At 33.0% G+C, this 123,694-nt stretch overlaps 3 protein-coding genes across 3 annotated transcripts; 2 read left to right on the top strand and 1 right to left on the bottom strand.

Moving 5' to 3' along the window:
* Positions 1-7,995: 7,995 nt before the first annotated feature.
* LOC132725029 (spermatogenesis-associated protein 24-like) lies at positions 7,996-32,541 on the top strand. Its single transcript, XM_060710016.1, has 6 exons — positions 7,996-8,149; positions 21,760-21,837; positions 26,009-26,071; positions 27,777-27,907; positions 28,755-28,825; positions 31,808-32,541. Exons 1-6 carry the CDS (start codon positions 8,027-8,029, stop codon positions 32,041-32,043), a joined length of 702 nt encoding a protein of 233 aa, XP_060565999.1. The 5' UTR covers positions 7,996-8,026; the 3' UTR covers positions 32,044-32,541.
* Positions 32,542-34,322: 1,781 nt separating this feature from the next.
* On the bottom strand, positions 34,323-81,978 carry LOC132725034 (probable chitinase 10). Its single transcript, XM_060710020.1, has 32 exons — positions 81,836-81,978; positions 78,101-78,269; positions 77,195-77,465; positions 76,233-76,348; positions 74,741-74,864; positions 74,154-74,342; positions 73,431-73,553; positions 71,637-71,928; positions 70,902-71,067; positions 70,155-70,309; positions 68,090-68,272; positions 67,624-67,806; positions 65,225-65,425; positions 54,452-55,361; positions 52,383-52,489; positions 51,370-51,538; positions 50,834-51,089; positions 50,400-50,509; positions 49,041-49,164; positions 48,358-48,543; positions 48,009-48,128; positions 46,905-47,262; positions 46,377-46,550; positions 46,038-46,175; positions 41,567-41,641; positions 40,501-40,669; positions 39,987-40,242; positions 39,392-39,501; positions 39,081-39,204; positions 36,713-36,898; positions 35,773-35,889; positions 34,323-35,226 (listed from the first exon to the last, which is right to left on the bottom strand). The coding sequence occupies exons 1-32, from the start codon at positions 81,894-81,896 to the stop codon at positions 34,933-34,935; spliced, it is 6,216 nt and encodes a 2,071-aa protein (XP_060566003.1). The 5' UTR covers positions 81,897-81,978; the 3' UTR covers positions 34,323-34,932.
* Positions 81,979-86,619: 4,641 nt separating this feature from the next.
* Positions 86,620-107,333, top strand: LOC132725028 (ATP-dependent RNA helicase SUPV3L1, mitochondrial-like). The gene is made up of 15 exons (XM_060710015.1): positions 86,620-87,150; positions 88,612-88,689; positions 89,328-89,435; positions 90,617-90,731; positions 91,867-92,035; positions 93,126-93,237; positions 93,648-93,817; positions 95,140-95,191; positions 98,024-98,152; positions 99,215-99,308; positions 100,896-101,115; positions 101,932-102,012; positions 103,314-103,490; positions 103,960-104,108; positions 105,773-107,333. The coding sequence occupies exons 1-15, from the start codon at positions 86,787-86,789 to the stop codon at positions 106,905-106,907; spliced, it is 3,153 nt and encodes a 1,050-aa protein (XP_060565998.1). The 5' UTR covers positions 86,620-86,786; the 3' UTR covers positions 106,908-107,333.
* The last annotated feature ends 16,361 nt before the right edge of the window (positions 107,334-123,694 follow it).

The raw sequence follows: 123,694 nt of genomic DNA, 5'->3' as shown, positions 1-123,694 counted from the left end.
GGAACTTCAAGTGTGTTGTTATTTCTAAAAGAGTAATTTAAGAGGAATTTACTGTAATAAGTTCTTGAACATATTTTGGTGATATATTTTGTAAACATTTAAAAACTTCAATGGCTAATTGTCTTAATCGACTGATATGTAAAGTTGGCATATTAGCTTTACTTAAAAGAAATTCATATGATGAGCTGTAATCCTCAACAAGAGCTGTCGGTAGGACAGCAACGCTCGACTATTCTTAGTGCTTGATAGTAAAAAAAATGCTTGATACAGTTACCTCCTCCTGTTTACAGGTTGGGGTCATGATGGTGAACAAGTGTGCAAAGTTTCAAAGCCATATGTCAATGGACTTTGAAAATATTTGAACTATTACAAAAACTTTAACGTAAATTCTAAGTTGAAAAAGGGGCATAATTCTGTCAAAATGCTTGATAGACTTACCTCCTACTGTTTACAGATTGGGGTCATGATGTTGAACAAGTGTGCAAAGTTTCAAAGCCATATGTCAATGGACTTTGAAAATATTTGAACTATTACAAAAACTTTAACGTAAATTCTAAGTCGAAAAAGGGGCATAATTCTGTCAAAATGCTTGATAGAGTTACCTCCTCCTGTCTACAGGTTGGGGTCATGATGGTGAACAAGTGTGCAAAGTTTCAAAGCCATATGTCAATTGACTTTGAAAATATTTGAACTATTACAAAAACTTTAACGTAAATTCTAAGTCGAAAAAGGGGCATAATTCTGTCAAAATGCTTGAAAGAGTTACCTCCTCCTGTCTACAGGTTGGGGTCATGATGGTGAACAAGTGTGCAAAGTTTCAAAGCCATATGTCAATGGACTTTGAAAATATTTGAACTATTACAAAAACTTTAACGTAAATTCTAAGTCGAAAAAGGGGCATAATTCTGTCAAAATGCTTGATAGAGTTACTTCCTCCTGTCTACTGGTTGGGGTCATGATGGTGAACAAGTGTGCAAAGTTTCAAAGCCATATGTCAATGGACTTTGAAAATATTTGAACTATTACAAAAACTTTAATGTAAATTCTAAGTCGAAAAAGGGGCATAATTCTGTCAAAATGCTTGATAGAGTTACCTCCTCCTGTCTACAGGTTGGGGTCATGATGGTGAACAAGTGTGCAAAGTTTCAAAGCCATATGTCAATGGACTTTGAAAATATTTAAACTATTACAAAAACTTTAACATAAGTGGTTACGCCGACGCCGACGCCGACGCCGACGCTCGGGTGACTGCAATAGCTCTACTTATTCTTATCGAATAGTCGAGCTAAAAACTGTCTTCAATGATCTATGTTGTAATTAACTTTTCAAGTTTTTCAGTATTTTGTTTACTACAAAAATGCCAAACTAAAGGACAATAGTTAAAATTTGAACGAACAAAGGATTTGTAAATTAACAATCTAGTATTTTGATTTAAGAATTTACTCAGTCTAGCAAAAATGTTGATTTGTTTTGCAGCCTTTTTGCAAATGTTAGATACATGTAAGTCAAAATTTAGTAAAGAGTCTATTTCAACACCAAGAAGTTTCACGCTTTTTTCACAGACAATTTCTGTACTATTAAGACAAAAAGAGGTTAATTTACTACATACTAGTTGTTTGTTTTCCAATACAAATTGCCTGAAATTTGTCCGGATTGGCTTGCATTAGATTATTATCAAACCATTTTATCATAGATAAACTTTCATTTTCCAGTATAGATTGTAAAGAGTCAATATTGGTATCACAGTAAGATAATGTGTTGTCATCAGCATAATTGTACACAGTGGCTGATTTAATAAAGTAAAAGTTGTCGTTAATAAAGATGTTAAAAATAAAAGGCCCTAGAATGGATCCCAGGGGAACTCCCTTACTTATTGACATCCAGTCACTGCATGCTTTACCAAGTTTAACCCTTTGTTTTCTATTTGACAGGTAGTTGTGCATAAGTTCTGCAGCTGTGTCAGATAAGCCATAGGCCTTAAGTTTCAATACGATCAAGTCATGTGGGAGACAGTCAAATGCCTTTGACAGATCCATGAGTATTGCTGCTATATACATACTCATGTCTATCCAAGGCATTTTTCCAGTCTTCTATTAGCCGTAAGAGAGTAGTTTGACATCCAAATTTAGATCTAAAAGCTGCCAGAAAATTATGAAAAATGTTGTCAAAGTATGATACTAGTTGTTTATTAATTGATTGTTCAAAAATCTTCGAGAAAGTGGGCAGAATACTTACAGGCCTATAATTTTTCTTTTGAAAAGGATCTTCTTTTTTATAAACTGGGGTAACCTGAGCCATTTTCAGTGACTCCGGAAAAGTATTATTAATAAAGCATTTATTTATTATACATTTATAGGTAGGTTATCAATACCTGTGGCCTTCTTACCATCCACACTGTGCAGAAGCTTATGCACTTCCTGAGATGTAAACAGGTTTAAATACAAAATTATTATTGCTTTGGATTTTATCAGAAATAGCCTGTACACTAGGGTGTTGTTCATTAATCATTATATCACTCTTGATACCAATATTTTGAGCTATATTAACATAAAAATCATATGTTGCATACCTTATTTTGATCTGTTATTAATGTATCATTTTCATTTAATATAATTTGAGCATCATTTTAGCTGTATTTTTACTAGAAAGAAAAGGTTTTATAGTAGGCCAGAAATGTTTTGACTTTGGTCCCCCACCACACCTTTCAAAAAAATATATTTGCATTGAGTTTCTTTTAAGTTTTGTAACTAAATTTCTCTGTTTCCTATATTTTTCCCAGTTTTTATCAGTTCTATATTTAAAAAATGAATTTCTAAGTTTTCTTTTTACATAAATGGCTCTGCGGAGTTCTCCATTCATAAAAGGGGGAGATTCTTTTTTAACCTTTTTTTGTTTGATTGGTGCATGTTCATTTACTACTTCTTTGAATAAGGTTGCATTAGCCCAATAAATGTCATCGACATCGTCAAATATGTGGGCTACATGAAATGTTACTTGTGACAGGTCTTTGTTAAAATCCTGCTCATTAAATTTTTTGCAGGATCTAAAATTTACATATTTAGATTGGGTCAAGTTACATTGTTCTTTAATGGTTGTAGCAATAAAATTGTGACAGTCACTCAGTCCTGAATCAAAATTTATGGTATTACAGATTAGATTTGGTCTATTTGTCAGAATAACATCTAAATATGATGGCTCATAGTTTTTCATTTGGCATGTTGGTCCTTTAATGACATTATTTAAGTTATATGTGTCACATATTTGAGTGAGGGGTTTACATTTGTCAGGTTTGTTTAAGTCATAGTTCAAGTCACCTATTGTTAAAATATGGTCATAGTTTAAGAATAATTTGTCTAAAGAAACAGTAATATTTTCAATAAAAACATTATCTTTTGTATTTGGGGGTTTGTAAATAGCTAAAATACCCCATTTTCGTTTTGCCATACAAAGCTCAAAACACATTGATTCTAAAGACTCACATTTAAATTCTTTCCTCCTTCTAAAAGGTAGGTTCATCTCTTACATATATATCAAAATCCACGCACCATGTTTGTTTCTATCTTTTCTCTCCATCTTATAACCTGGAAAATTATAAATATTATTATTGTATGAGTTATCAAGTTTAGTTTTCTGATAGTATTAACATATCAACAAGCTTTTCTGATAAAATATCATGAATTTCTGTAAATTTGTTCTTCACGCTATTAATATTTAGATGTGAAATAAGAGGTATTTTTAAATTCGCTTTTCTGAGGTTTTTGAGTTCATTCAAGTGATCTACATCTGTGTTTGTTGAGGTATTTATGTCATCTTGGAACGAGTGGTTATTATGTTCTTCATCGGGGTTTTGTTCAGAGACACAAGAAATAGTGGAGTTAAAGATGAGATCTTCTTGTTGGAATATAAGACTGTCATTAATGTTATTCATATTAAAACAGGTAGAAGTTGTTTCATGATTTATAGGTTGTTCAAGGTTCAATGTAGGTTCGATGTTTGTGTTCTGCTCACTTATATTTGGTTCAGTAAATCCATTTATACAATTTGTATCTTGTTTGTAAGCTGAATGTGTACCCAGCAAACACCTGACGTTGTTTCAACGTTGGATCAAAGTTGGATTTATGTCACGACGTCAAAATCCTAAATACAACGTTGAAACAACGTTGTATTTGCGACGTCGTATCAACGTGTTGGAATTACGTCGATAGGACGTCGGATTTCAGTGTAATCCAACATAGTAGTCTTGATTGAGTTACTTTCCTTTGTTCTGATTTATAAACCCGATAGGTGGCTCTAATTTCAGGTCAAGATAATCATTTGGAATTTTGTTATTCATTTTTTTTCACATCCATTGTATTTAAAAAAAAAACATTTGTTATACTAGACCATAAAAAGGAACAATATTAGTATTTTGATTAAATAAATTGAAAAAATAATGGAAACTTGATGAATTTCAAAACGAGGCTTCAACAAGAATTTGTTTTCAAATTCAAACAAAGACAAAGGAAGGACATTATACACATCATAGAAGACAACTCTCATAGTGAAAAGTAAGTGATATTTATGAAGGTAGATTAGTATTAAACTTACTGCATGCATAATATAATAACTGAAAAAATATTAGTTACATTAGGAATATAATTATATTTTCATGATATTCAATTATCTGAATTTCTTAACCAGTTAATTAATGAAGTCTGATTCGCCCTCATTTAACTCGTAATTTGGGATTCAATTGATATATCCCGATAAATTGTATGAAATTCTGTCATACATTTTGTTTTATTTGTGTTGTCATTTTAAGCCAAGATCCCTACATGACCTTAATCACTCTAATTCGATTTATCAGATTAGTAGACTAGATAACAATAGGTTTTTCACCACAACGTATTTGTTAACAAAGGAACACCTGTCAATATTTGAGATTTAATCTATTGTTATTCAAATAGATCTACATGTAAAAGGTCAAAGTAGGGATCTATCAACACATAAGTATACTGTCAAAGTAAATATATAACTTTTTGTCAATTTAATCATTGGATTTGTTTTTTTTATAGACTGACACTTATGTGTGATGACAATTAGCTGATTAGATTGTATACATGAAAAACAGTCAACAGAAAACACCATTTGAAGGACATCAAATTTAGGTAATATATGGATTTTGATTTTGTTATTTACTGTTATTTCTGTTTTGTCAAAATTAACTGTTAATCAAAAGTGAAACAATAACGTGAAATGGCTTATGGTTGAATTTGCACCTTTACATGATACAGTTTTGCAAATTACATATATTTGAAGTTACAGTTTTGAGTGTTTTAATTTATGATATGCTATAGGGTAATCTATGGGTAATAATATTTTAATTTAATGTAATTTAATTTACCATTTTGGTTGTTATGTACACCTATTTATTTCTGTTTCTTTTTTGCAGTTTCAAGGAAAGAAAAACAAGTTGAACCTCAAAACAAGTTTTTACATGATTATTTGACACACTGTCTTCATAGATGAAAATAATCAGGATTCAACGGTGGACGTTTAGTATACCAGAAATATTCACATGGAGGAGTATATCTCCAAATTTAATACTCTTAAGTTAGTTTTGAAAGAATAAAGATAAAAAATTAATTACTTTCTTTAAAAGTGAATATTTATTTATTGTTTTGTGTGTTACACTTAATTTTGACAGAAAGGAATATTTTCCCTCACTTATCCGATTTTATTCCTGATGAATTCAACTGTAAAAAAAGGTTTTATTTATTTTCCATGATTTCCATTTTCAAGGAGTTATTTAAAAGAAAACCTTTTTAAGCATGTTGTAAACATGAATACTTTTATTGACATATATTGTAATAGTTAATGTATACTGTAGACCTTTAAATGAAAATGATTTGTTGACTGTTGTTTGTTATAATTTTAGATTACATAATGTGTATTATCACACACCCGTGCCGATTTTGCGACTCCGTAAATATGGTATTGCACGGCCGTGCATATATTTCGACGTGACGTCATTAGCGTTATACAAACATAGTGTAAAGAGCGCTAAATGTTGGCGTTATACTATAGGCGCGTCAATGAAAATTTCACTTTAAACGGTCTTTATTTTGGGTATGTGATAAATAGAATATTAAATTCGTGTAAGTTCCATATTGAATTTATTGCACTCGTTAAATAAAATAATATTATGCTCGCCAGTGGCTCGCATAATATAATTTTATTCAACTCGTGCAATAAATTCAGTATGGAACTTACACTCATTCAATATCCTCTATTTATTGCATTGACTGAAAGACGTCTGATGAATGTTGAACTTCAATTTTGAAAAGACATGTAGCTCTTATTTTTTTTAAATTTTAATAGTTTATATACAATTTATAAATATCAAACTTTATATATTATCACTATAAATGATTAAAAGTGAGTCATTTTTGTGATGTTATACAAATGTGTTGGAAATATATTTTTACTGTATATATAAGTTTTTACAATAGATAAATCAAGAAAACTGTGTTATAATTTTGTTTAATTGTTTTTTATGATCCACTTTTTTAAAAAATAATAAAATAACTTTTCGGTATAGAAAGTTTTGTTTTTTTTTTTTGGGAATTATTTATGAAAACGGGTCAGATTTATGTTGGGAATTGGTTGAAATTACGTTGGAAACTAGTTGTATTACGTAAGTAACTGGTTGGAATCATGTTGGAAACTGGTTGGATTCACGTTGGGAAATATGTTGGAAAGTAGTTGTATATACGTTAAATAGAGGTTTGATTTATGTCATTTTATGACGTTGGATTGACGTCGGATTCTGACGTCTAAAAAACTTTCATATACAACTAAAATCCAACGTCTATCCAACGTCGGACTCTAACGTCTGAGCAACGTTGAAACAACGTCATGTGTTTGCTGGGTACATTTCTGGTTTATTGATACATCATTACATGTTTACATGGAGGATGAGAGAGAAAATCAAAAAATCATTGCGAGAAAAAAACAAAGAGAAAAGACATAAGTCTAACAAGCTAACATTATTTAATAATAACATAATATTTTTGCAAAAATATGGCAAGTTTCAAAAGGATATCCTATTTACTATGGTTCATTAATTTTCAAATTTTAAAGCGCTTGGACGTTCATAGAAATACTTCTCCAATTTTGCATAAAATGATCACGCAGTCTTAAGTTGACAGTATTCTTGAATGAAGCAGGAGATTCCACATTTTGATTTATACAAAAATGCGACAATCCAAGATCATTTAAATTATTTCGAACAAAACAGACCCAATCTGATTTAATATTATTCAGAGTATATAAATTATGAGTTGTTCTATATAGAGGAGTTTAACGCCGAAGAATTAAGGGGAGATCACTGTGTGGAGATTGATTGGGGGCGCAGTCTAAAACGCGGACGCCTTAAGCGGACAATATAAACATATAGGGAAAACGCTGACGATATAGACAAAGAGGAAAAAAGCGGACGATATAGATATATAGTGTAAAATGACTGAGCATAGTTAAATTCATATTAAAGGCTAATAATTGGCTTTTATAAAGTAATATCTGAAAGGTGTAATTATTATAATAATTAAAAAAGACTTTAGTTTATTTATTTTTGTTCAAATCTTAAATTTATGTTTTTTATTTGTTCATGTTAATTGACTTAATAACTTTTAATTTAAAAACAGTACAAAACAAGCAACAGTCACGTGCGGAAAACTGAATAAGGGCACAAGAAATAAGTTTGAATATATTTGAACATTTTGCAATTCGCAAAAAAATCCGCAATTCGCGGACATGATAAACATATAGGGCAAACGCTGACAATATAGACATAGAGGAAAAAAGCGGACGATATAGATATATAGTGTAGATTGACATTCTTTTCAAAATATACAATTTACTATGATTTGTAATTTACTTTTGTTTCTATATTGCACATTAATTGACATATTAGCCGAATCTTCTTCTGTGTACATATATAATTATGAAATCCCACCCAATAGTTAGCTCCCTTATGTAAACAAATATGGCGGACTCAGATGATAACTCGACTGAATACGAACAAATTCCATCGCATATTATTGTTCAGAAACAACTTCAAGACTTGATTGCCATCCAGAAGGCTCGGGTTGCAAGATTGGAACAAGATGTAATGATTTTTGATTGATTATCTTAATATTAGAAATATTCATGTAGCTACATCTTGTTGAATATGTGTTGTAACTTGCACTTTTGTACTGTTGCAAATTCACACATTACTACGAGTTGAGATATTGTACTATTTTATGTAGAATCAAGATTATGAGCAAAAAATTAATATATCTAAGAATCTAGCTTGGGCATGTCAAAATATTCTATTGATATATTGATATTGATAACTATTCGCCCCACTAACGATTGGCTCCATAACCACTCGCACCATTTTAGTGACGATTTGCCCTAGATAAGTGACGATTCTTCCTACTTCAAAACAGGGTCTTTCAAATAGAAAGGTCTGGAAACATTGCAAATCTATAAAATTTTTACTTTTAAAGTAAAACTGACCGAATAGTAACTTCGGTATATACCGTTTCGTAAAATACTGGTACTGGATTTGATACTTTTGTAATTTTGTAAAAAAATAATTTAATAGTCAATATGTCAAAAAATAAGAAGATTTTAAAATAAAAACAGCCTACAAACACGTAAAGCAAACTATGAATTACTGTTATCATGCGGCGAGTACGGCTTTCGCGGCAAAGTTGAAGTTTGGTGGACGCGGCGATATTTTTGTAAAGTATTGTGCCGACTTATGTTTCAAGATAATAATATTTTTTGTACTCGGCAGGAAATATTAAATCATTTAAAACTGATTTTGGTAAAAGTTTGTTTAAATGTTCAAAGAAACAACGAGAAAACATATCAAATACTTGAGTAATCATCGGCTCATCGCACACAGTCCTTCCAAACACATCGCACACAGCTTTTTGCTGTAATGACAAATGTAAAATCAACATATGACAATTTGTTAATTCAAACAATGCTTTTAAAAAATAATTAAATCCTTTTTTCAGTTTTATCTCTAAACACTCATAATGAATACATATTTAATGTTTTCCAGTTCTTTTCTTCCATTACCACATGTACAAATCCACACATTGAATTACGATTTTGAACATAAATGAGGCCGAAAATATTCCGACAAAATATGCCTCCTTTTGTTTTTAGTGTAACACTGAACTATTATTAAACATGTATAACATTTTTTTCTGAACAAAAGAATCGCTGACAGAACTTCAATCAAAGAAGAGTGTGAATGTCGGCGGCTCTTTGATGGTGATAGAGTTACAACATCAAAGGGAGGCATATTCTTTTTAATAGCCTATTATGCACCTGTCAAAGGTCAATTTGTGTGTCAATTTGTGTGTATTAAACATCTAGATCTTTGATACTTTAAACAACTGAAACATATTTCATATAGTGTTTTGTAGGATTTTTTGCAAATGTTGGCTAGTATTTTTTTGCGTATTTGAGCAGTATGGAAATTATGCAATTTGGTGAGGACAATACCCTTTTTTTCTGTAGCAGATGTTCATGGTGCATGCTATTGAAAAATAAAAGATGTATAAAATTGAAAAGTAAATTCAATATTAATAAATACCAAATCCTTATTATTTGTAAAGCATAGGTATTTGCTTTATGACTTCTACAAGGACTAATATTAGGTTAACATGAAAATGTAAACAAATCATTTTGGAAACAGTCTGTGCATATACATGTATTTCTAAATTAATTACTGGTGGAAAATATGTTTGTGCTGTTGTAGTTGAACAGACTGGAAACATAAGTGACTTTGAAAAAAACATCTAATGAAATGTCTTACATGTAATTCCAAATTGCAAAGTAAGCCAACCAATCCAGTGATATTATTTATTACAGTAAACAATAATGTGATTTAAAAAAGAATGTCAGCATCAGAATAAAATTTCTACACAGTAATAATAATAGCTGTAAGAAAATTATAGATAACCAACTGTCTTAAATTCTTTCAGATGTAGAGATATCAAGATTAAAACAATAATTTGTAGACTTCTCAGCTGCAGACTGCTGTCCTGCATAAGATATTTTTCTGTGTTTAAATTATGTCATGTTCTTTTGATGAAAAGTAAAAGTATTTTACAATTAACATGTGTAAATGTTATAAAAAAGAGTAAACACAAAACAACAAAACATGGAACTTGAGAAAAGTATACTTTACAGCATGAAATTTCAGAAAGACCAGTAATGTAACATATTTATTTTCTAGCACTACATGTTATATCTCTTCAGTTTTTATACTTGCAGCAAGGGTTTGATGTGGTATTGTAAAAGTATCAGTATCGATAACATACTCATATCGTTTCGTCAGTACCGGTAGCGTATCGGACCGTTTCGTGAAGAACGATATCCAACCCTAGTGCTATGCCATATCACGGTCAGTAGATAACCAAATCACATGACTCAATCGAGACAGCATTTTACGTAAAATTGGTCCGTCTCCAGACCATTCATTTTGAAAGACCCTGTTCAAAATAATGACTAGATACCTTATCATAACGAAGAAATGATAGGATTTAAAGTATATTTTGATTTGTTTTAAGAAGAGAAATATTCATTTTAACTATTTGGATATAGGTGAAAACGATTTGCACGAGTTCATACTACATCATAGCACGGATTTATATTACAGGGATCGGGCACTCCCAGTTAACCCTATATAAATGCTGTAATATCTTGTCGCTCACCCGATAAAGGTACACCGATCAATAATTTACCGGCGCTAAGCATAATTGCCCGTTCGCAATGGATACCTACTTTGCAAAATACAATATACATGTAGCTTTTCCATTTATTATCCAATTTTCGAAATTTAAAGTTTATTTTGAAGTAAAATACTTGTTTAATACAAATATCTAATTTGCTTTTTAAAGTGACAGACTTACAATAAACAAATTAAATTGACAAAATCCGCGGTAAATTGACAATTTTTATATAAAAAGCAGGTACTTGAAATTTATAACGGTAACATGATAAATTCAATTTCAAAATAAAAAATTGAACGATGTTAGTTATTCACAGATGATCAAAGATGCAATAATTAAGATTTATTAGGTGATGTTGTCAAGTTTATTGACGTACAATTGTTTTACAGGTAATGTATTACAGGCTTTACAATTCGCTCAACGCGCAAAGTAAATTTATTCAATTTTGTTGTACAAAATATTGCTGAGATTGTCAATATTGCCATATTCCATGTATTCATAGAATATTTAAATTTCTTTCATCATTTATTTCATTATTATTTTTTTGTAAATCTGTTTTAAAATGTCAGTGCAATGAAGTAGACAATCATTGTAATAGTAAAGTACTCTCGTGTGGCTTTCTCGATTCCGGCCTTCTTAATGTCACTTGTATATTTTAATTTTTCTTTTTATTTGAACGCCTGTAGAAAGATATTTCTAATATTTTTTAATGTAACGCTAGAAACAATAAAAATCTTTACAGTTTGAGTCAGTATTATCTGAAATAAAAGTAACTGTTAATTACCAGGTAACAAGACATACTAGTAATTGAATATCTTTATTTTCAAACTTTCATCACCAGGTTACATGGGGTAATTGCACTCAATCTTCAAAAACATATAGAACTTGAATGTATATTTTGTCTTTAACTAAAGTCTGTGGTATGACATAATAAGAGAATGATTCTGAAGAGGATATATATAAATACCACGTAAATCTATTTTCTTTACTTTATTGACATTTATTAATGAAATTGAAAATATACATCTAAATTTGTACAGTTCTTTCTTTGAAAAATAATGAAAAAGGAAAATATGGCAAATCATTTGACCTGAATTGTGAAGGATAACTATGAAAAAAAATCTGTTTTAAAATAAGAAAATGATATTATTAGACAGCTGTTCTGTATGCCAATAAAAGTTTTTCCTTGCCAATCTAATAAATTTATCTATATATGGAAGCTTGTCTTGAATGATCTGAAAATATATTAAAAGACTTATTAGTAGAATATTTACTATATTTATACTAATATTCAGGTAATCGAATAAAAAATGTACAAATCATTTAGAAATTATTCACAGAAATAAAAACAAATTTCAAACATGACTTTCTTTAAAAGTTTTTAAGCAATCAAGAAACAATTTTTTGCAACGCAACTGTTAAACCATGTAAAAAATAATGATATTAATCTGAATCACGGTAATAATTTGTGCTTGAAGAGAAAGGGCATCAAGTGTAGAGAGTATACCTAAACAATAGGCAAATATTTTTTAAATTAGGTACTTTTTAACTCGGCGTTGTAGCATTCTATCGGCATATTTTCATATAGTAATACTTTAGTGGCACAAAATAATACTGTATCAATACATTCATATGTGCATAATTTTGCACAAAGCTGCAATAACACCACATACTCTTGTAAAAATCTGCCATATTTTGCTCTCCACGCGTTCTGCCATCTTTCATTCTTTCCACCTTTATCTGATGTGCGATTCCGCGCAAGCGCGCGACAAGATTTTAACCTAAACGATAGTGTCCTCGTTAAATAAATCGGTGATCATAGCATACATAGAAATACTAGAAAATACCATTGTCATTTGAAATTACCATTAAAAACTTATTAGTCCCCTACCGGTTTAACCGGAGGGGACTTTAGGTTTACCCTCCGTCCGTCCGTCCGAGCAAACATTTGATTATTATGAGCTTCATTCCGTAGTTAAATAAAGAACAAAAACTCATAAAATTCAAATTAAGAGCTATTTTTTTGTTTTTATGAGCTTATTTTGCTTATGGACGTTGGTCCAGGTGGTGTTTATGAGCTGATTTGCCTCATAAACATCAAAAGTTGGTATGTCCATCCGTCTGTCCGTCCGCACTACCAAATAGGGATAGGGGGGCCATCTAACTGTAAACAGAACAAAAGAGAACAATAGAGCTCATTCCGTAACAATAGAGTAAGGGGCCATTGGCCCTCTATTAAACAATAGAAAATAACAAAAGAAATGGCCCCTTATTCCATTTCGGCCGGACGTCCGTCTGTCTGTCAGTCCGTCAGTCCACAAAACTGGATCCCACGATAACGCAAAAAGTACTGAAAATATTTTTATGAAACTTGATATATGGATAGATGGCAGTATGGAGATTATGCACGTCTTTTTCTTTTCTTTCTATGTTGAAAATTCTGGTTGCTATGGCAACAAATAGTCTGAAAATATGGCAAATTTAACACATAAACTGGATCCAGTGATAACTCAAAAAGTACTGAAAATATTTTTATGAAACTTGATATATGGATAGATGGCAGTATGGAGATTATGCACGTCTTTTTCTTTTCTTTCTATGTTGAAAATTCTGGTTGCTATGGCAACAAATAGTCTGAAAATATGGCAAATTTAACACATAAACTGGATCCAGTGATTACTCAAAAAGTACTGAAAATATTTTTATGAAACTTGAAATATGGGTAGATTGCAGTCTGGAGATTATGCACATCTTTATCTTTTCTTCCTATGTTGAAAATTCTGGTTGCTATGGCAACAAATAGCCTGAATTTCAAGATTTCTGATTTAAATTTTTCAGCTTTTTCACAATAAGTTCTTTATTTCTTAGGTGTTTACTTCAAACTTTAAATATAAGTTTCTGGTAATCAACCACATCATATGTGACAAGGTTTACAACTCTAGCACAAAAATTATCAGTTTTACCTCCCTTGAACTTAGAATTTTTATGAAAAAAAAAGTTGTCTTTTTAAATAACTTCTTTATTTCCTAATGTATCTACTTCAAACTTCATATATAATGTTTCTTATTATCACTCAACATTTTTGAGAAGGTTAAATACTCTAGCAAGACTATTCCAGAATTATGTCCCCCTTGAACTTAGTCTTTTTTCGAGAAATTGGTATTTTTTACTCCAACTTCTTCATTCCTTATAGGATTTACTTTAAAATCCCACATCGTAATAATATGACAAGGTTGTATAAACATAATTTCCTTACTAGGCAGGGAAACTTAACACATTACTGTGAAATAGATAAACTTAGAACTCAAAAGATTTAAGTTCATTCATGTCATTGATTCATTCACTGGTAAAATTGAAATCAGAATGTTGCTGGGGTTCTAACCGGTAGGGGACTTATGGATTGCTTGCAATACTATGATAATTGCTTGTTTAAGCTAGTTTAAAAAAAACAACATGCTTCAGCTTATTGGTCCTGATATAAATATCATTTTTTTGAAAGATTAGCTTGTTAAAGGCGTCGTTATGAATGGGGATTGCAAGTTTGATCAAAACAATTAAATTCCCATGTGTCTGTACAAGTCATGAACATTGATGATATAATTGTCTTGGTGTTAAGGCAAATGTTTTTTAAATGTTACAAAAATAAATGAAAATAAAAAAGGAAATAGATCATTTTATCGAGATAGCATTTTGAGCAAGAATGAGCTGTCTAAACTAACCTTGTAAGTAATAGAAAGAGCATTAAACATGAGGCTATCTAATTTGGACAAGGGGATGTAGCCCCTGAGTATTAATCAGATTGCCGAGTGTTTTGATGTTCTTTCTCTTTTGTATCATAGTCAAACATAAAAACAGGGTCCCTTTGTCACAACATAAAACCCCAGAAAAAAGTAACCAATGAACGAGCATTTGAATATGATATTTCTATAGCTTTCCGCTTTTCTGCTGTCACAATAAGTAAACCCCAGCAAAAATGATCCAATCAATGGGCATGCTCTGGAGTGCGGGTGATTAATACCTGCACTCCAGTTAACGCACTGTGCATGTATATATGTATACAATTTAACTCTGACAAATTTTCAATGATACAAAGTGGACTTTCATGCACAGTTACAGGGCCGCAGATAACATGCGTATTTGGGTAATTACCCAATTAAAATTTCAAAAAAAAGCAATAGAAATAATAACTTAGGGTAAGAAAAAGTAAATAATCTTATATATATATATGCAAACTACATTGGAACTGGTGGGTAAAGACAATATACTTAACGCCATACATCAGACAGATCAAACTGTTTCAGACTGTTTTAACCTTTAAATTAATCAGACAGCTTGGAACTCTCCTAGGCCAATAAACCATAAAGCATAGTAGTAAGTAGCATTTTCTTTAACCATGCATACAAAATCTACAACAGTCTACAATGAAGGTCAGAAATTTGGGGTAAAATACATGAACATGTGTTTTAAAGATATACTATGCTAATTCTTGCCTGAAATATTTTTATCACAGAAATTTATTGAAATATATATAATTCTTACAGAATATGTCCAATTTGAATAAAAGAATGAATAAGTTATGTATAAGAAGCTGCATGCCCTATTACACAGAGGGTCGAACGTATAGCGATGCGATACTCCTTTAAGCGAGGTGAATTCATGCGATACGCCCTAATGGCGGACGGGAGCGAAAACGAAAGTGGGTATGAGCATGTTTTTTTCCAAATATTTGTTGTCTATTGTAATTTTTTGAAGAATAGCATTGTGCATGCTGATCAGAACTTATAATTGTGCATGATTGTCAAAATAAAATACTAATACTTATAGAATTGAGGAAGTTATTGAGGTATTTGTTGCTGCAAATTCAACCGTCAACCTGATATGCACATGCAAACGAATAATGTATCAGTTGTTTTAAAACGAGACATTCGATTAGTTTAAGTCCCAACATGTTTATTTTTGAAAACAAAACGATATACAAAAGTAGTTTTCCATATCTATCCGAAAATATATAAAATATTTCCAGTTTTCTCACTGTACGCCTAATATTTGGTCCGATAAACCACCCTGTACGAAAAATCAGCATGGCTTTTATGAAAAACAGGACCGATTCAGGCCTGTTTTGAACCAGAATTGGCAAAATCAGGGTGAAATAGACATGGACCCTGAATTTTCAAGAAATCTCACATGGGAATTCAAGTTTTTTCTACCCTGACATTGTCATCATTTTGGTAAAAGTCAGGGTGGAGGCAGGAATATTTGCACTTTGAAAATTTTTTGACATAGATTTTACTGACTTGGAGAAATATAAGCAAAATCTACCCAGATATTTCAAAGTTAGAAAATTTTCAAGAACCAGTTTCAATACAGTCTTAAAAGTTCTTCATTTCCAGCCTTTTTTTTTCTTAGTTAGAGTTATTAGAAATGAATATTTACAGTAATACACTTATAGTACTGTTTACATTGCTGTTCAGATAAAATTGATTTTTTTATTCAGAAGAAAATATATTATAATGTCTATTTCTGGAAAGTTTCAGTTGATTTATGGTAAACTCCATTTAACAAAAATTCTTTTCATTTACTGAATTATTTATTATTATTATTTTTTTAAATTATGTAGATTATTAACTCAACATGATTTATTGTTATCTATAAAATTGATAGTTGTTTCTAGTAATTGATTGTATTTATATTTAACTTATAATCAACAATTTATTATTTAATGCATAAATTGGTCAGCAATAAGTAATGTTCAAGATTTGTAGTTGTTATCCATCATCTCACAATCTGCACAGAATCTCCTACTTCTAAGGTCAGCTTTCAGTTTATATAAACAAATAACCTTCAAGCGGAACTTTTTACAGTATTTCAAAATACTTTGTTAAACTGGGCTATCTGGCAGATGAAAATAGAGAAGTTACCACAGATTGACTGACAGCAGTCTAAAATCCAGAGAAAATATCACACCCTGAAAATCATTTCCAGCATGGTCATTTTCTTTAGAAAGATTGGAGGCTTTAGTTGTGATTTTAATTCAAATAAATCAACTTACAATTATATATTAATACATAAATGAGTTTTGATAATGACATAGAAAATGAGATTTAAGAATTCAACTACCCCAGCTATACAGAACTTTCTTGGGAAATTTATTGTGAAACTTATAAATAACATGGAGCATAATAGATGTTTTAAACTGTGTTATTCAATTTGAAAAAATGGAGGGAAACAAGCAGCCAATTGTAACAGATAAATGGTAAGTTATAATTGAATTACAGTTCTTAATATTTTTAATTTTTCATAAAATTATGAATTCTGTAAGCTCAGTATTCTGAAAAGATTTTAAATAAATTTCCAGGAAACCTGTTTTAAAATATGGAGGGAAAATGAAATCATTCTTAATTTTTCTAAATAAATATACATTTTGATCATTCCATTTTAGAAAAAAAAACTGAAGTCTTGAAATGTAATAAAAATTATGACATGATTGCATTTTTTTTTCCTACTCCCAAAATTTAGGTTGAAGCCAAAATATTTCAGTAACATGTGAGAAGAAGAAAATGGTGTAGTTGGAACAAAAGAATACAATAGAAGAAATATTACTGGTAATTTTTAATTTTTTCATTTGCTATCAAAATCAGTTTCAGTTTTAATTATTAAAAGTATTCATTCCTGTAAATTTTATGGAATTAATGACTTCATGAAGTCAGTACATATATGTTTATAATGCTGTAGCTTCTTTAAAATGATTTCATCAATAATTTGTTATTGCAATTGATGAAATATTATACCTTTAAAACTACACTGTATGGACATATTTCTCTATATTAAGGTGTAACATTTTCTTTTAGATTAATATATAAATTGAAAGTTGTCTATAGCATATTCCTACACTGCTTTCTTATGTTTACAGATTGTGTAGTCCAGATACTATAGTGTGGAATTATGTAATACAGTGTGCAGCTACCTAGTGGAAATATCAAACACAAATGACTTTTGAAATGTATTTAATTGTATGAAAATCAAATACAGATAAGTGAAAAAAAAATCTCAATTATTATTTTGTCAAATATCAAAAAGAACAGGAATCTGGGTTGGATTTTTATTTTAATTTCAGGGTGGGATTTGCCAAATTTTTGGTGCGGGATAATAACAGGAGGAAAAAAGTCTGGTCTGACTTTTTAAACAGAAATCAGGGTGAATTATGGCTCATTTAAATATTTCAAATTAATCCCACCCTGAAATTGCTCTTAATTTAACTAGAAGTAAATCTATTTTTAGAAATCTGTGTGAGTGAAAATTCTGCCCTGGATTTCCATTTCAGGGTGGTATTTTTTCTGGCTCATTTAAATATTTCGTTGAATCAACCCTGAAAACACTATATATTGTATACTAAAAAATCTAAAAATAGATTTCTGTCTTCTCTATAGTCAACTGAATAGCTTAAAAAACCTGGCTGGGAATAAATTTCTGATCCCATGTCAAATCAGGGTGTAGTCAGGGTAGGCATTTTCGTACAGGACTGTACGCACAAATGTTGGTATGTTTTTCTTTAGCAACTTCCTCATTACAGTACTTTCTTATTCAATTTTGATGAAATATCATGTTTTGAGTTTGTATGTTGATCATATGTTAACCACAGTGTCAATTAAAACAACAGTGTCAATTAATGTATTATACTATGATATAGTTAATTTAAATATTCTTTTCTCACAAAGGTTAATCATTAAAATGAGATAAGAATTTGAAATTCTATCAAATAATAAATAGACACAATAATATTCGTTTTGTTTCTTACATTTATTTTTTTTGCAATGGAACTTGAAATTTATAAAAAAAAAACTGGTTTGATTTCCTTTATGGATTGGATGTTATATATTATATACAGAGCACATCATTGTATTTCAGTAATTCTGATGTTTGTCATTAGCTCTGTCGCTTTGAATATATAATTTTGCTACTCCATAACCAGTGTATATCAAACAGCTTTGTGTATTTGCTTATTAAAGCATTGATACTTTTAATGATTTAACATATCTGCCAGTAGTTTTACTTTTAAAACTTAAAGGCTTTCTCTGCAACATTTAATGTATAGCATTACCCCTCACTTTTTTGTAAATATTCATTTCCACTAGGAGTTACTCTTATTGTTAAAGCAAGTGTACCAAGAGATTTGGACTGTTACAGGGCAACAGTACTTTTTTAACAGCATCAAGTCTGGTCAAGTGTTTTTTTTTTACCTAAAAAAAAGTATTATAGATTTAAGAATTTGTTCAGGTAATAAAATAGATAACACACATGGGTTTGTGAGTAACATTAAAAATATCATTCCTTGTAAAAATACTGTTACCCTCGGCTAACACCTTGGGTAACAGTATTTTTCTTGGGATGATATTTTATAACCCACAAACCCATGTGTTATTTATATACTACTCCATAAGCAGTGTGACTCAATCTAATATTATATACTCAATAGCTTTTTGTTTATTTGCACGTGTCAGCATTTGTACTTGTGGTACTTTACCTATTTGGCAGTAGTTTTGTTTGTTAATCAATTTGTAATGTTTTAATTGCTCTGCAACATTTAGAACTGTGTATTTGCACATGTGAGCATCAGCTGTTCCTAAGAAAGACACTGAGCTGTTTGATGTCCAATGACTGACTGAATTTTGAAATTGTAGTTTTGTGTTTTTTCCTGACAGGCCACAATTATGTGCACTACAAAAATAGCCTGTTCTTAGTGTTCTAAGCAACATTTTAGAAAAGAATTTTACCAGCTAAAGATTTTTACCACCTGGTTCTCAGTCTCTATCTCTAGAACAGCAGTGAAATGTACTTTCACTGTATTTTATAGGTTGTTTGAAATGTTCAATTCTATTTATAATATAAAAGAAATAGCAGTTTGACAGCAGCATGTACAAAAGATCTTAGAACCTCATGAAGTAAAACAGTCCTAAATATATCACATATTAACAGCTATTTTTCTGAAATGTTCTACTTTAATAGTGAGTTAATTTATACGAGATTTCTTAATTTGTTTCTTAAATTCATTCTTACATATTTTGGTCAAATTCCTACTTTTTATCTAAGATCTTAGAGTAAAGGTTACTTTTTTCCAACTCCTAATTATCACAGGATAATTATTGTTAATTATTCAAATTAAGTTCAAACACTTATATGGATGGTAACATACAAAACTTTTATTTCAAGTAAATCTTTAAAGCAGAAGATTTTAGAATTCTGGAAACGGGCACATATATGGTAGATATTTTAGTATAATCATAGGAAAACATGTACAGCAGATGTGATAATGAAAAATATCGAACCTGTAACAGCGTACAGTTATTTTATCGCACCAAAATCCAGCGTACACTTACATATTTTGACCTGCGTCAATGTATATCGGAGCACAAAGGTACTTGCTATGCAACTCAATTATGATTACTCTTATAGAATAAAGAAGAAAAAGAAATTAACTATATTAATATAAACTTGCATTAAGCGATTTTATTCAACGACCCAAAATTAGTTGCCGTCAGTTTACCTTCTGAATTTAGGCCTCTGTAATTTTGATTAAATGTGTGTCGGTCCTATCTTCTTATCCTCAAAACAAAATATGCAATTGTAATCAAAGATTTATGAAATACTTAATAAAAACACTCACTCTGACGTGGGTTTTTACGGGTAAATCCGCCATTGGGGCGTATCGCATGAAATCACCTCGCTTAAAGGAGTATCGCACCGCTATACGTTCGACCCCCTGATACAGATCAAGTAAAATTGGTCTTTCCTTAAAAAAAACTGCCATTTTTTTTAATGACACTATATATTTATATTGTAACCACCTATAGTGTTTATAATTTTAAACATAACATATATACTTTATGTGAAATAAAACATGTTTATTTTATATTTACAAAGAGACTGTGTAGCAATTATAAATATTCTCAAATATGTATTTTGAGCATAGTATATCTTTAAAACCCAAATTGGTTAGAGAGGGTAGGTTAAAAAATGCAGAAATAACTCTAAGAAAATAGAAAAAACCCAATAGTTCACAAAACAAGGGGTAATCACCCAATATACACAAAATGTTATCTGTAGCCCTGCAGTTATGAAGTACCACCAATTATTGAATGGCTTGAGCTATGCCAGCAGGGTCTCGAACTTGGGCACTGCCATGGAAGCTGGATTGTTCTTGCCTAGATCATAAGATGGTTGAAAAGTAACAGCTAGTGTACAATTGTTTTCTGCTACTTCATTTCTTTTAAACTTTTTTTTTTTAGAAAAAAACTGTGTCCGTGTCATTACTCTGTCTATCCAATTTTATTTTGTCTTTTTCTTGTGCACTGTTAAAGAAATGTCAAGTTGGACAGTTTAACAAATTGATGTAAATGTAGATTTTGTATTTATAGTAGCTCACCTGAGCACACAGTTAACAGAGGTGAGCATTTGTGAGAGGACATTGTATGTCATGCATTGTTTGTTGTATGTTTCTTCCTGGACAAATGGTTTATTTTAAATGAACCTTGGGTAGTCTCTTAAAAAAATACCTAAACCTGCAGGTTGCTCAGGTTATAATTAAAGACACATTTGAAATCTTCTTGTGTAAAGTCATAATGCCTAAAGTTAAGATATTTACCATGTAGCTTTGCTGCTGGACCTTTCAAAAGTTATATAAGTTTTATATTTGTCCCTAAGGTCATAAGTAGGATGTCCTGAGGTTCATTAATAGTAAATATATCCTCTGAAACTGCAATGTCCAGAGCTAAGAAATTTGGAAAAATGGAAAAAAACACAATCACATTGTTGTCCTCAACCAAAAATATGAATCATGGTCCTGTTGATCAATCTTCAACCCCTCCCCACCCCCCAACCCCCGCCACTAACACTGAAAATGTTTTATTTTGTATGTAGTATAACCTTTAATCAAAAGTTATATAAATCATGTGACTTCAAGACTCTCTTTACTTTGTTTTAGGTGTCAATGAATAATGAAACATTAAGAGACAGCTATATTCCAAAAGAGCAGTATGAAACTGAGCTCAGCTCCTTACAGGTAAATATTTATAATTTATATACAATAGTTATATATACAGACACTGTAATGTATTTAATTGCAAGATTATTTATCTCAGTTCAGTTGTTTGTTTTCAGAAAGTTTTTTGTTTATTTGGGCCTGTCTGCCTCCTTGAACTAACCATTACAGGTGTCATATGAGGGAACCTACCAGCTGCCATCCATCTCAAAGTTACTAATAATCTACAATCCCTGGATTGAAAGGCTGTCACCATTACCACTTAGCAAAAGCTCACTCATTAATAAAAGAGTAAACTTTGACTATTATATCTTTTGTGTAATCTACTTACTGTACATATATTATTTCAAAAATTTATCGCTCTTTTTATTCACCACCTCAAAACCCCATTAAAATGCTTAAGGGTTAATAAGAAACAAAACAGTAAGGGTAGGATTTACAATATAAATAGTTCATTCTAGAACTTAAAATCTGCAAACATGTACAGTCAAACCTGTAAACAATGGCTACCCTAAGAATGGACTGAGCATGACAGGTTTATAGACAAGTGGTCATTATTTAGAAGTCATTCTGTTCTATTTAATCAATGGAGGATTGTAGCAAAATGACCTTTATTTACAGGGTGTACTTTATCTGTATGTGGTCTTTATCACAGGTTTCACTGTAAATTGTTAAAATATACAGAATTGTAGAAATTTGATGATTGGAATAGTAAATGGTTCTTCCTATGTTTAAACATTTGTAAGTTTTTTCTTAAGACTGCTGTGTGTATTTATTACACCCACCTGGAGGCAGGCTGCTTTAATAAAATGCTCATTTTGATATTATCTAAAGCTGTAAGTAGATTTTAATGAATTTTGATTCTTATTGTTTTGAATTTTTACACTTACCAAGCTGTTTTTAGCTCGACTTTTCTATGAAAAGGGGAGCTATCCTACTCGCCCCGGCGTCGGCGTTAGCGTCGGCGTTGGCGTCACACCTTGGTTAAGTTTTTCGTACCACCCCACTTTATTTCAGAAGTATTACAAGTATGGCTTTGAAACTTACCATACTTGTTCACCATCATAACCTCCATCTACAGACAGGAGTACATAACTCTGTCAAGGTTTTTGACAGAATTATGGCCCTTTTTTGACTTAGAAAGTGTATTGAGCTTGGTTAAGTTTTTTGTACCACCTCACTTTATTTCAAAACCATTGGAGGTATTGCTTTGAAACTGACCATACTTGTTTACCATCACGACCTTCATCAACAGACAAGAGGACATAACTCTGTCAAGGTTTTTGACAGAATTATGCCCCTTTTTATACCCCCAAAAACGAAGTTTGGGGGGGTATATAGGAGTCACTCGGTGGTCGGTCGGTCGGTCGGTCGGTCGGTCGGGCGGTCGGTCGGTCGGTCGGTCCAGACGTCCGTTGCATTTTCCTTGTCCGGAGCATAACTTGAAAACTAATGGTTGGAATTCAATATAACTACATACAATGGTCAAGCACATTGAGAGGAAGTGCAGTGCACAAGAACCATAACTCTATCATGACTAATTACAGAGTTATTGCCCTTTGTTACTTTTCCTTGTCCGGGGCATAACTTGAAAACTACTGGTTGGAATTCAATATAACTACATACAATGGTCAAGCACATTGAGAGGAAGTGCAGTGCGTAAGAAACATAACTCTATCTTGACTAATTACAGAGTTATTGCCCTTTGTTACTTTTCCTTGTCCGTGGCATAACTTGAAAACTACTGGTTGGAATTCAAAACAACTTCATACAATTGTCAAACACAATAAGGGGAAGTGCAGTGCACAAGAACCATAACTCTATCTAAAGTAATTACAGAGTTATTGCCCTTTGTTGCTTTTCCATTGCCTTCTTTTTTTTGTCCGGACCATAACTTGAAGACTAATGGTTGGAATTCAATATAACTACATACAATGGTCAAGCACATTGAGAGGAAGTGCAGTGCATAAGAACCATAACTCTATCTAAAGTAATTACAGAGTTATTGCCCTTTATTACTTTTCCATTGCTTTCTTTTGTCCGGACCATAACTTGAAGACTAATTGTTGGAATTCATTATAACTTCATACAATGGTCCAGCACATTGAGAGGAAGTGCAGTGCACAAGAACCATAACTCCATTTTGACTTATTACAGAGTTACTGCCCTTTGTTTCTTTTCCTTGTCCAGAGCATGACTTTAAAACTACTGGTTGGAATTCAAAACAACTTCATACAATGGTCAAGCACAATAAGGGGAAGTGCAGTGCACAAGAACCATAACTCCATCTTGACTAATTACAGAGTTATTGCCCTTTGTTACTTTTCCATTGCTTTCTTTTGTCCGGACCATAACTGGAAAACTTATTGTTGGAATTCATTATAACTTCATACAATGGTCAAGTAGATTGAGAGGAAGTGCAGTGCATAAGAACCATAACTCCATCTTGACTAATTACAGAGTTACTGCCCTTTGTTACTTTTCCTTGTCCAGAGCATGACTTGAAAACTACTGGTTGGAATTCAAAACAACTTCATTCAATGGTCAAGCACAATAAGGGGAAGTGCAGTGCACAAGAACCATAACTTCATCTTGACTAATTACAGAGTTATTGCCCTTTGTTACTTTTCCTTGTCCAGAGCATAACTTGAAAACTACTGTTTGGAATTCAGTACAACTTCATACAGTTGTCAAGGACATTCAAAGGAAGTGCAGTGCACAAGAGCCATAACACCATTTTGACAAAATACAGAGTTACTGCCCTTTGATACTTTTCCTTGTCCGGAGCATAACTTAAAACGTACTGGTTGGAATCCAAAACAACTTCATACAATGGTCAAGCATAATAAGAGGAAGTGCAGTGCACAAGAACTATAACTCTATCTTCAGTATTTATAGAGTTATTGCCCTTTGTTCTTTTTCTTTGTCTTTCTGGACTTATTACAGAGTAATTCAATTAAACTTCATCAATGGCCAACCACATTGAAAGGAAATGCAACATACAAGAACCACAATTATCTTTATTTGCCCACAACCATAACTCTATGTTTCAAGTCTTTTACAAGGCAGGGCTTTTTTTCACAGTTTGGGGAAGCAGCCCAGCCCTTAATTTTGGGGAAAAATTACACGGTATATTTGCGAAAGGGGAAGAAAAAACTTGATGTAAATTCAATTTTTGGGGAAAACTGCATGATTTTAAAGAAATTTTCTTTGGGGAAGCAGCCCTATACCGGCCCCTGTTATAGAAGGTAAAAAGGCCCTGCAAGGTATTCTGTTACTAGTAACATCCTCATTTCCGAAGCAGACTTGTGGGGGTATTAATCACATTTAGTGATAGTTCTAGTTGACTTAGAAAATACATTGAATATGGGTAAAATCCACTTATTGCCTTAACCCTTTGAGATATTGCTTTGAAACTTTTAATGCTATTTCACATCATTACCCCCATCTGTACGCAAGAGAAGGTAACTCTGTCAGGGATTTGTTTTAAAAATTAAGGCCTTTTATCGACTTAGAATCTTGGTTAACTTTTTTGTACCAGTCAACTTTTTGACTGAACTGGTTGAGATATTAAATTGAAAGTTGGAATACTTGTTTACCATCATGGTCCCAAAACATGGGCAGGAGAAGGTAATTCTGTTAAGGATTTTATTTGAATTATGGCCCTTTTTGACTTAGAAACTCAGTTAAAATTTTCATTCTTGTCCACTTGTTGACTTAACCATTTGAGATATTACTTTGGAAGTTGGAGTTCTTATGTGCCATCATGAGACCTATCTGTAAGCAAGAGAAGATAACTCTGTGAAAATGTTTCTTGATTTGTACTTAGAAATTCCTAGTTAAAGTCTTGTGTGCCCTTAACTGTCAAAGTTTTGTTTTATAGGCAAGCACTAAAAAAGTCGAGCGCGCTGTCCTTCTGACAGCTCTTGTTATAGTGACATTCTGCCATCTAAGTGTAAATGGTCAGTGAACAGGTAGAAATAAAAATAACTTGACATTTTGCCATAATTGTGTAATTTGTGTTCAATTTTATGTTTCACAATGAAAAAAACAACACAACAAATTGTCGTGTAAATGTCTGTAAATAATTACAGTGAAAAATGAGCAGAATGTTACTTTAATAGTTGACTTTAAATACATGTTTACCTGTACAGACTCCTACAATGGTATTTATACATTTGTTTTGTTCTAGGAGAGTTTAAGAAGTGATTATGTACCAAGAGAGCATTATGAAATGGCAGTGAAACAGCTTGAGGTAAATAGTTCTTAATTATACAAACTTTATTATTATCAACTTTCCTCATGATCATTAGTATAAAGTACATATGTACTTTGATTAATTTAAATCATAGAAACAAAGTCTTATAGAATATTTTTTCTCCCTCTATTTTACAAAAACATCTTATTAATTTTTATGAAGATTTGAAATTAAATATAGAACAGCTAGAAAAAAAAGTGTAATACATGTATGAACTGCGGAACAAGTCAAGTTGAAAGATGTTTTTCTTTACCATTATATTCAGTTAAATCAAATTAATGTCAATTTGCATGCTAGTTGCAAAACCAGTTTTTAACCAGGTTTTCAATTTTGAAAATCCTGGTTATTAGATTGGGGTATGGCGGGCGGATGGGCGGGTGGGCGGATGGGCGGGCGGGCGTCAAACGAAATTGTGTCCGCTCTGTAACTCTTCAACCCTTTGAAGAATTTTGATGAAACTTCAGACAAATGTTTACCACATCAAGATGACGTGCAGAACGCATGTTCCGCATGGCTGGCTCCAAGGTCAAGGTCACAGTGACATTAACATTGAAAATCCTGTCCGCTCTGTAACTCTTCAACCCTTTGAAGAATTTTGATGAAACTTCAGACAAATGTTTACCACATCAAGATGACGTGCAGAACGCATGTTCCGCATGGCTGGCTCCAAGGTCAAGGTCACAGTGACATTAACATTGAAAATCCTGTTTACATGATTTTAACTTGATTTGGCAGTCAAAGGTCATATCATCTTTGGAGGTAATTTAAAAAAGATATGATATATTATTTCATGTCTACTTTGTAACTTGAAAATTTTAAAAAATTTGAACTTTTTGAAGAATTTTAGAGCAAGCGTATATTTCTATATGATGTTTCAGCAGTTGATGTCTCAATGATTGTACTAAAACATCTATAGAACCCTCTCAAACTTGCTTTCATTTAACTCAAATTGTTGTCTCATTATTAAGTATACTCCTTGCAGACAGTATTGTTAGCCGAAATTTACATCCTACTCATTATCATGTATTCTCATGAATATTATCTTTTCCTTCATGTCATGTTATAATCTTTTGAATATTCATAGCAATCTTCATTCCAAAATTCATACTATAGTATAGAATCAGAACAACATTTTTGAAAACCTGGTTTCGTGGCATTGCCATGTTTCTTGTTAAGGGATTAAAAAAAAAACACACACATTTCCAAAAACTCCAAATATTTAGAAGAATTGATTTTTTTATTTAGGAGAAAAATCTCTTACTGTAATGTAAGATAACAATTAGAGAGGAATGATTCTCAGCTAGATTTCTTGATCTATCAGTTACTTTCTAAATTTCTATGAATTTAGACCTAATTGTGATCATAATTTGAATGAATCTGTAAATGTTTCCATTGATTTTAACTTGTTTTTGCAAGAATGCATGCCTTTTAAATTTTAAATTTGTAGCCACAAGTTGATTGAGAGAATTTGATAAATGTATGAAAACATTAACAGAAGTTTACACATAATGGTTTTTTCTCAAAAAGCCATGTATGCCTTAAAGTCTCATGCTTTGGGAAATCTTCACAGTTTTGGGAATTTTCAAGATTAAAGTTTGGGAATTTCCAACAGTAATGTCAATTGGAAAAAGGTCAAATAAAGGCAACATATACATTATATTGGTATTAATTTAGAATTTGATTTCTGTATTTGTGTTACTAGGAGGAGAAGATGGAGCATGCACAGACAAAGTTGAAATTAAATGAAGTAGTTGACAAGCTTGAGGAGGCCATGGCTGAAATAAACAATTTGAGGGAGCAAGTCCAGCAACAGAAAGTTACACATGAGAAAACGTATAAACTTTATGTATATTTACTTATTGTTAGTAGCCTAACTTCCTATAGCCATAATTGGCCAGAACCTTCACTTTTTGTTCTAAGAAATTGATTTTTTTTAGAATTAATGCATTTCTCCACAAGCAAATTTTTAATAAACTCCTAAATATATATCAATTGTACTAAGTATAATGCCAAAATGCACCTCTCACAATCAATGCTTAAAATATTTTCTTTTGGCTGTATAGTCACCCCTAAAACCCTTTTTGTAGTACTGCCTTGAAGCTGAGCTTCAATGTGAGCTATTGTGATACCCCTGTTCCTGGTTTAGACAACAAAATGTTACAAAAATGAAATGCCCAAAACTGTAACATTTTACTCCATTACCAACAGGTTGGTAATGGTGTTAAAAAAAGTAAATTCCATTATGTTATGCATGCATTACAATATGTAAGGAATTATAATAGTAATGAATGTTTTTATTTATTAAACTTTATATTTCATTCCTGTGAAATCTAAATATAAGTGTCTCCTAATTCTAGAGGTATACAACTCTGAATTCATGAAAATATTCCAATGCAAGGTAAATTCAAACCTGCAAACCATCACCACCCTAAAAAGAGACTAAACATGGTTTTTATCGACAAGTAGACTTGATTTAAAAGTTGCTCTGTTCTATTTCATCAATGGAAAGTTGTCACAAAGTGGCCTTTATTTACAGGGTGGTCTTTATTTGGAGGTGGTCTGTAACACAGGGTTGACAGTGTATTATGTTCATTTGAATAACTTTTATAACATTCTTATGCTTTTGCATCAAATAGTTTTTGTTATATGTAATATACATTTTACAAATTTTCTTTTACAGGAAAGGTGCCCTTAAAAGCAAACATATGCAAGAAACAGCAAAATCCATGAAATTACAGTCAAAGTGCTCAGGTCAGTAGTATTTTATGCCTACTTAAAATGTTTAGGACACAGATGTAATTCGCAAAGCCAAAATTAGTGCTAGGATTTAGTTTTAGGGCTGTAAATCATTTTGAATTTGTTTGGTGAGACTTTTTGAACACAGTTTTTTAAAGCCAGTGTCCAGTAATAATAATATATGTGCTGTATAAGCTAATAACCATAAATCAAAATGGTGGTTCATTTTAAGCTTGGCTATTCAAAGAATAGGAACAGCTATTATACTTACCCGGGCGTTGTGTCACATTTTTTATGTCTTTGCAGGCAAGTTGGTATTTCCAAAATTACTGAAGGAAATAGGTTAAACTTTACACACTTATTTGAAAGCATGATAAGAGGTCACTGTCCAAGGCCCATAATTCTAACATAATTTTGACACAATAAGGCCCTTTTACAACTTAGAAAATTCTACATTATTCAGCCTTTCATTTACCATCAAGCTGAAGCACTGAGAATAGTCTTACCAATAGCTCTTGTTGTTCAGTTTTTTTTAGTTGCTTAGATAAATGGAGCAATTATTAAGACTGATAAAAGAAAGAGAACATTTTTTTCAGACATCTACTCAAAAATAATTTGATTTTTTTATTTATGAAAACATGTTACACGTGTTTACCATCAGAGGAAATATACTTGAGCAATATGTTTTTGATCTGCCTCGTGTTACAAAGTTATTGCACCTGTTACAGACATTCCTTAAAATGGAATAGCTGGATTTATTAATACAGCCTTAAATATGTGCTTCTTTTTTAGCTCACCTGTCACAAAGTGACAGGGTGAGCTTTTGTGATCGCTTTTCGTCCGGCGTCCGTCCGGCGTCCGTAAACTTTTACTTTAAATGACATCTCCTCATAAACCACTAGGCCAATTTCATCCAAACTTCACAGGAATGTTCCTTTGGTGGTCACCTTTAAAAATTGTTCAAAGAATTTAATTCCATGCAGAACTCTGGTTGCCATGGCAACCAAAAGAAAAAACTTTAAATATCTTCTTTTAAAAAACCCTAAGAGCTAGAGCTAAGATATTTGGCATGAAACATCTTCTAGTGAGTGTCTACCAAGTTTGTTCAAATAAAAGCCCTGGGGTCAAAATTGGCCCCGCCCCAGGGGGTCATTGATTTTCCCTATATGCATATAGTAAAAACTTAAAAAATCTTCTTTTAAAGAACCCAAAGAGCTAGAGCTAAGATATTTAGCATTAAACATGTTCTAATAAGTGTCTACCAAGTTTGTTCAAATAAAAGCCCTGGGGTCAAAATTGGCCCCGCCCCAGGGGGTCATTGATTTTCCCTATATGCATAAAGTAAAAACTTAAAAATCTTCTTTAAAAGAACCCAAATAGCTAGAGTTTAGATATTAAGCATGAAACATCTTCTAGTGTGTGTCTACAAAGTTTGTTCAAATAAAAGCCCTGGGGTCAAAATTGGCCCCGCCCCGGGGGTCATTGATTTTCCTTATATGTGTATAGCAAAAACTTAAACTCTTCTTTGAAAAAACCCAAATAGCTAGAGTTTTGATATTAAGCATGAAACATCTTCTAGTAAGTGTCTAAAAAGTTGGTTCAAATAAAAGCACTGGTGTCAAAACTGGCCCCGCCCCAGGGGTGTCATTGTTTTTAACTATATGTGTATAGCAAAAACTTAAAAAAATCTTCTTTTAAAAAGCCCAATGAGCTAGAGCTTAGATGTTTAGCATGAAACATCTTCTTATTGGTGTCTACCAAGTTTGTTCAAATAAAAGCCCTGGGGTCAAAATTGGCCCCGCCCCAGGGGGTCATTGATTTTCCCTATATGCATATAGTAAAAAACTTAAAAAATCTTCTTTTAAAAAAACTCAAAGAGCTAGAGCTAAGATATTTAGCATCAATCATGTTCTAATAGGTGTCTACCAAGTTTGTTCAAATAAAAGCCCTGGGGTCAAAATTGGCCCCGCCCCGGGGGTCATTGATTTTCCTTATATGTGTATAGCAAAAACTTAAAAAAATCTTCTTTGAAAGAACTCAAAGAGCTAGAGTTTAGATATTAAGCATGAAACATCTTCTAGTGAGTGTCTACAAAGTTTGTTGAAATAAAAGCCCTGGGGTCAAAATTGGCCCGTCCCGGGGGTCATTGATTTTTCCTTATATGTGTATAGCAAAAACTTAAAAATCTTCTTTTGAAAAAACCCAAATAGCTAGAGTTTAGATCTTAAGCATGAAACATCTTCTAGTAAGTGTCTACAAAGTTTGTTCAAATAAAAGCCCTGGGGTCAAAACTGGCCCCGCCCCAGGGGTGTCATTGTTTTTAACTATATGTGTATAGTAAAAACTTAAAAAAATCTTCTTTTAAAAAGCCCAATGAGCTAGAGCTAAGATGTTTAGCATGAAACATCTTCTTATGGGTGTGGGGTTGGCTATATACAGGTGAGCGACCTCAGGGCCATCATGGCCCTCTTGTTTTTTGTTCAGTTTAGCTACTGACTTAATTGACTGCATGTTAATTTTGATTTTATATTTATCTTAAAGCTGCATGCCTCCAGATGAGCAAAAATATTTTGAGAAAATTAAACAGGAGAAAGATGTACGAAGATTTTATGACTAGTAAATTGATTTAAGATTCAAGCAATAATATACATGTCATGTGCCATTAAGGATTGATTTTGCAAAATTTATCATCATATTTCTACTGGGTAGTTAATGAGCGTATTTTGATATTATTTTTTTTGAAGTTTACTTGGATTACAATTGCTTTTTGCAATTTTTGAATTATTTTCTTTGTTCACTACACGATATTTTACTTTCAAATATATTTTAGAAATTTCATGAAATTCAGAATGAATCTGGAGGCATGCTGCTTTAATCATAGACTAGTGATCTTGAAAATTTAGTTGTATTTAACAGGATTGTAATTTAGATTAATATTTTTCTCAACTTGAAATACAAAAGAGAGTGAATCTAACAGAATGTTATGTATTATTACAGAATTTTCTCGAACTTGCGAGATGCAGGAGGAAATATTAAATTCCAAAAATTCTGAAATTAAAGATTTAGAACGGAAATTACAAGAGCAGCAAAGTTTATACAAGAAAGAAATTACTGAAGCAGAAATAGAGAAGAAACAACAGAGATACATTGCTAAAATGATGGAAGAACAAGAAAGAAAAAATTCTCGAACTTCTCACCAGGCTGTACCAAAAACAAAATCATTCAAAAGATGATGTATGAATGTGAAGTGATAATTAACTAATAACAAATACACAAAACGTGACAGAAATAGTTATAATGAAAATAGCTTTATAAGCCACATATTAAAATTGTGATAAAAAAAAACTTTGTCTGTGATATGAAATATAGAAGTGAACAGTGTTGTACTTATTATATGTCATGGCAACTTGTGCGACTGTAATTACCAGAGGTGTTAAATTGTGTTGATTTTTACGTCACATGTGTGCTTTAGAGTTCAAATGTGCTCTTAGGCTACAGCACATGATTAGATGACAAAGATGACTTGACAGTGCTTTATTGAATATCATTCCAGGCGGCACAGACTTGCACTTGTGTGAAACCATGAACCATAATTTCAGGCACTAAATTGAACTTTGGTAAAATCATGGAGCTAGCGAAACCATTAAAATGTTCAAATGGATGAATTATTAATGCTAACATGTTACGAATTTAATATGCCGCTGTTGATGTCATAAAGCAATTCTACAGTGTTTTGTTGTTGATTTTTGCAAAAAGAATTATGAATTTCTAGGGATAATTTTTTCTCTCTAAAAGTAAATGCCCCTATTTGGCATTTTCCCACAACCTATAAGAAATAATGTTGAAAACCTTGTTGAAAACTATGTTTAACAAACAGAGCATAAATTAATCAGATTAATGTTAACACATTTTTCTAGATCGGTTACAAATATTTCTATTCAAAAGTCAGCATTTTCAAAGACTTTTATTACGCATAATGTGTAAAGTACCAATATAGGTGGCGCGATAGCTCAGTTGGTTAAACCACTGATTATCACTCCTGAGGTCCCGGGTTCGATCCTGGGTTACACCCTTGGGATTTTTCAGAGACACTTTCAGTGTTTCCCACCTACCTAGAGGTGTACTGGTAAGAAATCCAGGTAATCCTCGCATGTATCAGTGCTATACACTGGGCATGTAAAAGAACCAAGGGGTCTATTCAATAAGAGCTAGGGACTGGTTCCCGGATTCCCTTGTATCTTAAAGCTGTTTCTTAAATGTATACAATGTATACCTGCTTATAGTAATCGAAAAACGATTTTAAAGCAGTATGATGTAGAAAAAGTAAAGCTCCATGGTATGCTCATACTTTATTATTATATTAAAGCTGACAATAAATCTATAAACCTTTCTAAAAATTATCTCAAGTACTATCAGAGACTTTTATTACAGAAAGCTCTGAGGTACTATATACACTTTTTTGGTGTGCTACATTATATTTTGATACTCTTACGATTGCCATTGATAATAAGTAGATGAAGTATATACATAGAGGATATTTGTTTGTTTTGCATGTAAGATTGAAATATAATTTAACTGAGTGAACACCAGATGCAAATATTTTCACGAGTGGCGTAGCCACGACTGAAAATATAATAGCTGGTGTTCACGAATGAAATATATTTCAATCTTATATGTAAAACAAATAAATTTTCTTTTTATTTCATGCTTTTTAAGTGATTTTAAGTATTTTTTACTGATTTTGCCGCGTAACGTCGCGAATTCTCCTTTGTGACGTCATCACATCATGACGTCACATCATTTATTTTGAAATATAGTTCTGTTAAATTTCTCTAATTTTGTTACATTTTAACATGATGTATGGTGACATCGACTTTCTTTTCCTAAAGAAGCAAAATTTACGCATGACAGCATTTATTTCTGCCTGTTATTCCATTTAGTTATGATTTTCTTTTCATCCGCATTCAGATATAGTCCGGCTACAGTGAAAATTATATTTTATAAATTTCACTAGTGGTTTATCAGAATATAATCATCTGATATATTACAATAAAACACTGGAAAGCATGAAATAAATGTTCTTTGCCTCTAAAATTACTTTGTCGTATTTTCGTATTTCACCTTACCAATCCCACGTCATGCCGGATTACTGGTGTTTCGGCATTCGTATGTGTAGAAGTGTGCGCATGCAGAAACAAAAAACCTTTAAAGATACGGCAATGTCGCACTTTTGCTCCGTGTGGTGCCAGAGAAAACACGAAAATAGGACAAAAGGCAAACCCAAATGTTTGAAATTTCGCCTGAAATCTGTCGTATTGTCGTGTGTTCGACTGGCGCCGCACAGAGGAAGTACGACAAAGTGGACATCTTGTGTTTTTGTCTGGCGAACGCGATGCGAATATACGGCATGACCATAGTTACCATTTTACCGCTACGCCAGCCCTGTCACCAATAATATTTATTAAGTTGAATACTAGACAGAACAAAACGAAACAGAAAAAAAACAGGATACGATCAAATATAGTTTATTAGCCCAAGTTAGGCATGCCCAACGTACATCTATGACTACAACAAACTGTAAACAGATAGAAATATATCATGATATTCGACAGATTTAGCATTATATATGAAACTTGTACAGAGCCATTAAACTATGAAAAGTATATTAAAGTACGTGGTTTCTTTCCAAGTGTTGTTATACCATTCAAATGAGCGGACAGAATCTGATTTCTGTAAAGGATGCATTGCTGTAACTATAGATAATAGTGAAATATACTTTGGAAACCAAAACTAAAATAAACACAGTCCAGTCATGCTGTTTATTTTGTATTATTATCGTAAGATAGGTTTAACCAGGTATGTACATTAATATACGTACCTGGTTTAACAAAAAGTTTATCTTATATTAAACGTATGCAAAATGTACAAATCTAATTCAGCGGTGTCAACGCCCATGCGCTACCCGATATACCGGAAGTTTATACAATCGTTCTTTCAATTACTTTGGTATGCTTTAATTAAGATACAGAGGAGATGTTCTACAGGTTAAATATAACTCAATACAATGTCATGTGTTTTCTATATGGCACTTAAAAGGGTAAAAGTTCAAATAACAGTTCCAGTTAGCGAAGATTGACAAAATTCTTTCCTCTTCGATCTAGATACTCATTACCATACTGATAATAATCTCCGGGATAGAAACCATATTGGTCACCATATTGGTCCCCATACTGGTCATCATATTGGTCCACATATTGGTCAGTGTCGTCCTCATCTTCTACATCATATAATATATCCTTCATTTTGCGTACCAAAGGGAAAGGTTGCGTAAAGTCTGGACAAAGTCCGCCAAAATCGTCCATATCTATACTCCAGACCATTGCCCCGGCATATCCATTCTCTTTTATATAGTTGAGCTATAAATAGAAACAGCCCAATGGTCATTATTTTACTTATTATGTAGCATTATTTCAAAGATTTTGGAAGAATTACATGGATCATATAAATATGTACAATTAAATATAAATTTTGAAAAAAATCAAAGTACTCGAGATACAAATTTGATTTTAATCAGTTTGATAAATAAGAGAGATGTATTTTTTAAGCAGCATGGCTCTAGATGAGTCAAAATATTTCAATAAAATCAAACTTGAGAAATATGTACTACGATTTTAGGAAACGTAAAATGATTCAAGATTCAAGTAATATTTTACATGTTAAATTTGTGCGGTTAATGACTTACAACTGAATTTCTACTGCGTTACTTTCGCAGTAATGGCTATTTATGCATATATTTTGACCACTTTTTGGTAATTTACATGGCCTGTAAGGGTCATTGATAATGTGTAAATTGCTTCCTTTTGGTTATTTCACAATATTATACAATCAAATACATTTTCAAATTTTCATGAAAACAAGCATGAATCTAGAGGCGTGCTGCTTTAAGGTTAAGGTAAAATCACCTTGACTTCAAAACTTTTCACATCATCGTAGCCTATCCAATGGTCCTCGTGTATCAGGTAGGGAACTTTCTGTTCAAATTCCAACAATTCTTCGCCGTTAGCTGCCAATTCGCAAACCTTGTGGTAAGAAAATGAACAAACACTTTTATCATTCATTCAAATAATGTGACAATCTGATGAGGTTTTAGGTTGGTTTTTAAGTTTTAGCTTGCTGACAGTAATTCAAACTACAGTGCAAACCTAGATCAGCAGGGACGCCAGTGCTATCTAAACACGGTCTGCACTGTTCGCTTTTCAGTCTACAATATGAATTTTGAAATGCGTATATATATAATCATTTTTCTCTCTCTTTTTTCTTCTGTAATACACACGCGGACATATATGGAAAGGATTCATACTTTTACAAAACTAATGTGACAAGACAGACCTATTAAAATTATAAAAAGGAAACATTAAGATTTGTTCAAACGTTTCTTTGTTTGCTTTAAGAAAGTAAAAAATCGAGCGTTGCCTCCGCCCGGCGGTGGCTCTTGTTGTAGGTAAGACCTGGTACCTTAGTAGAATCCATCAAAATATTGAGAAAGATCTACATTAATATATTCTTATAATGTCAAACATAGCCTGAGAAAAACAGTACATGCTATTGGCTTTGTATATTAGGTCGGTATAGTTAGCCATGAAATATCAATAAGCATCTATTTGACTAAGAGCAACAGAAATATTTTCATGTGCCGCTCCTTCGTGCAATACTTAATTAGCGTGACATATCATTCGGAAGCTAGTGGCATGGAAAGCTTCCTTACATGGACGAATTCAAAGTGTCTGCTGCGATTTGAAACCACTATGGTAAGTGGCAATCGATTATTAGTCAGCAACCTGAACCACCTCAAAAATAGATATAGTTTCTTTATTAGAATATATGTATATGAAAAAAGTCAACCTCATTATATGCCAGGAATCCATATTCGTTTGTATATGGTTGCCGTGGTCCAGCACCTCGGATTCTAGAACCAATAGACTTAACGTTCTTGTTAGCGAGTCTGTAGGAGCGCCCGTAAGCCGGAAGTCCAATCACCAACTTTTCCTTTGGAACATTTTGGCTTACAAGATAATTAGCAGCCCAGTCCTGAAAAATATTTCAGCCCATTGGCGGCGACTGTATCTACATTTGCAACTAATTCAGACCAGGACAGGATCAGGCTGCACGTCACGCGCAGTCTAATCATGGCCTGCACTGTTCGCTATTATGTTGGTACATATTTTTTAATTTCCCCCAAAAATGATAAATGGTTTTGTCCAGATTGTTAAATGAACAAGAATATATATGTGTGTATCAGATATTTTGCATTATATGACCCTCAAAAAGGGACTAGTTGATTTCTACGTACAATATGAAGAGTTATTGATCATCGTAAAATTGCTTTGTGCAGTTTAATATCAATAACACAGGGTAAGAAAAAATATGAAGCCTCACAGAGACTCGAACTCACGGCTCTCGAAATCTCGCTCCACAGGTTTACATAAAGATAAAGGTTTCGCCCCAATTATTGAACAAATCTGGTGGCATTAACTTTTTAGCTTATTTCGTTACAATCATGATAAGCATTAATCTCCACGGCAACAAGAGAGTTCAATCAAACAGCGTTGCTTGGATATTGTATTTATCGTCTAAAACGTAAAATGCTATGCAAATCTGTTTTACATATTTATAAAGTTATTTTTCGTTTGGTATACACAGAACAAGTACACAAAAAGCTGGTCACGGGCTATATATAGCTTATAATTCATGTGGTATATTTTAGCAAATTCAACTACAATGCTAGTATATAAAGTGTATTATTTCCTACAACATAGTATCATATGAACTAAAGTATTCAATAAAATATTATCCTATTTCCGAATTAAACCTACAGTTTAATTGTTACAATGAAAAATAATAGCCATAGAAAGAGCGGCAAAATAATTGGATATGCAGTTGAAGCCGTAAGAGACTCTTTCAAACTCAATATTAAAATATATATGAATGGGTAATACCCCTGTCACACCAAGAAAGTTCGAAGTACATTCTAAAGTATGTGGCCTAACGGTTATCAAACTGTGCGAAAACGGAGTGTTCGTGTTTTAAATTTAGGATATGACGGGAATTATGCCCCAAAACTTAAATTTTTACTCAAAATTTTTGTTTGACCAGTAAGACGGACTGCATACGTTCTGAAAACGACCAAAAACGAGATGAACGTATTTCGGACGCAATTGCCGTACTTATATCGTACTAGAGACGTGCAATAACTTCTTGGTGTCTGGCGACGATTGGCATTATAGAGAATTTACACAGATCTGTCAGTTTGTAGCTCGGTCATCCCTTTCACAGACAAACGTGACTCGGTTTCATTACGTCAAAAGTACTTTATAATAATTCCGTTTAAATACAAAAAATTAACATTAATTTGTTTGTACAATTTTGTAACACGTTTCAATTTACATATTGTAGTCCTAAACGTTCAAAATAGGTTCTCAGCACGATCAACTTGTCTTGGGTACGTAATGAAGCGGTTATTACAACGTCTCCCCTGTTTACAGTACACTCGGACCGAGTAGAAATAAATACAGGTCGTTTTCGCACTGGTTCACAATTGAAATGAACCATGGATAATTTAGCATCTGTAACGATGCTGAGTATAGGAATTATTTATTTTGGTTTCAACCAGAGCAAGGATTCAAGATGGAAGAGCAACAGAGGAGATGGATAATACGAAGAACGTGTTGGGCGAGGACCAGCTTATCTAGCTCTTTTCTTACTTTAAGGTATGGTGATTACGAATGTCGTTGGTTTCATGTAAACTGTTTGAACGGTCGAACTAGAATCAAGACTTGCAGAAACATGCTGGCAAGTCGGAACGTGTGTGTAATGACGATCTGAACGCATGATGAGGAACATGATAAAGACGCGTGGTCAGAACGTTTTGAACTTCTTACGAACGAGGTGGTCGTGTTACAAACTAGTAGTACAACGAATTCAAACTGTCTGCAGACGGCGGGCAATTTAACCAGATCCAAACAGACTTCATATTGGTTTGAGACGCGATAGACGTATAAATAACGGTTTATGAACTAATTTTGGATCGCATTGTAGATATTATATTTTTAACTAGAGCACACTCCGTTAAAGGGCATTGGACGTGTTAATCAACAACTAGTTTGATGTGACAGCTCCATTAATAAGGCACATAAATTGTTATTGCACATGGTCTAAATGCGTCTTTAAGACAGCATATTTTAAGTACTATAGCATAATTGATTTTACTTACAACATTCTTTTCTAGGTCAGCCGAACTTTCGGAACTCCTTTGAAATAAAGGACTATTATGACCAGCAACTCTTTCCCAATCTCCATGAAAATCATATGCCATAAGACTAATGAAGTCAAGGTTTCTAAAGAAGCAAAATAGACAAATAATTGAAATCAATTGATGTGCAACAAAACTCTTTCTTAATCAACAATAAACAAGGTATCTTTTTAAAAGTAGTTCTGGGAGCATTGCACTTTCTCTGTGAATTAATATACGACATTCGAGTTTGAAAGAAAATGCTTTTGATCTTAGTTAATTGCTGTACTTACTTGGCCATTTCCTCCAAGTCGTAACCTCTTCTTAGCAATACCTTTAGATGAGGGACCGCTGCGGTAAGCATCGGTTTATAGTATTCCGCATCGAACTGCCTCCTGAGTTCCTGTTTTATAATGGATAAAAATTACACACGAGCTAGAAATATTACATTAGAACGTTTTTATGTTAAGTCTTGGATTAATACAGGAAGCACGGGAACTCGAGGTTCCATAAAGCAATATATAAGATGGCAAACACTGATTGCCATTATTTATTTCAACACGTAAATCTAAGTTTCGGCCGTAGGTACAGAAAAGGGTCAGTTTAAGAAAGCAAAAAGTACTCTAACCTATCACAATGTTTCAAGTTATTTTCAGGAATTGTTTTTAATTAATTGCACATCTCATATATTGGATGCGATTGCCCTATTTTTGTCTTTTATATGCAGTAATGCTCGTAAAAACTCGACATGAATTTTCACTCTTGAAGCTTCTTATCAATATCAAATAAACTTCTATAAGACATGGTGCAACAAAATAAATTTTGTGTACTGAGCGCTTTAATTAAGGTTGGTTAAGAATTGTCGGATATGTGTATGAAGGATTGTACCCGAATAAGCGAAATATAATTCCTCTTATCAGCTGATCTTCTCCCACCTTTGCCAGCCGGAAATTCCCAGTTGAGGTCAAGGCCATCGAAACCCCATAAGTTAAGAAATTCTATAGCTTTTCTTGCAAAGGTCTTGCGAAGATTTGCGTCGGCTGCTAGGTCGGAAAACTGTGTACTTCCTTGATTGTATCCACCAACTGCCAGCAGTGTTTTCAGTGAGGGATTCTTTAACTTCAAACTAGTGAATTCATCCACCCTGTGTATTTGCAGGTAAACAAAGCTATATTAACTTCACATATGAATGCACAAGGATAAATTACTTTTAATTAATGGAGAGTTTCCATCTGTAGTGTATATTTTATTACATCATCAATCTTGATAAAACTTGTAATGTAGTTTGATAAAAGAGAAAGAAAGAAAGATGCCGATATGCTGCAGTTAGTTGTAAAATATATATAAATGTATATATTTGATACATGAATGCAGTTATACACTTATATAGATCTATACTAACATTTCTCTATCGGTCGGTTCCGTGAATATTATTTCAGAACTTTGGTTCAGTTGAGCAAAGGCGTAAATAAGATGCGTACACAAATGTGGATCTATCTTTGCCGGCGTAATACGTGCTGGCACGGGTCGATACAGTGCCGAGTTTGAGTAATAACAAACTCTGAAATGCCCTGAAGAAAAGAACAGTTTTATTTTGATAATGAAAATTACGGGGCCATGATTACACCCAGATTCTTTTACACCAATTTCTTCAACGAAGAAATAGGATCATATTATAACCATGTTTCTTACTACATTCATGTTGATGCCAACACAACAAGTTTGCGACCTCAATTCTTTCATAAATTTATTTCAACTATTAATATGTTTGCTCTCATTCTATTCACTGATATAAGTTTCCTTTTTGTATTTGTAAAATAAGAAGAAACTTCAGAAAGCGTCTTCAATTCACAAAAAGAACCATAACGTTCTCTTTCTTTACAGAAGACACGTTGTATATATATTTGTAATTTTTGTATGGCTAACAATTAAGCAGTCATGGGTTCGAACACCCGCTAGCTATTCCAGCCTATATATCAAATATATTTTGTTTAGGTCATGCGCAAGACAGTATCATCCGGTACTCTGGAGAGTTATGAGCTGAGATACTTTTAACATATGTACCTTTAAAGACCCATTACGCCAACGAAATGCATTTTTGTTTTCTAAATAGCTTTTTTGTTTTTGGTGTTCATGTCATAGTTTCTAAAAGGATATACTCATTGGCCAGCTACATGAATCATCTTTTGACCATGTTGCCTTTTAAAAAATAGCACAGTGACAGTGCTTTCGTATTTTGTATGAAAGTTAAAATACTACATTGTTTTCATTTTTATACCAGAATGGCAAATACTTTCACATTCATCTTATTTTTTTTTCACGTTTAAGCATTCCACTTACTCATAAGCCAGCTTTGCCCTTTCTAAAGAAATAAAAAATTATTCGTTTCTGGGGCATAATGTGCCTTAAACGTAAGTAAAAACAGCAGATATTAAAGTTTTGTTTTATAAGTGCAAAAAAGTACTTACCTTTAACGTAACTGAAAACAGCCGTAATAAGGGCTATTTTTAGTAACATCATTTCGAGACACTTTTGTCTTTCACCTTGAATTAAAAAATAAATCGGTATCTTTATATACACTGTATACACATTTTTAATATAATGTTGATTTGTTGTAATTCACACATTGGAGATTGTCTGGTAATATTTCCACTATCAAAGCCATGTGTACATCGCCGTGAGAAAGCATGGAAGCAGGCATGCATCTGTTAAAATGCACGTTTTACAAAACTGTACCCCGGCTAATAAAAGTTTACTGCTTGTTATGCATTTCTTTTTGTTATTACAAACACTTGATTTGCATTCATATTTCTTTTATTAGAGCAGCTTGACAACAATCTTGCTGATTTTTTATTACGTTAAGAACAAACACACTACATCATAATTACAACGCATTACTTTACAGAAGGTCTAGCTTGCATAGTTTTATGTAGCTGTTAAACATAATTATATCTTTTATCTTTATATATGATTATCTTGATATTGAAAAAAGTGACAAAATAATAATAACAATAATACATTAACAATAGAGCTAATACATGTAATAAAACCAAAGACTAAACGACTCGAGACTTACCGAATTCAAAATAAATCTCCAAAAGTTTTGAAACACTATTTCATTTACGTTTTCCGAAAAGGGTAAAAAGTTATTGTAGATTTATATGACTTTGCAAATTTAAGTTTATCCAATATTTGAACAACGGGGAAGGCGTACATGGGTGTAAACCATTCTCTCGCAATAAAATTCATTGGCCAGCTCGACAGATGACATCCTATTTCGGCACTCTTCAGTCAAATTTGTATTTGATCGGATTATATTAAGTGTATCCAGTTTCATTGATGGAGTAACCGGAAACTTTTATTGAAAGTTTTCGGATAGGGTAGCAATTTTGTCCGCCCTCGCACGAACAAATGCGTGTTGTTCGACCATTTAACGCTGAAAAGAGTTTCAAATTTACTTATTTTACATAAAATGATATCTTATGAGAAATCGTAGATTTACTTGAGATATACCATATAAAATTTATAATGGTTCAAAAGTATTAAACATGGTCCAGTTGTAAAGCTTTTTATATAAGAATAATATAGTCAAGTTACTAACGAAAAATATTTTATTATAATAAGTGTCTGAAATCATTTCTGTATAAACTCTTCAGTACTAACCTTTACTAATATAAATCATTATAATATATCCGGGTTCAAATCTAAGCTCTGTAAAGAATATTTGAGCCGCGTCACGACAAAACCAACATAGTGGGTTTGCGACCAGCATGGATCCAGACCAGCCTGCGCATCCGCGCAGTCTGATCATGATCCATGCTGTTCGCTTACATACCCTATTACAAGTAGAGAAACTGACAGCGAACAGCATGTATCCTGATCAAACTGCGCGGATGCGCAGGCTGGTCTGGATCCACGCTAGTCGCAAACCCATTATGTTGGTTTTGTCATGGCGCGGCTCATTTAGAATGAAACGTAGGTGGTGTTGTTAGTTTTCATACGGATCACGGCAGTAAGCCACATTGAATTTACTAGAGGACAGTTCAACCACCGCATCACATGAATGCAGAGACCTATTAGACCTTTTGAATGAAATAGAGTTGCTCAAACTGTAATTATTTATGGAGTTGAAAATATTATAAGCAATAAATATTAAATGAATAATAAATTGTTTTTGATAATTGATAAAACAAGAAATGATGTACTACATAATGTACCACAACTAGCATTATTGAATGACCACATTCATATATTGTCCTTCGCGCAATCATAAAATATGCGAAAAGTGTGCCTCAAGATTGAAATCTCAGAATGCTGTAATCAAATGTGAACAGTGTTCTACCAGTATAGAGCCAGGCTAGCCGCAACAACCGCGTGCAGGTTAAATACTTATAGGCCCTTAACTGTATGTGTACCAATCAACATCCAGTATAGATATTGATTTTTCAAAATTTATATTCGATTGTTTCTTTAAATTGGAACTTCACAAAATTAATTAAAAAGACACTATATATAGTCAATGCTTTTAACCAATTATTGTTCATGATTGAAAACAATCGACACTAGGCAAAATTAGCCCTGTTAAGCCGGCAGGAAAGCGAGTTAAGGGGATGGTTGGGGATAAAAGAATTCCATTCTTTGGGAATCATTCTCTCTGCTTGCGGTAGACGACGTTATTGCTCCTTCTTATGTTCATAATTTCGCCTTGATGATGAGAAACACGGAAAGTTAGATATCTTACTAAAGGAAATAAACAATGTCCAATACAAGACTCAAATCAGGCTTCTCTTCGGTCCCGGTGGCATGTATTACAATTCACTGCATCTTAAGAATAGATTCAGCTGGATAGGCGTTAAGTTCATGTTTTATTTTCATACATGAATTGATATTTCTATCAATTTAATCACAATATTATTACTTTATGCAAACATCCGGCATTGTCTGTATAGTAAGAGGAATTATAAAAAATAATTATGCAATTTCATTCCCCGCATCCCTTCCGCTCCCTTCGAACACAATCTTTGTCGTCGACAATCGCATCTTCTTCTCGTCAAGCTTTGGATATTGACTTCAAACTGTCAGACATATATTCAATCATAATTTTACCGAAATAGACTTTATATTCCTTTGAATGTCAATTATATATACCTTATACATTATCAAAATATTACACCTACATTTTAAAACGACTTTCTATCCGTATTAATTTTAAGATACGATATTGCAAATAAACCAGTTTTAGAACGGCCGAGTATCTTTTTTAAAGATACTTCTTGTTTTTTGCCGCTTTTCAATAGATCCATGTTCATAATAAAAGCAAACTGCGCATACTTCCGATACGAGCGAAGGCTCATAACGTTAAAATGACTAGGGCTATACTATACACTGTATTACAAAACACAGATTTGATTTTGATTTTCATATATATTTCGTTTTAGATCATAGGATTGTGTGGGGTTCTGATTAGGATTATGTGCGGCTGGGGATTGACATGCAAGGCACGTAACACTATAGCCGGTAATGCAATACAGTATTTATATGATGAGTTTTCCGGCCGGGGTTTTCCTGTTAAAACAAGGAACCACCAAACCATTACATGTATTTTATTTATTATTATGATAAATAATATTACATAAAATAGATCAGCTTATTTTCTTTATTTACGTTGTTAATGAAAAGGAAATTATGTACAATTGTTGCTGTTTATGCCTTTATTTATACCCGCAAACGGAACAACAAAATATGTTCGATAATATGTCGTACCATGCTTTTCCAATTTTTTATTGAAAATCAGTTGAATGTTTTATTAATATTATTGTTATCTTCATGTCGGGTTTTTATTTTGCGACATTGCTTTTAGTAAAGAACTTTTATGCCAAGTGGACATTTATTATGTCTTCCTTGTTATATACAAAAATAATTGCCACAAATACTAACATTTTCATTCAACCCTTACTTTATGAACGTGTCCAGTTTCCATTTTTAGTACTGTACATCGTCAAATTTTAGGAGATCAAGATGAAAATATTAACGTCAGTCTAAAATATAGAGCTTGCAAGATTGCAGGAACAAAGACTTATCAATTTCAGCAATTGGAGGATTAAGTAACTCTTTTTGAACAGAATGCTAAATTATTCCTAGTATATGTTTCCTTACCAATAACAATAGACATTATTCATCATATAGATTAATGTTCATAACGAAAGATTTATTCTCTAGATAGCGTTGGAATGGTAGTTAGGGTGTCAGTCCATTCTCATTCAAAGGATCTAGGATTCAAGTATGACACAGGAATGGTTAATCCTAGGAAGCAGACATATGATGGTCCATTCATATAAGCTACAAACGTTCTTAAATAAAATAACGTGATCCACGTATAATAAAGATATCAAGTTGTCATGGACACCTGCTTTGTCTTTTCATGTCTCTCGCGGCCATTTTTCCAATCATGGACAGCATTCCTGAAATATTCTAGAACCGGTCTAGCTATTTTTAGACAATAACAAGCTGATTTTGATTGGTCGATTTTATTTGAAGACATGTATCAAGTACAAGATACAACAATACCACTTGTTATTGTAGTAATCATAGTGACAGTAAAAATCATATACATGTTAATATAAAACATTAAAAGCCATATATATATATATATTGCACAAAATGTAATTTAAAGTTTATCAAGTTTTAGTTAAAGGAATGCCATGTACTTTATTAATAAAATTTAATGTAAAATGTTATTTCTCTTTAATACAGTCAACTTTTCAGTTGGCCACTTTCGTTTTTCTTGCGGAAGTTATATATATTGAGTCTTTCATGTACAATCATTTACACGTATGAAGAGTAGTGTTCTATTCGTTATTCAGATTGAGTCTCCGTGTTATATTTTACAAAAGATAATGCCTCCGTGTTAAACTTCTAACCAAGTCCGGCCTCCGTGTTAGTTCTGTATCAATCCGGAAGTCAATGTCCCGGACGACTCTGCGTTTTCTGCATCAGCATCTGACATTTTATTCTGCAGCTTTCGCAAGAGTGTTTCAATCAATGCTTTTTCTGTCTCGGACTCATTCATTGACAACACTGGCAAGATATTTAAACAGAAAAAACGTATTAGCAAAAGCCAAAAATTAAATACATATACAGTATATTTCACAGTACTTGCACAATTTAATTTGCTATGCTAAATGAACACCGGTGGGACAATGTAAAATACATCCATAATTAGTGAGATTGTTTTTCGACTATTTGAATTAAAAATTGGACTGATTAAAACAAGCTTACCTCTTTTAACTTTACAGTCAACTGCCCACATATGGTTACAATTTTTGATTTTCTGGTCCCAGTATGTTCCTGGCGCGCACGGTCTTATGACAGGATTATAATGATTACATATGATGAATTTCGAGCAGCTGTCCGGGTGTTCAAAATAGCCAAATCTGTTCTGTTTGCAAATCTCTGAAGAAGAATTACAGACTTTTCATATAAACTATTTAGGACACAGATTTTCTTAATTTATTTATTCTTTATTAGTTATTACTTTCTCGTTTAAACTATGCTGTAATATGTTACTGTAACAAAGCTAGATAAATATTTGATTTGGAGCTCAGTCAGAACAATGCACAATGTCGACAGTTGACACGTCTGACATTATGTTAAATAAGAATGGATATTCCCTAGTAGTGAAAAAAACAAAAAAAAACAACAACAAAAAAACAAATGCAACTGGCAAATTAGCAAGGAGTGTTAAGATGGCCTATACAGAGGAATTTTATCAAGTTTGGGTGTTTGAATTGCTTTACTATTAGTTACCTTGTGGAGTTTGTTTTGATGTAGGCGCGTCTGTTTGCGCTGGTCTTGTGGTTTGGGGCGGGGCTTGTGTTGGTCTCTCGGTCTGTGGTGGGGCTGGTGTTGGTCTCGTTGTCTGGGGTGGAGCTGGCGTTGGTCTCGCAGTCTGGGGCGGAGCTGGTGTTGGTCTTGTAGTCTGAGGTGGGCGTTGCGTTTGATCTGACGGAGATTGATCCTCATCTTCATCATCAGATGTTCCTAGCTCTTCACGAATGACTTTCATCAATGGGTAGTTTCCGCTTCCACATATATTATTAAAATCATCGAGCCCAATTTCCCAAACCATAGCTCCACCAAAACTGTTCGTCTTTATGTACTCAAGCTACAGATGAAAGTGTTCATTTATTTCAATGACAAAACAAACCCAGCTGAACGCATATAATATTTAACATATTTGCTCCCAAAGGGAAATACATAACATAAAAACGACTATAAATGATAATCTATCCAATCCATATTTTTTTCTTTATATAAAAGTTTCTTTAAAAAAAAATGTTTCCTATCATTTCCTTTTTGTTTGCCTCATTGTACATGTAATTATAGAAATATTTGATGGCATTATGAAACTATATATAGTATAATATCAAATTGCGAAATCCCTAAAAGGAATATTAAACAGTTTACTCATCAATCTAAAATGAAAGATATACCAAGCTCAAATTTCATATTAGAAAATATTGATAACTGCTACACAACCTCTTTGCAAATATAAAATAAACATGTTTTGACTTCACACAAAGTAGATATATTGTGTTTAAAACTCTATACACTATAGGTGGTCACAATATGAATTTGTAGTCATTAAAAAGACTAGCAGTTTTTTTAAGAAAAGACGAACGTATCATGACCCTTAATATGGAATACAGCTTCCCATACATAGTTTATTCATTTCTTTATTCAAATTAGACAAGAATTTCATAGATTTCAATAAATTTCTGTGATAAAAGTATTTTATGCAATTATGACATAATACATCTTTAAGATATCATGCATAACATTATTTAGGAGCTGATTTTTTCATCAGATTTGTTAACTCATTCAAGATATATCAAATCTAGCATCACTCGCCTTGTCCGTAAAACTGTCTTTGTCATCATAACTAATCCACTGGTCACCGGAAACCAGATGCGGTACTTTATGCTCGTCGTCCAAATATCGTGTAGCACCATCTTGCAGAGTTTTACAAATCTGGAATTTACATATAATCAAGAATATATGAAAAATCGGCGCGAGAGAAAAAAAAAGATTATTGAATAATTGATTTATGTTTGGTCAACCAGAAAGTGTGCAGCGTTCTTCCGACTGTACAGGTTGAAGTTAAGATTATGAATATAACAAAGAAAACTAAATATACATTATACACGTTGATTAAATTGTCAGTTTGACATGCAACAAATGATTTACAAAAACACTATACCTCATAATATGCTAGAAATCCATTTTCTTTTGTGAAAGGTCCCATGGTACCTGCACTTCTAATAGGCGCACCTATTTCACTGTTACTAGGCCTGGCTAAAGTAAAGGAACGACCATACGTTGGGAGACCTATGATCAACTTCTCATTCGGAACACCTTTGCTGACCCAGTAACTCGCAGCCCATTCCTATTGAGTATCAGATATTTCATTAAAGACGTAAAGGAATTAGTTAAAGTAGAGTTTGTTTGTTGTTTTTTGTCCTTTTTTCTGTTTTTTTTTCTGTTTTTTATTCGTTGTTGTGTTTTTTCTCTTTCAAAGATACATGTACCTTTATTTTTATTTGGTTAATGTAAGCATTATAACTAAAGGGGAAAAGTAAGGTTGTTCTATATCCGCAACCTCGCTTCACTTCATAGTCTAACAATTCATGTTTTTATATATTTTATATTCATTTTAATTGGTGTACTTACTTTTGTATTTGCTGTTTTTGTTTGATTTGTCTTGTTGTTAATGGGGGAGAAGTGGGTTTTTTATTCCGTTTGTTTTCATTTTGCTCTTTGTTGCTGTTGCTCTTGCTTTAGAGGGACGGGGGGGGGTACAAAAACAGTAGATGTGATTAAAAATAATGTGTGTTTCCAAGAATATTTCCAGTTAACGGTAAAGTTATACAGTCATATACCTACCACGTTCTTTTGTCCGTCTTCCTCGATTTCATCTTCCCTTGCAAACAAAGGACTGTTGTGTTCGGCATTCTTCTCCCATGGTCCATGTATATCGTACGACATTAAACTGATGAAATCTAAATACCTGCAAACATTATCCAAAGGCGGAAAGTTTTTTTAATACATGTATGCATATGATATAAAAGAGCACTGAAATTGTTAACAATGTTTGACACTGAACTGCTGTCACATGAATGACAGTGGTCAAATAACGATTAAGCGTTATATAGTACCTTACTATTCATATTTACGTACGCATTTACGTACAATGTACACATTAAGTAATAGATATACCATTGCTGCGTTGACGATTTCTGGGTTTGCGTAAATTATACCATAATCACGTGACCTTTCTTATGCCTTAACCTCACGAGACGAAGTCGGACGAAGTCGAGTGAGGTTGCATAAGAAAGGTCAAGTGATTATGGTATTCGTCTCGTGAGGTTAAGGCATAAGAAAGGTCACGTGATTATGGTATAATTTACGCAAACCCAGAAATCGTCAACGCACCAATGGTGTATCTGTTTTAACCTATAGCTCCGCCCAGAAACACCTACTCCTTCGATCTTCAAAACTGAAAATTATACCATAGTCTGGGTATGGTATAATTTACGGTTATTGGAAATTATACTTGGAAGAATTTTACATAAGAAGCGCTGAAGAGCTATAGGTTAAATGTTTATTAACCTATAGCTCTTCAGCGCTTCTTATGTAAAATTCTTCCAAGTATAATTTCCAATAACCGTAAATTATACCATAATCACGTGACCTTTCTTATGCCTTAACCTCACGAGACGAATACCATAATCACGTGACCTTTCTTATGCAACCTCACTCGACTTCGTCTCGTGAGGTTAAGGCATAAGAAAGGTCACGTGATTATGGTATAATTTACGCAAACCCAGAAATCGTCAACGCAGCAATGGTATATCTATAGCTCTTCAGCGCTTCTTATGTAAAATTCTTCCAAATATAATTTCCAATAACCGTAAATTATACCATAATCACGTGACCTTTCTTATGCCTTAACCTCACGAGACGAATACCATAATCACGTGACCTTTCTTATGCAACCTCACTCGACTTCGTCCGACTTCGTCTCGTGAGGTTAAGGCATAAGAAAGGTCACGTGATTATGGTATAATTTACGCAAACCCAGAAATCGTCAACGCAGCAATGGTATATCTATTACTTAAAGTAGATCCCTTGAATTCTACAAGTTGAATATACACATAGGCTACTGCTGAATTTCACGTTCGTGAATATTCAGCAAAGTCCGTTACTTTCAGGTAATTTCAATTGATATGAGACTGTACTTACTTCACCATGTTACGAACGTCATAGCCACTATCTATGTCGACTTTATTCCAAGGTACAGCTGCAGACAGCAATAGTTTTTCTTTACTTGATTCCATTGCTTGTCGTAACTCCTGCAGCAAGAAAAATGACTAATCTTTGAACACATATAAAAGTGATATACATTACACATAACTGTGTTTGTAGCGTAATAGCGACAAAAGCACTTACTTCGATTGCTAAGTGCTTGTTGTTAAATAAAATGAAAAGGATAGAACTTTGTGATTTTTTTCTGTAAAAACGGTCAAATAAAATTCTTTCTCAAGTTATCGTTATATCACACTCCACACTTGACTTCTCTTTTATTTAACAAAATATTGTTTAAATCAACATGTATACAAATTGTTCTATCAATATGTTAATGCTCAAACGTCATAGATATTGTGTAGTATACATACATTTAATAATTGAACAAAATTTCTTCTATTCTTAAATCTTTCAGCTCTGGTTCCGGAAGTGAACTGCCAATCCAAACTGAGGCCGTCAAACCCCCATTTTTGGATGAAATCTACAGCCTTCCGGGCGAAGTTTGATCTCAAGTTAGGATCGTCTGCCATTTTCGAGAGTGAAGTTGCCCCTTGATTATATCCACCTACGGCTAGAAGGGTTACAAGCTTTGGATTGCTCTTCTTCAAGCCATTAAAATTCCTTACCCTTTAGAAATATAAATAAAACAGACTATATACCGGAAATGACGTTACAATTTCCGGTATAAAGGAGAAACAAAAGAGAAAAAAACATATCTAAATGACGGGATATGAACTAAGTTAAAGAACTTATTAAGACACTGTCCATTCTATCTCGCAAAGAACATCCTATCTCAGAAGTGATCATGTACCGACCAGAAGAAAAACATTATTTTTTAATAAAATAAGAATTATCTTGAAGCTTAAGGATAAACGGTTTATCACTATTAACATATATGTCAACTTACAAATTTCCATCGTTATATTCTGTGAAATTCAGCTCGGAATTTTCGTCTACTTTCGCAAAAGCATAGATAAGATGTGTGCAGATATGTGGATCTATTTTATCAGGCAGAAGTTTTGCTGGAGCGGGACGATATTGTGCCGCGTTTGAATAGTAACATACCCGTATAAAACCTGAAGAAAAAAGAATATTTTTACTGTTGACTATATCTGTTGACTTAAACATAATTTTATCAAATCGTGAATGAGTGGTTCAAGTCGCTAAATCATTAAATCATAATCGTTTGTCACTCATCACTGTAGGTTAGAACCCCTCCATGAACTTTAGATTTGTTCATGTTAGAAAAATGTGAAGCTAGTTTAATAAGGGAGGTTAGTGGTTCTTTTTCGGTTATCTGCTTATCCTAGACAAAGTGCATGAGATATTCCTCCGCTTGTAAATCCGAAAAATCGTCATTTTGCCATTTCAGTGTCAGTGATATTAAAGTCAGTCATTAAAGTAATATTACAGATACGTTTGATAAATATATGTTATTTTACAGAAAAATAAACAAAGGAATGAGAAATAAAACATACTGTAATATCACTATTAGTTATAAAGAGTTTTGGCAGGTAAATTACACTATATAAACAGTTGTTTCCATATATAACAAGCCTAGCGACTCAGGTTATATTTCCAAACAACCGTTTATATAGGGTCATATAACCTTTCAAAAAAAAAACTTTATACTTAATATAAACGACACCATTATCCAATGAAAAGCAACATTACAAACGTGCAGTATTATAAATAATCTTTTAATCTGCTGTCAATTTATAAAGTTATTTTCGTGTTTTGTTTTCTTTCGTATAAAGCAATTCTGCAGCTTTATATATTCGTTATATAGTTATATAACAAGTAAACGTTTATGCACGGTCATACATCTTTATAACTTATGATATGTGTACAAGCTTGTTAGATTTTGAATCTAAACCTATTCATTTATATTTTGGACAAACTGAACATAGAAATACAAACCATCTGCAGTGACCGCTACAACGCTTGCCAATAAAACAGCTGCTCGTAGCAGAGTCATTTCGTGGACCTTCTTGTTATCACTGAAAATTTCAAATATTCTTATAACCCTAGAAATAAATTAGATATTTCAATGTTGAAAAATCAATAATCTATGTAGATGACAGTCGTAAATCACGATTATTCACATTGCTTCCTTATTGTGTTAACAAATACCCTGCTGGAACCACAGGTGTTCGGCACATTGATTGGTCACTACACCCCCCCCCCCCATACCCACTATACAACCCTCTTAAAAAATGTCAAATGCATTATTTTTTCACATAAAATGTGTTTTACTTCTTGATATATACTATAAAATCAATTTTCTTCAATCCCCCCAAAAATATAAAAATGAAATATATATATATATAGAGGATATTCAAGTTTTTTCTATAAATACATGATTTATTTTCATCGAGTGGTATGAAAATAAATATTTGGTTTAAACATATTTATTCAACAAAACATTTAGCAAGTGAACAATATTTACAAAGTACATTTTGGGATTGGGCAGAAAGCTATAAAGCTTATAAATGTCCTCTCCCAGTTATGATAATTTACAATAACAAAGTTCATGGCATTATCATACACAACGGTTAGTTGAAATATTCAAAGACATTCACATAATAGTTAAGAGTTAAGTATTTAGCAATATAACATATGTAAGAGCAAACAGTAAAAAGGAGGAAAAAAAGATTGAAGAATAAAGCAACTCACAAAAAGTACAAATAGACAAACACCTGTCTTAGTTTTTTGTTTGTTTTAGAATTTAGTAAGAAGAAATAAAATATTATCTTATTTGAATGCTTACAGCTGTATATTAGCAGATACAATAGGTATACACTGAATATTTAAAGAAAAAAAGATATTATAAAAGGAAAGAAGAAATGGATGAACAATGATGGAACAATAACGAGGAACTAAGATGTATAATCTAGTAAATGTCAAATATGTTAAGACATCTCTGGTTTTAAGTACGCTAAAATCGTTTTGTATCTCGGATATATTTTTGAACTGAATTAAAGATTGATACATTAGAATCATAAGGTAAAGTAGTGGAACCAGTAAGAATGACATTGATGGAAGGATGACAAAATTGAGATATAGTACTTATTAATTCAGGTCGTAGGTTTGTATATTTAGGGCATTCAAAAAAGTAGTGATAAGCATTTTCTCTCGCACCACATTCACACAAAGGAGAGTCGGTAATGTTCTTATCAAATAGATCGGCAGAAAGAGAGCTGCAGTTAGTACGTAATCTTGTGTGAAAAATTTGTAATTTACGCTCACCGCATAGAAAATGGGCAGGTACTTTTGGCATATCAGTATTAAGAAGTCGCTTAAATGATGTTAACGTTGTAGCAGTTTGTGTTTGAGGTGGAAGAGAGTTGAAATCCCTAATAACAGAAGGTAAGAATGATTTATAGTAAAATTCTGTATTTGTACGGATATATTGTATGTCGTCTGCGTTCCTGAGAGGGTAACGATGCTCACTGCCAATCGATGGGGGGACAAGATCAGAAAGATAATGTGGTGTAAGGTTGTTTTTCATTTTAAAAAATAGAATAAGTTTATGTTTGTGTCTCCTTTTTTCTAGGGATTCCCAGCCAATTTCATTCATGAGTTTATCGATTGATACGAGCTTAGTTGTTCCAGTAATTATTCTAGCGGCTTCTTGTTGAATTTGTTCGAGGTCCTTTTTATCACTTTGCGTACAATTATCAAAAAGCACATGTCCATATTCTAAAATTGGTCTTATGAAAGATTGATAAATTATTTCTAATGATTTCCTATCAAGTTGGAATTTTAATTTTTTCATAACATTTATTCTTTTCCAAGCTTTATTTATGATATATTCAATATGAGTGGACCATCTTAAATCATGAGCGAAAGTAATTCCCAAGTGTTTATGAATGCGTACTTCTTTTATTTGTGTGCCATGCATAAAGATAGGAGGATGGATTACATTATGGTTTGTTTTTCGTGTTATTATTAGTGATTCTGTTTTAATGGGATTAAATTTTACCAACCATTGTTCGGCCCAAGAAGTTATCTTATCAAGATCTGAATTAAGGATAGTTGAAGCAGTCACGGGGTCTTCGACCACAATAAAAAGGTTAGTGTCGTCGGCGAAAAGTCTTATATTGGCATTGATGTCGATAACAATATCGTTAATATAAACAAGAAACAACAAAGGCCCAAGAATTGACCCTTGTGGCATACCAGCGGCAATAAAATTAAGAGAAGATCTACAACCTGGTAAAATAACTCTTTGTCTTCTGTCCTTAAGATAAGAAGAAAACCAAGAGGAAAGACGGCCAGAAATACCGATACAATTTAATTTATAAATAAGGCCCTTGTGCCAGACCCGATCAAACGCTTTACTGATGTCACAAAACACAGCCCTGACTTCTTTACCAGAATCAATGGCCTGTGCAAACAAATTATATAAGTATGTTAGTTGGTTGACAGTGGAGTCTCCGGGAACAAAACCAGATTGAAGAGATGTAATGATATTATTATCACGCAGAAAATTAAATGTATGTTTAAATACGATTCTTTCAAAGACTTTGTTGACAGTACTTATGAGAGATATTGGTCGGTAGTTATTAACAAGAGAAGGATCACCCGATTTGAAAAGAGGTGAAACATTTGCTTCTTTCCATACGTCTGGAACTTGAGAAACCTGAATGGAATAGTTAAATAGAGAACTTAGAGGACCACTGAGTTCATGTGAGAGTTCACGAAGGATTCGATTGTTAATATCATCAGGACCAGCGGCCTTTCCCAAAAGAAGTGATTTCATTACTAATTGCACCTCATCTGGTGATATGGTGAGATCATCCAGATGATAAGGAATGTCGGGCAAGTCAGTAAGAATTGGAGCCTGACTTTCGTCAATACGTGTTTGCGCAACAAAAAAGTCGTTCAAGAAATTAGCTTTTTCCAAATTTTCAGTGATGACGGTGTTATTATTAGTGGTTAAGGGGGGTATTGAGTTAGAATAAGACGGTTTAATAAAGGATTTAAGACAAGACCACCAACTCTTTGAGTTCCTGTTTTCGTGTTGTAATTTTTGGGCTAGATTGTCGATATGTTGTTTTTTTGCTTCTCGAATTTTTGATATAATTTGGTTTCTTAAGGTTCGAAAACGTGCCCAATAATACGGTGAATTAGTTTGTCTGGCTTTTCGATACAGTCGTTTTCGTTTTCTTATTAGCACTCTTAAGTTATTTTTAAACCAAGGCGGTTCGTTTTCGCGGATTAAGACTTTTCTAGTCGGGATACATTGTTTTGAGAGAGATATTATATTGCTAGTAATGTTATGTGCGTATACGTTTATATCATCGTTTTTAAGGGAATCCCAATCATATTCGGAGGCCAGTTGTCTAAGTAGATCGTAATTTCCTTTATCAAAGATCCAAACATTACGATAGAAGCAAAGTCGTTGGCTTAATACTACAAACCCGTATGTCATTTTTTTGTCATTTTTAGAAAATCGCATTTGAAAGTTTGAACTGTAATAACATTTTAATGATAAACCGTATAAAGATAAAATTTTCAGTGAATTTAGAAATCTGTATGTTGTACATATGTACCAAATTTTATTTCTGTGCATACAATTTTAAAGCTAAAATATCAAATAACTAATTTCAATTTTTCATAATGAATAAGAAAATACATACAAATTCTGAATTCTAAAACCCCATTCGAGAGATACGTGGTTGTTGACAAAACATTCAGGTCATTTCTACACCATAAAAGCGACATACGGGGTTCTAATTGAAACATTTGAAGCAAAATTGACTAAGTGTAATAATTTTCGGCTAGAAACATAGCAAAAATTCAAGTAAAAAATATCATTAACTTCTCCTACTGTGTAAAATATTACACGTCTGTTTGAAAATCAATGCTACTATCAAATGAAATCTACATTAATTTTTCAAAAGTATGCACTTGTTATGTTACATGTTTATCAACCGTGGGTATTCGACGATGCGTTGCTGTCACATACCTATGTTGCTATTATGTTTCAATTTTTGATTTAGAGTGTAAATTAAGTAGATGCTTTTCGTGCTTCAGAAAACAGCGTTGAATCTGAAACAATTTGTCCTGATAGCATCTAGATGTAAACAAAGTGGTATTTTGTCTTCCATTCAAGAACATCTAATAACTATAACTTTTATGGATGATCAAAATGCAAATGTAAAAATAGGTTCAGCTATATAGGTAATGAGTACCCTTTCAAAAAGTGTAAAAACTTGAAAATAAGAAGCTTTAGGGAAATTAACAAAAATAGTACTCATCGAGGCCGTCCGAAATGGTTATCATCCGAATAAATGTAGTATTTACATATGTATCTATTCAATACATTTACTATTAAATTAAATTCAAAATGATGTAAGAGCTATAAAAACTAAATCATCAATATATGTATATTACATTCAGGTAAAAATTACTATAATTATCTTTAAATAAATCACTAAAAGTTTTTCAAATATTTGGTTGTGATAAAGTAGGCAGCCATTACAGATGTGTCATGTATCACGTGGTACAAAATCAGAATGTTTGATTGGACGAGAAGTTACTGGGGTCTAGAATTAACGTTTGATGTAAATAGCGAGTTACGGGTTTGTGGAATTGGAAATAAACATTTTTATGTTAGTTCTACAACTACATAAGTATGTTCACTGTGAAGAGCTCATTGAGACGAAAAAAATGATATAAAAATCTCAATTTTGCCAAAAATCGAGTTACGGGGTTGTAGAATTAACCCGACGAAGTCGCTTTGGTTTTTTCAAGTTAAGTAAACAGTATATGGGACAGTGATACCTAACATCGTGCTGAAGAAAAGGGTCGCCAACGCCGCTTATATGGATGAGATTTTTATTAGAAGTAAAAATAAGGTCAATTACTGATGAAGATGACTCAGTAAAGTGAGTAGGTGAGTCAATAATTTGATGCAAAGAGAATTGACAACATATTTCTTTAATTTTCTTACAGGAGGAAGTTTGTGCAGCATTTAGATTAAAGTCACCCATAACTAAGATGTTTTCAATTCCAGTATCGATAGCTAAATGCATAGAGTCCAGTATCAAGGCATGACGGGCGTTGTCTATGTTGGGGGTCTATAATAAACTTCAAAAAGTATATGTTTATTTGAAAAAAGAATTTCGATCCAAATGCATTCGGTACTGTTTATTTCTAAATCATGACGTCTTGTGTAGTGGATATAATCCTTAACATAAACTATTACACCGCCATGGTTATCGGTACGATATTTCCTTTCGGGATTAGCAAATGAATGAAGAAGCAGGTCTGACGATGGAATATGTTGGCCTAGCCATGTTTCTGAAAATGAGAGGATATCAAAATCCTTGAGTTCCGAGTAGATGGTGTCAAGTTTTTGAACAATGCTTAAGACGTTGTAATGGACAAACGAAAGGTTCCGAGAAAGATCAATATATTCATTGTCTGAGGAGACAGAAGATACTGATGAAGTACTAAGGACATCAGAATCAGGTCCTGGGTTTTTATGAACATCACCCGACAGAAGAATTATAGTACAAATGTTCCAGGTTTGAACGGACAAGAAAAGCAAAATGATTGAACAGAGAATAGTGAACGAAAAGACAAAGTTGAAATATTGTTTCATACTAGGTGGATGTTTGCGACGAGAGAGGGGCAAAGCTATACTTTTTAATATTAAGTCATGATCACAGATGCACAATCTTATGCTTAGAGGAATATAGCTGAGGTAAGTGAATGTGAATAAAAACTGTTGTAAGAGGAGAAATCTAAACATAAAGCGAATGCGAAACACTCTCTCCGTTGTTGGCGCTGGCCGCTTTATTTTGTTCATGTAATTTCTAATAACAGAAATAGAAATTTAACAGCCACCAACAAGAGAGAAAGAAGTATAGGTATATGCAAAAACAAAATCCAGCATCTTATAAGATCCTCGTTTAATGTTGTGTTCATCCTAGAAAGAAAATTAAGGGAAAAAGAGAACAATGCTAAAAATGGAAACATATGGTATTGAGATGTTGATTGGAAGTATCAATAAGTGCTAGGTAAAATTGCTTAAAAATACCATGAATATGTATGCAGAATATGTAATATTAAATAAATATTTCATGAGTGGCGGTAGCCACGAGTGAAATATGGTAATTTTCATGCCACAAGATGAAAATAAATCATGTATTCATAGAAAAAACTTGAATTTTCTGTTTATTATGTACATTTTTCTCTTTTTTGCGATAAAATTTGAAAAACTTTCCCTTAAATTTTGTGTACTGGTAGAATTTAAAAGAAAGTAGTCCGGCAAGACACCAGTGAAAATACGGAAAATATGTTTCAATGCAGTGAAAAATAAATTTTTACAGTGAAAATACGGAAAATGAAAATACGCATTTTATTTCATCAATATTTCTCAATATTTCATTTATAAGTATATAATAAATATATTTATCATTTTTATATTTTTTGGGGGGATTGAAGGAAATTGATTTTATAGTATATATCAAGAAGTAAAACACATTTGATTTGAAAAAATAATGCATTTGATATTTTTTAAGAGGGTTGTATAGTGGGTATGGGGGGTGTAGTGACCAATCAATGCGCCGAACACCTGTGGCTGTAACCAATGTGTATACCCTTTACCACCAGTATAGAGCCAGGCCAGCATGCACACCCGTGTAGACAAACAAGCCTCTAATCTATTCTCTTGTTATCTTACAGCTACATGCCTCCAGATGAGCCAAAATATTTCTAGAACACTAACCTTGAGAAAAATATGATTTTAAGGAAAGTAAAATTATTAACAATTAAAGAAATAATTTACATGTTTTATGCCATGAACGACTGATGATGTATTTATCACCATATTTCTACTGCGTTACTAACGCAGTAAGGACTACTTTGCAAATTCTGACTTATATTTGGTAAATTTCGTAGATTTTAAATACCCTTTAAAAAAAGTCATAAAAATTAGCATGGACGGGGATTATGATCCCTAAAATTGACAATGGTCTATTCTAAAAATGGAAGCTGAACTAGTACATCCTGGGCTAGTTGTAATATTATATACTAATTAAATCTAATTTTGCAGGTTACTGGTTGATATACGAAAGGTACATTCAGAACTTGTGTGCCTTCTATAAAAGTATTATAGAAACATATCTAAGCTTCATGGAAAAGAAAACTTTAAAGCCTGTTTCTTGACACTCCTCGAGTGTGCGTCCTTGAACTATTAAATGCTGGTGACTCACTCGTGAAGAAAATTATTAGTGACAACAGTGACAACAGTAGGTTTCGAACCCACAACCCATGTTTGTGCAGCGGGCGTTTAAACCACTAAAAGTCATCTCTCCCCTTTGTTTTTGACAGACGCAGACTAGGTATTCACTCCCCTTTCTCTTTAACAGTGAAGTTATATTGAATGATTTAGTAAAAATAGTAATATGTTTGAATTTTTTTCTTGCGAAAATTGACAGTCCTAACAAAAAAATCATATCAAACACAAGAGTAAGGCTAGTGATTTTGATACATGTATACATAACCTGTATGGCACGAAAAAAAGACAGGTACAATTTCCATCTTACCTTGCGTTCTCAAAATCATAAAGTAGACTTGTTTATAAAAGTATATTAAATAATACTTTAAATACAAATCTTTTGCGCAAAACATGAAATAATAATAATAATATAAACATGTACAAACCAAATATTTAATCAATTCCGCTGTATACAAGTTCCTCTCTAGATTTTAAAACCAAAGTTACTATGAAAGTTACATTTTCCGTCAACCTTTGGTATCTAATTTAAAGATGAAACAGTAGTTTGCCATTTAAAAATTGGGACTATTTTTTACGGCGGAGGAGGTTTTTGTTTTCGTCATGCGTGCCCGGAATGATACGCAAAAGGAATCTATTTTCAACACTTTTGCCGGTATCTTGTAATAATATCTTAAACTTAAAATCTGCTGACAAAAAAATGAAAAGCGTCTTTATATTTAACGCCCGCGCAAGGGGCCTTGCGTGTTTTCAGAAAGTTTAATAATGCAGCATCTGGACGATACCTATTTTGAAATGTAAGACTAAAATTTTGATATACAATACTTTCCATTGTTTGACTAATTTGACATTTAGCCAGATTCACGGACTCACTGTTGGATACTTTTCATATTTGATAGCCTATTTACATTAATAAAAGAAAATAAGTTCGCCCACTTAAAAGTAATGGTGGGATATATCATAAAAGACTAAATATAGGTTTCTTTAAGCTAAATTATAGCTCATGTATCAGCTATTTTTGTATCTCATGTATAAGTTTACAAGAAGGCCAGTAAACGGATATAAAAAAAGAAATTTCATGCAAATCAAGAAGAATTAGTTTAAACACAATATGTACTTTATTCATTGTTTTCAACATACCGGACCTCTGTTTTGAATCAGCGTTAAATTTAACGCCGCCGACTTTCCACGTCACTGGGAAATAGCGAGTGTTTTGACAAATGATTGTGGTGGTGGTGGTGGTACTGTCCTAAGATGATAATTTGGTCTTAACGGTACATGGGAAAGTCGAAAAACGGGGTTATCTGGACTATTATCCGATATCGTAAAAGTAAACACTTACATATACTAAATAACATTATTCTTAGAGAATCGTTTGTGTATCATCGTTATGGCTCTGTCGGTAGGTCGGAGTAATTGTAACTATTAGTGTTTTGTACTCATAGGTTCGAACCCCACTTAGTGTCATTTTATAACCACAGTTTTTTTCTTTTTACTCTGTTTTTATCATTATTCTTTATTTATTTTTCGTTTTACTTTTTGTTTTCTTCTTATATTTTATAGTATATATTTATTTCTTTTATTTCCATTCTATTTTCTTTTTGTATCTTTTGATCGCAGTGTTATAAAATATTCGAAATCATATTCATGTATGTATATGAAAAAACATGTCAAACTTGTTTTCTGAACATTTGGCTGTTCTGAGGTAAAAAAAAATATGTCTAACCAGTAGTCGAACTTCTGCCTGTACGGGTAAAACACATTACTGACACGGTTGCTCTACCTACTGCGCTAACAAGTCATATGATAATATGTAGTTTTATTTTCATTTTTATAGGTTGTGGCATTGATCTGCCTAACCTATTTTTCACATTGTTATTGGTCTTTGTTATGTAACAAAGGCTCAAGTTATCATCCTAGGACAGTATTTGTAGTTTTTACTCCGGATACATTGAATTTACCAGAGCGCAGTTCAGCCACCGCACCGTTCCTGGACAAGCTGTCATGAAGTTTACCAGTACAAGTTGCCTTCACTTTCGCAAGGAACTGAAACTACCAGAGCAGAGGTACAGTGCAGATGACTGTAGAAAAGATTTCATGATCAATCACAACAAAAGTGACCTGCACAGTCCGGGAATCGAACTCGGGTCACCCGATTCACAGTCCAACTCTCTACCTATTGAGCTAACCGGACGGCTTCTTTGACAAATGAATTTTTTAAAACCGGTTAAGTACCTGTCATGCAGAGACAGTCAAACAGTAAAAACTCAATCTAACTAAAGTTGAAAGCTTTGTCAAATTGGTAAAATCCTTACTAAATGCCCGTGCACTACTTAGTTTTACAGTGCGGGCCTGCGGGGACATACGAAAGGTGACAAATCGGCTCGATTTGAAATATGATGATTTTCATACCACGGAATGAAAATAAATCCCGTATTAATAGAAAAAGAAATTAATTTACTGTTTATCATAATATTATTTATACCTTTTCTCTTTTTAACCTAATCATTTGAAAGAATTCGCTTTTAATTTTGTGTATTGGCTGGACTTAAAAGAAAGGAGTCCGGCAAAACACAAAAGAAAATACTTAAAATACCCGTAACTGCTGTGAAAAATATTTATTTTTGTAGTGAAAGTTCGGAAAATGAAAACACGCATTTTATTCAAAAATATTTCTCAATATTTCCTTTAGAAGAATATACTAGTAACAAAATACACAAATGTTCAAGATGTGTGGAGTTGGCGGCCCTGCGGCCCAGCGGCGTGAAGTTGGCGGCCTAGCGGCCTAGCGGCGTGAAGTTGGCGGCTTTCACACATCTAAATGTTCAACGTAGTAATAATTCAGGTATTCTTATAAATTTTTTTCGAGAACTCACGTGCATGGTGTCTGTTGATTAAGCCTGGTGCTAAAAAATCTACACATTTGATTGTAAATTTGAGCAACGTTTTCAGAGAGACTCGGTATTTGAAAAAAAAGTAAAAATGGGAATAATTTCTCGTCATTTTTCGTTAATGTCTTAGGCAAAATATTGCCCTACAAACAAAACATAAATTGTAAACAAACTTTAATTTCAACGAAAGGTCACTGTGACATACATTGTAGCCGACATATTTCAACAACATAATTAGTGTGTAGGTTAGTGTGTAGGTTTATTCGGAATATCTTTTACCTATTTTACATGCAAAATAATCGACTGCCCGTGACATAATTATTACTATTGAATTCCATCTGTAAACGAATCTAAATGAAGAAATTTTATACGCCAAAAAATCTGTTTTGGGGAATTTTGATAGTTCGACAAGATGACATTATTTAAATAGCAAGTCATTGAACCGCCTACGCAACAGCGGTGTATGTGGGCGTGTTGTTGGTGGTGGTTGTCTTTGTTCTTTATCAGATACTCACTAATATAATTATGTTACTAACACAATGTTCCCAACCAAACTGAAAATGTTTCGATCTCAAAACAACATAGATTACTTTTAGTATTTTTAATTTTTGTTATTTTTAAGACAATGACCTAATAGTCATGCCCCTTACAGTTATTTTCGTGGTCATGTCATGTAGATCTATTTTCTTACTTTTCATATACTGTACATTCATGTTCTTACATGGCCACATCCCTTACAAACATGTACTTGGTCACGTCCTGTACATTTATGTTCTTGTAATATTCTATACATTATGTTCTTACATTGCCATGTTCCTTACAAACATACACTTGGTCACGTCCTGTACATCTATGTTCTTACTTGTTATACTATGTACATTGATGTACTTACATGGCCAGGTTACTTACAAACATGTCTCTTACTTATAATAGCCTATACAATCATATTCTTACATAACCATGTTCCTTACAAACATGTACTTGATCATATCATATACGTTCCTACTTGAAATATCCTGTACTTTCATGTTCCTATTTGGTCACCTCCCTTATAAACATGTTCATGTATATATACCTTATCATGTCCTGTATATGCATGTTCCCACATAATACACTAAATTTCATCCTATATATCCATGTTCTTACTTAAACTTATCCAGAACGTGACTAGGGCATACTCTTTACAATCATGAATGTCCGATGCAGATGGAAGTATTATACATGTACTATGCTCAAGATGTAGATAAAGTGTGAATTTCAACACCCCATTATGTAATTATAATGATTTTACTTGTATTATGATATTAACATATACAAAGTCTTTTATAACTCTGTAGAGACTGACAATGTGTCTTCTTTTAATTATGCTTAAACACGCTTTTTATTTATGATATGTTGTATATACTGTATCACATTGATGAGACTATAATAAAGAATAAAATAAATAGAATTAAATTAACAAAAATATATCAGTCTTTAATTCATCTAAGTGATTAAAACAACCTTGGATAACACAGAAACATCGACGCACTGAATACAAGTAAAATGTATGCGTTACATGTTTTTGGCATGTTCGGCTATGGTATAAATGCTGCAATGCATGTCATAAAGAAAATATGTAAACTTATATATACAGTCATCGTATATAGAAAATCTTTTAAATATCTCTATAATGAAAACTAAATTAAAATATACAATTAAAACTGAAATTAAACACATAAGACATCCACGTTACAGGACAGTGCTGTATGCTCGACTATGCCATGGTTTGATAGTAAAATTGCAAGGAATATTCCAAATTAATTAGAGAAATACAACAGTAAGAATATATGCTGGAGTTATGCGTCTTGCTAAGATACGGTATAATTATCACCTAAATCACCCTAGTTACCATACCAGCTACTCTCATGGAGCAGGAATTTGCCAAACACGTAATTAAGGGAATGATTCATTAGAAATCTGAGGGTTATATGAGCCGCGTCATGACAAAACCAACATAATGGGTTTGCATTCAGACCAGCCTGCGCATCCGCGCAGTCTGATCAGGATCCATACTGTTTGCTTACAAACCCTATTACAAGTAGAGAAACTGACAGCGAACAGCATGGATCCTAATCAGACTGCGCGGATGCGCAGGCTGGTCTGGATCCATGCTGGTCGCAAACCCATTATGTTGGTTTTGTCCTGACACGGCTCATATGTTTTTGTCACTGACCATACAAATAACAAAGACTATGAAGTGTCAATAAATATACATGTAGACAGAAGTTATTAAGAAAGGAAACTGCACATCAAACCGTAACCAGACGTAGACGCCGGACGGCTCTTCAAAAAGCTGTGCAAACTCATAATATAAAGTTTAATTACAGATATCTATTAACAAAAACAAATAACCAAAGGACGGGAAAACATTTACTAAGTATTCTTTAATTCAACAAAATGATAGTTTATAACATGAAAATGAAATAAAATAAAAAGAAGAAAACAAAAATAGTAAACAAGTAAATACTCAATCAACTCAATTACATCAATAATAAATTTTTACTCCAGGTCAGGGTAACTGACTAAATAGTCTATAAATAGAAAACATAGTGTAAAAGTATGCAAGATTTATTTGCGTCTCACTTTAAGACCTTTAAAACATAGTACATTCATTGGCCAATCACAATTGCTGATATCTGGATTAAATTTTAGAAAGTTTCCACATGATGTCTGGAATTGTTTGCCATTTTTGCATTGGATAAAGTTATGACAATTCGCTTGGTCTGGATAAAGTCCGTCACGACCGTCCGTACATATGTTTCCAAGGCTTTTTAATGCTGAAAATAAAATGTTGAAATTCATGTTATGAATGGCATGAATTTGAATTTTTAATCATGCGGACACTGTAAAGGTCCGGTGGCGATTTTCAACTCCAGGCATAAAAGCGCCTCTCTACCCATTATTTCAGTTACAAACGTCCACATGGCTAAAATGAAAGTAATTAAATCACTTTTAATTAAATGGTTAGATCCTTAATTATCTATTTACTATGTGGATTTAGCTAGTTCAAATAAAATCTAACCATGAAACTTTAAAATTTCGAATAAAACTTTTTAAATCATTTTTTAACATATAAAATAACAGTTTAGATTCCAAAAGAGGCATAATCATTGCATTTTTAAACAATATATATGAATGATAATGTATATTCTAATTTTGACTTGAAAATGCCACTATTCTTGGCATAAATGATACCTGTAAATAACATATATTTATTTGTTAGGAATATTTCTATCATAAAAGATAAGAAGTAATCTAAAGGACCAGTTTTTCGATTGTATTTACTTTCATAAAAAGCGAGACATGTGTCTGAACAGATGATCGACTTTTCCTTCATCAAGGGTTATTTTTATTTGTTTGGGTCGTCAGACCAAATAAATAATGGTAGCGAAATTTCAGACCCTGATGTTCTTATTTGCAAATGCCGAAAGTAGTCCAAACTCCTCGAAGCGGTTATTCCCTCCATATGTACATTAACACCGAAAAATTAAAGGGAGATCACTGCGTAAAGATTGTCAAATGACAGGCGAATTAATTTTCGTTACGAACTGTAATTTAGAATGATATGGTATTTTTCCGGCTGTTATCTGATAATTTCCTGTAGGCTCGCTTTGGAAGCGAGAGGTCTGGAGTTCAAATCCCAGGTCAGGCGACTTTTTTTTAAGCCAAATAAACATGGAATTGAATATCAGTGCAGTGTTGCAATTAGTCTTATAGACAATTTACTATAGTTTCAACACTGAAAACAGCATTGGTGACACTATACAACAAATTATAACCTCATTATATATATTTATAACCTCACAACCTTCACCTTTCTGACATTCTGAGACCCAAACAAATTCAGCGCCTTCTGTGCTTTGATTATAAGAACCGGTATCAAGGGAAACCAATATCATAGTGAAATACACTGAACGTATGTGCCAAGAACGATAAGCGCGGATTACAAGTCAACATTGTATCATTGTGATTATCTACCTTCAAGTTGTATAAATCTACCTTGTTCCAAACCAAATATCATATCATATACTCAAAATCCCATTATTCATGCAATTAGTTTGGCAATGTTTGTTTTTTCCCCAAGCATTAACATGTATTTCCAGAAGCATTTTATTATCTTATCATCTAGAATTTATAATTATTTTTAAACTTTGTAGTTCTTTCAAATAATCATTCATGAATAATTTAGTAGTTATATCAAATGTATCTAACTTACAAAGCAAATAAAGTGTTAAGATTCCCATTTTAAATACATGTATGTTATGCATGTATATATCAAAGTAACTACATCTAAAAATCTGTGTTTAACTCATGTTGCTATGTGCTAATATAAACACAAGTTCAGTCAAACTATGTCAGACTGTGTTTTTAAAGACTCCCTGTCATATGTGACTTTTTTGTAAAATCCCACTGAAGGTCATATATGACAATCTCAACTGTATCTGAACCGGGAGTCCTTAAGCGCGTGTACAATAACAAGAATGGCAAATTGGCAGACTTATTAAATTAACTTAGTATGCACCATATACCAAAATCATACAAAACTAACAGAATACAATAATAAACGTGAAAAAGTACATAATAATATAATGAAATCTATGTACTACAGATGGATAGATCGCCATTCCAGAAAGATTTTTATCTAGATAATTTATCGCAGAAAGACTACTGCACCCGTAATGTCATTTTATTTGGAAAATATTTTACCTCTGCAAGTCTAAGCTAAATTAATGAAAAATATAATCATGTACACAATTATGATATTTACAATTCATAAAATAAAAATGCTACGATATTTTGTCTTTAATTTTAGGTATAAATTTTCTAAGATAACTTCAATCAAAACAAAATTGGCAATTAAGAAAGAACTTATTTACTAATCTTTACTCTTGATTGATTTCTGAATATTACGAGGTTTGTTTAATATATGAAATATTGAACGAATTAATATAATCATAAATGTCAGGGAAATTACCTGAAGGAACAGGGCGAGTGCCACAGTTCACGTTGGCTGCCCAGTCACAGTTCTCCAGAATTGGACTATAGTACAGTCCAGCTGCGCATGTTTTGACAAAGGTCCTGGAGCTACCACAATGGTAGAACTTCCGACAATCTGCTGGATAACTGTACATACCATCTGCTTTGTTCGCACAAAATTCTGAAGAAGAAAACCCCTAACAAATCTATATTTTCTGAAAAGTTAGTAGCTCAATTTCGGTCCGATATCTGATTTGGTAATAATCCCTATTACCTATCATGCAATGCTAATGAAGTAAAAATATGCTCTACATTACATTTTGCTACTTTTATGACAAATAGTTTTACTTTCAGCGCTACTTTGCTCAGGTGATAAACATTTAACATGCTCTTAGCCCATTCTAAAGAAGGAAAAAAGATACTCCATTCTGAGGCATAGTGTGCCTTTAATAAACCATACATACCACTTGTGTCCCCTTCGTCATTACAATCGACATTATCTTTCCAGTCACAGATTTTTGCCTCGGCGTTGAACAGCGTACCAGCGGGGCACTTTACAACTTGTGTTTTTGCGTGCGCACAATTATAATACGATTGACAATCATCTTTCTTCTTATAAAGGCCGTCTGCCTTGTCTTTACAAAATTCTGTATATACATGTAACAATAAACATGCATAGCACAAAAATAGTGACGAAGCAAACTTCGAGGTTGTTTTAAGGTCATGCAGTATCATTCCCAGTTTACTGGTAGAAGAAACGTTTAGCTGCCCTTCATAGATGATATAACTGGACATGCGTTATTAGTTAAAACCTCCAACCCGACGTTATAAATTTTGATAGTTTCCTTACACGACCAAGAATTAAACACCTCTGGCAAGATTCAAACCAACATCTACAAGGACTGAACATTCAACGCTTACCTATCGGCCAAGGTTTCAGAAAACTAAGTTGGGGGAACGTGCCTCAAAAGTATGTTAAAGTTAACTGAAAGGTTAATTACATGTAATTATAACTCGTAGATCCAATAGAAACTAAAATACAACTACACGAAAGCATGCTTAGTAATACTGTTACCAAATTATCATCCTAACATGCACATGAATATTCAAGGTAATGACTATAGATACAAATATCAATTGAGCGGCAAATGCATGACAAATAGAACAAACAGCAAACATATAAGCGCTGTCTATTCATGTAGTAAAATCTGAAATTTTCGAAGTTTTTGAAGATTAAAGAAAGGAAACTTTTTACATTTTTAACAAAAAACAAATTTCCATAAATCATTATTAAATATATATGATTATATGGACAGCTAGCAGTAATATAATTTAAAGCATCACGTCTCAAGATTCTTTCATATCTTGTACGAAACGTTAGAAAGTGTTCCAAATCGTACTGACTGAATCATTGTAAGCGACTTAAATCATATTGCATTGAAAGTGCAAATAAGACGAGCGTCAAATTCAAAATAAAAATATTTTTCGACAGACGATTTTAGGAATGAAAAAGAAAATGGCGTTTCTATCAAATATGACAACCGTGAATAAAACTCTGCCTCATACACGTACTTTAAGTAATAGTTCGATCATATCTAAGTCACAACAAGAACCGGTTGAACAGGGTGATGCTCCCCGAACAGGTTTTGGACACAGGAAAGTATACCTCCAGTAGTATCAGAGTTATGTCACGGTCAAAGTTCAAAGTGTAAAAATGAACAAAGGCAATAACTCCAAAACAAGGCAAGGCAGAGTTATAGTTCTTTTGCACTGCACTTTTATTTAATGAGATCAATCTACCTACAAAGTTTCATGTTAATACCTCTTATGATTTCAGAGTTATGTCCGGACAAAGTTCAAAGTGTAAAAATCAACAAAGGGCAATAACTCCAAAATTAGACAAGACAGAGTTATGATTCTTTTGCACTGCACTTCTAACCAATTAGATCTATCTACCTACAAAGTTTCATGTTGATATATCTTACAGTTTAGAGTTATGTCCGGGACAAAGTTCAAAGTGTAAAAATGAATAAAGGGCAATAACTCCAAAATAAGGCAAGACAGAGTTATGCCGGTAGTTCTTTTGCACTGCACTTCTACCCAATGAGAACTATCTACCTACAAAGTTTCATGTTGATATCTCTTATAGTTTTATTTAGAGTTATGTCCCGGACAAAGTTCAAAATGTTAAAATGAACAAAGGGCAGTTACTCCAAAATTAGGCAGGACATAGTTATTTTTTGCACTGCACTTTTACCCAATGAGATCTATCTACCTACATTGTTTCATGTTGATATCTCCTATAGTTTTAGAGTTCTATCCCGGACAAAGTATAAAGTGTAAAAATGAACAAAGGGCAAAAACTTCAAAATTAGGCAAGACAGAGTTATGGTTCTTTTGCACTGCACTTCTTCTCAATTAGATCTATCTACGGACAAAATTTCATGTTGATACCTCTTCATGTTGATACCTCTCACCCTTCGGGGAGCATAAAAATAATCAAGCATAATTAATAATGCAATCTTGTACCTCCTGGTTCCTTCGTAGTTGGAGAGTCCGTTGGCGGGTTTGTGGTCGCATCGGTAGGTTGGTCTGTAGGTGCATCGGTAGGTTCGTCTGTAGGTGCATCGGTAGTCGGCCCTGATGTTGTTTCAGTAGTAGGATTCGTTTTACTTGTCACGACCCTTAATAGAAAAGTAGGTACAAAAATAAGTGTTGTATCAGTAATTTCTTTTCTATTTTTGCGGTACATTTTTTAAAATCACCCACGTTTCGTAAGCTAGCAGCATATTTTCATCACATGAAGGAATTCATTTTCCTTCCCTGGTAAGATTCGAACTCACAGCAACGAGGGGTAAGTGATTCAAAGTCAACGACATTAACCAATTAGTGCATTTATTCTTGTTGTCTTAAAAACATATTGAATGTATACATCGCACTTTGGGCTTAAATATTCTGGTGTGTTTTGATCCGAAATTCTATCCAAAACAAAAAAATAACGATTAAAAAATAACCCCATATATACTATTAAAAATAGTATGTATATGGGATTTTTTAATCGTTATTTTTTTTTTTTTTTTTTTTTTTTTTTTTTTTTTGGATAAAATTTCGAGTTCCTGTGGATTTGATTATGTGTGTGTGGTTTTGTTTTGCTTTTTTTCAGAGGATGAAGAACACTCAAATAGATGTATATTACGAAAACAAAAATATTAGCTTTTGAAATTTTTGGATCTAGCTTTTTCAATATTGACAACTCATGTAATCCATTATACTCACTGACAGTCCACATTTTGTGGGTAGTCACAGCTCTTTTTATTTTGGTTCCACAACAAGTTATTACCACAAACTGTCCTATATTTGATCTCATCCCAGCAATGGTAATAGGCGGAGCAATCACTCGGGTCAGGATAAAAGCCGTTAGCCCGTCCAATGCATGTGAATTCTATAAAGCAATATTTTATTATGTTAATAATAGAAATGTTTTGGCCTGCAAATAAAAATGAATGTTTGTGTGCTTTAATACTTTTGATCCGACGTTGGAACTCCAACAGTATGCACACAGTTAACCGTTCGTTTCTTAAGTACAGTATCAGAATCTCGTAAGTATAATAGTAATGGATTCAAAAGAAGATCTACGTCCGGTTTGTTCACACATCATGAACGAAACGGGAACAGTCGTAAAGGGCTTCGTAAATGTAATTTTTGTACCGTTGGACTAAATTCTGTCAAAGAGCTCACTTTGAGACTCTGCCGTATTCATATAAGTAAAGAAAAGCACTATGCAATTGAAAAAATAACTTAATGTCAAAGTCTATATTACACCATACTCGTATTATAATTTATATATATATATATAAACTGCAAGTTTGTAACGTCACTTTCTATTGTGTTCAAATGATCTATACATTGTACATATGACTGCTTGCAATATATTTCACAATAAACTTACAACCTTTGATACCGGTCCATATAACCAATTAACATCTGTTTAACTAATAATATAAACATAACCTCCAGGCGGATTTGTTGCTCCCGTAACAACCGTGCTTTTTGTTGTGCCTTCCGTTACCACAGTGCTTGTCTTTTTAGTAGAGACTGGGTTTGAAGTTGTTTTCTCAGTTGTTACTTTAGTTGTACCTGGTTGTTGTGTTGTAACTGGTGGGGTGTATCCCCCTAGAATCTTTTTCATGAGGCGCATTAAGGGATATGGATTTTTTGATAACGGACACTGTCCATTGAAATCGTCCAGGTCAATGTTCCAGACCATTGCACCGCCATATTTTTCCTCTTTTATATACAGTAACTATAAAAACATAATTGAAAGAGTTTTTTAAAGTGTCCACGATTTCAGATTCTTTTGTTGCCAAGTTAAACTAATCGTGCATGGCAATTCAAATAGCATGATGAACATGTCAGCGTGGACGATGAAAAGTAAAAACGATGATGATGATTATGATGGTGATGATGATGGTGATGATGATGATGATGATAATAAACTAAAACAATATCATAATAACTACATATAAACCATTCCCACAAGAAAAAAACTATTTCATGTACTTTTTTTAGACTTAATGGTACATGGGTTTTTTTTCTATTTTTTATGGTAATGGTTTAAAAATAATTTTAATTGCTCCATTTTTATTAAAACTTTTTATTGACCGTTTACAGAGGGAGAGAGTTAACATGCAATTGCAAGGATATATAGAGGATATTTGTTTAGTTCAGTGTAAGATCGGAATATATTTCACCGAGTGAGCACCAAAAGGTATATTTCACGAGTGGCGCAGCCACGAGTGAAATATGAACTTTTGGTGTTCACAAGGTGAAATATATTTCAATCTTACACTAAACTAAACAAATTTTCTTTTTATTATATGCAAAGAAACGTTTTAAAAAGACATTTAACCTAATATTGAATGAAAAGCGCGCCAAATAATAATATAACGTGACGTCATTTACGACGTCACGTCATTAAGTTGGTTCCCAGTACTGTGCACGCTGGTATTTCACTGAAATAACGTAAGGGGCTTAAATTCAAAACAGTGAAATTATCAAAGTGGTAATTTCACTGTTTCAAACAGTGAAATTACCAGTTTTATATCACTGATATATAGAGGATATTTGTTAAGTTCAGTGTAAGATCGGAATATATTTCACCGAGTGAGCACCAAAAGGTATAGTTCACGAGTGGCGCAGCCACGAGTGAAATATGAACTTTTGGTGTTCACGAGGTGAAATATATTTCGATCTTACACTAAACTAAACAAATTTTCTTTTTATTACATGCTAAGAAACGTTTAAAAAGACATTTTATCCTAGTACTAAATGAAAAGCGCGCCAAATTCTAATACAACGTGACGTCATTTACGACGTCACGTCATTAAGCTGGTTTCCAGTACTGTGCACGCTGGTATTTCTCTGAGACAACGTAACGGGCTTAAATTCAAAACAGTGAAATTATCAAATTGATAATTTCACTGTTTGAAACAGTGAAATTACCAGTTTATAAATCACTGATATATTTCTATAATCCATCGAAAAGCATGTAATAAATTTCTATAAACCACCGAAAAGCATGTAATAAAACAACTTCTCAAGCTTGGGTATAGGGTCTAACATCAAGTGTCTGTGTCTAAATTATGAAGACATTGGTACATATAGACTTAAAGATATAAGATAATATTAGGTTAACCTCGTACGGACGGACGGACAGATTGTTCAGATTTGTTATGTCCGGGTCATAATTTTTTAAACATATATTTTCTTTCAAATATCTTATAAGTAGAATAAAAAAAATGAAACCTTCTTTTCGATGCTCTCTTCGTCGTCATATCCGATCCATTGGTCCCCGCTAACAAGATAGGGAACCATCTGTTCTGGTTCCCAGTAACGAGTGGCTCCACCTTTTGACAGTATATCACATATCTGAAATGTTTTCTTCTTCGCTTAACGTGTGATGAATTTGTATAAATAATTTGCCCTGCGTTGAATTTTGAAATCAAAGTTCATGTATACAGTCTGAGCTATCAAAATTATACATGTAGAACTTAAAAAGACTGCGCGGAAGTACAGGCTGACATACTGACGGCAAAGGCTAATAAGTTACGGTTATGGTTTGAGTATCTTATTTTTCTTTTTTATACAACAACTCCACAAAGTTCATTCACATGATCTCTGGATTGTATTAAAATCTACTTTAATTTAAAACAAAAACAAAACAAGTCACACCAGCCAAATAATGTTGTAAATTGCAAGCTATTGTCCACGCCCAATAGCACCGCTTAAGCAGAATTCAACATTTAAACATGAAATTGGTGAAATTTTGAATTTATAAACATCCGAAGCTGTGTTTATACATACCAAGCTTAATTAATAAGGTAAATGGCAAAGTGTATCCATTAAAAGCCAAACAATAATAATATACAGCAGCATATCCAGTTAAAACATCATTTTACGTCTTGAATAGAGAGAATTTCTAATTTCTGACAATGTTAAGTGATCTTATGAAGTAAAAAAGCACGTTACCTCATAATAGGCCAGGAATCCTTTCTCTCTTGTGTAAGGTCCCGCGGTACCACCGGAGCCTACCGCAGCATCGCCCGGCTGGTAGTTATTCGAATTTGCTAATTGGAAGTGACGACCATAGGTAGCTAAACCGATAATCAACTTTTCTTTCGGGGTGCCCTGTTGTACCCAGTACTTTGCAGCCCAATCCTTTGAAAACATCATGTTTTAAATATATAAATAATGAATGTAAAGAGATATAAAAATGTGCAAGCTGAACAAGACAAGAAATGTTTCGTGAAGTTTAACAAGGAGCACACAATAAAGTTTTCAAGAGAAACTTGTAATTCACTGTCAATGTTCGAACTCCTGGTAAAGAGAGGCAGATTATTTAAAGCAAGTAATCGCTCAGTCACTGCGGCCCTAGAACATTTGGGCTATAGTTCTGCAACAAACTCCTGACGGCATGCATATACCAAAGCAATTTGCAAAATTGTTCAGTGACCTTGTTCGACAGATTAGTTTCATTAAGATATCGATATTACCATTTTTTTTCATGAATAAACCTAGTTAATAAACAAAACTCCTATCTTGCTAAATGATCTTACCATATTCAGCAATCTTTGGTTCCCTGTTTCAGACGACCTAGCATACAGAGGGCTGTTAAAGCCCGTAAATGGTTCCCATCCGCCGTGAAGGTCATATGACATAAGGTTGTTAAAATCCAAATATCTATAAATCGCATATTAATAAATAAGTTAATTAGATTATAAGCAATCAAGTAATTAACTTTGATAAAGACACAGGTTAATTCAACTAGCATATTTTTTCATATCATACAATTATTTATATGTTATATGTATACAATAATCTAGTGGCTAAATACAGTGCATTCTTTGAATAACTTACTGGTCAAATAGCAAGAAAATGCCAAAATGACTTTCTGTCTACATTAAATATCGTCATATACTTAAAGATGCATACCTCTAGATTCATACTAATTTTCGTGAAAATTTTATAATGTATTAAAAAGTAGAAAATATCGAGTGAACAAAGAAATTAATATACACATCACAATCTACGAAAATTACCAAAAAAATATGCAAATATAGCCATTACTGTGTTAGCAGCGCAAAAGATACATCGCTAAATAAATATGGTGATAGATACTGCAAAACCAGTCATTGATGGCATATAAAATGTAAATTATTTCTTAATTAAATTGTGAATATTTTAAAATTTCTTAAAATCATTTTTCTCAAGTGTGATTTTTCAGTTTTCCATTTATGCGAAACATACTGTCAGAATTTTCAAATTTAGGTTTTTTTTATTGGACGGAAGCAATTAATGTAAACGTCGCGATTGAGTACGCTTTGAGTAGATACTTTACCTCATTTATTGTTAAATTCTTCTTTTTTCTTTTTGACGTCTTTCTATTTAATACTATGATTAATTAACGCATTTGTAAAAACTATATTTTCTAAATATGATATATCAGCTTACAAACATAAAGTAATAGAAAGAGCACCGAAACACGAGGCTATCTGATTTGTACGAGGGGGCGTAGCCCCCGAGTATTTATCAGATTGCCGAGTGTTTTGGTGTTCTTTCTCTTTTGTATCATAGTCAAACATAAAAACACGTTCCCTGTTGTCACAATATGAAACCCCGGCAAAAATGGACCAATGAACGAACATCTGAATATGATATTTCTGTCGCTTTCCCTTTCTCTGCCGTCACGATATGTATATGTATACGACACTGACACATTTTCAACAGAAAGGTCTCCAAATTATGATACAATCTATATTGCTGTCCTCTATGTAATATATACCTGTTTTTTGTTTTCACTGTGACCTATTTCTTTTATATGTTTACATATTTGATTTGCTCATGTTTTTGTTTATTATACAAACTGAGTGTTATTGTAAATAAAATTGAAAATTGAAGTGTCTGATTGCTTGACTGATATATGTAACACATAATAATGTAACAACTGTAAAGCTAAATTTGACCAGCAAGTAGTGAAATTGAAATAAGCGCAATAAGTAATATACGATATACATGTACATGTATAAAAATTATTTTATATAAACTTACTTCGCCATGTTTGGAATGTCGTACGCAACATCAATGTTGTCTTTCCCAGCGGCTACGGCGGCTGTTAACAACAGACGTGGCTTTACTGAATCCTTGTTGAACTCCTCAAGACAGTCCTGTCAGGTTAAGAATTATTGTATTAGGGATAATTAATTAACCAGTAAATGCTGTTTCGATAAATGCCTACTTTAATCAAACGGGATATCATGTAAGATGGTTCCGATTAAATCAAAAGTACCATAAAGAATTTGAAAAATTGAACCATCTCATTGGACAAATATAATTTCAACTACTAAACGTTGTTTGCAGTTTCTTCAAACAGGATAATCTTTTTTCTTTGACGCTCCTAAATGTTGTGACAGGCAAATTTCATGTGGAGTTCTGCACTAAATACACTAAGATAAAGCTGACAAAGATTAGTGTCAATGTAGGATACTGTAATGATAAAGGCAATGAAAAACATAAAGTATTGATTTCACATCAACCATTATACCAGTATCCAAAACAACTATACGAGCCGAGATGTCAAAGAAGAAAATATATAATTACCGTAGATTCTACTACAAATTTTGCCTTTCCCCATTTACAAAATATTTTCATTCTTTCAGATTTCAGGAAATTCTTGAGATAGAAATATACCAACATTTGTTGGGATGACTTTGTTTCCGTTCAAAAGATCGGTTATTTTCTACAAGTTTTGTCTTTGTCCTTACCTTATCTTATACAAAATCAACAGCAATTGATTTCGTTCATAGCGTTAAAATCAACAAATTTAATTTTTGATGTTGTTTCTTGACATAGTCTACAAAGGCGTTAAGACGGCAATAGAGATAATGGTTTTATGATGTAATGCTTTCTTACTTGCTATAACATTATCAGATGGTGAATCCGTTATCAAGTACTATCGATACCATACAAGGAGACTTTGTAAATGTGGAGAATGAGATAAGAAGAAATTGTACCTTTATCAATTCAATAAAGTTCACTTTGTCTTCTGAACGCCCTCCTCTCAACGCGGGGTATTCCCAGTCAAGGTCAAGGCCATCGAAACCATATTTTCTCAAGAAGTCTACAGACGTACGTGCAAACTTTTTCCGGAGAGTGACGTCATATACCATGTCCGAGTATACCTTGCTGCCGGCGTTCCAACCACCTGTTGCGAGCAGTGTCTTAAGGTTTGGGTTCAAGGCTTTTAAACTTGTAGGGTCATTCTTGTCGTTACATTGGGCATACCTATTATATTAAATGTATCTTTGATAATATGTAGAGAAACAAAAGACGTGTGATAAGATTTGTTGTACTTAGATTATACACACCGATGTAAATAATAGACATATAGAGGCAAACGATGACACATCGTTCTTTGTGTTCCTAACCTTTCTACTGCCGTAACGACTAGCTATTTCAACCAGTATACAGTCAGGCCAGCTCTATGTAAAAGGGCTCGCCCGGCTCTATACTTGTAGTTTTGGGTTGGTTTTTACGTCGCAGTGCATACAACTTTTTTCAGCTTTTATGATGGTGTGCAAAACCGTGTAATATTGCAGGCATGAACGGGCAAATGACGATTCGTAAGTTAAGCTAGCTGGATAGCTTCCTCACGTAAAATAGATCAAGTCCGGTATTCGAACACACTAGAGTGAGGGTCCCTAAAACGATAATGATAATGGACATTTTTAAAATGAAAAATAGATAAGTCCATGTAAGAAATGCAGCAGGTTCTGTTGGTCTCTCAGTGCATCGTTTTCTGCTGTGCCTTAAATTGTGTTTATTGAAAATCATTATATCAAACATGAACATACAGATTTTGTTTTAATTGTATTTGTCATATGGATATAAACGGATGTTTCTTTGTACAATATACTTACAGTTTATCATCATTCCATTCATAAAACGTCAGTTCAGATTTATAATCTAGTTTAGCAAACGAGTAGATCACGTGGGTACATAGGAACGGATCTATATCCTTTGGGAAAAACTTGCCCCGTCCAGGACGATATTGTGACCAGTTGGAATAGTAACACACTCGGATACTGTCTGAAATTTTAAAAAGGAATACATTAGATTTACAACATTGCTAAAAACTCAGTCTTCTACTATAAGCTTCCACTATGGTGGCTGATTTGATACACTTTACGCGTTGTCGCACTGTCGTCTTGTCGTCCTGTCGCTAGCAAAGCACTCCAAACCGCGTTGTCGTGCGGCGCATTATCGCCATGTCGCCATGTCGCTTGACTTATTTATATACAAATAACCAATCCTTCGATTTGAGCCGAGAGACAATGTGACATCGCCGTTTGGCGCCTTGTCTTGCTGTCGCTAGCGACAACACGACGCACAATGGTTTTCCCAATCAGCCACCATATTTCACAGAACGAAGTCATACATTCTTTCAATGCAGGCATGAAATAATTACCGGGCTGTAAATAGAGTCAAGTATGGCCATTACAAAGTCCCGATTATTTTGCGATTGTAAATAATAAAAACTTGTAGTAGCTATTTTGATAAACATTTATGTCAAGCTTAAAAATTCGAGTAAGGCTATGCTCCATTTAGAATAACAATTATTTCCACAAAATACGAACACATCTCTGAAGCTGTTGTTTTGGAAATTGCTAAATGACTATTTTTGATAAATTAGAAAAAATAAATGGTAACCGTGATTATAAAGCTGAAACATTATTTTTCATAATATGAAAATGAAAGTTTTTCATTATACTCGTATGATTATATAACAATCCATGTCAAACTTCCAGATTTATTAGTGGAAGAACACCTAAGAGAAGAAAAGTTTATTGTAAAAAAGGGATAAAGGGATCACTTCTCCGTCGTCTGTCAGTCAACAAAATTGTCCGAACATCTCACTTCTGGAGAAATTTCTTCCGAACTTTACAGAAATGATCACTACTAACTTACTAAGTCACGCCTGGTAAATGATAGAGCTACTTCTTTCAGAGGTATATGGTAAATCGCTCTATCGCTACTTCCGAGCTAGTACATGTCGCTAAAATCAAGTGTAAAGTGTTTTCATATTTTATATATTTTGTAAACTCTAAACCAAATACCGAAATTCGGAGAATGCTATGCCATGTAGATTTGATTAAAGTTTCCAGAAAACGTAAAGTTGTTATAATTGTGTTTGAAATGTAGTTATGGCGGCGTTTCCCAGTTAGCGAATTCAGCGTTGAAATGGACCGTTTCATCATGAAACAGAATAGCTTCCCTCCACTTTTCATCAAAACAGCGATTCAGATTAAAAACAAATACATTTAAAGTAGAGATAAGGCATAGAAATGAAATAAGATTGAAATCAGATCAAAACATTAGTTAATAAAGAAAATATAGGATATTTGTTCTTGGAGACAGCTCTGTCGTGAAGGATGTAGTCATGTCGCTAAGGAGATAGCTCTATGGTTACGTACAAAGTGTCTGATTGTTTGTGTATATTTTAATCATTATATTAATCTCGGCACAAAATTTAATAATACTTAATTAATACAATATTATACTAATGTAATTACTATACATTTATTTATCATGACATAATTTGCATAATAAAACATTAACATTTACAGCGTTCAAATTGTGTTCGACTCATTTTTTTTCACTGTACACAACTTTTACTTTGTATATGTGATAAACAGCATACTGTAGTATCTATACTTGTGTTGTATTAAATGAAGTATTGAACCTGCGCTCATTCAATATCCCTTTTAGTTTATACATATATACTCACTTTTTCAAATTTACATTTAGAACTTAACTTAAAAAATACATGTTAAGATTTTAACTTTTTGTACAGAACTTCAAAACATAAACATAGTAAATATTGTTCGTTTCAGATGACTACATTTACATCGTGTATATCAAGACACCAGTAGTTTTGCTAATATGTCGGATCCAACTAATATCAAAATCCATACATGTAATACATGTATATACGATATTGTATTTTAAGATACGACGAAATTCAAAAGTCATATCGAAATTCTCACGAATGATCTTGAAAATAAACATTGTCATGGAAATATTTCTGATGATGTTTAAAGAATAATGTCAGCAACCGTATACGCTAATTCACTTCAGTTTCATGTACAATAGAGATATTAGTTCATTTTCTTTCCATGGTGCTCGTTTCGGCCACAGAATTGCACAATTCTACAATACTTTTTCACAATGCCTGCGTTATTTGCACCACACTGCGTTACTAGATATTTAAGGTGTTTAACAGAAAAAAGGACGAGATGGAAACAATGTAGATACTAGTACGTTAGCTAAAATGGCAACTCACTGGGCATTTTGAATAGAGCACAAAAAATATTCTCAGAAACATTAAAAACAAGTACACCAAAAGCTCAATAAATATTTCTTGTCGCAACTATCGCATTCATATTTCCATTTCTTTCTTCATAATTATACCCGTTGTATCAACATCCTTAAGATCTTTTTCACCGAAAACCTTTTACATTCTTTGCCCATATCATTTTTGGTCCCCTTTGAAACCATAGAGCTATCTCCTTAGCGACATGACTACCTCCTTCACGACAGAGCTGTCTCCAAGAACAAATATCCTATATTTTCTTTATTAACTAATGTTTTGATCTGATTTCAATCTTATTTTATTTATAGACCTAATATCTTCTTGAAACGTATTTGCTTTTAACCTGAATCGCTTTTAGATGAAAATTGGAGGAACAATAATTTGTTTCATGATGAAAAGGTCCATTTCAACGCTGAATTCGCTAACTGGGAAACGCCGCCACAACTACATTTCAAACACAATTATAACAACTTTACGCTTTCTGGAAACTTTAATTAAATCTACATGGCATTATCCGCATAGCATTCTCCGAATTTCGATATTTGGTTTAGAGTTTACAAAATATATATAAAAAAAATGAAAACACTTTACACTTGATTTTAGCGACATGCACTAGCTCGGAAGTAGCGATAGAGCGATTTACCATACATGTATACCTCTGAAAGAAGTAGCTCTATCATTTACCAGGCGTGTAAGTCTAGTTGTGCATATCGTCGGCATTTATCGGTTCAATGATTTTTGTAAAACTTATTGCCTTTTTATGATTTTTATTTTTAAAGTCTGTCAGGACTACTCTTCTTATACCACTACTTCAATTTCGATGAAACTTTAAAGGATTGATCTGTAACTCAAGTACTTGTGCATTTTTCAACAGTTGAATATGTCCGTTCCTCGCTGGCTTCAACTTCAAGCCATTCGGGAACAGATGGTTATTAATCATAGACATTAACATGGTGTTCAGGGCACAAACGCCCTGGGACAAGGTACAAGTTTGCCAGAAAATGATTATCACCATTGTGCTTTCGTCAGATCATACTGTCGAGATTCGCGATATTTTCTCTTGTATGACATAAAACTCAATAAAAAATACATGAGTTGCTACATATATTTTTCAAAAACCACAAAATTGTGATTTGTAAAATGCTAATAAAATCTATTCTCTTTATTGATTTGTAAAATTTTGAATTGCTCATAGATTAAAGGACAATAGCACTATAAACATGTCAGTTTTTTTAAATTTTATTTTGTTTAGTAAGCATAAAGTGCAGTGAAAATAACTCACCATTCGCCAGAACAGCCACAGCTAAAGATGTCAAAATTGCCGCTATGAGCAACCTAGCCATATTTCACAATGTTGTCGTTGTTTTTGTTGCTTTCTCTGAAACAGTAATAACATATTATGCTTATGTCATGTGTAATAATACAATACAAAAATACAAAAAACTTTATTGCGAATAAAACATTATTACAATGTTTATAGCAAATCAAAACATATATACATTTCATGAAAATGAGATCTGACATGGAATAATGTACTCAACCGTAGGGAACGCACGCAAACCTCGAGAAAATTGATATAATGAACAGGTGAGAATAGGTTGTATGATAAATATGTTGTCACGAGGTGGCCGACACGTGAAAGTTTGTGTAAGGATGCAAGAGCTAAAACTTCGACAGTACTGAAGGCCGCTTTAAAACCAAATCTCAATAAATGTTTCACTAATTGTTAGAATGTTAATCATCGTTTTACAGCCGAATTTCGGGTATTTTGGGTCCGTTTAATACCACTATTAACAACGAACAACCCATTGAATGTTAAGTAAATTATGTGATATCCAATTTTGTATTATTCTTATTTTCAATTAGCTCCATTGTGTCAAGTAGGCGCATTAAAGCATCTTAAGCATTATATTTTGCTTTTATAAATATACATAATATATATATTTCTGTTATGGAAATATTTAGACTATTCGAAACACATTCCAGCTTGTTTTCAAAATTACCCGGTGAATGAAGTATTTTTTTACCTCTTTCAAAAGTACATCCGGGTTTGAAAGTGGCGACTTATATGTAGACGCGTTCTTTTATATATTTTAGAAAATTCTGCCAACAAACATCCGGGTACTCTGACGAATCATTGGAATGGAAGTCCACGTGGTCAGCTGTGTTTCATGGCCCACGTCAAAATTGCTTTATACTAATTAGTTATTGATGTATCATTTGAACTGCGGACTCATCTTATCTCTTATAGCCTCTGTCATAAAGCCGCTAGCTAAATATGTAAAACTGTCGACAAAATATCCTGTATTATTGAAAATATGCTTCTGAGAGATGAACCTGATATGGTCTTATGATAATTATTATCTGTTGTCTTCGGTTGATGGTAATCAACCTTGTACAGCTGCATGCCTGTTTATATAAGCCGACCTTGAATCATTTTATATTTCCTTTAGCATTATTTTAAAATGATTGTCTTCCTTCGGGGTCTTTCAAATTGTTGACAGATGACACCTCATCGCAATTAAGTATTAGTCCAGGTTCATGTAAAAACAATTACCAAGCGAACTGACACGCTTTTGAAACGAGTTGTCGGGCTTCTTTTGGTGCCAATGCACGAAATAATGTGCACAAGTCCGATATCAACGGAATGAAGAAATTTGTTTTAGTTTTATTAGTGTATTCCATAATTTGCACAGGCTATAAGCGGTTATACATGTATATATGCACGAGATTAGCCGGCAATGGTCAATGGTTATACATACACGGGCTATAAGCTGGTAATGGTGATTTTTTACATGCACGGGCTGCACGATTCTTTATTCTTGGGTTAATGAAATTGTTCAACAATATTCAATTGTTGTTTTTGGGTTATTTTTTGTTGTTATTTTTTTCATATCGTAAGAGTATTATATAGATTAAGTCAGTCAAATAAGATTTCTTGTTTGTTTATGTTGTAGTTGTTGTAATTGTTGAACTTGTCCAGAGTGAATTTCAACTTAAACACATGTCCGTATCCCTCCAGGGGATTGAACTTGTATGCCGACAAAGTCGATGTAACAGATCTAGATATTGACGATAAGTATGACCAACAGTCGCCCATGTTATAACTAGTGAAACTAATTAATGTCAGAGATAAACAACTTTAACTAAACACTCTCTGAACGGTTGATAAACTACTTCCTATAGCGCCGTGAAAATGTCCCACGGACAACATATAGTGGCTTTGCAGAATTTTCTGTTTGAAAATTATAGTAATTTGAACAGATCGCATGTACCATCCGTGTTTTGTTTTTCTTACATGTTTGAATTTTTGCTAATATTTCAAAAGAATTGCGGAGAGAAAAATTTAAATTGTTTGAACTTGCTCGAGTACTGTTAATTAAAGTTGAAGCTGTTAATTTGTTAAAAATCGTTTAAGGACTTTGTCGAGAAAAGTCCCAAAGCTGTTTTACATGATTTTTGGTTGTAACGAACTGTGTGTCAGAAGTGAGCTAGATTAGCCTTTTTATGCATATAGAATAGAGAACCCGACTTGAAAAAAAAATCACTTAGAAATGTCCCGAAAAAAGCTGATTGATCAGAAATTACTCAATTCAGCAGGTTAAATTATCTTATCTATGTTTATTTCATGTCTTCTGTTTTAAATTAGCATTGTTTAACAGGAATCAGATGATATGCTGATGAATGAATGAGAATGAATGAATGAATGAATGAATGAATGAATGAATGAATGAATGAATGAATGAATGAATGAATGAATGAATGAATGAATGAATGAATGAATGAATGAATGAATGAATGAACTATAAAGCTTACCTTTTTATGTGTTTGACGTTACTCCTTTCAAACAAGGTAGAAAGAAAAAAGGAAAAAGAAAAACGAAACAACAGTGCAAATAGAACTAAAATTACAAATATCCGGGTAGATGTTAACAAAGACTTTGACAGATGATTTTAAACAGCTAGTGGTTTGTTTCAAGTAATAATTAAAAGTATCGACGCACGGTTTTAGTTATGGCCTGTGGTCATTACATCACACGGTCAGTTTAACTGTGGTTTGGCCTCGGACATTTTGATTCTAACCATCGTCCTTTTCTGGTATATTTTGCTTATATAGAAAGTGTCCCTTTCAACGATAAAATAGGCGCATATATAAGAGCCTCATATGACATGGAGTTTTTGTTAGAAACAGACTCTGTCTTGGTGATAATTTTATTATAGAGTTTCTCATTTGCAACTTTTCTCAAGAAACTTTTGTTTTCCACGATGCGTCTTTCTAGAGTTATTGAACAGAATCCCTTTTTTGCATGTTGTAAACATTCATGAGTATTTTGACATAATGATATAGAAGTAGGAGAAGAAGAAGAAGAAGAAGAAGAAGAAGAAGAAGGAGAAATAGAAGAAGAAGAAGAAGAAGAAGAAGAAGAAGAAGAAGAAGAAAAAGAAGAAGAAGTAGAAGAAGAAGAAGAAGAAGGAGAAGAAGAAGGAGAAGAAGAAGAATTCTTTATTTCAAAATCTACGTATGAACAACAACAGTCTGGTTTAAGCTAATAAGCACTTGGCCTAACAGAAATTTAAATACAACATATCAACACAATACAATACAATTCAATACAATACAGTAACAATACAATACAATACAATGACGGGCATTGAATAATAAAGTTATTCACTATAACATATATCAGTTACATTTGAATTTATATAAAACATTTCTCGCGTATGGACACGTGCACATGAACATAATGTAACATAATGCCTTGTTGCTACTACTAAATTTCCATAGAATGACAGTTCATTAAAATTGTAATTTATGTCATATATAGAAATGTCAAATATAATAAGTGCACATGTATGAGTTTTTTGTATTTCTCAATTTAACAAGAGCGTAAGGGAAATCAAAAAAGTTATAATATGAATATATGTTGTACACCTTTAAATGAAAGTAATCTGTTAATTTTAATGTCTTGATGTACAGTACAAATCGTGTTATATATTTTCTTTTATTCATTTTTTCGATATAAAATTGGACCGCCCCCACAATGCCTTTACCACGTGACCTTGGAATTTCTGACTGTTATAACATATGTTTTCACTTAATTAAAAATACTGATTTTTTTCACCAAAGAAACATTTTCTACATTGATTATGCGGTAGAATAAGCAGGCTTGATCCAGTAAAAATTATAAAACTGTTAAAGGGACTCCACTGAGTTTTTTTTACATGAAGGGACTGGAAATATTTTTGAAGACTTGTGAACCATTTGATGTAGGTCTAGACGTAAAACTTCTGTGCAAATTTCAGATCATTCACTCACTCCGTTTTCCTAAAATAGTTATTTTTATTGTGTAAAAATGGCAAAAAAGCGTTGTTCCCTCAAATCATGCTAAACTCGTGTAAATAATAGATTTCCAATTTGAATCTGAGTAGATCTATATTTCTTTATTATCTTTTGGAGATTCTTTCATTTTATATAAAATTGATCTATGCAAGAATTTCAAATTTTATGTTTTAAGGCTTTATTTTTCTCAGTGGAGCTCCTTTAAAGAAGTTATATAGAGGATATTAAATGAGTGTAAGTTCGATCAATACTGAATTTATTGCAGAGTTGAATAAAATTATATTATGCGAGCCTCTGGCGAGCATAATATATTTTTATTCAACGAGTGCAATAAATTCAGAAATGAACTTACACGAATTTAGTATTCTATTTATCGCATACCAAAAATAAAGACCGTTTAAAGTGAAATAAGAGTCATTTTTTGACGCGCCTACAGTATAACGCTAACATTTAATATAAAGCGCGTCTTTACACTATGTTTGTATAACGCTAATGACGTCACGTCAAAATATATGCACGGCCGTGCAATACCATATTTACGGAGTCGCAAAATCGGCACAATCGGATGTGTGATAAACTTGTTTATTTTAAAAACTGATTTATTTGTAAGTTTCAATTTTTCCCGGAGGCGAAAAATCCATTTCGCGAAATGGAGTTTACCATTCGCGAAATGATGTTTACCAGTTCGTGAAATTGAAAAGCAATCGAGTTTGCGTAACAAAAAAAACAAAAAAACGTGTAGTTTGTTATTGAAAGTCAAACTGAAAAAAGGTGTTTTTGAGCTTCTTGATCGGTTGTTTCGCTCGAAAAGATGTTATGAGTTAAGGAGTGCTATGAGGTAAACGATAAATAATTGATTCTATTGCTGACAATACGATTTTGATAGAAAAATCATGTTTGGAATACGTTTTCGCGACGTTCGAGTTCTGTCATCGAAATTGTCGATTGCACGTGCACAAACTGTTTGTAATTGTATGTGCATTAATGATCATATCAGTAGGCGATATAGTAGTAGCAAAAGAGACAAAAGTCCAATTCGGAAGCCTGGTAAATTACATGCTACCAAAAACTTAAAATTACATGCCAAACCAAGAAGAGTTTCTCCATCTTCTGGCTTGAAACGTCCCACCATCAAAGAACGAATTAAAAAGCCTACAGAGGATAAAACTTTGTTTGCACCATTAACAGTTGATCCAGTATTAAAAAGTGGAGAAAATGAAGATATAGGAACAGAATTAGCCGGGAAACTGACAAAAGGTACAAATTAAGATATCTAAATTCAGCTATCGTCAATTGCCCTAACTTCAACAGACACTTGGAGTATGGACCCGCCCTTATCTGCCCCTGAATATTAAAAACTAAAAGTATTGTTTATTACAAGAATTAGTTTTAAATTTGTGCTTATATTAGTATGAGACGGTTAAGTGTCTAACACGTGAACAAGTTTGAATAGAATTTCATAACGTTTTAAAAAAGTCAATTTTTTACCAACGCTTCAATATCCTGAAGATACCAAGCTTCGAAATGTAAACACAACTGACCTACATATGTTTCATGTATTTATGTTATCGCATGTCATTTATTTCTAGTGTAAATCAGTCTATGCATATATTCCTTTAATAAACAAATGCATGTTATTATCAGATCGCACCTTTCTTCCAAGCTTTGCACATTTAATTACATTTTCCTAACCGTGTCGCATGCTTCTTTATGAATTCATGACGACTGGAATGTTTCCCGTAAATAACAGCGGGAAAATCGCTGGGAAAAAGAAATTCAATTGCAACTACTCGGCCCTATCCGTCAGTCTTCTTGACTTGGTTTCTGTACTGATTAGGGGAAGTAACCGCTGCGGGGTTTTGGTTCTCGGCATGAAAATGAAAGCGCAAAACAGTGCCGAAACTCATTCCAGTCGTCTCACATCAAAGGAAAGCGTACGTTGTTATCTTTATGAAATTATGATATTTTAGGGACTTTTTTAAACGTGGTTAAAATAGCGGAAAACAAGTTTTATGTTCAAGACATGTGACCAGGTCGTAATAATATGCAAAAATATTTTGACGTACGGTTTGCACGATAAAAATAGGCATGGTGTATACAAGTGCGGATCAAGAAGGGGAGCCACGCACATAACCCCAAGTGTCTGTGCTAAATTCGACCCAGTCCTGGAATAGATGTCCTAGAGTCCAAAACATTTTTGTTTTAACTTTATGTAACAAAGTCTTGTCAATTGTTTCTTAAGAAAGAAAACTATAGAATATTTCTTAACATCAAAGTGAATTTAATGTATCTGCAAAATTTCTTCAGCATGTTAAAGAAAGCATGTGGCAGGCGCCCTTTGTGAATTTAGATAGTTCTTTGTTTAAAATTTTGCTTGCATCATTATTTTGTTACATTAATCTTTCATAAAACTACTGATTGTATTCACTTGAAACCTGATTCATGCTTTTTGAATTAGAATTCATGGTCACTTACCAGAATTCATGGTCACTTACCAAGATTCATAACTTGTGCGTAGATTTTGAATGAAATAAGGCCCTTTGTGAACTTTATAAAATTCTTTGGTGTACAATATTCAGTATTTAATGTCATGTACCGATTTGGTAATTCTTACCTTATCCAGGCTGTTATTTTAGTCAAGTTGTCGAGCATGCTGTCCTATCGACAGCTATTGTTCATATTATACTATAACTGACAAATTGTTGTTTTTAATTATAGAGGAAAAGGCACAGATTATAAAGTCTTTTTATATGGATAACTCATTGGGTTTGCTTGCCAGCCAACATAGAATAGAAGGTAAACAGTTTAACCCTATAACTTGAATTTATATAATGAAATTTTTCCTGTTTTGAATTTGGTAGTCATTGGATAAGTAATACAGCAGTTTAATCCCCCTGAGAGGTATAATTTCTCTATGACAGTTGATCAAAGTTGGTCATTTTGTCTTACTGCTGATTCAGTATTTGTGTTGGATTAGTTGTCAGTCACTTGCCATGATTACTGGTCAGTTTTCTATGAAAGCCAGGTTGGTTGTTCCACTGCAGAGATATAATAAAAATTGTAAAAAAAAACCCAGAAAAACAAAACAAACATGTATGCATGTGTAAATGTTGTGTACAGCTGACTTCTACTGTGTTGTGACATAAAACAAAACCAAAAATACCATAAGGAGCAAAAAGCAATAATAATAATTTTCATATGCATGCCTACAATATAGAAATACATTGTTATTTGTGTGTTTTCCCATTCTTCTTGATATATAAGGCATACAGAGAATACAAAGTGTTTATGTCAATCAGAATTCAGAAATTTATTTGCAATTTTTGTAATACTCTCTGTAATAGTTTTCCAATATTCTGATAATATTGTTGATTTATGCTCGTGTCAAGGATGTTTTTTACACGCCTTTTTGTTATTCTGTTGCTTTTTTACAGGAGAGATTTTTGAGTCAGCCATGACGTCTTTTAGAAAGTACTGTGTCAATTCAACACAACTCCCTGTAGAGCTGCATATAGTATTCAGAGATCTTGTAGAGAAGCATGGTAAAAAAAGTTGTCTTAAAGATCCTGTAACTCAATATTTTTATGGTTTTATATCATGAATATAATCTCAAATGAAGATTTATCAATATTGTAAGTTCCAAAAAACATTATTTGTAAATATATTACCGAATTTACATTTATGTTAATAAAGGGAGGTAATTAGAAATTTATTTTCTATAAAGTCTAAGTCAAATTATGATTACATATAATGTGAACAAATATTTGCAGTACATATTTTACATATTCTTTGATGTTTGAAAATTGTTTAAGAAGTATAAGAAAGTATAATTATATACATATATAAAATTTCACGTAAGTGTGGTACAACATACAGGATCTTTATCAATTTTAACTGGTACAGATATTGGTAACTGAAAATCGATTAAAAAATAATACCCAGTAAGAGAATTCCTCTTAGAGAACCTTCTGTCTGGTAGAAAATGTTTAAATGAAAAATAGTTATGTGAGCCTTTTAGTTTATACAAATTTATTTTAGTTTGATTATGTTGGAAGCAATAAGCTTATTGAAACACTCAAGAATCCTTTCCTGGAACCAACCAGTACTAAGCAATGAATGTAAAAATTCTTGCTCAAAGAAACAACGGCTTGCCCCTGAAATATTTGAACCCAGGCGGTCAGCAATCCTTGAATAACTAGTCTGATGTATTAACCACTGTTTACTATGTGTGAGCCTTTTATCAAATGAATTTAAAGTGATCCTTGGAAAATTTCTAGTTTTGTAATTGAAAACAAATCACACTTTTCATGCAATTTTTACTTAATTTCAAATAAAAAATATAACACTTCTTGCACTGGCAATGATAGTTAATATTAGCAAGTTAATATCTTTAGATTATTCACAGAGTTCCAAAAAAAATGTTTTCTTTTATTTATAAGCTGGTGAGAATTGTATTGTCTAATGTTTTTAGATTCAACCCAGAGTGTTTAATGAATAAAACTTTGAAATAGTAGATTTAATGCTTAGCATTAACAATATCATTTCTTTGAAATCCAAAAAATCAAATATATTTTTAAGGCTGGCCAAATTGTAATATTACAAATAAAGGTAGTATACATGAAATTGATGAAATGTTTATTATTATATAAAAAAATTATACAAAGAATTTTCCTTTACTGTTGAGAATGATTATTTATAAAGCATTTATACATGTTTTTTGTAGGTCATGTTTCAGATTTGTTTCCATTCTTCTTGGAACATACAAAGATCGTATTTCCTCACCTTGATTGTATAGAGGACCTTCAAAAAATTAGTGATCTAACAGAACCTAGTGCATGGTAAGCAGACATATTTTATGATAAGTAGCCTGTTTGTATGTTTTGTTATCCCCTGCCGATGGAATAGGGAGGGAGATATTGTTTTGGCGTTGTCTGTCCAAATTATATTTCTGCACTATTTCTCTGCCACTTCTGGTTGGAATTCAACTATACTTGATGGGAACCATCAGTACCAGGGTAGATGGGCATATCTTTGCCTTGTTCCAGTCAGACCTATCAAGTCAGAGTTATGGCCCTTGATTAGTTGTGCAGTATGCATATAGAGCAATATTGCTGGATTTATTTCAACAAGACAATACAAAAAGGAAATTTGCATGCCATGATAAATATATAAATAAAGCCTTATGTCTCCAGTTATTGTGTTAGTTATAACCAGTACTCGGTGGGCGATATAAATTTAACAAATTTGCTTGTTAATTCTGCTTTAACCCTCACCATATCATAAATGGACTGGTCCATCTTTCAGCCTGGACAAAACCATTCATCGTTTTTAGGGGAAAATTTCAAAATAAGTCCTGAGTAGAGAACAATGCATGATTGTGCTGCCTGATCTATATCTACAGTGGTTGTATGGGTTGCTGCAGGGTTGAGGTTAAAATTTTTCAAAGAAGTATTTTTTAGATGACACCTTTGGGTTTTTTTTACCGGTTTCTTGAATAACTTATGGAGAGCATATAATTATGTAATGTAAAGATTATAACATTTTAAGAATTCTGAGCCAGTATTGTCTTTATGGCTTCAAATGGACAACTTTTTATGATATTTAAACATCTTGTACACAAATTGTTCTATTTTTTCTAAGTAGAAAAAATTATGATTTTTGCATTGTGATCCGAAACAGATGCTAACTTGGCCTGACATGTGAGTAGCAACATGTTTCAACTTTGGCAAGTCATATTTGTTGCTGCATTTTTAGAGGTGTTCAAGTTTTTAGAACAAGTTACAAGGGAGTTTAAATCCAGAATGATGTAGCATTTTACAGTTATGTTTGATACATTGTACTTATAGAATGCTTTGTCAATTTTAGCATAATTTAAACCATGCTGTCCATCTTATCACCAAAAATTTATTGTTAATATGATTACAAGTGTTGTTTTGTCTTGTTTTTGGTTGCACATCTTATATTTTGATGCAGGTATCCTTTAGCCAGATCTATACAAAGGAAAATTATATTTCACGCAGGACCTACCAACAGTGGAAAAACATACCATGCATTGAAGCGTTTTATGGAGTCCAAGTCAGGGGTATACTGTGGACCTCTTAGGCTGCTTGCTATGGAAGTCTATGACAAATGTAGAGATGCTGTGAGTGTTTAAGGTTTCATTCAAATGAACCTTTCCAGTTTTTCATAGCGGAACATTTAGCCACACCTTTTCCATTCATTGCTAGGTCAACTGCTCACAAACAGTATCACAAACATAATCACATGTTCTTTCTGGTGCAAACCAGGTCAACCATTGACTATGTATTATCTCAGTGTAGCAATTGGATAACAAGTTAGCCAATTTACATAAAACTTTAAACACCGGAAAGGTCCATTGTTAAACTGTGCTGAAATGTGCTCCAATCTATGCTTCTGTTATTGCCTAGTTTCTGTCTCCTGTCGTGTTGTTAATCCACAATTTATTTGAAAAATATGACATTGCCTAAACTGCTGGGTAGATTTTGATAAAATCTCTCTGGAATAATCAATGGGTTGTTTTCTGGTATTTTGAAGGTAACAATTGAACATGGATTTAAATACAAAGTCACAGTATGTTTTAATAAGTCACAGAAGCTAAACATGGATTTAAGAAATGAAATATATAAAATTTTAATTTTTTTCGTCACAGACTATAAGATGAGGAGCTTTTATACAAATTTATTGCTTCTGTTGCGTTGTTTGGTTTCCTATCTACAAAAAGTTCAGTATATGTGCCTTGCGGTCAATATTGACACAACTGAACGCAGTCCATTGTCTGTCATCTTGAAATTGTTGGTAAATTTTTGCCAAACTTAACAGGAATGGTATTTTACTTTACTGATTTTGTAAAAAAACAATAAATAAATAAAAACATGAGCTCTGCTGAGGTCAAAAAGCCTAAAATATATAATTTTAAACTAAACATTGACCAAGTGAAGCACTTAAAATTGAAAAATCTGCAAAGGTACATGTAATAATGAAATATGCTCATAATTAAAAATAATGAAAAGTGATTTTTGTGCTGTTAGTGACAAATGTTGCAACACTTTCATTTTTGGGTTATTTTACACAATAAAACTGATTACTTTTGAAAATCGGAGTGAGGGAATAATCACAAGTTATTAGTATAGGCTTTTATCAAATGATACCCACATTTCGGAAAAATATTCTCAGTCCTGTCATGTCAAAGAAGATGCATTTTGTTGTTTCAGGAAGTTGATTGTGATTTGATAACTGGGGAGACGAGAAGTTTTGCCAATGAGGATGGGTCAGCGTCTGATCATGTAGCTTGCACTGTTGAAATGACAAGTCTTACCCAGGAATGTAAGTTTGTTTAAATAATTGTTAACCTGCTGAATGTGTATGCAGGGTTTTCTGAGTCGACTAGAGGCCAAAATTGCCAGAATGCAATTTGAGCTGCCTAAAAACTTAGAAGACATTCTCAGACCAAAACAGACCATCTCATAAAGGTTACTTTAGAATTAAAAGTTATTGTAGAATAAAGATTTCTGTAGAATATAGGTTACTTTTGAATAAAGGTTGCAAGAAGTTATTTAAGGATGAAGGTTAGATTAAAGGTAACTGTTGAAAAAAGGTCAGAAAAAAGGTTACTGTACTAAGAGTAAAAGTTACTATAGAATAAAGGTCAGAATAAATGTTGCTACAGAATTAAGGTTACAATAGTCTAGATAAAGGTTGCTGTAGAATTAAGGTAACTGTTTTATATACAACAGATGATGTAGCAGTTATAGATGAAATACAAATGATTGGAGATCTACAGAGAGGATGGTCATGGACGCGAGCATTGCTTGGTATTGCTGCCAAGGAAGTGCATGTGTGCGGTGAAGAAACAGCTATAAATCTTGTGAAAAATTTACTGTATACTACTCATGATTCTTTTGAGGTAAAACTTCCATTATAACCATTGACTTTTTATACGCCCGTTTGAAAAACGGGACGTATTATGGGAACGCCCCTGGCGGGCGGGCGGCGTCCAATTTTGTCCGGAGCATATCTCCTACATGTATGGAGGGATTTTAATGAAACTTCATAGAAATGTTCACCACTATGAGGAGCAGTGTCGCGCACATGAACCAGGTCTCTAGGTCAAAGGTCAAGGTCACACTTAGAGCTCATTGAAAAATGCTTGTCCGGAGCAAAACTTCCACATGTATAGAGGGATTTCAATATTACTTGGCACAAATGTTCACCATTGTGAGGCGGAGTGTCGCGCGCAAGATTCAGGTCCTTGCGGCCAAGGTCAAGGTCACACATAGAGGTCAAAGTTCAGATAAAAATATGAAGATGTGTATATGGACCATTTAGTCATCATTTATGGAGGGATTGTAACACAAATGGTCATTATCAAGACTATGGCTGTGATAGATATAATTTAGGTCAATATATACAAGGTCAAGGTCACTAAAGATGATGAAATATCCAGATTTTGTCCGGAGCATATCTCCTACACGCATGGAGGGATTTTAATGAAATTTCATAGAAATGTTCACCATTATCAGAAGCCATGTCACGCACATGAACTAGGTCTCTAGGTCAAAGGTCAAGGTCACACTTAGAGCTCATTGAAAAACGCTTGTCCGGAGCAAAACTTCCACATGCATAGAGGGATTTCAATATAACTTGGCACAAATGTTCACCATTGTGAGGCGGAGTGTCGCGCACAAAATTCAGGTCCCTGCAGCCAAGGTCAAGGTCACACATAGAGGTCAAAGTTTAGATAAAAATATGAAGATGTGTATAGGGACGATTTAATCATCATTTATTGAGGGATTGTAACACAAATGGTCATTATCATGACTACGGCTGTAACACATGTACAAGATATTCATTTTACATTACAAAAGAGGCTGCATGTAAAGCAATTATCAGTACTATCAAATATCAAATTTTAGAATAATAAATTAATCAAATATAAAAATTGTATTAACGTTTTAATGCAGGTATGGCATTATATACTATAGGGACATTTACATTGTATAATAATTTATGTATACTAACATCTTTATAAAGTAAATGTTTAAACATGGCTGTTAAATTTTCTTATTCTTTTAAACTTTCTAATTCTGTTATGGTTAACATGCCGATGTTTCCCATTTAAAATGGCATGGCTTGTTGTAAAATAAATATAAAAATCAGTGGTAACTGGAATTTAAGAAATTCAGGTGGTTAAATATGATATACATGAACATATATGTCTATTTACAGGTACGAGAGTATAAGAGGTTGACAAGTTTAACATACCTGGATGCTGCTGTTGGTAAGTAGTGGCTGACACAGAGCTCTTTACCTCATTTTATTTCAAGTTTCATTTTCTTGTTCTACAAAGCAATGTTTATTAAATAAAATAATTTTATGACAATACATTAAGTACTTTCGTAATGTGTCCCTGGCTGAGTACTTCAGAGTTCTTAGACCTCAAAACCACTTACCACTCACAGCTGTTGATAAGAATCCTACAAGGGACATTAAATTGTTCATGCCTGGAAGCTACGCAGCTAGATTACCTAATGTTGATTACGTAATGGTGGTGGTTCTTATGCTTCTGCCAGAAATAATGCAGGATGAGGCACCTGGGGTCTTACACTGCCAGTAAGGCTGGAAAGTCACCATGAATATGACCATTAAAGTATCAATGTGAAAAATCAACAGTCATAATGCTAAACTTCTGTATTTATTTGATGATCAGGATATTGTAATCTGTATAGTTTATAAATGTTTTTTTATGTAATTTACAGCCCTTTGTTTTTCTTTTCAAAGTCTGACAAGTGAGATATTTTTAAACTTCATTACAAAAATGATGCTACATTTAACATATCTGCTGTTTGGTACATTTTACTGTTGAATCATATATAGAGGATATCTAATGAGAGTAGGTTTAATACTAAATTTATTAAAATCATATTATGCCAGCCTCTGGCGAGCATAATATTGTTTTATACATATACAACAAGTTCAATAAATTTAGTATTTAATCTACAGGAATATAATATTCTATTTATCCCATATAAAAGATAAGAACGGTAAACTGTTAAAAGAGTCATTTTCATGGACACGTCAATAGTGTAATGCTAACATTAGCGTGCTTCAACGCTATGTTTAGTACATCTGCGCAAATGACGTCACATCAAAGTGTTATTACACTAGTGTAATATCGTTTTTAGCTCACCTGTCACAAAGTGACATGGTGAGCTTTTGTGATCGCTTTTCGTCCGGCGTCCGTCCGTCCGTCCGTCCGTAAACTTTTACTTTAAATGATATCTCCTCATAAACCACTAAGCCAATTTCATCCAAACTTCACAGGAATGTTCCTTTGGTGGTCACCTTTAAAAATTGTTCAAAGAATTTAATTCCATGCAAAACTCTGGTTGCCATGGCAACCAAAAGAAAAAACTTTAAATATCTTCTTTTAAATATCTTCTTTTAAAAAACCATAAGAGCTAGAGCTTAGATATTTGGCATGAAACATCTTCTAGTGAGTGTCTACCAAGTTTGTTCAAATAAAAGCCCTGGGGTCAAAATTGGCCCCGCCCCGGGGGGTCATTGATTTTCCCTATATGCATATAGTAAAAACTTAAAAAATCTTCGCTTAAAGAACCCAAAGAGCTAGAGCTAAGATATTTAGCATGAAACATGTTCTAATGGGTGTCTACCAAGTTTGTTCAAATAAAAGCCCTGGGGTGAAAATTGGCCCCGCCCCGGGGGTCATTGATTTTCCCTATATGCATATAGTAAAAATTTAAAAAATCTTCTTTTAAAGAACTCAAAGAGCTAGAGCTTAGATATTTGGCATGAAACATCTTCTAGTGAGTGTCTACCAAGTTTGTTCAAATAAAAGCCCTGGGGTCAAAATTGGCCCGCCCCGGGGGTCATTGATTTTCCCTATATGCATATAGTAAAAACTTAAAAAGTCTTCTTTTAAAGAACCCAAAGAGCTAGAGCTAAGATATTTAGCATGAAACATGTTCTAATGGGTGTCTACCAAGTTTGTTCAAATAAAAGCCCTTGGGTGAAAATTGGCCCCGCCCCGGGGGTCATTGATTTTCCCTATATGCATATAATAAAAACTTAAAAATCTTCTTTTAAAGAACTCAAAGAGCTAGAGCTTAGATATTTGGCATGAAACATCTTCTAGTGTGTGTCTACCAAGTTTGTTCAAATAAAAGCCCTGGGGTCAAAATTGGCCCCGCCCGGGGGGTCATTGATTTTCCCTATATGCATATAGTAAAAACTTAAAAAATCTTCTTTTAAAGAACCCAAAGAGCTAGAGCTAAGATATTTAGCATGAAACATGTTCTAATGGGTGTCTACCAAGTTTGTTCAAATAAAAGCCCTGGGGTGAAAATTGGCCCCGCCCCGGGGGGTCATTGATTTTCCCTATATGCATATAGTAAAAACTTAAAAAATCTTCTTTTAAAGAACTCAAAGAGCTATGGCTAAGATATTGAGCATCAAACATGTTCTAATAGGTGTCTACCAAGTTTGTTCAAATACAAGCCCAGGGGTCAAAATTGGCCCCGCCCCGGGGGTCATTGATTTTCTTTATATGTGTTTAGCAAAAACTTTAAATCTTCTTTGAAAAAACCCAAATAGCTAGAGTTTAGATATTAAGCATGAAACATCTTCTAGTAAGTGCCTACAAAGTTTGTTCAAATAAAAGCCCTGGGGTCAAAACTGGCCCGGCCCCAGGGGTGTCATTGTTTTTAACTATATGTGTAAAGTAAAAACTTAAAAAAAATCTTCTTTTAAAAAGCCCAATGAGCTAGAGCTTAAATGTTTAGCATGAAACATCTTCTTATGGGTGTCTACCAAGTTTGTGCAAATAAAAGCCCTTGGGTTAAATTGGCTCTGCAACATTGGGGGGGGGGTGGGGGGGGGCCTATATACAGGTGAGCGACCTCAGGGCCATCATGGCCCTCTTGTTATTAAATGGCTTTATTTCTCTCCTGTGCCGCGGTTTATGTGATAAATCTATTTTCTGGATTATGTCTTTCTATTTTTGAAACCTCCCCTTCCATAAAACAGGCATGGATTTTGACTTAATTGACGTTTTGTAACCTGATTATTATATTATTTTTTTGGTATATTTCAGGCAACTTCGACAATATCAAGAAAGGAGACTGTATTGTATGTTTTTCTAAGAAAGATATTTTCAGAATATCTAATATACTTAGTGCCAAGGGATATAATGTTGCACTCATATATGGAGATTTACCACCAGGTAAGAAAACAACATGAACACTTTCTGAAACATTTAAAGTGGATTGGTTTACTATTGGCACATTTGTCATAAGTGTTTCAAATATAAATAAAAGCAAAAAAGAAATGTATGATTTTGGATTTTTCTTATGAAATATTTTAATTTCTGGAAAACAAAATGTTGATAGAATTCTAAAGTAATTTAGTATGAGCATAATATACATGTATATGATGAATAATAATGCTTTATTCTAGAACACTTTATTTTCTGTCTGATATTTATATGTCATTTTGGATCATGTACCCGACACTTACCAACAACATCCATATATATATATTTTTTTTCACGTATGACACTGAATACTATTCAAAATAATTATTTATTACAGTATATTACAGATCTGCTATTAAAGACCAATTCACTTTAATATTTGACTATGATCACAAGATACAATGATTTATCTATACAACAAGTAAAATGCCAGGCATGCTTGTATATCCTTACAATCTAAGAAGACTCGAAACTGTTGAATGTTAGGCCTTGTTAGGACAATTGTCATGTTAAGATTCCTCCAAATAAGGAATCAACCGAGGCATGTCGGTAGTTCTACTCTAGTTTCCACTTGATCCTTAACCAGTGAAGTGGAAATGTAGCCATTTTACTGTGATAGTGTTGTTATCACTAAATTTTACATATGTTATAAATAAAAAAAGAGTGCTGTTGGCTTTGAATTTCGGTGTGTTAATATTACAATTCTTTGAATTGACAGTGAAGTTGTGTTCCTTATTTAAAAAACAGGAAATCTATTGCACAAAATTAGTAGCTATAATGTTTAGTATATAAAAGATTATGCTACAGCTTGGAAAAGAATTTTAAACTTTGTCCCGGTATAATGTATTTAGCACATGATACAGATAAAATGGAGACCTTAAAGTATGCCTTAAGTTAAATGTCAGACTTGAAGATGTTCAATTTTAATACTAAACAAATTTAAGCTTTAATGTTATTTTCACACAAGTTTGGTCACAGTAGAGTAAAGACTTTTCTCCATCATGATTGTATCATCTTATTTTCTTTTCAAAGGTACAAAAATAGTACAGTCAAGAAAATTTAATGACCCAAATGACCCCACTGATGTGCTTGTAGCAACAGATGCTGTTGGAATGGGATTGAACCTGTAAGCAGTTTTGTTAGCTCAACTTTTATATTTATACGATACATAGAGCTGTTCTACACACTTGGATACCTGTGTTGTCATATATATGTAACACTTTTGGTTAGGTTTTTCAAACCAACCCACTTTTTCAAACTCTTAGAGGTATTGCTTTGCAACTTAGAATTGTTGTGTATGATCATCTTTTTAAGAATGAGAATTTTTTTCAAATTATGCCCCTTATTCTACTTAGAATTTCAGTTTTCAGTTTAGTTATTATGTACCACCCCACTTGTGACTTCTTTCCTACACCCTTTGAGGTAAAAACTTTTGAAGTTTGGAATACTTAAATAATATCATTATGCTAAGTTACACATTATCTTCACTTTAAGACAAGAGGACTTAATTTGGGACAAGAATTTTGACAAAATTATGCCCCTTTTACAAGGTAGAATTTGGGTTAATTTTTTTGTACCACCCACTAGTATCTTACACCTATGGATATATTGCTTGAACTTATGATTATTTGAAAGTGACCACAATATCCACTATCAGACGATGGGATTTAACTATATTCAGAATTTTGACAAAATTATGTACATTTATTTGTAACTTCCCTTTGTTTTCTTTACCCATGGAGTAAAAACTTATTCTTGCCCTCATCCCCCCCCCCCCTCTCCGCAATAAGATAATAATATAATATGTTTTTTTCCTTAGCGCTTTTTTATTACCAACATTATTAATGTTCCACTTCAACATAAATATTCAGTAGACTTATCTTTTTCCCACTCCCAAATTTAGCTTGTAAAGACATTTTCATATTACACTATCAAGTAGAACATTTCATGACCAGTTCACATTTCAATATTATTTCCTAATAGTACATTAATAGTCTAGCTTGTTGTCTTACTGACAGTTCTTGTTTATTTTTTTGCTCAACTAAGCACAGTGCTATAGATGTGACATTTCCTGAGTACAGTGCTCCAGATGTGACATTTCCTGAGTACAGTGCTCTAGATGTGACATTTCCTGAGTACAGTGCTCATAGCCTGATAGGTGACATTTTGAAATGTCATGTTGTCTGTCATTATCGACAGTTTAATCTTCAATGTAACAACATCTACTGGACCACATGACATTTATGTTGAAATTACTTTATAGGTGTTTTTAGGACCCTTACAAAAGTTACACAAATAGCTCTAGTTTGATGCATAAGTAGGTCACAAGACAAAAAGCATGTCTTTGAGATATCTTTTAAGATTTTCCTCCAAAGAAACTACTGCATCTAGTGTTTAGATATTTGGTGTGTAGCTGATATTTAGTATCATTCATGACAGCAATCTAGGAAAGAATTGTTTATATATGTATCTTGTTGGACTATTGAATTTGTTTTAGCTATAGACCCTCAAATTTGTACCTAACACACTATTTTATGTACATAATATTGAGCTTGCACATTTAAAAATGATTGAAAGTGAGCTACTTTGAAATTTCTTATCTTTCATCTTCTAATTTGGTTTACTTGTACACTGTTGTCTACCCTTTAGTGTGTGGTATCAATGTAGTATTGCATATCTTGTGTTTACATTTTGAATTTCCTTTTCTTTACAGTTCCATTAAACGGATAATATTTTATTCATTGATGAAATTTTCATTACAAGAAGATGATAGACACAAACAGGGCTATCTGTCTACATCACAAGCTCAGCAGATTGGTGGAAGAGCGGGGAGATTTAGGACACAATTTGAGGACGGGGAGGTGACCACTTTCTGGCCCAAGGACGTTAAAGTCCTGAAAAATATAGTGAATACAGAGAAGACCCCACTGGAAGTGAGTTTGAAACATGTATCATTGTTACCAAAAATAGAAGAATTTATGTTCCGATTGATATACTCACAGTCTTAATTATTAGTTTACCTGAGCACTTTAATTTTCAGTTGTGAACATTTGTGATGGCAATTTTTTAGAATCATAGTGAAAGATTGCTAAGACAATATACTTGCCTAATTCTTAGCACAATATATATCGTCCAAAGGGTGTTTGAACAAGGGATATACTAGTAGGGATACAAGTTGCTGACGGGATATATGGGAGAATATAGCTTAATTTAGATCAATTATACAATATGACCCAAGAATATAGTCCAGGTTTTTATATATCAGTCATACTGTATTTACCTGTTTATGTGACATTATTACAAATTCATACTAATGCAAATTCTAATTATGAATAGTGTATCAAAAAACAATATAATTCTATAAAAAGCATAATATTTTCTATGGATTCAACATGCTCCTTATTATTTATGCACTTACGTTAATTAAGGTATTTCGCAAAGTAAACAAAGAGTGATTGGAAAGTTGGTGGTTGTACTCAGGTTCCTGTTTGTGCTTGAAATAATGCACGGAGATGCACATGAGGTCTTCCTCCACTAGGATAGCTGGAAAGTCACTATAAGACCTATACTGTGTTAGTGCGAAGTTAAATTTCAAAATTCAAGAAATTTTGCATAATTATAAATATATAATGTAAGGAAGTCTGTAACTGAATTGTGGGAAGTTATGAAATAGAATTGTAAAACAATTCCATTATGTAACTTATGATTGATGTGGTTTAATCAAGATTTATATTTTGTGATATTTTCAGAAAGCTGGTATGCATCCGACTACAGAGATGATAGAGATGTTTTCATATCATCTTCCGAAAGCTACACTCTCAAATCTTTTAGTAAGTACTTTATGCCTTGAATAGATATTTAAACAAATACTGTTTATTTTAAAGTTTGATATTTGAACTTATTTGTTTTATGGCTGAATAAATAATATAATGCATATTTTTCACATAAGAAACAATCATTTGAAAGTGAAGGAAATGGACTTGCATAGGATTTAAATAATTTGATCTATCATCTTCCATCATTATCAACATTTATTATGTTTACTGGATTTTATCCATTGGTGGGCCAAAAATCACATACATTATATTGTACATGTAGTTCATGACCCTTAAACTGCTGAAACTGAAAATGATCAGCATTTGCCACGAGTATAGGCCCAGGCCAGTCTGCATGCTGTACAGGCTCAGGTCAGACAGTATTTTGAAAAATGGAATTAATTTGGTCGATATAAATTATGTTTGGCTGTCAATGCATGTTTTCACATCTGCTGATCAAATTTGCTCCCCTTGGTGGAAATTGTTTTGTTTCTGTATGTAGATGTAGAAAAGCAGTTAGAATGAGACCTGTGGATGAGTAAAGCATTTTAACTTAACAGAAACAAAATTAACATGATGAATATTTCAATCAACATTATCCTATTTCAAAATATTTCTAGTAATTTCATTGATAATATTCAAAATATCACTATAGTAACCATAAAATATAGAGAAATATGGTTCACACTTCCTGCTCTTCTAAAGAAGGAATATAAAAACAAAGACTGCAAATTATGATTATACATGTACCTTCAAAGGGCTCCAATACCCACGCGTGAATACTCTAATGAATAATGTGAATAAGTATCTATAAGACTAATCAGTAAGTTGGGGGTGGGGGGGGGACCAACTAGAAAATTATTATTGTTTGTTGGTTTATATGGAATCTATTAGTGTTCCTGGAATCAACCAGTACTGAGCAATGAGTTTGTTGCTCAAGAAAACAAGAACTTGCCCTTGAAGGAGTTTGAAACCATGCAGCTAGCGATCATTATGATGTGTTAACCGCTCGGCCATGTTGTTGCTGTGAATATATCACAAGCATCTGTAAAAATTGGCTGTGTTAGAAAGATTATTTTTCCCCAAATAATGACAGTTGATCCAGGCCAAAATAAAATTCACCCAAGTATGTGGTTTTATCCAGCAAGTGGTCTGAATCCAGTAATTTAAATTTAATGTTACTGAAAAAAAAATCGGGACATTTTTACCATTGCATAAAAGTATGTACACATCTGACTTAAATATCTTGCTTTTAATTAAGGGTTTCCATTGCTGTTGTCACATGATGTGTTCACCTTTTGATTTTAATATTTCAGGACATTTTTGTACACGTGTGTAAACTGGACGACATATACTTTATGTGTAACTTGAAGCAGTTTAAAGAACTAGGGGAGATAATACAGCATGTTCCACTTCCTCTCCGTACAAGATGTACATTATGTTCATCACCTTTAAAGATTAAAAAAGGCATGGCTCAGGTCATGTTTGTAAAGGTATGTGACAAATAAGTGTTCTTCAGTAATAGAATTATTGTCTCGGAAGACTTTTATGTGGATGAACATGAAAGCAGTATTTTAAAATCAAAAACAGAGATTATGAATAAATATAATTTATTATGTTAAAACATTTTTTTTCTTCTGAATAAAATTAAAATAATCCTTGTAATATCCATAACTTGCCTTATCCTAGTCCCAGTATTTGTGTCTTAATAGACAAGTTATACTGTATATTATAATTGAATTTTTCTTCAATTACTGTGTCCAGTATTATATTTTTCGAGCATGCTGACTCCTCTGACAGCTCTTGTTTTTTTGACATTATAATCTATATTCCTTGAACAAATTGTTCAAAATTCAAATTTGGGCAGTACATTACATAAATTCAGTAAGTAAAGGGTCATTTGTTTACAAGGTAAGGATGGACCATTTATATAGTTTGTTATATAGTTGTATTATTTTGTAGATTGCCACTGAAATGAGCAAAGGGGTTCCGATGACATATGACTGGCTGTGTAGGATGCTGGGGGCCCCGTTCGTCATTCCCCGATCCATGGCTCAGTTAGAACAATTAGAGGGAGCATTTGATGTTGTTGACATCTATTTGTGGCTGAGGTAATTACTTAAAATGTCAGATTATAGCCAAACAAGCAGGAGAATGTTTTGTCATACTTATAAAGTGTTATACCTTTGGACATGTTAATTATGCCCCCGCCATATAATGGCTGGGGCATATAGTGTTACCCTGTTCTGTTATTCCGTCATTCTGTCATTCCGTCATCATCAGTTTCAGTTCATTATCTTAGTAACGGTTGCACACATTCAACTCAAATTTGGCATATGGATATGTCATGAGAAAATACAGGTCAAGTTCGAATTTGGTCATGGTTCAATGATTTTTTGCAGAGTTATGCCCCTTTTACTTTGAAAATAATATGAAATTTTCAGTTTCCGTTCATTATACCCCAAACTATATTACACATTCAACATAAACTTGAGATATGGATATGTCATGAGAAAATACAGGTAAAGTTTGAATTTGGTCATGGTTTGATGATTTTTGGCAAAGTTATGCCCCTTTTGCTTTGAAAATAATATGAAATTTTCAGTTTCCGTTAATTATCTCCCCAACAGTATTACACATTCAACTCAAATTTAACATATGGATATGTTAAAAGAATGCGCAGGCCAGGTTTGAATTTGGTCATGATTCAATAATTTTCGGCAGAGTTAACTCCTTTAACTTTGAAAAAAAAAGGAAATTTTCAGTTCACATTTTTTATCTCCCCAACAGTTGTACATATTCAACTCAAATTAAAGATATGAATATGTCATAAGAATGCATTGGTCAATTTCAAATTTGGTAATGGTTTGATGATAGCTGACAGAGTTATCCCTCTTGAACTTTGGAAAAAAAAATCAGAAATTTTAAGTGTCATTCATTATCTTCCCAATGGTACACATTCAACTCAAATTTGACATATAGATACATCTTAAGAATAAGCAGTTCAAGTTTGATATTGATCATTGTTCAATGGTTTTGGACAAAGTTATCTTTCTTAAATGTTGGAAAAATTTTGAATTTTCAGTTTCAGCACTCGTCCTTTTGTGGAAATGTATGTAGCCGTTATTTTGGCTACAAAATTAATATGAAATATGCAATTTACGAAAGGTTAACACTGAATAGTTTCAGTGCCTTGAACTTTGTATAAAAATGGTTTGTGTTAACATTGAATAGTTTTAAGGGCTATGAACTTAAAATGAAAAAATAATTTGTGCAAACAAATTTGGAACTAAATATTATAATATTTGAAATTTTGGTTGCATGTGGGGGCATCCGTTGCGTGACAACACATTTCTAGTTTTCATGAAAAGTTTAAAATTGTTTTTTAAAAAAAAGAATATTGTGAAGTGAACAAAGAAAGTTAGTTACACAGTGTAAACAGCACTTACATAACACTAAATTACCAAAAATGTAGTCAGAATTTGCAAAAATTCTCATTACTGCAGTAGTCATGCAGTGGAAATATTGTGATAAATACTGCACAATCAGTAATAAATACAGTATTTACTGTTTGCTTATGGTAATACATAGGACATTTAGGATCATTTTTAGGGCACTGTCTAAGACCTCTCTTAACTGTACATTGTTAATGATTTATACCACTTAGTTGAACTCCTGGTTAAGATTTTGCATGAAAAATAAATATGCAATAAATAAATGATTTTGCATGAAAAATAAATATGCAATAAATAAATGATGTTTTCTGTTACTATAGTTACAGATATCCGGACTTGTTTGTTGATGCTGACGAGGTTAGACAACTTCGAATGAAACTTGACTCTATTATTCAAACATATCTTAGCCAAGGAATGACAAAAGGTAAATCGTCTCTTGTTCATGAACTTTATGACAAAACAGCCGCTGTCCCGCCAGACGACAAACTTTTAGAACAGAGTCCACTGCAAGCATACACCCCTAAGCCAAAGCCTAAGAGAGATGATGACAAGCACAGAGTATTTGCTAATGCTTACAAAGAATTGGAAAGAATCGAACAAAGTGATTACGAGTTTACTGATTTAAGTGATCCTTTACCATTTAAAGATAATTATACAGATACAAAACATTCAGAAAAACAGAAGGATATGGATGAATTAACTAAAGATTTGAATTTAAAAGACAAATCTGAAGAAAAACGACATAATTTGTGGCAATTTGATGAGGTCCAGGAAGCAAAAACTGTGAAAAAGGAGGATAAACTGAAAAGTCTATTTTCTGGGAAAAGTAAACAGTATAATGCAATCGCTGGTACTTACGCATCAAATATATTTTCTAGTGACAATGATGGTAATATTGAAAGGAACCAAGAACCACCAAATGTTTCAGAAAATACAGAAACTGATACAGTGAATGAATATGAAGCATATGTAGGAATGGACGATGAAGAGTTAGAGGCTTTAAAGAAGATACTGACAATATCAAAAGAGATAAAAAAGCATAAGATGGAGCACCAGAGTCCAGTAATGGACCAAGGAGAAGTACGTGTATTTGGAAGTATGATAAGTTCTGATAAAGAGATACCCAAGCTCGATACTTTGGTGCATATTTTACCAAAGAAAATAAAAAAGAAACAAAAGGTCAAAGAAAAATATTTCAGATCTTTACTTAAAAAAGATACACTTGATTCTCCTGGAGAAGAAACATCTGGAAATGTACAGGATTTGGACAATGTAAATACACAAACTGACATAGAAGCTGACTCTGCATTAAAAGATAAGGAAAGTGTTGAACAAAAACTCCTTAAAAAAGGTGTTTCTGCAGAGATGCTAGAAAAGTTGAAGAAAGAATGGCAAAAATCGACAATGAAAGATGAAAATAGTAATGACAAGATTAAAGATGTTGAAAACAAATGATTATAATCATGATTATATATAAGTTTGATTCAGTGATGGTCTAGATGGGCCGTCAAAGTCCATAGTCCTTTACCCAGTTAAGGTTAGTTACATGCTCATTACCGCACGTTGCATTTTCTTATGTTGAGCAGTTAGCAGTAATGAAGAGGATATTTTGATGGGTCACATTCTTGATATGTTTTAAGCTTATAAAAGAGTTTGCCAATAAGCCAATAGTCTGTCAGATGACTGAAGAGATATGTCTAATGGCAAGGGGCATAGTTATCATTGGTTGCTTGTTGTATGAAATTCTTCTAAAATGAATTCAAGATGCTTGTAACAATTATATAAGAGTTTTATTGCTATTTTAACATCACCATCATATTTTTTATGTCAACAATTCTGTGATAAAACAGTTTCATGATGTGATTAAATAGTTGAACATGATTGTTTCTTGTATTATATATGAAATGATAAAAAATAACAGGTTATTAATCCCCTGCCGCTTAACAGGGGTATTTTGGTATGGAATGGGCCCTCTGTCCATCTGTAACACTTTGGTGCTGCTACATAACATAACCTTGCATAAATGGTCGACATTTTCTGTCCATGTGAAGAGCGCAACATCTAGCTCATTACCCCAAGATCAGTTTCACTGTTGTCGAAGTCAATTTAAAAAAAAGTCGGCACTTCGTGTCTGCTCTGTAAGTTGTAACAAATGAAATAATTTTGTACAAATAATGCCCATTATAAGACGATATGCATAGCACAACAACCAGGTCGCTAGGTGCCAGCCGGCTTAACTCAATCGGTTAGAGCGCGAGACTTACATTTTGGGTTCCATTCCCGGGCTGGCCAACTAAAATTACTAATCGGTCTTTCGGATGAAACTTTAAATCGTGGTCCCATGTCTGAGTGCTTAAACACTTGGCAGCTAAAGAACAAGGGGAAGTATCTGGAATTGGGGCATCTTTCTGTATCTTACACCATCCTCAAAAAATATGAGTAATACTCTTCTGGAGGACTCGGAGTCGCCCATAAAGGCAACCGGTGGCGAGTATAAATAAACACACACACACACACCAGGCCGCTATCATCAAGGGTAAGGTTCCTCTGAAAGGTAAAATGTAAAAAAGTTTTTATTTTGTGTACCCTTCATATTTTTTAAACTTGGGAAAAGTTTTTACCTTTGCACAAAATTAATGATCATTATTAAACGATATGCAGTTCCAAAGCTCGTTTACCCAAGAAAGTCCAACATTTTGTTTCCGCCCCAGAAACTTCAAACTGCAAAATAGTTTTAAACTCACTTTGAACAGATGATCACCATTATGGGATGATGCGCAGAGCTACCCATAAGTTACCCATAACCTGCCAATGTGACTGAAATTTCTCTTCAGCTAGAACTTTGGTAATAGAAATATTGAAGTAAACATTTCATATGTTACACAATAACATTCAAAGTGGCGCCTTGACTGCGGAAATTTATACATTTCTTATAGAATTTTTTTAAAGATTTGTCTTACTCATCTGGACCCAAAATTAATATTTCAAAATGTCTCCACAGTTTTTATATACATGTACATCATGTTTAAAGCTATAACTGTGGGATATAGCTGCGCCACTCGTGAACTATACCTTTTGGTGCTCACTCGGTGAAATATATTTCGATCTTGCACTAAACTAAACAAATTTTCTTTTTATTACATGCAAAGAAACGTTTAAAAAGACATTTTAACATAGTACTAAATGAACAGGGCGCCAAATAATAATACAACGTGACGTCATTTACGACGTCACGTCATTAAGTTGGTTTCCAGTATTGTGAACGCTTGTATTTCACTGAAACAACGTACCGGGCTCAAATATTCAAAACAGTGAAATTATCAAATTGATAATTTCACTGTTTAAAACAGTGTCACTGATATATTTCTATAAACCACCGAAAAGCATGTAATAAATAGAGGATATTTGTTTGTTTGTGTGTAAGATGAAATTTTATTTCATCGAGTGGGCTTTAAAAACAGTATTCTCACGAGTGGCGTAGCACAATCTTACACAACAAACAGACAAATTTTCTTTTTATTTTATGCTTAAAAACAAGTTAAAACGAAATTTCCATAATTTTAACGTTAATATTAAAATCTGTTTCCCCCATTGAGAGCCCCATTTAGACGGAATTTCTCATTTAAAACAAGAAGTCTTGAGCTGAAAAAAAAAGTCCGCCAATCAAGGTTAAATGACGGTGATATTTGTTCATTTTATCAAAAAATATGAATGATCGCTTGTTTTAATAATAAAAAGAAACAAATCTTGTAGGAGAAAAAGTCTAACCATCCATCCATATTTGTGTTACTTACTGCGAATTTATATTAGACCTGGCTTTGTAAAATGTAAGCGGCAGCCATTTTTTAAAGTTGTGTATTTCATGGGAGGAAAATAATTGTGTAAGATTCAGAAGGATATGTTTTGGATTTGTTAGTCATACACCTTTTTAAAAGAAAGAAAACTTATTTGAGGATTGTAACAGACAAAAAATAACTGTTGACAGAAGTGAAAACATTCAGAAAAGGAGCTAGGAAATTGGAAAACTTGGAAGCTTGCAAAGGAACGCTGGGTATTTTTACTTATTTTACGAGTGATGGCTGTCAATGCTTTTCAATTTTTCATAAAGCATACGGCAGTTATTGCTCGTAGGATACTTTAATATGCCCAAATGTCATCAAGAGCAGTTTTGCATGGGGAAGGAATGTATTTTTCAGACTGTAAAAACGAAACAAAAAAAAAATTTAGAGACGAAATTTTGTGATTGGAATTTGAAGGAATAGAAGTAAGTTTTCTCTCTTTACTACTTTTGACATTTAAGTTATTTATCTATTTCAGCTTTGCTATTTCTTTAAATAGCCAGACATTGTCAGAATTGTCAGTAAAAATAAAATTGAGGTACTACATGGGGAAAATCTTAAAAAAGTAGTTTCGTGATTGAAAAAAGTGAAATTATATTTTGATAATTTTCACTGTGAAATTATCAAATATAATTTTCACGGATAAATCAGTAATCCACTGAAAAGCATAAAATAAATAAAAATATTTCAAAAACTGTAAAATTACATTGTTTTTTTTTTCTGTTATTTTGATTAAATTCTTGAACGAAATTTGGCAAGAAATGTATCAATTATTTTCACACGGATTGAATGAGAAAACCGAATAAATAGAGGATATTTATTTAGTTCAGTGTAAGATCGGAGTATATTTCACCGAGTGAGCACCAAAAGGTATATTTCACGAGTGGCGCAGCCACGAGTGAAATATGAACTTTTGGTGTTCACAAGGTGAAATATATTTCGATCTTACACTAAACTAAACAAATTTTCTTTTTATTATATGCAAATAAACGTTTTAAAAGACATTAAACCTAATACTTAATGAAAAGCGCGCCAAATAATAATACAACGTGACGTCATTTACGACGTCACGTCATGAAGTTGGTACCCAGTACTGTGCACGCTGGTATTTCACTGAAACAACGTTAGGGGCTTAAATTCAAAACAGTGAAATTATCAAAGTGGTAATTTCACTGTTTCAAACAGTGAAATTACCAGTTTTATATCACTGATATATTTCTATAAACCACAGAAAAGCATGTAATAAAATGTTCTGCTCGGCGTTAATTAATAAGCCTTTAATTTGGTACATGTATGTTTAGTTAGAATTTTGTTGATGCGCCATACAATTGATAATTTGCAAACATTCTGTCTGCACGTTATAGCTAGTGGACTTGAAAATACAAAGTAAAATACAAAATCAGAGCTATTTACTGATCGTGGAATTTTTATGTACCTGCATAGAGACCATGTCCGTGTTTGTGTTCGAAAAAGTTAACATTGTCCGGTTCATAGTATCAGAATGATGAGATTTCAAAAACCATTTGTTCATATGACAATAATTAGAAGAAGATATTTCACGTGCAATCCTAGCTTAAAGGCCAAGTTCAAGAAGTATACGGACGTATTTCTTATATTGTCAGTTTGGGCTCCTGGGCGGCTCTTAATTGGAATTTTAAATTGATTTAGTTCACATAACCACCATAAGATGACGTGTCGCATGCAAAATGTTAATGTCATACTAAATGTATTTGTTTTCTTCAAATCCCTCCCGAGTCGTGCACGGCACGTCAATGTCTTGTTGACCACAGTACAACATGTACAAGGGGATGGTTGGTTGACCTGTTGTGACAAACTGATGTCCCTAAAAAGAACCGGTTTGTGAAAAAACATAACTTAAGTAAATTTTACTCAATTACCACATACTAAGATCAGGATTTAGGCAGAGCGGTATGCAAATACAGTACCGATGCGGCTACAGTAGCGGGCCAGCAATGACGATGTAGGTCGTCTTCATGTGGCTAATTCTGGCGCCGAGTATAAACTCAAGAATTTTTTGCTTCTTGTAAATGCAGTTGTAAAAGTTGTAACTTCTCTGGGATACCTTATGAGATAGAATGAAAAGGAGTTTTAGTATTGTTCCGGCTTGTCCCCACAACTTAATTAATAAGCTGGGATTTTGCCGTCAACCGTTACTGTTGTGACCCTTTGACCGCCTATCATTATACAGCACGGCTCATTTATCGAACTTCAAATTACGTCATCAAATGCAGAAACATTGAAACGTCCGTCATCTTGTGTATGCACATACACAGTACCCATAAAATACATGTATTTAAGTGAGCACATTGCCTATTAACACGGATTTTTTAATTAAAATCCGTGATATTAAGCAACGAATTAAATAAAAATCTGCTGAATGTGTCGATACAATTTATCAGATTTGCTAGACTGTAAACATACTTATCGCAAAAAAAAGCGAGTTGAAGCACAAAAACGAATTGGCCCGAGTGAAAAAGTGCAATGATACTAGAACTAATTTTCTACGAATTATTACAAACGATGTTTTAGGGGGTATACTGGAGTCAGCTGGTGGTTGGTCGGTCGGTCCGTTACAGATTTCTTGTCAGGGACATAACTCAGAATGTACAAAAGATATCATTTTCAAATTGTGCAGGCAGATAGATCTCATTGAATAGAAGTGCAGTGCAAAAGAACTGTAACTCTGCCTTGTCTAATTTTGGAGTTATTGCCTTTTGTTTATTTTTACACTGAAAATTTCACACTGATATAACTCTAAAACCACAACGGGTATTAACAAGAAACTTTGTAGATAGATAAACCTCATTTAGAAATAGAATTTGAAAAGTTTTAACAGCGCCACAACATACACCTCAAACAAACAGCACAGGACTCGCAAAGTTGGTTAAGTCCATAGAATGCCATACAAAATAAGTTTCATCATGAGTTCGAGCCTCACACGTTTTCTAATCTTTTTTTCTTTCCTTTTTTTCTTTTTTATTTTTACATTAGATGCAAATGAATCGGAATATAAAGGCAGTTTTGTTATTATATCGAATAATTTAGACATGTCGGAAATAATGGTTGTTATCCTGTGTAGTGTGTAATATATTGTAGTCATAGCACTTTTGCAGTGTACAAGTTTTTCGTGCTAACTTAACTATAGTTGAAACAATTTATGTACATGTATTCATTCCTATCAGGTTGCACCAACTTGCTAAATATAGCAACATTTAAAAACAAAAGTGAAATGAGAAGTTCATAGAAAATAACACAGCACTAATAATCTTTACAAGAAAAAAAAAAGATATTCTTACTCTAATTTTCTTCAGAAAACAATGTAGTATTACTTTCTAAATTAGTTTTTAAACTTAAAAGTACCCCATTTTCATCCAATCACCTCATGTCCAATGAATTATACTGGCCGTGTTACAAAGCCACCATTCACCCGAAAGTGATATACATGTAGTATATAATTCAAGAACGAATAGAAAGTAATATGAATACATTCGAATAATCTGGAAACAAATGCAACCGAGAACTGAAATAGAGAAATGAATACATAGATGAACATCCAGCATGTATTTTCCCTTTTTACTATTACCGAGTTTAGGCTGAAATTATAAAGATCGTCTTTGTTCATCAGATACGCTTCAAATGCGCTTTGATTTAACATATCTTGTGTAGTATTTAAGTATGACCATGGTGTCATTATCGTATTTCAGCAAATGCTGGTAAAATATTTGGCAAATTGGCATAAAGGAAAAGACAGAAAGATATAAATGTCTTTCGTCATGATATGTGTAATCTTATTTGATACACACGTATCTAATTACCTAATTTACCAAGAAATATGAATGATAAAAAAGGTTTTTCAAATACATATAAAGTAATATATATATTGTATATATTTAAATATGTAAAAATGATTTTTATTATATTTACGTATGTAAGCTTTGCTTACACGTCTCATTAATTCTGTATGCACGTCTCATTTAATTCTGATGTACTTTTACCAGTTTTATGCATTTTGATAGTGTTGTATCTGTTGTTAAAAGCTTAGTATCTGACAGACATGCGGTCACAAAGTGAAAGTACGTTTGTAAAATATTGCATTATATTTTCACGCCGAACCTCATTTTTACTCTATATTCATTGTTGTGAGATTGCATCATCTTTTGTTCAATTTAGAGTTTTCGGGTGAAATTATTATTTAGAGTATTTTTATGGTTTGCATAAATTTCCATGTATCAATTTAAACATCTTGTCGTTTATTTCACAAAAATCCTTTCAGTAATAAGAAAGTTACATTTTTGTTTTATGAACCAGATATATGTATTATGTCTGTATTTGAAGGACGGACCTTTATTTTACATAACTATTTTTCCCGCCGTCCAAGCTTTATTTCATGCAAATCGATTTTTCATGTTTTGCACGATCCGTTTTCCCGCTCAGTACTCAGTAGTTTGCTATATAATGACTAAATTTTAAGTGACATATTGCAATGCACTGGACGTTATACAGGTCACTATGACGGTGACAGACAAATTATATTTGTCATAAAATTACAGCTTGTACAAGGTAAATTTAATTTTCTAGTGATTTTGTTTCATAAATTTTTGCTATTTCGTAAAATACTATTTTCTATTAGAATTATAGTTTATTTGATTCAGGTTTAGTTATTTGGCAGTAATTTATTGTTTTCTAAATTTTCTAAATTTTTGCAGATTAAATTTTAAAAGCTCTTTTTATTCTAGTGTTTCGCTATTGCAAATTTATACCGAGACATGTTAATTGATGTATGTTAATTGAAGTTTTAATTATATTGTAATTGTATAGGAGCTATGAATATTTTATAGATATATATATATCTATTCATAAATAATTTATTATGGTTCTACCGTATTTGTGTAACTTTATGTAAAATGCTGCAGTATCGTAATGATTTGTTTCAATCAATTTAATTTACGTTATCATCTTACTTCATTTCATTTATCATCAGTTTTTGTTATAAGTAAATACAACGTATCAAAACTAACGTATCTCTAGAGAAGGATCTTCAGTGGCATGATTTTGGAAGACGTTTATTTATTGGTGGTTATTATGTGGCGTATATTTGAATATATTTGCAACGCAGTATTATGCGGATGTGATTGAATTTTGTGTCCACGGAATGTATGGTGTACTATAGTGGACATTTTGTTTATTCAAAGAAGCACGTTATTTTATTGGAAACCGACAAAGGTCGAGTCTTTTCCAAGGGACTTTATTATACCCTTATGTTTGATTATCATGGAACTTACCATGTTTTATACTTTGTAGCTTCTTATTTGAGGACACACCCGAAGATGACACGGGCCCTCCACACGTATGTCCATGGCTAAAGGGTGACGCATGCCCTTGTTCAGGATTCTATCAACTGTGCCAACACTGTAGGAAGTACAGTTACGCTTGATAAGATTTTATACAAGATGCTCGCCATTGTGACGAATTTTGTTCAACAACGCCACCACTTTATTGAAGCATCATGACAGAAACTTTACGGGAGAAATAGACTGAGATACGTTGATAGTGTTTGTTTGTGCAGTGACTTATCATCGTAGTTTATCATATACAATCATTTTTCATTTATAAATATTCATTTCTGTAAATAAATTTGTATATATTTTCTGTTCTGAGTTGTTGGTTGTTTTAGATAGCAATTGTGGTCGGCCTGGTATCCCATCGTAGTCCCTATTGTGACACATGCGGTCAAATGAAAATAATGCAAAAGGAATTTATATTTTCGATAAACATTTTTTATTTTTTAATGTAATTTCATATGAATAGCCGTAACTAATGTTCAAATAAATAATATAAACACTAATTATCTAAAAGTGGTTACCATGCGTCTGTAGGGTGCTTACAAATATGATGTGAAATGTATGTCGGTCAAAAGCTGTACATAGGTAATGTTTTTGTGATATGTTTATATATAAATTAATTTGATTCGATTTGATTTCATACTCGTATACATGCATGTAAATACAACTACATTGGCTAAACTAAACAGCTTCTCACTTGCCTTTGAAGCGTGCTCGTCGCTGGCAAATGGCATCGGCAGAATATTTTAAGACTTGGTATTGCGAAAAAATACCAGAACTTGAACTTGAAGAGTCGTTTTTCATTCTTTTCCAAACTTGTAGATTTTAGGGCGCCAGGCCGCCAACTTCACAAAAATGATCAAATAAAAAAAGTTTTCTCAAAGTGATTTTTTCTTTTTATATATCCTTTAAATAACAAGAATTATCTTAAATACTTCATTAAATGCCGATTTATTGTTGAAATAACATTTCTGCAACATGAAAATGTTTGGCCGCCAGGCCGCCAACTTCACAAAAATGATAAAATCAAATAGTTTTCTGAACAAGATTTTTTTCTTTACACATACCTTTTAAATATCAAAAATAGTTTTAAGAACTTTATAAAGTCCCGTTTTTATCATATTTATAACATTTCTACAACTGTAAAATTTCCAACTGCCAGGATGCGAGAGAGAGAAAAAAACTTTTTAAATGTGATTGTGTTTTTTTCTTTTATGATACGTTATGTCTTTTAAAGTTAATTAAAAGTCGTTTTTCAATTATTTTCCAAACTTTAACAACATAAAAATTTCAGGCCGCAAGGCCGCTGGGCCACCAACTTCACAAAAATGATCAAATAAAAAAAAATCTCAAAGTATTTTCTTCTTTTTATATATCCTTTAAATAACAAGAATTGTCTTAAGAACTACATTAAATGCCGTTTTATTGTTGAAATAACATTTCTGCAACATGAAGTATACATATTCTTAACATTGTAAGAAAATTTAACTTTAAACCTTTTAAAAAAATAAAAACAATGTAAAAATCTACCCAAAGAGCTGTATGTCATACATGATTTTATATGTTTAATGTGCCATTGGAATAAAACAACTATATGAGTCTATGGACATAGATTACATACTTTATATAATAAAGTTTCATGTTTATAAGTTTTATTTAAAATCATCCGTACTTTAATCTTTGTATCATACTTCCTGCCTTCACAATGTCACTATGTATGATGCATGGTAAGAGATAGGAGTAAGGTAAATAAACATCCTCGAGATTTGTGACGAGGTCCGGAAAGCTATATTTTCTCTGCTCAGGCGACTCTATCATTTGTTTAAAACAGGCCGCTGACTTAACATGCTGCTATTGGCCAAAATGATAATTCATAGTACTATGTACATGTTGTATACCAGTTTGTTTAGAAATACTGTATACCTATTATGTTATCTTTTTGTTTTTTTTTGTTGATATTTCATTTCAATACAATCGTTTATTAATTTTGCTCATATATAGAGGATATTGAATGAGTGTAGTTTAATACTAAATTTATTGAACGAGTTGAATAAAATCATATTATGCGAGCCTCTGGCGAGCATAATATTGTTTTATTCAAAGAGTTCAATAAATTTAGTATTGAATCTACACGAATATGATATTCTACTTATCACATATATAAAATAAGAACAGTAAACTGTTAAAATGAGTATTTTTTCAATTACGTGCCCATAGTGTAACGATATGATTAGCGCGCTTTAATATAGCGCACATGACGTCACGTGAGTGTTATTACACTAGTGTAATATCGTTTTTATTAAATGGCTTTATTTCACTCCTGCGCCGCGGTTTATGTGATAAATGTCTTTTATGTAATAGTAGCTTTATGTTCCGCTAGAAAAAAAAAACAACAACACACAAATAGGCATGACATTGTGTGTGTATGTGGGGGTGTTACTTAACAACATACTGTTTTTGTTCAACATTTTCTATCACTACATAAGTACTTATACATGTTCACTATGCCTGTTCATAATTAAGTTACATGATATGACATACCTGCTTATAATAATGAAATTATAAGTGGTTATGTAAATATATACTCTTGCTCTGATAACACATGTATGTATTTATAATACCTTGTCGTTAGAAACAAAACTTAAATGATCCAATTTTATTTTAATATACTCTTGGTCATACTTATAACAAAACTTTCTGTCTCTTGTATGTAAAACCAACTTGCTACTATCTAATTATCAAATCAAATGCATTGGGCATTAACATCTCTTTTTAGCTCGACTTTTCTATGAAAAGGGGAGCTATCCTACTCGCCCCGGCGTCGGCGTCGGCGTCGGCGTCGGCGTCGCGTCGGCGTTGGCGTCACACCTTGGTTAAGTTTTTCGTACCACCCCACTTTATTTCAGAAGTATTACAAGTATGGCTTTGAAACTTACCATACTTGTTCACCATCATAACCTCCATCTACAGACAAGAGTACATAACTCTGTCAAGGTTTTTGACAGAATTATGGCCCTTTTTAGCTCGACTTTTCTATGAAAAGGGGAGCTATCCTACTCGCCCCGGCGTCGGCGTCGGCGTTAGCGTTGGCGTCACACCTTGGTTAAGTTTTTCGTACCACCCCACTTTATTTCAGAAGTATTACAAGTATGGCTTTGAAACTTACCATACTTGTTCACCATCATAACCTCCATCTACAGACAAGAGTACATAACTCTGTCAAGGTTTTTGACAGAATTATGGCCCTTTTTTGACTTAGAAAGTGTATTGAGCTTGGTTAAGTTTTTTGTACCACCTCACTTTATTTCAAAACCATTGGAGGTATTGCTTTGAAACTGACCATACTTGTTTACCATCACGACCTTCATCAACAGACAAGAGGACATAACTCTGTCAAGGTTTTTGACAGAATTATGCCCCTTTTTGACTTAGAAAATACATTGAATATGGGTAAAATCCACTTATTGCCTTAACCCTTTGAGATATTGCTTTGAAACTTTTAATGCTATTTCACATCATTACCCCCATCTGTACGCAAGAGAAGGTAACTCTGTCAAGGATTTGTTTTAAAAATTAAGGCCTTTTATCGACTTAGAATCTTGGTTAAGTTTTTAGTACCAGTCCACTTTTTGACTGAACTGTTTGAGATATAAATTTGAAAGTTGGAATACTTGTTTACCATCATGGTCCCAAAACATGGGCAGGAGAAGGTAATTCTGTTAAGGATTTTATTTGAATTATGGCCCTTTTTGACTTAGAAACTCAGTTAAGATTTTCATTCTTGTCCACTTGTTGACTTAACCATTTGAGATATTACTTTGGAAGTTGGAGTTCTTATGTGCCATCATGAGACCTATCTGTAAGCAAGAGAAGATAACTCTGTGAAAATGTTTCTTGATTTGTACTTAGAAATTCCTAGTTAAAGTCTTGTGTGCCCTTAACTGTCAAAGTTTTGTTTTATAGGCAAGCACTAAAAAAGTCGAGCGCGCTGTCCTTCTGACAGCTCTTGTTTTATTTCGACATGACTGTTTGGTATCTTAAATAATATGAGTGGCAATGACTTATAACAACAGTAATTTTGGGCCGTTGGTAATATGCATCGACCATTTCTTGTCTTTTTTCGTTTTCGGACAAGACTGGTTTTCTTTATGGACAAACTTTCAATAAAAACATCACATATGCTTGCAATATTGTAATATTCACTGTATTATTTTGTATAATATCTCTTCTTGATAAGCTAATTTATTAGTGTTAAGAAATAATTGTACATGTTGTATTTTTGTATATATTGTATATTCTGCTCTTCATAATTGGAGGAAATAAAAGAATCTAGTCTAAAAATAGAAACATAATTATTTAAAGTGATAATACTCAACAAAATGAAGAGAAAAAACACACTAAGTCACTCACATAACTATCATAAAATGTAAACACATTGTGCCCAAAATGACCTGACATAAATATATGAATCAACATCTTTAAAAAAATATTTAAAATACTTAAAAAAAAACAACAAAAAAACACACAAAAAAAACAAACAAACAAACAAACAAGAATTATCTTTAAAGAAAGATACCCGGCCGAAGTAAAACTGGTATACTTTCATATGTTTGTTCTTAGTTTTGTGATAAAGTATTGTATCTGAAAACATTTCACCACTAAATTATAGGAAAAGTTGACATAGTGTAGATGCTATCCGCCGGTACATAGCCGAAATAGACAAGTGTTATAAAAATAAGTTAACATATTAATTAGAAGCCAAAACCTCAATTGGATATATCAATCAACATACGCTTTATATTATTTTATGTGATGCAAAAATAAAATGATAAAAAAATAAAAAAATATCCCGTCTGAGACTTGGACACAATGCCATCATTCTACCTCAATACCACTCGGTGATCTGAATAAAGTAATACAAAATATCTCTATTGTGTTGAATTTGGAATAAACGCATTTATTATTATATGTCAACATCATTGGTGAGTTTTCAGCTTTGTTTCTGGCGATCATGCATTTATTTCCTTTTAACTCTTCGCTGTTTTTGGGTTTTATTTTGTTGTTGTTGTTTTACCGGAATACGAACGCGCTTTCGCATATTCGAATCAGGTTACTTGATTAAGGCAAAGAAGGAAATTATTTTAAATATATCAGATAAATGTCTTAAACTTTGCATTATTAAAGATAATCGTATTTGAAAAAAAACAAATGAGGAGCCATCACCCTACGTTTTAATATTCTGTTCCTGAAAGTGAGTTTTTTCTACTCTTTTTAGGTCATTTTCAAAAATGAAAATAAATCGAAAATGCGACAATCAACGCCTCCCTCGATTCCTAATTTGATTTTGTTCCTTTATTCTTCATCATGGTGCAAACTTTGCTGAAATATTTATCATATTTAATTTTAAAGTTATTTATGCGAAATAATTGAAAATTTCTCCTAGTTATGCCCCTTTCTGAAGACAACATCTGTAAATTTACAAATTGAAGCATAGCAAATGTGAATTGTTTTTTACTTCGTATAATTGAAAAAAGGTAACAATAAGTTTTCAAACGTCTTTCAATTAAAAGGGGAATTAAACTACGTGAATTGTAGATAGATTATCGTTTAGCAGAAGGACTATTTTGTTGTTTCTGTTGCTTTGTGTTGTTTTTTATATATATATATTTTTTTGCGTATTTAAAAACAACCAAAACTAGTTGTTGATTGAATTTCTAAAATGACTGTGTAAATTTATTCTTGAAAATAAAAAATGATGTCATATGCTTATTTGCTTTATCTAACTTGCCATTCGCAATCATATGCTAATACTAAAATGTGCGTGGAGGCGGGGGTAGCGGAAAGTGAGGATAAGAGATGCTGCATTATTTGCTGTCTCTCTGTGAAAAAAAACCAAACAAATCAAGCCGAAACTGTAATTGTCTCTTATCAAGTTGTTTTCAATGCACTCAGGAGATTTCCGCTTTTAAAAATTTCTTCTACCAACAATACTGAAGTAATGTCTTAAAACTAATTCAGGGTCCATTGTGAATATTGTTTTAATAAATCTGTTATTTCTTATATTGGTGTCATGGTGTCATACATCAGTTACTTATAGTAGGTTTTCATGTGCGTGTTAAAAAAATGTTTGCAGCCAAAGGTAATATTCAATGGGTGCATGTATTAATTTCTGTTGTCTTAGTCTATCCTTAGCACTACAGCAATACATATGTGTGTCGAAATAATCATAAAATATGTATGATCATGGTTACACACAATATGGTTATTAATTAAACCCTGAATTTGTGTTAGAGACACTTTAAAACAATTCTTTTTATCGTTTATATTAGTATACATTTTATTGAGAATATGTACAACGCATACATAAATTTGTAAAATTAGATTACACAAAAGAAGAGTCAGTTGATTCATACATGCTGCCTATGATATTCGGTGCATCAGAATAACTTACATGTATCTACATACAGCTTTTCGCATCAACAATGTAATGTTCCAAATGACGTCATTCTTGTCTTCCAAGGAAGTAACCAGCAACTTTCTGTGCAAGTTCTTGCGCACGAGTTTCTTCTTCTTCATCACTGCATGACAAATATTTGCCTGCAACTCTTTGCAACTCAAGAACAGGGTCAACACTTTGATCCGCTGTTTGTTGAAGAACGTTTCTTACACCATCTTGTCCACCAAGAGAGGCTATGATTTCTGGACCACCTCGAAACATCGAACCAATACCAAGTAATATGTCCATTCTTTGATTCGACTCTCGACTGTTTATCGGCTGGGTTCCGCCTCCATTCATAAAGTTGTTAAGTAAACCAGCAATCGCGGCAGTCTGAGACATATTCACGCCTGGTATAGCCTGGGTCAAATTTCCACCTTTTGTCCCTTCAAGCGAAATTTGTGATGTCCCGTCGGATATCTGTTTTTGCCTTTCTTCTTCTATAAATACATCAAACACCTTATCTTCTGCTTCTTTAATCGGTACTTTCCCGTTTACATCTCTTGGACTTTCATTAAAACCTTTTTGCATATCGATCAGCGCATCTTCAAGATTGTCCAAATGTTTCAACCTTCCACCATCCTCCTACAGTTCAGAAAGACATTGTACTTTATCTATGTCTAAAAAAATCCCGCCCCCCTGCTACTGTCATTTACCTTGACAAATTCAAAGTAACCAATGCTGTCTATCGGCTCACACAGTATTTGTTGGATAAAGTCCTGAAAGACATCACATTCAAAATCCTCTAGGTCTGCGAACAAGTTGCTGTTTACAAAATAATGGGAAAGCTTTTATTTTCCTGGAGACACTGCATTATAAAATGGAGTACCTTCTTCACTGCTGTGATGATATTTTGTTCTCTACATATGGATGGATCCTCCCGTTCACAGACGAAAAGAATGTGGTCTTCAAATAGTATGTTTTGAATTTCATTTCGTTTATACCTAGGTCCTCATGCAGTTTCTGCAAACGCCCGCTCAAATACGACTTCAAAATAAAGTACACTCGACGTTGCGTTTGGGACAAGCACTCTGCAAGTTTCAATTCTGCTAAATTGAAGGAATAGCAGAAATCTCTGCTATGGTCTGGTTTCAACGGTGCATCTCTGGCAACTAAGTAGACATCACTATTGAAGATCTTTTGTGCAACATCTCCAGGAGGCCAATTTGCATTTTTCTACTCTCTTTCTCCATTCAACAAGACAAGCCAATTTCGTATCGCCTTTGATTCCTACAGCTGGAACAAAATCTTTCGTTGACATGTCAGAATAAGTAGCTTTTATCTTTTCAGGGTTTGGGGCTACATATCGGTTTCTTCTTCAGCTTCGTCACTGGTTGACTCATTTATACATCCAGGAGTTGGTACCTGCTCCAGAGGTATTCTCCTCATTACGCAATGTAAATCGTCCGCTAATTTGTTTCTTTGTCCGAACTGCTCCCCTTTGCTACCCGGCACGTTTGCGAATCTAAATATCTTCAATCTCTTCGTCTGTAAAATGTCGCCATCAATTACTGAATTTCGAAATTCTGTTCTCCCAAGCCCTATCTTCATTGGCACTCCAACCGTAGTGACTCTACTTTTCCTACTAGGGACGGTGTCAAGATTTGTGGTTACCTCTGAAAATATTGCTCTCAGGAAAGTGAAAGTTCCTGTCGAAGTTCCCTCAGCATATCGGATGAGAGATAACCATTAATCAACTCTCCGCAAATGTCTCGCCTGAGATTGTCTGCTCGTATATTCATGTAACATCGCAAATCTGGCCGCTCCTCGATGTTTTCAATAGGAATTTCTGCGTCTCCATCATTTTTGGAGCGCCTTGGCTTGAGTCCTTCCCTGGTACTTCCGACCAAATAAATTCTTTCTTTACAAAAACAGCTGAGAAATGCATTGATATACTTAACATAACTTATATATCGTTTATCATTTGTTACAGGTTTTGCGTGTTCCTCAAGTCGTGCGATATAGGTTTGAAGCAGATGTGAATATTGCGTCGACATCTGAAAAACAAATACATTATATATAAACATACATTGATATATTCTACGAATTATTAACAATATTTAGTGGTGAAATTTTAACGCATCACTGCTTTATTGTTGTCAAAATTATTTGGAAGCATTTTTGAACAGAACAAAGTCGAATTAACGAAACAAAATTATCAATCTATGACCAATGTAGCGCACTAAAATAATAATTATTATTTATATGACCCCCTGGGGTGGGGCCAATTTTGACCCCAGGGCTTTTATTTGAAAAAAACTTATTAGACACCCATTTGAACAAATTTATTAGACACCCACTAGAAGATGTTTCATGCTTAATATCTTAGCTCTAGCTATTTGGTTTTTTTTTAAAGTTTTTTCTTTCCGCTGCCATGGCAACCAGAGTTCTGCATGGAATTAAATTCTTTGAACAATTTTAAGGTTGACTGCCAAAAAAACACTCCTGTGAAGTTTGGATGAAATTAGCTTAGTGGTTTATGAGGAGATGTCGTTTAAAGTTTAAGCTTACCGACGGACGGACGTTAAAAGTACAAGTTTAGGG

This window comes from Ruditapes philippinarum, unplaced genomic scaffold (genome assembly GCF_026571515.1).
Source record: "Ruditapes philippinarum isolate M1 unplaced genomic scaffold, ASM2657151v2 ctg2571_1_1_1_1, whole genome shotgun sequence".
NCBI lineage: Eukaryota > Metazoa > Mollusca > Bivalvia > Venerida > Veneridae > Ruditapes > Ruditapes philippinarum.
This window is presented reverse-complemented; position numbering and strand designations above follow the sequence as displayed.

Bases quoted from the DNA above. Each gene is read 5' to 3' on its own strand.
- LOC132725029 (XM_060710016.1), top strand. From the start codon at position 8,027: ATGGCGGACTCAGATGATAACTCGACTGAATACGAACAAATTCCATCG. The intron at 21,838-26,008 runs GTAAATATTTAT...GTTTTGTTCTAG, and splicing joins CTGAGCTCAGCTCCTTACAG to GAGAGTTTAAGAAGTGATTA. The intron at 28,826-31,807 runs GTCAGTAGTATT...GTATTATTACAG, and splicing joins ATTACAGTCAAAGTGCTCAG to AATTTTCTCGAACTTGCGAG.
- LOC132725034 (XM_060710020.1), bottom strand. From the start codon at position 81,896: ATGGCTAGGTTGCTCATAGCGGCAATTTTGACATCTTTAGCTGTGGCT. The intron at 74,865-76,232 runs GTAAGTTTATAT...TGCGATTTATAG, and splicing joins GACATTCCAAACATGGCGAA to ATATTTGGATTTTAACAACC. The intron at 40,670-41,566 runs GTAAGTACTTTT...TCTTTTCTTCAG, and splicing joins TGTTTTCAGTTACGTTAAAG to GGCATTTCAGAGTTTGTTAT.
- LOC132725028 (XM_060710015.1), top strand. From the start codon at position 86,787: ATGTTTGGAATACGTTTTCGCGACGTTCGAGTTCTGTCATCGAAATTG. The intron at 98,153-99,214 runs GTAAGAAAACAA...TTCTTTTCAAAG, and splicing joins ATATGGAGATTTACCACCAG to GTACAAAAATAGTACAGTCA. The intron at 101,116-101,931 runs GTGAGTTTGAAA...TGATATTTTCAG, and splicing joins CAGAGAAGACCCCACTGGAA to AAAGCTGGTATGCATCCGAC.